The following is a 101,780-nucleotide window of genomic DNA, read 5'->3' on the forward strand; positions in this document are numbered from 1 at the left end:
AGTTTTTATAACTTATTTTATCACGCATTTTATTTGAAAATGAAAGGAGACACTCATAAATAACAATCAGCAGAATTTGTTCTAGATGATTCTTCAAGTTGTGACATGAAAGGTGACTAATCGTGGGTAGGTCTGTTGATTGTTTCATGAGCCGACAAGAGCCTCACAGTCAAGTTGAGACAGGCTCACTCTCAGTTCTCTCTCGCCTGACTGTGTTATATTATTTATTTTAATACCTTCTTTTCTTTTTCTCGCCTGTGATAATTATAGCAATGTCAAAAGAGTGTTGTGTGCTGTCATGCCAAGTATCCGGGGACCTTGTCAAATTACATTGCTTTCCCGAAAATGAGCCCGATGTCTTTAAAACCTGGGTTAGTAACATCAATAAATAAAGTCCTCCAAAACTACCAAGAGTGGCAGGCGGTTTTCTGTTGATGAGAAAATTTTGCCTCTTGCGCTGTTGAAAAACTCGCATAAGGGTTACCAACTCTTGCAGATTTTTTTTGCGTTGCCTTCAAGACGAACCTTATATAGGCTTCTTGAAGGATTCAATTTCCGAACAGGAATAAATGCAAACATAACAGCGTTTTAAAAAAATGCTGTTGGCTCTTGGCCTACTCATGACAGAATATGTAGCAAAGTGTTTGACTAGGTTTCGCTGTCACCATATCTATCTTTTGGTGCGGAAAATGAAGGGCTCCAAGGGCTTGTCGATTTTGTAATTGAGAAAAAAGACAGGTTTGTTTTTTTTTAATATTTAGTATTGCAAACAAATTATTTAGTTCCATTTGTAATGTCATAATTTTGAGAATACAACATTTTTTTTTATTTCAGATTTGCGGACCATGCACTGGTTTTTATAAGAGGGATTACGGGCCCTTGGAGCCAACCTATTGCTTACTATTTCTGTGAAGGGACAATTCCTGCCATTCGGTTAGTTAAAATTAGACTTCCATTTAGGAAAAAGGCAAAGTCACAAAATTCAATTTTATTTAAAGCAATTAAAAAGTATTACGAAATGGAAAAAAATATTTATGAAGAAAAAAACATATCAAAATTTAAAATAATGGTCAAGACATATGTGATAAACAATTTATAAATGAAATATATTTGCAATGTTATTATTAGAACACACATAACAATATGTATGATATGTGTGTGCCCTACTTTAAGATTTAAATAAAAAAAAATTAAAAAAATGTATTCGGGAAGTGTACGCCGCTGTTTCAGACACTGGTCAATATGTGACCAAGGTGCAACAAATGTTGTAGCACTTAAATATTTAAGAGAATAAACATGAAGAATGTTTTTGAGAAATGGGAAAGATTATTGGGATTGTTTTAGACTCAAAACTACTTTTTGAATCGCATATCAATAAAATTACCTCCAAAGCATTGAGCATGTTAGGTTTCATAATTCGAATGAGTAAACACTTTGATAATCCAAAGGCCCTTATTTCATTATATTATACATTTGTCAGAAGCCATTTGGAATACGCCTCTCAGATATGGAATCCCCAGTATGCCATATATATAAGTAGAATAGAAAATATTCAAAACAAATTTATAAAGTACCTTAAATACAAAACCGGTATTTCTTATGTATCTACTCTCACTGCCTCCACCTTCCATGGAATCATTTCTCTACAATACCGCAGAGTGTGTGCGGACCAACTACTGCTTTACAAAATTGTGACAGGAATGGTTGACTGTACAGAGCTGCTTGGTTTAATAACAATACATGTGCCAGCCAGGATTTGTAGACGGTACCACCTGTTTCATGTACCAACAAGTAAGACATCGTATGTTAAAAATGCTTTTTTTCGTAGAACTTTTTCAATGTACAATACAAAATTTAAAAATATAGATTATACAAACATCACTCTGTCAGATTTAAAATTTAAACTAAAAATGTGTTATGTAACTTAGTAGACATTATAATAATAAATATGTACATCTCCCCCCCCCCCCTCCTTATCCTCTCTTCAAGAATTTTTGTCCTTATCCCGCCCAATTTACAGTAACTTAATGTTCTTAAAATTAATATTTTAAAAATCTTTGATTATTGAGTACTTGAAAATAACATTTTTATATGTATAAATTGTTTGTATTTATTTGATATGTAATATATATATTCTTTACTAACTTTGTATACTATGTGGAAATCTGTTATTGGTTCTGAGTTTATACACTGTATCTGTTTGTTTACTAAAAATATGTATGTAGAACTGTTGATTTCCCTAATAAAATAAAAATATTATGGTAATAATTACTTTTAATATATTATTAAGATGAGTTCATAGGAATTTCCGCTTTCACCACAAAAATTTTGGGCCACCCTGAAAATGGATAATAGGGTATTATCACTTTTTTTTTTTTATTTTGGAAAAAAATAAAGAAAAAAATTACGATGGTGACTGTACAATTTTTTTTGTTTTTATGTCGAAACATTAATTTTTTAAAGCGATTTAAAAACGTGTATTTTGAATCGGCGCCAAAACGACCACTTGGATGGCGAATCGGCGTGTGACGTCACGCGTTACGATTCCAACTGACAGTTCAAATGAGTCCATACAAATTTATATAGCCGGCGTGTTGTTTATGTTGTGATCGATTGTTTTACACTTTTTTAACTAGTTAACGCGCGTAAAATGTCTTTAGTTATAAGATATAAGTACTGTTTAGTTCCGATGTGCAAAAACACTACGGTGAAGACGCCAAATAAAGCTTTTTTGGCCTTTCCCAATAATGAAAAAATGCGGAAAAAATGGTTAAACATTATGAAGAGAGATGTTAAAAAAAACAGACCAATATCATCCAACAGTCGTCTTTATTGTTGCGAAGATCATTTTGACGTGAGTACATACATGTGTTCTAACTTACAAACCCCTAAAATGTATTTTTATTAAGAATGTTTGTCTGTCTATTTATGTGTTTTGATCCTGACAGTTTGTTTGCAAACACTTAAAAGTTTCCCTTCAATGCAAATAAATCATTTACATTTTTTTACTCGAGTTATAGCTTAATTTTACTTTGTTATTTAGTTACTAAATTTATAATTATATTACAGCTTGAAGAAGATGCTATAAATTTTATGAGAGTTAAATTGATGGGCGGTACCTTTGTACTGAAGAAAAATATAATACCTCATAAATTTAATTGCCAAAAGAAAAGAATTTCCACTCCGAGGCAAACAGGATTGATACGGCAGCGTCAGGAAATTATTGCAAGTGCCATCAAAGAATTTACAGAGACTGAGCTAGAACCACAACCCTCAACTTCAGCAGAGGAGCAAGTTTCTGGGGAATTCAGTAGCGTCGCTACTCAAATTTCTCCAGTCAGAAGAATATTGGATAAAGCTGTCCAAGTATATATCAGGTGTCCGATTCGAAGTAAGGGAACTTCAAAAGTTTCGTCACAAAGCAATGCTGCTTGCTCACCAGTGAAATTACATAGTGCAAAGTTAACTGCGGGTTCCCAAGCTATTCATTCTCCCGTACCAATGAATCTCGATTCGTCAGAATCAGATTCTGATTATATCTATCCTCAAGAGAACGTTTTCCCGGATTCACCATTTAAAGATGGTGCTAGGAATCATTTCAATATGGCCATACAAAAGACCACTATTATGTCCCTTGAGATTAGTCCGAGACTATGCTTAGGTATCCCAAAAAAAATGTTTCATATTATTTCCCTACTAACAACTAACATACCCACCTCACATTAAAAAAAAATTAGACTAGATGATTCTTTTTCTATCCTTGCGTTACAATTTGGTGTGTCTATATCATCAGTGAGCAGAATATTTGTAAAAACTGCGCTACTTATTGATAAGTTTTTGAAGACCTTAATAATTTGGCCATCCTCTGAAAAAATAAGGCGGCACTTGCCTATTAGTTTTAGATCTAGGTATTCCAAAGTATGTTCGATAATTGACTGCTTCGAAATACAAATAAAGAAACCGAACAATCCAGTACACCAATCCTTATCCTGGTCGGAGTACAAGAGTTGCAATACTTTGAAATACCTAGTCTCATGCACTCCAGATGGATTAGTAAATTATATATCCTGCGGATATGGTGGGCGTGCCTCAGACGCTGTCATCATTGAGGATTGCGGTTATCTTGATATTATCAGATGAAATAGCTGGTGGAGAAATAATTTTTGTATGGCTACATAAGCTCTTTAACCTATGTTTAGAGGAGAAATACACTCCCCCTGATTGGAGGAGAGCTGTTGTTATGCCTCTATACAAGGGAAAAGGCTCTAGGGTGGACTGCGGAAACTATAGAGCTATCAGCCTTTTGAGCGCTGTTGGAAAGATTTATGGCAGAATACTGATTGAGAGAGTAAGAAAAGTGACTAAAGATAGAGTTTGGGATATACAAAGTGGATTTATGAGTGGAAGAGGATGCATGGATCAAATATTTGCTCTGCGAAATATGACAGAATGACCCAAACGTGATGGAAATTAGAATACTGTGATAATAAATATGCGAATAGACGATACTATTGAATTTTGTCGATAATAGTAAAAAATAGGCGATAGGTACTGTTGAATTGGATAGCATCGAACTATCGATAGTATCATGCTGCGATAGTATTAATGATTTTAAAGCCTACAATAGCGTCACGATATTTTATATTTCTTTATATTCTCACACCCACTCGAACCACTTAAATCTCAAATTATCGTTTTAAATTTTCAATATTTCAAGCATATCCGAAAAAACCGTCAGCACCATTACCAAAGAAGGCAAAGCTGCTGCTTCCACGTCGCAAAAAGTCAGTACACCGAGAAAAAAACGTGATCAAAAAAAGAAAATTGTATTGGATGATTTTGATTTGTGTGCAGTTAGAAATAAAATACATGAAATGTATACAGTCAGAAAGGAGGTGCCAACTTTGGGTAAGCTTTTAGCTGAACTAAAGAATGATATCAGTTTCCGAGGCGGTCGTACCACATTGTGGAAAATTATCCGTCAAATCGGATTTCGATTTAAAAAATGTGGGTCCAAGACAAAAGTACTCATAGAACGACATGACATTGTAGCTTCTTGATGAAACGTATATTCACGCTTCATATTCAGTAAAAAGATGCTGGCAATCTGAGAATGAAGAAGGTGCCGTGACCAGCGATTCTGCGGGTGCACGATGGATTATAGTTCATGCTGGTGGTGAAATGGGCTTCATACCAAACGCGCTCTTGATATTTAAGTATCAGTCTAAATCAGGTGACTATCATGATGACATGAACAGACCAAATTTTTTGAAATGGCTACAAGATAAACTCATACCAAATTTACCGCCCAATTCTTTGATAGTCATGGATAATGCTCCTTATCACACTGTGAAGTTAAATAAGGCACCAACATTAAGTTCCACCAAAGCAGATATGCAAACCTGGATAATAAATAAGGGATTATCTTATCTGCCTAACACGGTCAAAGCCCAACTTTATGAAATAATAAAAGAACACAAAGAAACTCCAATATATGAAGCTGATCAACTACTTGAAGCTTATGGTCACAAAGTAACTAGATTACCGCCTTATCACTGCGACTTGAACGCAATTGAATTTATGTGGAGTCTTGTGAAAAGGTGAGTAGCGAGCCAAAATGTGGGACAAGACACAAACAATATTGTCAAATTAACTGAAGAAGCTTTCCAATCGGTCACTACAGAAGAGTGGCAAAAACAATGTGAACATGTGCGCCACATAGAAGATAAGCTGTCTGAAAGAGATGGATGAATGGATGCTGAAATAGACAAGTTCATAATAGAATTAAATAATGAATCTGATACAGAATCTGACAGCAGTTCCGAAGACTCAAGTTCGACGGATAGTCTGCTATCCCCTTGGATCATTCGTATTAAAAATAAATAAAGTTATTATAATTTATTTATTTTTATTTATTTATTATTCACAATTTAACAATATTACAGTTACCAGTTATCAAAAAATAATAATAATATAATAAAGGTACTAGGAACGTCAACCCCGTTCGACATTGGCTTTCAGCGCGCTGCTTTGACTGTTGAAGTATGGGTGAACTGGTCAGATGAGTGCTGTGAGTAAGCTCAATATTTTTTAATGATAATAGTTTTTCAGATAATATTTTTTTAATGTGCAAGTAGTGAATCTTAGAAGGTGAATATGGCAACACAGCTCTAAAGTTAGCCAACATAACAACTAGAGGTAAAATAACTGTGAACAGACTGTAGATCTTATTGGTTTATTTATGGATAGAATCCTAGCGGCCATTTTGAGTATGTATTATCTAGTCTCTCATTGGACATTTAATTTTGCACTAAGACAGTTACAGGTCTAGCTCTTGCTATTGGCCACTCACACTGTCAAGAAAAATATTTTATCAATTAAATGCTATAAAAGCGAAAACTTAAACTTTAGAGGCCTTCTTACCTTCGGTTTGTGTTAATAGTTTAATCTCGTCGTATCGCGGACTTATTCCCGCTGAATAGTTTGGATTCCATCATGTTGAAGATGGACAAAATCCTATTCCTCCGAGAATTGCTAAGTGCAGAATTAATTAATTAAATACACTCAGTGAAAATATTATTAAATATTATTTTCTCAAGCAGCAATTCCTTACCTTCGATTCCGTCGCCTAAAGACTGGAATCAGGTAGTTTAATTATCGCTGTCTACTGGCAATAATATTTGTGAATGGGGTAAGTAAATCATTACCTCAACCACTAAACTCGAACGTCTAAATAAGAACCGGAGCGGTAAATTAATTGTATGGATAATTGGCGACGCGCAATCGTGCAAATAAATCCTTCAAAAAGTTACGAGTGGAAGAGCCAGTGCCCGGCCGTCTCCCAGACCTTGAAGACTACATAATCGACCTGGAGCCCTACCCCAGTTCTGGCCAGGAAACTGCAGTCAGCCGTGAGTCCTTTTTGTCTTCCAAATAATTTCTTATCTGGGCAATATGATTTGATAGTTTAGGTTAGCTTTGGCAATTATTTAGCTCGCAGGGATTGACCTCCCCGTCATGTATTCGTACACTTTATTATAACAGATGTAATCTTAAGCCTAATTTAGTTGTTTGCCTAAATATACGCGCTCCACCAGAGCTTATCTTAAATTGGATTTTTATTTCTTATTTACCATCTAATTGTTGTACCTCGGGCACGTGAAATCAGACCAGTGGGAAAGAAAGGCGGAATATGATGAAGGGGTCAGAAGCCACGCCCGTAGATATATCCAACGGAGCCTAAAGCCGAGGTCCACCTCTACAAACGGTGTGATCACGGCAGATAACAAGAGGATGAAAGGTGAGTTTCTGGCGCCTCCAAACCAGAACCAACCAGCTAAAGGTAACCCTGACAGAAAATTCATCCACCAGAGAAGGCAACGGGAAACCACTCTGGTCATCTTTTATATGAAAGTAGTAGGTTTTTATTAAAATATTATTTATTATTGTTTTTGTACATTTTCAAGAAACTTTGCCATACAACTCGCAGAACAAAAATAGTCGGCGATGTTCCTATTTGTGTGCCACAAACGACCCGACCTTTTGGTAAATCATAAGTTTCTAGTTCCTGGGCATACGCATGTGGAATGTAATGTAATTCATTCAATAATAGAGAAAAAAAAGATTTTTTTTACTCACTCCTAGGGACTGGTATAATCTTGTTCGCAGCTGCAGCAATAATGGTTTAATTGCTGTAAAGATCACGCAGCATACAGATTTTTATGATTCGTTACAGCTGCGAAAAGTTAACACAGGAGATAAATTCCTTTTTCATGATTTAAAGTGGTTTAAAGTTAACTCTAGAGAGCCAGGTGCTGTATCGTATAAACAATTCTGCATCATGAAGAACCATTTAGAATTTTATCTTACGCTAGGAGAGGAAGATATAATTTACCATTAGAACCCGACAAATTATATTCTGTTCCTTTGCCAATCAGCAAGGAAATAAAGGATCTTGCATTTGATAAATTCTGATTGTCGCAATTTTTATAAAAACTTGCCAGAGACTGGATGCTGCGACTGAATTGATTATTGATTAATGATTAACTGTATTGTTTTAATTTTTAATAATAATAATATACATGTGAATAAACTACGTCTTTATTTTTTAAACCACCTTTGTATTTTAAATAAACATATTCAGTAAGAAAATAAACTTGGTTTTTATTTATCGAGCCCCGCCTTAGTTTTGATTTTGAATAATTATGTTTTGTATGTAAATAAACTCTCTTTATATTTCTTAAACTGTTCCTCTGTTGCAGATTTTTAAATGACTAAACGCATCTCAAATTTTAAAAATAACATCAATAAATTTGTTCTCAACTTTCTTTGTCTAACAGTATGGAAATATAATGATCATAAAATCGGATTGTGGTCCAGTGGCCAGTGTTGTGGGATTACGGATCAAAGGTCTGAGTTTCACACCCGCTCTACCGCAACTTAATTTTTATTTTATAATAGTGAGTTATTTATATCATAAGAATGTAAATGTTTATTTTTCATTAAACAAAATAGTTTCAATTCCACAGGCTACTTGCGAATCATTATTTAAATATACTATTTTTCTGTTTACTTGCACAGAATGCACACTTATTACAGTGGGTTTACTGGTACTGCTGGGCATGAGTCCTTAATAATGTGACAAGAAAAATGTAAATGTTCACTGGGATTCAGTAATGATACATATACTTAAACTTAAGTATATCAGTAAGACAGCAAGGGGCAGAACCCTCGGGAGAAAGTACCAATATTCTTTGAGCCTCCAACATAGTTGAAGGTGAGCTTGAGAAAGAAAAGATACGTAGAAATGTAGAAAAATGAGTGTTTAGTGGAAGTATAACTCCAATTTAAGCAATAGCAAAACTAAAATGTATTTATGAATTTAGGCCTAAGTGATGTTTCGGAAAAAACTTAAAACCCACTTGTTCTCTAAATCATTTGAATAAATCCGTAGTATGTGACAACAAAATAAATTATTTTAATTAAATTACAAATTTAAAAGAATCACTATGTAAAGCGCCCTTGAGGTATTCTGTTACGAAAATGGCGCTGTATAAGTTATCCATAATAATAATAACTTTACTACGTATTTTACTGAATTTTCAAACGTTTTTTTACAATGCTTTTCACTATGTCTACTATCTTTATTATTGTTTCTATATATTGATTATTGTTTTTATATATTTTTTGGACTGGCTTAGAACGGGGTAAATAACCCTAGTTAGATAGTCAAAGCAACTTTGTATAATCTTATGTATATAATATGATTCTTAATCTTAGTGATGGGGGTCGGTACTATGCAACGACTGACGACACTGCGACCTGTGAAGATCTATTTTGACTGTATAATATGATAATAAATAAATAAAAAATAAACTATGGGTACGTTTTCGTGTCACAACTTTCTAAAATATTTTACTCTATAGGGCGCATCCATGTATTAATATGTCAATGCTTGGCGTATAATAATAGAAGATAGCAGTTAAAGAGAACAATATTTTACAATTTTTTTAAGTATTTTGTTTTCATGTTACATTTTTAATAAAACGAGGGTGTAGTAATATAAATAGCCAACAGTTTTTAACAACAATTTTTACACTAGGAAACCTATCCACTTTAGACTTATTTCACACAGTAATACATGGAATATATTCAGCGTGTAAAACGAAGTTCCAGTGTACTTTGACATTGAGTGTTTCAATACAAATTTAAAAATATAAATTATATTCTCATTCAGAACATAACTGTAGTAATGAGCATCATTAAAAATGAAAATAATCTTGGGAAGACATTTGGATACCTGTGAACTTCTTAGAATCTTGAGTTAGGATCAGTTTCCTCCGTGGATGTGAGAAACTAATCCCGATGAAGGATGGCATTAATCTTCGATGATATATTGGTGAGTGTAGACGCCACTGAGGAGTTTTCGGAACTTGTATAATATGCTGAGCAGACCAAAACTGTAAATTAAAAAGTGATAATAAATAACAAAGAAAAAACATTCATCTTTATATTTATTTTACTTTTTTTTAAAATACTAAATTTAAATCTACAAAAAAAGATAAACAATAGACAATTTTATTAAACAGAGTCATTGACACATTTATGATCAAGCGGTTACAAGAGAAGATCCCCAGCAGAATGCTCGTACGAGGTTTTCCTGTAATTTGAATTATTTAATACCAAAAACACATGCGACTTTCGCTAACAGATTTTTCTTTTGTGGCCCAAAGAGCGTTCAATGTCCTCGATGAACATATAAAGTTCTCCAAAACGAAAGCCATTTTCAGGAGAAGTGTACAAGTGTTTATCGCAGGAGGCTAAACTAGCAGCTCACAATGGAGTTCTAGTGCCAACTCTAATGTATGGGAGCGAAGTATGGAATCAGAAAAATGATGATGAAAGTAGGTTGAATGCTGTCGAAATGCGACCCCTCAGGCGAATGTGTGGTAAAACGATGTATGATAGGTGCACAAATGTCGAGATCCGTGAAGTGTGTAAGGCTGCGACATGCATTATCGACAGAATCAAGAAAGGGGTGCTGCGTTGGTTTGGACATGTAGAGCGAATGGACAGCGAAAGAACGGATAAAAGGATCTATGATGCGAATGTTGATGGATGCAGAAAATGAGGAAGACCGAGAAAGACATGGCACGATCAAGTCCATCAAATACTCGAAGATGGACATGTCAAAAGTAGGAATAATCGGCGTGCGTGCATGAGAAGATGTATGAATGTAGAGGAAGAGAGGTCTGTATGCATAGATAGTGATATGGCGTTCTATCCTCTCTACCTACCCTTACGGAGAAACGGCGTGATGGTTTGTTTGTTTGTGTACAAGTTTGGATTTTGTCTAAGGGAAGAGACCATTGCAGGAAACTGCTGCGAGACATTGTGAACGCTTCAATAATATGCATGCTTTCGCTTTCCATTATGCTGTATCCCAACAACACGGGGCTCTTGGCCTCATAGTGTTAGGGACACGATATATATCTTTATATGTCTGTCGGCCTCGTGGTGTAATGGTCACCGCGTTTGCCTACCATGCAAGAGGTCTTGAGTTTGATTCCCGACATGGTTGATATGAAATATTTATTTAAAAGGATGTTTTCACACTAGAATATTTCAACGTCCCTGGGCTGGTACCTGAAGCGGAAGACTGATCATCTTACTTTTATGTAAGATAAATTATCAAGATACGCTGCGATTGGTGTACCGATGCAGTGCCCTATGCATAAATAAAAGAATAACCTGCTCTCAGGGCCGTGGAGAAAGCTTTTGCTCTTATTGAGTATGTACTGATACATTTTAAAAATAGTCTTAATTACAAAACAACGTTGCGCCTGCAATATCCGTTAAGTGGCATTTAAAAAAAATTCAAGAGATAATTTAAAGAATGTACCTTTGAATAATGGATTATTTTTTACATATATTTTTATTAAATAACATAGGGAAAAATACGTAATTTTATTCTGTTGAAACAAAGTTGTGTAATCTGGATGAGAAATCAAAAATACTTTTAAAAAATAAAAATCACTTGACGGATTTTGAGGGGCAGCGACGAAATATAACAGACAAAAAAAACACCACGGCTTTAAAAAAAAATCGAGGACATCAGGAAAAGATCTAGACTATATGTACTGATTTACAAGTTGCTGCATGACTAATTAGTATTGTGATGGCTCAGCACAAGAGTCAAGAATGAGGTCAGAGTGGCTAATTTTCCTGTCAACTCCACCCCACCTAACTCAGCCCTGGGTGCAGCGTTTTCTTTTTTATTTATTTTTTTATTTGATCTTAAAATAGTACAAACATTAAAATATATGAATGCCCTAATATTAACTTAAATCTAATTATCATTAAACTCATTCAATGTCAATATTTCTAAACTATGCACACTAAATTTAGTAGTTGCAAGACGTGCTGGGATATTTATTTATTGTACAGCGCCCTTGAGGTGATTTTCACAAAAATGGCGCTAAATTATTCAAACATATATATACTTGAAACTTACATTCCATCACAACACTAAGGTGGTAATGAAAAAGATTGCAAAAATAAAACATTTTAAATTTTGGGAAAAACTAGAAGATTTGTGGATGTTCTTGCTAAATAACCTTTAATTTCGACAAACTCAAAATATTGTTTATTATTATCGGATTGTAGGCAATCAGCCTTCGAAGGTGCTCATGTATTTATTTAACGAGGGTTCAGAACAGGAGTCCTCCTTAAATAGGGCTCACATGAGGATAGGACCATAGGACCCTGCATCGAACCTATTGTCTTCGAGTGAAAATTAATTTAGTCTCTTTGGAAAAAATAATGATAGAGAGTACTCACTCTGTAAGTTTATGAACGCCTACTGGCGATCTTTTTCGACGATTATGCGCGACGAAAGTGTATGTCATTTTACTGCATACTTCGGTTCTTGTATTTGACGCCTTTGACGGTTGACATAACAAATGTCAGCGTCATTAGCTAAATAGTGGATGACCCCCGGAGATTATGGTCCAAAACGGACCGTTCGATGGAATCATTTAAATCTGAAAACAAAAGCACTTGAAATGCGCTGGATGAAATGAAAGCGAAATAATCCAAAAACGGATATTTTTTTTAAATTTTTACACTGATGGAATGTCGAACTGGTTTTACTTACTTATGATTATGATGGCTTTATTTCTTTATTCTTATTGAGGCCTTCTACCAGAACATGATAATGTGCCAGTTGAAATTGGTTGTGATGACGATGATGAACTTTTATGCATGTTCGTTTAAATTTGAAACTTGATACGGTTTGAAAATATGGAAATTGAAACCGCATGAAACCGACATAATATGTATCGGGTATCGGGCTCGAAGCGCAAACAAAAACCCAAAGAACCTTGCTCTGTGCTTTCACAAATTCCTGCTTTTTGCTTTATGTTTTATAACTTATAACAGTAGAAGAGTATATATCTTTAGTCTGTGAATGTGTGAATATAATAAGCGCCCCCGCCACCCGCCACCAAAGATCGAATTGGACCAGAGTGACCAGGGCACAAATTAGACCAGAGACAACGAGCAGCACCTGTTGCAACCAGTGTTGCAAACTTGCATCAAGCTGTATTCGGTAGAATAAAAAAATCGGTAGGTCCAAGGACTTTTGGTCATACGGTCGGAAAGAGAAGGGGGGGGGGGGGGAATAATAAAAAATTCTACCTTTTTTCATTGCAAAATTTTGCTAAATATGCAAGATTCGATATCCAATGAGACAATATAATTTAATGTATTTTTTCTTCAACTTGATTGTTCTGCCCTGTAATTTACTACTTTAACTGGGCGTCTTGCCTTGTTGCGATGCAAAAATAAATACAAAATTCGATGCTGCCCTTATTATTTTTATCAGTAGAATTTCGATAGATCGATTGATTCCTTCCTAAATCAGTAGATCAACCGAACAATCGACAGTGTTGGCAACGCTGTGCCAGGTCTTGCGAACTTGTTAAAGTTTGTTTCCACACAGGATGTTCCAAAACCGACGTATTCCCTTTGAGGGCTGAATGCCAGTTCATGATTCATATGATGGTCTAGAAAACAAAGTACTCATTACAGAATTTGTGATTTTTCAAGAGAGCAGTTTAAATAAGCTTGACAAATTGCTTTTTAATTTTGTTTTCCTTACTTATTTTGAATATGCAAATACGATTTAGGAATAAGACATGAAAAACGGCATTTCAGTGAGTGAAAATGATAGAAGACATGCTCATTTTAAAGTTTTCTATGCAAAGACGGAGTGGTGTAGCGTTACCTATTGCTACCGTAGAGTTGTTTGTTATGAAATTGAAATTTTGAACAAACAATTGTTTTGATTTTAAAAAGTTAACTTCAATGGATAATCAAATAATTTTTACTATTGAATAGCTCATATTATCCATTATCAAATAATCGACTTTGTAAGACAGGCGCCGTAGCACAGTTGGTTAAACGACCAACTGTGAAATTGGCGACGCGGGTTCGATTCCCGCCAGTTCCAAGAAAAAAATACTAAAAAGACTTTTTCTCAATTGGTCTGAAAATTTTGGTGTCTTGTTCATAACTTCCTTGCGTATCCTTTTTTTCCTACCTGCTAACAAGCCTCTGGAATAGAAGAAAAAAAAAAGCTTAATCGATTCTGCGCATCACTATGTTACCGTTTATGGTTTGTGGTGGCATTACCTTTCATCTGTGGTTTCGATTCCATAGATTTGTAGTGAGTGTGAGCGAACGAGTGTGATAGTGCCGTCATTTGCAGTTTTATTTTATTAAACCGTTTAAACATTGTGAATTCTATTTATTGGAACAATTCGAGTAATTTTTTGAAGTGAGTGATTTTATCAGCATATAATTTGCTATCGAAATAATTTATGTTTTCAGTGTTCTTTATTCGTTTAAATTTGTCCGCCACGGCTTGTTTCCTTTATTAATTTATCATGCCACACCCCACTGCTCTTACGTTATTTAAGTCTTTCTAAGTATTTTTATCACACAGAATGTGGTTGAATGATTCTTTTTTGGAGTTAGCGGTTTGCTTACTTGCAATTTTGTAGTTGGGAAGTAAATATAGAAAATTTATCAACGGTGACAGGGCGGCCGCCATGTACAAATATTTGGTGCATTACATCATTTGACATAAAAAGGATGTACACACTTAACGGCCGTCAGTTGGAAACATGTCACTTTGTATTCATTTTGATGTTATCGGTTATAGTACTTCGCTACGTACGCTTCGAATTATTAAGCAAAGCTTAGTAGTTCTATATTTATCTTAAATTATCGGAATTTTAAAATATTTTTTTGTTATCTTATCAGATAGGCGTTGCTAACTCTGTTCGTGGTTATTATTTTACAGAACTGATTTTATTAACTGTGTATTTTTTTGTATTCGTGTTTTAAACACAATTCATTTTAAACTTTTGCGCAAATCCAAACATTCTAAAATACATATTTTTAGGCTATCGCAAAATATTTCGCTTTCTAAAACCATTTAAAATGTCATAGAAAAAGACGAATGTTTTAATTAAAGTAGGCATATTTCTACTTTTAAAAACTTTGAAAAACACTCAATAAAAAGTAAGTACCCACTTATTGATTGACCTAGTTGCACTTGTGATAAATACAGTCAAACTTGGTTATCACGAGGAAGATGGGACTGCTCATTATTAATTAATAATAATAATAAATTTGGCTGATTTATATCGCGCCATGTTTGTTGAAAATCACCTCAAGGGCGCTTTACAATTGTATACTTAAACTCACATTCTAAGTAAGCCAAAGTGACATTTTATATTTATTAATTTAAAATTAAGGGTATGATAAACTAAAGAAGTGAGGTTTTAGTTGGGATCTGAACTGACTGGGACTTTCGGTGATTCGTAAGTTTGAAGGCAATTGGTTCCAGGCAGAGTGGCCGGCAACGGCGAAAGCACGATCTCCGAATCTAGTGTTAGGGCAGCGCCAGATTTCGGCAAGTTTACCTCTGCCTGAATCAAATGCTGACCTAAGAGTAGATTTTCTTCGACATGTATTTTCCCTAATACAGAGGTCCGATAGGTATCTTGGAGCCATTTGAATACTGTCCAGCAAAGCTTGTATTTTATTCTCTCTTCATAGGAGATAACCATAAACTAAGATGTCAACTAATGTTTACTCAATATGTCTCTTTTTTGGGTGATACCGTGTGTGTTGGATTTGTTCCAAATGTTGGTACATCTGAGATCTCGCTATTTCCGTCAGCGCTATAACCAAGTTGGACTGTTTATAATATTTAATTATTAAAAAATCTTTTTGACTTATTTTCAATTTTTTGATTTACATTTTTTTACATACCAGCTGAACCCGGCCACGCTTCGCTGAGGCTTTGTCTGATATTAATTATTAGAGGAGTAAATAAAAATAGTCTACCAAACTAAACATTTACCGAGAAAACACATTGCTTAATTTAATATCTTTATTTGCGTTGCTGTGACTATGCTGTAGAATATAAAGAGAGAAAATTGTAACTTTGGCTAAAATTGATAAAATGGCAGCACTGTGTAGAAGTGTCATTCAGCAGTACTTGTCAACTATGACAAATTATGAGTCAATTTAAAACGCATAGAATGTTCCGTTTCTGTTGGAACTTTTGAATTAAAAGAAACTCTATTCTGCTAAAATGCAATGAAATGTGGCCACAAACATACGGAACCTAAATTTATATGTATATATATACACTGGATGTTCATTAAACCCTGTCACATCCGAAACCTCGATGATCAGTATGAGCAAGAAGACATATTGGCACATTAAAATAAATTTTTAGAACGAATAAAGTTTCAAAAAATAAAAAAACAAATGGTTGCTAAGTTCTGCAGGAGAGAAACGAGGAGGGGGGAGTCTGACACACCGTTAACCGCGCGGCCGCGCCCCCCTCGCTTCTCCCCTGCAGAAGTTACCAACCATTTATTCTTTTTAATATTTTGTTTTTACAAATTTTCTTCGTTCTAAATATTTTTTTTAATATGTCTTGTTGCCCATACTGATCATCGTGGTTTCGGGTGTGACAGGGTTTCAAGAACACCCTGTATAGATATAACTATATTTATTAAATTTTAAAAAATCCCACATAGGCATTAGCCTGTAATGTTGCGATTTACAACATTGGCTATTTTAGATACAAGACAATTTTTTAAAATTATAATAAAACGTTTGGCTTCTCTGCACTTGTCAAATTAGTAACGACATAATCAGGAGAGAGGTCACTGTAAATCAACCTCCATTATGTTATGCATTTGTGGTGTATACACATAGACATACACACCCGGACACACACACGCACCCGAGGTCAAGCCCTCCTATTCACAGCGGTAGCAGATGTGTTCACCAATACATGCACAATTCCTTTTAACACCACTACAATCATTTCATTCCTCTATTTTACAAATCAAAACTGATTAATAAACAAATAGTTTTTTTTAAGTGTATTTGTTATATTAGTTTTCATTACTCATTAGTAAATAAACTAATATCTGGTTTGTTATTATACTCTATATCAGGGGTTAGTCAGTGAGAGCCACATTATGGGATTTCACATACATCCACATAGAGCCACACCGTAATCACATTCTCACGCAGTATAAAATACACAAATTTGAATTTATTTATATATCCTTCACAAATTGCTGTATGAATTATAAAAATGAGAATTAAAACACAAAATATTATAATGATAATTAAACAACTTTGTTTTTAACAATGTTTTGAGTATGTCCAAATGCTTGCAGACTGGCTGGATTTTCCCCCTAGGGAGTTGTTCATATTTAAATTGTATATATTTACTGTGAGAAAAATTGCATATATTTATTTAACCCTCCCTCCCCGGTGATGTGTAGCTAGTACACATTGCGTCTAATAACTATAATATCTTTATAAATATTGGGTTTAGATCTTCAGTATTCCTCCATTACACATTTACGTATCAACTGAAATAATTTGTTATTAAATAATATGTACTTATTAGGCACAAAAAAAGCATTTTATCGGAAATCGGGGATAAATTACAAATATCATCAAAAGTATACTCTCAGTCAGTCACGTAGTCCAGTACTATATAGCTACTCGGTAGCTCTCGGGAAGTTGGCGCGGGTGCACGTTTCGCCCGAATTGTTAGCGATACCCAATGGTTTTTTCATGTTTTCAGCAGTTAGATTTGAAATATTATCATCTTTGCATTAAATTATGGTTAATCAAAGCCATTCCCTATAAATATTTCATTTTTCCATTTTTAAATCTCTTATTTTATTAATGTGTAGTGACTACACAGCACCGTAATTCGAGGGTGTTTTTAGGACAGTAAGGGAAAGGTTAAATAAGTTTAATAGATATAAATATTTTTTTTTTAAATGTTGCTACACTTTGACCTTTAATTTAAATAAGATAATTGAATTCCTTTTTTACTATCTATTAAGAACACTGGCCATTTTATGCTTTGGAATGCTCATACACTTAGAGTATACATAACTAGTGGCATATATAGCAGGGGCGAACTGTGTATAGAAGCGATTATGCGCAGCTTACCATTATATTTGACTAACCATAATAATGTTTTATTGTAACTTTATTTACAGAAAACAAATAAATAATTAACATTTATTTTAAATCATTTCCACCGTTTGTATTTTTATCCTAATATAAATATAAATTTTAATAAAGCGCGCTCAGCGCCTGCAGTGAGCCAAAAAACTAGCCGATTATTCCAGCTTATTTTTTCATACAAATTAGTATACTATATTTTGAATGTATTAACCTCAGTGCGGGTTTTTTCTCCTAGATTAAACTTGCATATTACACAAATTATTTGAAGATTCTTGATTTGGAAAACAGTATTTCAAACATTGTTTCTTAAGGACTATTTTTCTTTGAGATGGTACTTTTGACATAAGACCATAATTACTTTCATGCGTCATACTGCAGGACATATAGCGCTCCACGCTGCTGTTTTTAGCACTATTAATTACTAGAACAATGCGGCCAGTTAACATTTCAATTGAATACCTAATATCGACTGAATTCATAGTGGTATTTTTCAATGAAGTATATATTAAAGTAATGGATAATATATCTATATAATATAATATATCACGAAGTTACATCGTTTGAGTTGATTTCATGGATAAGAGTTGTTGTATCTCACACAGAACCACAGAAAAATATCAATTTATAGTATATATTACTTACATTATATTATGTACCTTCTATGTAGGTACAAATATATGATATTTTTTTATAGCTTACCTGTAAATAAAATCACCATTCGCCACTGATATATAGAGGGTGATCACTTTATTGTACTCTGATAATTTTTTACGTTTTAATGGTTTATTGCAGCGATTCCTAAAAGGTGTTCCGCAGAACCCCGGGGTGCAGTGGAAGGGTCACAAGTTTTCTGAGAGTTGGGGCTTATAATCGTAGTAAACAGGCTATCGACGCCGCAACAGTTCAGAATCCCTTTTAAGAAATATTTCCTTTTAAACCATGCTGTGTGTTTGAATTTGAATGCCTAGCAATAGTGATCAGTAATTTGATACAGTATTGGTAATACAATCCCCTTTCTATATCTCATTTCAGGTTGCACCGAGGGATACCGGTGCTGAGTAGGTTGCATTACGCAGGTTTAGTCAGCGTGCAATTACTGTAGCTTCGTCATGGAGCAAATCCCACCACCCAAGGAGGTGAAGATCCTGGAGACGGCTGAGGACATCCAAGAGAGACGTGAACAGGTATGGCCATATGGACCCACGCCCCCTTGGAAAAAATCATGTTATATTTCAAATAAATGAAACAGAAAAATATAATAGGGAAATATCACATACTACGATTACCGATAAAAATATATTAAATGGATTTAGAATAATTAATTGTATTTTCAAAATCAATATGGATATTGTAGAGAATTGTTTTCATATATAAATGTAAAAAAGAAATTCAATAAAAATATGTTGGTAGAAAAACGCGACGTGTTGGCCTTGGTTGTTGTGATGTCAAGATTCATGAAATTGTTCTACACACATTTCAATGGCAGGAACAAATAAACATGATCGTGACGTATTAGGGGCGTGGCCAATGGAATGACCATTTTTGCAGAAACTTAAAATTACAAATTTAAAAGTATTTTTTGTGCTACTAATAATTAGCAAAAAAAAAACATTTTTAGTGGACAGTATTTTATAGACTTTTATTACTTTAAAAATGTAAAAAAAACGTGATATTTCCCCATTGTAATTTTTTTAGTTGCGGGTAACAGAATACCACCGTACTTCAAATATTAAACAATAGAATATATAAAAATAATTATTTCTACAATTTAAAAAAAAAAATTGCCACCTACTATTTTTATTATGATGCGACAAAATTAGATTGTGTAAATACTGATTACTGGTATCGCGACACTCTGGGGTGTCGCGATACACTGACTAAGGGGGTTGCGGGCACAAGCGAGGCAAAAGTAAAATATAAGGGATGCAAAACTGGCAGAAGTGGTCCAGCTATTCTTTTTACTCGTAAGGGGGGTCGCATATTCAAGGTGGTACCATGTATTTATGTATAAATAAATAAAATAAAAATTAGTAAGCAGCCAAACCAATTTTGAAATATCTGCCCCTCTACAATATCAATGTGAATGTATAAATGTATATAATGATATTTTTATTTTTTGAATTTTTAAAATATAAATAATGTATAATATAGAGAGTACATTAATATATGTCGAGTGTTTTAAACTGTAGATAAACATCTCGGCATCTAAGCTTGCCTACGCTCTTAATGTAATTTATTAGTTAATGTGTAAGCCGCAAGCAAGATTAAGTGGCGAGACATTTAGTACTGTTTTGAAATTATGTAGTTTTCTCTCTGTGTATTATGTTTTCCATGCGTATTCTCACATGTAAAAAAAGGACATTGTACACAAAAGTACTAGTATTCTCGGTGATGACACATTACCCCAGTGATGACACATTATTATTTAAGGTTTATTTTATATGTAATGCAAAATGAATAAATATATAAGAATAAACCAAAATATAAAATGCACGTACTGTGTCATCTGGTAATTACTACAACTATAGTCCTTAAAAAGTTACATGATTAGAATGACAGTTGTCAGAAAAAGTGACAACATAACTTTGTAGTAACGTCAAAGGAGTTATTTATATTGACACACAAAATCATTTGTATCTGGCGTGTTAATTTATTTTTTAATACAATGCTTGAAACATAAATCAACATAACTAACTAACTAACTAACCATCACGCCATTTCCCCAGAGGGGTAGGCAGAGAGGATAGAACGCCACACCACTCTGTCCTGGCACACTTCCTTTGCTTCCTTCACATTCATACATCTTCTCATGCACGCACGTCGATTATTCCGACTTTTCACATGACCACTTTCAAGAATTTGTTGTACTTGATCATGCCATGTCTTTCTCGGCCTTCCTCGACTTCTACAACCAGACACATTCGCATCATAAATCTTTTTAGCCGTTCTTTCATCATTCATTCGCTCCACATGACCGAACCATCGCAAAAGACCTTTCTTAATTTTGTCGATAATGCTTAACTCAGCCTTGCATTCTGCTCTAATTTCGACATTAGGGCACCTATCATACATTGTTTTTCCGCACAAACGACTGAATGCTGTTGAAATGCGATCCCTCAGGCGAATGTGCGGAAAAAAAAACAATGTAAATCAACATTAATATATAAAATCAGCTTTAAATCTAAAAGAAAACTAAAATAACCCTAGTTATTAACGACGTTCTTACAAGATTGCATCATTTTGCAAAAACGTTAGAGATGGGACAAATTGATCAATGTAAATTGATCGAATAAAAAATAATTCATTTGATGTTGTTCATGAAAAAAGTATAAATGTCTAATTTTTTGGTAAATAATTGTGTTAAACACTATATAATAGGCTTGTTTTTGCGTTTTTTATATTAATTTTCGGAAACAGAGTTTCATGATTGCATGAAATAACTGATAAAATCGATTTGATCAGCGATCAGTAATTTCCCATCACTGATGAAATTAGTTTGACAGCTGTCATTCTAATCAAGCTATATTTTAAGGTATATAGGTAACTTTTAAAAATTTTATTTAATAATTTTATTGTACATTTTTACAGTTTTCATAATTTCAATTGATATATTTTAACTAAAACTAAAATCCCACCAAGCCACTTTCTGTAGCTTGTCGGTGGAGATTATATTTATACTAACTTATATAAATTTATCTACATTTAAAAACAATGAATAACAGATATAAATTAACAGCCGGAAAGATTAGAATATACATGCATATACAAATAATATTATATATATATTTTTTTAAATACAAGAAAATATATGAAAAATTAAAATGTTTACACATAAGCTACTATTCACATATAAACTTTTGATCGAGTAGCCACTCTCTTATTTTGCTGTTGTTACATTGTGAGTTAAATTTAAGTTCTTTCTGCAATAAATAAAAAATGCTCGGTACTAAATATTTGAGAGTTCTATAACCATACTTATTACATACTTTTGGTACTACCAAATCATCATTACATGTGAAGCGTGTATTATGGTTATGTTTGAGTGGAAATTTGAATGTTGAACTTCAAAATCAGCACGTTTGAGTTACCCACTAAAACACATATTTGTATCTTTCTCCATGAATGCTACAAATAGGCGAATCGTGATTCATAAAACTCATATTATAATGGTTTGAATGCTCGTCTATTTGTAGCATTCTTGGAGCAGGATAAGAAAATGTATTTTTAGTGAATAACTCACAAATGCTGATTTTAAAGTTATCTATAGTCCTTAAAATATAGCATAACAGCTGTCAAACTAATGTCACTAGAGGTGGGAAATTATTGATCACCGATCATGTATCGATCAAATCGATTTTATCAGTTTTTTCATGCAAACATGAGACTCTGTTTCCGAAAATTGATATAAAAACACAAAAACAAGCCCATCATAGTGTGTTTAAGACAATTATTTACTAAAAACTAAGACATTAAATACTTTTTTTCATGAATAACAACAAATGAGTTATTTTTTAATCAATTGATTTACGTTGATCAATTTGTCTCATCTCTAACATTTTTGCAAAATTATGTAACCTTGTAAGAACGTCGTTAATAATAAAGTTTATTTTAGTTTTCTTTTAGTTTTAAAGCTGATTTTCTATATTAATGTTGATTTATGTTTCAAGCATTGTATTAAAAAAATTAATTAACATGCCAGATACGAATGATTTTTTGTGTGTCAATATAAATCACTCCTTAGACATCACTACAAAGTTATGTCCTCACCTTTGCTGACAACTGTCATTCTAATCAAGCTATATTTTAAGGACTATAGTTGTAGTAATTAACCCACATACATATGCATATATAAAACACACACTCACACATGCAATGATAACATTATTGATTTAAAAATTCTGGTCTTATCTTATTATTTAAGTGATTTTTGTGCATAAGATTATCTGATTAACTAACCATCTACTTCAAAATATCTTGAATTTAAACACTTTGATAAATCTACCAGTTAATAACTTTTAATTTTATTTACAAAGTTCATTATCACCTAAGGTATGAGCAGCTGTAATATAATTATTACCTACATGTTTGTAGCATAGTTGTTTGACCCTTTTAATCCCAGCCCATTCCCCACGTATAATGGAATTTTAAGAACAAAAACTGAGGTTAATAAGCTATGAAACAAAACTATTATTTTAATATTTCACTCTAGGTGTTGGCTCGTTATGACGACTTCAAGCTGGAGGCCCGCGCCAAGAGGGAGAGGCTGGAAGACTCTCGCCGCTTCCAGTACTTCAAGAGAGACGCCGATGAGCTGGAGTCCTGGGTGCACGAGAAGCTGCAGGCCGCTTCCGACGAGAGCTACAAGGATCCCACCAACCTGCAGGTGACTATCTCAATCTGTATTCGAGAGACTCGCCAGTTGGTCCTGAGCAGGAGCGTGCGGTACCTACTAAGCCAGAGGTCGCAAATTGAGGCTCTTGAAATACATAAATAAATCGTACAAAGAATATCTGGCTGTTCTAAATAGCGCAGTTTTTGTCAAAAACATTAAAAAATCATTTCAAGAACACTTTACAATTCTAAACTTAAACTAATGTAACTAAGCTAGCACTACGTATTAAACTTTATGATTTTAAAATTGAGGGTGTAATTTCAACTGAGATCTGAACTGACTGGAACTTTCGATAATTCGTAAGTGTGAAGGCAATTCGTTCCAGGTAGAGGGGCCGGCTACGGCAAAAGCATGATCTCCGTGCTTGGGCAGCGCCGGAATTTGATAAGTTTCCCTCTGCCTGATTCAAATGCTGACCTAAGAGTAAATTTTCTTTGATGTGTATTTTCCCTGATACAGTGGTCCAATAGATATCTTGGAGCCATGTTCATGTTTCCAACAATGTGCAAATTGTGATATTTTTTTAATATTTAAATTTTTTTGTCTTTTTTTACCAGTATACATAAGAGGTAAAACAGAGTCTTAAAAAAATAAAGGATAATTACATAGCAATGAAATACATATTAATAGTAAAAATAGTAAACAAAAAATCCCACAAAGGCAAATGAATTTTTGCTCCTTATTTTAAAAGTAATTAAAAAGGGAAATTAAAATATTAAAAGAAACATAAAAAAAATATTCCTTATTATTAGGGCAACAAAATACATCGTAGAAAAAAGAGCTCATATCTTAAGTTTGAATCCAGGATAGTGCGTGTTTTTTAAAAGAAGGAAAATTTTGAAAGCCATGTATTAAGCTCCAAGCCTCATTTCATGAAATAATTGCATTATTTTATTTAACAAAAAAATCTAAACTTATAACGAGGAAATTCAGTGGGCTTTTTATAAAAAAAAATTTTTTTTAATTTAAAAAAAGAATTATTTGTCAATTTCAAAAAATCATTCTTATGTGAAATTACTCTGCCCGTGATATCACAAGTTCTTGTCAGTGAGTTTTGCTTCTATTAGTGAGTTGGCTTCCCGAAAACTGTTAGTCTGTCACAACACTATCATTGGTTGATTGGGAATAACTTGTGGCGTAGTTTATTTTTATTAAAATCTGTTTTGTTAATTTTTTTAATACATTTTTGAGAAACTTCGCCATACAATTAAATGTTCTTATTTTTACCGCTTGAAAGAGAACATTTTTTAATTTATTTGTTTCAGTTTTATTTTCAATATATTTGTTTAATTTATTTCATTGTTTAAATATCTACTTCATCAGAAACAGTTGAAATATCTCCGTTTGACTGTTCAATTCTTTCCAGGCTAAGATCCAGAAGCACCAGGCCTTCGAGGCTGAAGTGGCTGCCCACAGTAATGCCATCGTAGTTCTGGACAACACCGGTATGGAGATGATCAACCAGAGCCACTTCGCATCTGATGTCATCCGCAAGCGTCTTGGTATGTATTCATTAATTACATTTATACACTCTCTTCGCTATCCATTTAGCACTTCATCTATGTAAACGAATTATAAGTGACTGAAATAATATTATGCCAATCTAAATCTAAATAACTTATTGAAAAAAAATATTTGTGGAAAACTTAAATGTATGTGTGATTTTGTCGTCTTATGGAATTAAATAATAAGCAAATTCTCAAAATTATTTTTAATTTTGGCACATTTCTTTTTGATACCTAATTTTAAATAAAAATAGTCATCTTTAAAAATTAATTTTATCACTATAGTCCTTTAAATGTAACATGATTAGAATGACAATTGTCAGAAAAAGTGACGACATAACTTTGTAGTAACGTCAAAGGAGTTATTTATATTGACACACAAAATCATTTGTATCTGGCGTGTTAATTTATTTTTTTAATACAATGCTTGAAACATAAATCAACATTAATATATAAAATCAGCTTTAAAACTAAAAGAAAACTAAAATAAACTTGATTATTAACGACGTTCTTACAAGGTTACATCATTTTGCAAAAACGTTAGAGATGGGACAAATTGATCGAATAAAAAAATAATTCATTCGATGTTGTTCATGAAAAAGTATAAATGTCTAATTTTTTGGTGAATAATTGTGTTAAACACACTATAATAGGCTTGTTTTTGCGTTTTTTATATCAATTTTCGGAAACAGAGTTTCATGATTGCATGAAATAACTGATAAAATCGATTTGATCAGTGATCAGCAATTTCCCATCACTAATGAAATTAGTTTGACGGCTGTCATTCTAATCAAGCTATATTTTAAGGACTATAGGTTAAAAATATTATTTTTGATAGTTGAAATGTTTATTGTTGTCCGGCTTACAAAACCTCATTAGAAATATTATCTTCTAAATTAATTCATAGACCAATCAGAACTAAATTGATTTATAATGCTTTAAGAAGGTTTATTGATATGCTCCACCCCAGACTTATGTCAAAGTGGATGAGAAAAAGTTTTTGTAGAAAATTTTGTTTATATTTGAAGCACTAACTTTGTGGTTATTCATTATAGTAAAATAAATAAAACAAAGTTGTTTTATTTATTTTATTATGATGATTTTCATTTAGAACATTATTGGGCCTTAAAAATTGGGTCAATTCAACCTAAAAACACATAATTAGGTTGAATTGACCAAACCGTATTAGTTTTATTTCCATTTTTGAAGCAGTTTTATACACCATTCGACATTTAATCATCAGTGTGGCCATTATATGAAGCAAAGTGTCGTCGCATTAAAAAAATAAAAATCTTCAAATTAATCACCCTCTAGGGTAGAGAAGATTTAGAATACCCCCCACTGGTAGAACATTTGTCCGACCCCTATCCATTTGGACACACTCAAAACATTGTTAATTCTAACACAGCTTGGTAAATAGCATCCATTGACACTAACGCCTTGTGTGTTAGATTGCGCTGCAAAATGCTATTAGTTTTGATAAAACAGCACTGAATAGCATTTTGCAGTGGTCTGCGGCCTGTTGTCACTAAACTACTGCAGGTTTCAACTTGTCACTCTAATTGCACATAGCCATATTTGGCTTCATAATGTATACACATCAGCTCGACTGGGCAACTCGAAGCAGGCCAGGAGTAGAACAAATTAATCAACCCTCGTATTTCATTCACGAATTATAAAAACATGTTTTTTGCTTTTCAATATGTGCAGAGGAACTCCACCGCCTCTGGGAGCTGCTGCTGTCCAAGCTGGCGGAGAAGGGCATGAAGCTGCAGCAGGCGCTCGTTTTGGTGCAGTTCCTGCGACACTGTGACGAGGTCATGTTCTGGATCCACGACAAGGTAAGCAAACTCCCATTTGGATGCGTTCCACGCAACACTGTGTACGAAAAGTGTACCAAATGAAAACTAATGGCGGAAAGGACATTACTCAATTTGGCATATCCAGAAAGTATGTTTTCTCTGTATTTTTTCCCTCACAGCGCTGCATTCGCAGTATGCGTGGTACTTACCCTGACCTATTGCGAAAAAGTTATCGTCATTATAAGTTAGCTGACTGTTGTGTACGCTTTGTGGTGCTTGCTTGAGATGCCGAATAAAATTGAGAATCCCGCAGGTATGTAGATAAAATGTTTAGCTGGATTGAAGTTGAACTTTGGGTTCTCTAATTTCATCAAATGTGCTCTCAGTTGCGTGTTCTGGCCAAATGTAAAAATATTCACAAAGTTCACATACTCAATACCCATGCAGCATTTTTTACATTTCAATAAGGTCGTCACTTACGCTTCTTTATTCTCTTACGTATCTAATGATGTTTGTTCCTCTCCAGGAGATGTTTGTGAGCGTGGAGGAGTTCGGGCAGGACCTCGAGCATGTGGAGGTGTTGCAGCGCAAGTTCGACGAGTTCACCAAGGACATGGCCGCTCAGGAGTACCGCGTCACCGAAGTCAACGAACTCGCCGAGCGTCTCGTGCTGGAGGGTCATCCCGAGAGGGAGACCATCGTGAAGAAGAAAGATGTGAGTATCCGCCCTTTATTTTATAGCCTGCCTCTTCGTTTACAACCAAAAAAAATTATTTAAGCTGCTCGCTTATAAGTAATATAGTAAAAATAATAATATTTCTAAAGATATATTCACACAATTCAAAGTCAGATAATTGTATCAGGATCTGAACGAGGCGTGGCAGCGTCTCCGACAGCTGGCCCTCATGCGCCAGGAGCGGCTTTTCGGGGCGCAGGAGATCCAGCGCTTCAACCGGGACGCCGATGAGACCGTCGCCTGGATCTCGGAGAAGGACGTCGTACTGAGCTCCGACGACTACGGCCGCGACCTTGCCAGCGTACAAACACTTCAGGTAAACTCAACAGTTAAATTATTACAACACTAAAAATTCAACATTTAAGTTTATTGCCATTGGCCGGTTTATGTGACCACTTAACACACTGCGTAACATTCACCACTCTGCCTATGTTTTTTTTTTAAAGTTGAAAATTATCAAACAAATGTATGGGAGCAAAGTATAGAATTGGAAAAATAATTATGAAAATAGGTTAAATGCTATAGAAATGCAATCCCTCGGGCGAATAAAATTGTGTGGTAAAATGATGTATGATAGGTGCACAAATGTTGAGATCCATGAACTGTGTAAGGCTGAGACATGCATTATGCATTATCGACAGTATCAAGAAAGGGGTGCTGCGTTGGTTTGGACATGTAGAGCGAATGGACAGCCAAAGAACGGCTAAAAGGATCTACCATGCAAATGTTGATGGATGCAGAAAACGAGGAAGACCGAGAAAGACATGTTGCAATCAAGTCCATCAAATACTTGAAGATGGACATCTGAAGAGTAGGAATAATCGGCGTGCGTGCATGAGAAGATGTATGAATGTAAAGGAAGCGAGGCCTGTATGCAAAGACAGAGTGATATGGCATTCTATCCTCTCTGCCTACCCCTACGGAGAAACGGCGTGATGGTTTGTTGTCGTTGGTTTAAAATAAAAAATAAAACAAAATTAACTGCCATTGAGAGATAGAATAGAAAATTTCTAAAACGTCTATTGTTGTGTTTGTCAATATGTAAATAATAATGGTTGCCATAAAATGTTTGTAGCATGATACCTGTTTTTTATTTATTAACAAAACAATAAATGCATATTTTTTTTAATTATTCCTCTTTTATAGTTTTCACTTTGTTCCTTACAGTAATGCAAATTACCACCCATGATATGTACTAAAATCGTACAATTTGTTCAATTAATACAATATTTAATAATATATTTGATTATTTCCTGTCACAGCGCAAGCACGAGGGTGTAGAGCGTGACCTAGCTGCGCTCGAAGATCGCGTGGGAACGCTGGGCGTGGAAGCCGCCCGATTGTGTACGCTACATGCCGCGCACGCTACGCACACGGACGCCAAGCGCAAAGAGATCCAGGCCGCTTGGGAGCGTCTCATCTCCAAAGCCAAGGTACATATCGTGATTTGAACTAGGTTTGATCGAGGTTGGTTTGTAGTATAGATGAGGAAAATTGTATTGTGACACTTCCGCTGCAGACGGTTTTTTATGGGGACACAATATCTCCGCCGTCATTTCCTAAATCAGAAATTTGATTTTGATTTGATTAACCGCAAACAAGTTAATATACACTGAACCAGGGGCGAATCGTCCATAAAATTGATTATGCGCAGCTTACCATTATGTTTTATAATAGTTTTAATTAATTTATATTGTAAACCAACGTCATCGTTTATATCTTCCTCAAAAAATAAATATAAACATCTAAAATAAAATAAATACAAACATAAAAAGGCCCTTAAAATCTGAAAATAATATATATCGTGAATGGAAATCAAGTGCAAGCAGTAACGTCACAAAAAGATCTCGGAGTTGTGATTACTTGTGATCTTAAATGGGAATCACATATCATCGAAATTTTTAAATGCACCAATTCCCTCTTATACTTGATAAGGAAAACATTCACTCACATCACCCAAGATTTGTTCCTCAAAATTCATAAAACATATGTTCGTCCACTCCTGGAGTATGCCTACCAAAACTGGAGTCCCTATTTAAAAAAAGACAGAGTTGTCGGAGAAAGTCCAGAGAAGAGCAACTAAAATGGTAGTTTCTCTAAGAAATAAATTATATGAGGACCGCTTAAGGGAGCTCGGGCTGAGTTCACTGGAAGAGCGGAGGCAGCATAGTGACTTGATTGAAACGTTCAAAATCTTAACTGAGCAATATAATGTACCCAAGCTGAAATCAAAGTTCACTATGAATGAAAACTGCCATCTCAGAGGTCATTCATTGCAACTAAACACTGCCTCCTTCTCATCCAACCTCGGGAAGAACTTCCTGACAAACCGAGTCGTGGAGAAATGGAATGGCCTTCCCGAGAAAGTGATCGGTGCTAGTTCAGTGAATGTTAACTAGATGCACACAGCAATGTATAATGTTTAATAACCATGTACACCACAATACACGCTAGTATATCCGCTTAATAGCTGCTAGTGTATTATTAATAATAATAAAATGCCCGTTCCCAGTGGGGGAAAGAATCTGGCCAGTTACTGCAGCTTATTTTTTCATACAAAATGTATACTGTACTTTAACATTTCAAATCCCAATGAACTGAGAATTAATGGACTTCTTCTGTAATAAATATTTGTTCGTGCTTACTACTCAGACTTGACGGCCTCCATGGTGTAGTGGTTAAGACACTTATCTCACACACGGAAGGTTCCGGGTTCGATTCCCGGCAAGATTGCAAAAAAATAAATGTGATTTTTCTCAAGCCTCGGTGTTCTGTGTTCACCACTGTAATTGGACCTCCTGGCCCGTTGTCGTGCACAAAAAAATAAATATATATTCTGCTATATCATTCCTCTCATCATTGCGAATGTTTGTTTCACTCAGGAACGCCGCGAGAAGTTGGACTCGTCATACTCCCTCCACCGCTTCCTCGCCGACTTCCGCGACCTCATGTCCTGGATGGCTGACATGCGTGCCATCATCAGCGCCGACGAGCTGGCCAAGGACGTAGCCGGGGCGGAAGCCCTGCTGGAGAGACATCAGGAACACAAGGTACGGGAGAATTAGCTATTGTTGCGTACGCATAAAAAATAGATTTCCTGTGTCCGGACAAATGACAAATTTGGATGTCAATTTTATTTTATTAACACAAACAGTAAATCTGCCTTTTACAAACATTTATAATACTAACATATTTGGCTTAATATATATATATATTTTTTTTAAAAGCATAAATTACCTTATACCCAAGATTTATAAAAAAAAAGTATACAAGAATTATATTTAAAAAATTAACCCAAAAATTATACAGCATATTCAGTAGAAAGTTTAAATAATAAAACATTCTACAGTAATACAACAAGAAAATCATAAGTACTGTTTCACACAGCTAGGCAAAGTGAACAAAAAACTGTATATATATTATGAAATGCATGAATAAATAAATATAATTACCATTCACCATCTTTGAAGAAGTTCAAAAGGTTTGTTCTATAGGAACAATACCCTACACTAAATATATCAGATACGGGGGAATAACTATTGCCGAGTTCATGAAGTCTATTTAATACGGCATTACAAGTATACACTGTCCGTGAATCGTTGCTACAAAACGGTGGCACCTGTCTAGTCATTCTTCCAGGCACCCTGAAGTTGATGAGATATAATAGTTCAGGGCAATCCCATATTGAATTTACAATTTTGAATAAATTTAAAAAGTCTATAATTTTTCTTCTATCGTTAAGTTTTAACAGATTTAATGTTTTAGTAAAAAATCGTAATTTAAAAATTCATGACTGATTCTAAGTTTAAAATTTTAATAAATAAATACGTTGTATGGTTTACTAACCTTGTCTGTTTTTACATTTTGTAAAAAAATTCTCTTATTTCAACACTGAAATTACAATGACAGGAGTAGAGGACTCATGTCCTCGCACGGATGAATTCTTAGTGACGATATTTCAATGTGAACATACATGCACTGAGACTATAAATAACTATTAACTGCGTGATTATTGTCGCAAGACAACTCAATATGACGGATAGAATCCCAATGCTTTTTCGGGTTCCACATGGAACTCTTGTCATGAATGAGTTAAGAAGAAAAACAAATATTTCTTTTTTTTTTAAATAAGTGAATCACCCTAACTGGATTAGAATTAACGTTAAAGCCTTATGGATTTCATATTAAGAATGTCGATACCACCAGACCGAGAAATATCCATCTCCTCGTCCTTCTGTGACCTACAGTAGGTAGGTATACTGATGATGCGGTCATTTTAGACGACTCGACTGGGGCCTTAAAGTAATTGTTGATAGGCTAAATTGGCACTCCGTAAGCATTGGTTCGATAATGGTATGCAGCTGTTCTCATGATGTAATAGCATTAATTAAAAATTATTTATAAATATGTTTAATCAAGAACGCCCTTGTTTGTTTGCAGGGCGAGATCGACGCCCGCGACGACTCTCTGTCCGCGTGCGCGGCGGCCGGGCGCGACCTGCAGACGGGCGGCCACCCGGCCGCGGAGGACATCGGCGAGCGCCTGGCGCAGTTGGGAAACGTGCGCCACGCGCTGTTCGCGCTGTGGATGGACCGCCGCATGCGCTACGAGCAGTGCATGGACCTGCAACTCTTCTACCGGGACACGGAGCAGGCCGACACCTGCATGGCCAAGCAGGAGGTGAGGAGCCAGGCTAGCTACCGTATTCCCTCGTTTATAAGACACTTATTTGTGTCTCTGAATTTGGAGTGCGTCTTATAATCGATGGCGTCTTACAATCACCGTTGTCTAGTAAACTTAAAAGTCGCCTAGTCTTAGTAATTACCGCTGAAATTCACACATCCAAACCCTAAGTACAGATTTATGGTAAAATGACTTTATATCACTATAGTCCTTAAAATATAGCTTGATTAGAATGACAGCTGTCAAACTAATTTCATTAGTGATGGGAAATTACTGATCACTGATCAAATCGATTTTATCAGTTATTTCATGCAATCATGAAACTCTGTTTCCGAAGATTGATATAAAAAACGCAAAAACAAGCCTATTTTAGTGTGTTTAACACAATTATTCACCAAAAAATGAGACATTTATACTTTTTCCATGAACAACATCAAATGAATTATTTTTTTATTCGATCTGTTTACATTGATCAATTTGTCCCATCTCTAACGTTTTTGCAAAATGATGTAACCTTGTAAGAATGTCTTTAATAATTAGGTTTATGTTTGTTTTCTTTCAGTTTAAAAGCTGATTTTATATATTAATGTTGATTTATGTGTCAAGCATTGTATTTAAAAAAATAATTAATACGCCAGATACAAATGATTTTGTGTGTCAATATAAATAACTCCTTTGACATTACTACAAAGTTATGTCGTCACTTTTTCTGACAACTGTCATTCTAATCATGTAACATTTTAAGGACTATAAGATTTATATTTTTAACAATCTCTTGCTTAACTAGGGTGTAATTTTTTTATGCAAGAGATTATGGCGGCCTCCGTGGTGTAGTGGTCAAGACGCTTGACTCACGCACGGAAGGTTCCGGGTTCGATTCCCGGTGAGAACACAAAAATTAAAAGTGTGATTTTTCTCAAGCCTGGGTGCTCTGTGATGTAATTCACCACTGTAATTAGGCCTCCTGGCCTGTTGTGGTGCAAAAAAAAAAAAAAATGTTTATTACTACCACTACCACATTAAAAAAGCGAAGACAAACGTAGGATAGTAAAAAATGATATACAATGGACTTAAATATTACAATGACTTTCCTTACCACTTGAAAAATTACACTGGGGATAATTAACCTTAAAAAGCACATGATAACTTCATTAACCAGACGAGGTATAACGTGACTAGACGTTTTAATATTTCTTATATAGCCTTAACGGTTTTTAAAAAATAATCAATAAATAAAATAAAAATATGAATTTTATATTTGAAGCACTAACTTTGTGGTTATTCATTGTAAAAAAATAAATAAAATAGGAAATAATTCATTAGTTACGTAAACCTTGACGAAGAAGCTTGTTTGCTTTGAAACCAGTTGGTGGGAAAAAATAATAATAAATCAAAATAGTGGTTAAAAACAAAGTTGTTTTATTTATTTTATTAAAATAAATATATTTTAAAACTTTTAATTTGGTAATGTATCCAAAATAAAACAAGTTTATTGGATTGTAATTCTACTTTATTTTTTATAAAATATACAAAGGGTATATTGTGACGCGTATCGTCTTGTTAGGACATTTTCAAACAGAAGAGTTGTTGTATATTTTATAAAAAATAAAGTAGAATTACAATCCAATAAACTTTTTTTATTTTGGATACATTACCAAATTAAATATGGAATTCTACCAATTATCTGCATACACAATAAATATTTTAAAACTGTTTAACTCATGGAGTCACTTTACAGTAAATCTGAACTCCCTTTTGGCTCTTGACTCTTTTTTGGCAAGTCTAACCTGCATTGTACCTAAAAGATTTTTAAAATATAATCACATTAATTTCTTCAACTTTATGTGAGAACGGTTTAAAATATTTTTTTCACACTTTATGTGACAACTTGACAAGTACAAAAGTATATCATTTGATAATTGGGTTCGTTATATGCATATTTTTTCTCAAACTAAAAAAAGGAAAAAAAAGCCTTTATATAACTTTTTCAAGATCAAATATAAATGAATGTCAGTGTCTCATTTTGTACACATCCGTTGTTGTTCTACGATCCCGACGTATTATTTTTATTTTCTGTAGTTTATTTGTACTGTGACAGGCAACGGTGAGCCGTGTGTAATTAATTAATTAAAATAGAACCGTATTTAAATTTGAATAGAAAGTTTTCATCTGTTTAATTTTCGCCAGGCTTTCCTCGCTAACGAAGATCTGGGAGACTCCCTGGACTCTGTGGAGGCTCTGATCAAGAAGCACGAAGATTTCGAGAAGTCTCTGGCTGCCCAAGAAGAGAAGATCAAGGCTTTGGATGAATTTGCCACCAAACTAATCGAGGGGCAGCACTACGCCGCTGACGATGTCGCTCAGAGGAGAGAAATGGTGAGACCGCTTGTATTAAAACCCCTAGTCAAATAACTACCGTTTAAATATTTTTTACCCGCCTACTAACGTGTGTACATTGACAGTTTAACCATGTAAACACAGTGTTTTTTGTCTATGGCTCAAAATAGTTTTATTTATCTTGGACGGTAAATGTATAATATTCTGTTACTGGTTCAAATTAAGGGTGAAAAAACAAAGAATATTAAAAGTTTAGTTACTCATTGAGTTAGAGAGTATAGTATCATCGTTCAGGCAAAAGTCGCTAACCCAAAATACATCATTTTGTGAAATCGCAATTTCAAAGTTTGGAGAACGAGGGAAAATCTGAGTTTGGTGTTTTGAACGTTTTATGTGCACAGCATAATTCATTTGTCTTTATTTTTTAATTAATTCCATTTGTAACATTAAAAAATATCTGGATAATGTTTAATGAGGCAATGTGGCTAAAATTTGGTTAAGTGACTTGATTGATTATAATCTGGACAATGCAAACTATAAGAGTTAGTGAAAGGAAGGAAATATTGGAAATAATCATAATTTTTTGGTTAAAAATGACTTTTTATTTAAAGATAAATTTTTCAACATGTTTTAATATACAATGATATATATAGTAAAAAACTAAGTTTAACTAAGTTACCTTAGTGACTTGCCTGAACGGTGACTATATGGAAAGTATACTGAGTAAAATAATAAATATATCCACAAAAAATATACTGCTTGTAATATACGGTTTACTTATGTTCAACTTTACCTGTCATAATAATTAAATGTGTTCTATAAAATTGGAAGCAGGCTCACTAGAACGGGCATCTTTTCATGCCAATATGAGAGCCTGCTACAACTTCAAAATATTGCAACAAAAAATCAACCTTGCCTCTGACGAATGTATTTGTTCCCAGTTATTGGAGCGCAGGTCTGCGTTGCTAGAAAGGTCTTCCGAGAGACGCGCCCTGTTGGATGACGCCTACAAACTACAGCAGTTTGAGAGAGATTGCGACGAAACTAAAGGTAAAATTATTAATAAATATGATTAATATTAATGTTTATTTAATTTGTTGGTAATTAAAGTATTTATATATTTCAACGGACAATTGGGTCCGACACATACTTGCGCGTATGGAAGTGAAAAATGGAACTGTCAGGAAAGAATGAATGCAGAGTGAATGCGGTTGAGTTGTGATCGGCAACCTCCGTGGTGTTGTGGTCTTCAAATGTGTGGGAAATCCACGAATGGCGTGGTTACGAATGTTGAAAACGGACAAAATTGCAATGGATGACGAAAGAATGGCAATATTAAAATGTGGATGACAGGATAGGTTGCGTTCCATCCTTTGCCTGACCCTACGGAAAATGTTGCGATGTTAGTATGTAGTAGTGTTGACGGAAAATTTTGTAAGAATATAAAAGCTTAGGCATTCACAAAGCTTAGGTTATCTGTGCAACGTTTATCTCACAACTAATCAACAGGTGGAAGTATTGAAGCCCTGAAAATCGTCAGTATACTGTTATATGTAGTAAATGATCAAATTTGAGAAAACAAGTTAAAGATGCAGTTTCATGTCATTTTTCCAGCTTTATCAACTGATGAAATCCTTTAAATTCTCCGAGGTTTAGTTTCAAACTTAGCATGTATAAAAACCTCACAAAAAATCAGGTTGTGGTCCTATGGCTAGTGTTGCGGACTCACGGATCAGAAGTCCGAAGTCCAAGATTCGAACCCCACTCTACCCCAACTTGATTCCCTTTTTCTAATAGTGAGTTATTTTCAACTCTTTGAAAATGGCCCCAAAATCTAAATTTTTGGGCAAATCATAAGAATGAAAATATTTCCTTTAAAAGAAAACTAAAAGTTTTTTTTTTTTTTTATGTTTTCTAGTGAAAACCATTAATTGCATTTACCAGTTTTTTTTTTTTTATCTCATCCATTGAAGCTATTTAAAGGAACTAGATAAGATGGTTTCATGAGTATGTATCATGCCCAAAATATGTTGAAAAGACTTGTGTCGAAAATGTTTAAAAAGATTTTTCTCAGTATAGTCAATAATGACCATACTGACTAAGACATTAGAGGGTTTTATCAGTATACTGACAAAATATTATACTATGCCAATAGCTTCATTATTTGAATTTTAAAATATGTTTTTGAAATTCTTCCTAGGGTGGGTCAACGAAAAGCTGAAGTTCGCCACCGACGACTCTTATCTGGACCCGACTAACCTGAACGGGAAGGTGCAGAAACACCAGAACTTTGAGCAGGAACTTCAGACCAACAAGAGTCGCGTGGATGAGATCATCAGCACTGGCCAGGACCTCATCACCCAGAAGCACTATGCCACCAGTGAGTATCTTTCACGCCAATTTGCCATCGAGAAATTCTCACTTTCTATTCATCCAATATTAAAGCTATTTTATTTTATAAAAAATGGAAAACAATTATGGCCTCCAATTCGAATTAAGCCAAGATTCCATAGAATGACAGAGAAACGAGCGCAACTTAAAATATTTGGCGAAATATTTTATGGCTGTTTGTTTATGGCTGTCAAAGCTTGCTAAGCTTGTTATTTTCCAAAAACACCGAATTTCGCGTTATTTTCCAAAAACACAAACTTTTGCGTTATTTTCCAAAAACACAAAATTTCGCATTATTCGCATAAAAATGACAAATTTTGCTTTATTTTTCGTTTTATCGCAACAGCGAAATTTTCCAGTCTTTTTATATTGACACACGAAAAATCATTAGTATCTTGCATGTTAATTTATTTTTTGATACTATTAACATAATTATATAAAATCAGCTTTAAAACTAAAATAAACCTAATTTTTAACAACGTTCTTACAAGGTTACATCATTTTGCAAAAATGTTAGAGATGGGACAAATTGGTCAATGTAAATCGATCGAATAAAAAAATAATTCGTTTGATATTGTTCATGAAAAAAGTACAAAATGTCTTATTTTTTGGTGAATAATTGCCTTAAACACACTATAATAGGCTTGTTTTTGCATTTTTATACCAATTTTCGGAAACGGAGTTTCATGTTTTCATGAAAAAACTGATAAAAATCGATTTGATCGGTACATGGTTTGTGATCAATACTTTCCCATCACTAGTCACATTAGTTTGACAGCTGTTATTTTCATCAAGTTATATTTTAAGGACTTAGTCTCTATCGTTATGCCCACTTGTTTGTCAGAGAAATTTGCAATTTTAAAGACAGTTTGCGTGTTTCTGCTTTACGAACATTTATTGCCGCCATTTTTGTGTTTTGTAGTTGTAATTTTAGAGACATTTTATTGTGTTTTACGAACATTCATGAAAATGTTTAAGACTATTGTAATCATAAAATACTCCTTGACAGGTCAAGTTGGATCCCGCTCCTCGGAGATTGTGGGGCTGTGGGAGTCGCTGGTGGGGGCCACGGACAAGAAGGGCACCAAGCTGCAGGAGGCCTCGCAGCAGCAACAGTTCAACCGCACCGTAGAGGACGTAGAGCTCTGGCTGTCGGAGATCGAGGGTCAGCTCATGAGCGAGGACTACGGAAAGGTATAACCATTTTAGTTTTACTTTCTGTCCCATCAAGAATCCGGTTGCGGTCAAACCCCGCTCTGCTACAGTTTGATTCCCACATTCAAGCACAGTTATTTCTGACCAAAAAAGATCATAAAAGTTTAAAAGTATTTTCTGGCCATGCCTAAGTAGGTGTAATAATTCGATTCATAAAGATTTCAGCTCATTAATTTTTTAAAAATCGACAGTTAGAAGAATTGAAGAAATATGTTCAAACATAGGCAAAATGGTGAATGTTACACAGTGTGTAAAGTGGTCACTTAAACCAGCTAATGAATATTTTTTCATATTACCTTCTTTGTAATTTTACTATCTATACTTTGTTTTTCTGGATGGTTATTCTATTGCATCACATATTATTATAATTTAATTAATTTTACCATGATTTTTTTATTGTTAATTATTATGGCTTAACACGGGCACAGCCTAAAAAGCCTCAAAAAGTCCATGAATATGTAAAAAAGTGTAATTTTGAATAAATAAATAAATGGCAGGTCGTAAGCGCCCTGTAAATCCCTAGAATTTCATATTTCCTTCTTTAAAATATTCTCCATTTCTGTTGATAAATAAATAAATATGTAAATTATGAATTAGTTAGCAAAATAGTATTAGCCAAGTAAATGTTTTTTTATATTTTTTTTATTCAATAACATTTATAATCCAAAGTTAACATCTAGATCGCGCAAACTAATATTAAATAAAAGTTTATCAGCGCGTTTCTAATACAAATGCAAAAAACAGAAAATTATGCTTGAATAAATTTTAAACCTTTTTTTAAAGCTAATCAAATAAAGATTGTTGAACAGAAAGAAATATACAATTTCCTCCTTTTTTTGTAAAATGTTTACTCTCCCCTTTAAAAATTACTTGCATTTATAAAATATGTAATAAATATAAATGTATTGCAAAGGCAAAAAACCAGTTGAATTTTGTAATTTTTTTGATTTAGTAACTGATGAAGAATATTTTTCCAGGATTTAACTAGCGTACAGAATCTTCAGAAGAAGCATGCTCTGCTGGAAGCCGACGTGGGATCCCATCAGGAGAGGATTGAAGGAATCCAGGTTGCTGCTCAGCAGTTCTCGGAAGGAGGACATTTCGATGCTGACACAATCGAGAGCAAAAGGGTAACTTCATCCGATATTCTGATAATTTTTTTAAAACTAAAGTTATGAACTTGGGATGTTTATTGTTGCGCAACAATTTAAAAATATCATAATGCAAATATCGAAATGGGTGTTTTTGTTGCCATCTTTTGAAGGTTAAAAAAATAAAAAAAACCATTCTCCGAAAAACTGCAATTTGGCCTTATGGCCCCAATTGCAGCCTTCTCCTCAATTGTTGTGTTCAATTGATGTTTTTAATTTTTGTGTGGCTATAAAAATCCTTAAATATCAATCATAATTGCGTTGTTTCGTTGCCAGGATGCCCTTGTACGTCGCTACTCTGCGCTGGAGAAGCCCATGTCGGTGCGCAAACAGCGTCTGCTGGACTCCCTGCAGGCGCAGCAGCTGTTCCGGGATCTGGAGGATGAGGCAGCCTGGATAAGGGAGAAGGAGCCAGTGGCCGCTTCCACCAACAGAGGTACACTTACTTATCATTCCGACTATGTGAATATTTTTTGTGTTTTTTTAAAAACTTTTTAAATTTAAGTTTTATCAACTGTGATATTATTTGCTTTTACAAACTCTACTGCTTTGCTCGGCCATATTGGCCATATCAACCAGCATTGCCTGACAATAGGGGTGTCGATGGTTGGGATAAGCTGACAAAATCTTAATAATTATATAAACATTTACTTATTTTCTACCAGGCCGTGACCTCATCGGGGTGCAGAACTTGATGAAGAAACATCAGGCCGTGCTGTCGGAGATCAACAATCACGAGTCCCGTGTGGTGGCCGTATGCGGCTCCGGGAAGAGCATGCGAGACGCGGGGCACTTTGCTTCCGAGGAGATCGCTCGCCGCGTCCAGGCCCTGTCCGACCAGTGGACACAGCTTAAAGACAAGGCCATGCAGGTGCGGAAAATCACATATTAAATCTGTTGAAAGATGGCTGAATATCGACTGTCTTCAGGTCAAAGGCTTCAAACCACAATTATGGAAAAAGCTGTTACACTATTTTTAATGTGTTTTAACACAAATGGATAAGGTCTTATGCACATTCTGGCAAAAGAATTTAAGTCAATAGTCTTTTGGAGTTAAAAAAAGTGGGCCATACTCAAAATATTTAACTAAATATGTCGCTTTTTTTTCAATTGAATTATGCCCACGTAGAGTATAATGCGCATATGCAAGTTCTTTTTTTTATTGTAATTCAATAAAAAATTTTAGTCAACGCTTTGTGAAGTCAATTTTATTTATTTTAAATAAAACATGGCCTATTTCATAAAATTTAAAGATTGTCGATGGTACCGTGTTGCCGTATATACCATTTTACGTTTTAATCAAACTATTTTTTGAATTTTTCGTTTGTATGGTATATGTTCTTCTATGTGGGCACAATTCAATTATTCAAATAAACTTTTTCACCAATTCTTGTGCCAATTCTCATTTTATTGACAATTGCTTATTTTAAACTTGGTACAAATAATTTTTCGCTTCTCACTGTTTGTGTGTTATGCAGGTAAAACAATGTGTTTTTTTGTTCATAGCGCAAGCAAGACTTGGAAGATTCCCTTCAGGTTCATCAGTACTTCGCTGACGCTAATGAGGCTGAATCCTGGATGAGAGAGAAGGAACCCATCGTTGGAAATCAGGTACACCCACACTCGCTCGCTTACAATATAATATTTTTTTTAGTGTTTGAAAACATAATTTGGAGAAATTGCAATTTTAAGTTTGGAGACCAAGAAAAAATCAGATTTTTATGTTTTGAAGGTTTTATTTGATGATATTAGTTTCTACAAATTTAGAATTTAAGTATCATTCGTCTTTTATTATTTTTTTAATTATCATAAAATATTACATACACAAAATTATAATTTATGCAAAGTTGCTTTGACTATCTAACTAGGGTTATTTACTCCGTTCTAAAACGGTCAAAATAATATATAAAAACAGTAATCAATATATAGAAACAATTATAAAGAGAGTGGACAAAGTGAAAAAAAAAGTAAAAAATGGAGTTAAAACATTGTTAAAGATGTAGTAAAAACATAGTAAAAATGTAGTAAAAACATAGTAAAAAATGAAGCAAAAACATAGTTAAAACGTAGTAAAAACAAAGTATTAAATATAGGGAAAACATAGTAAAAAATGTAGTGAAAAAATAATAAAAAAACATTTAAAAAATATATATATTAAGCATAATTTTTTTTTTAAAACACAGTAAAATGCGAAGTAAAAACAGAATACAGTAAGAAACATATTAAGTCATAGTAAAAAAACATTTCTATAATAGATTACAATGAACTTCCACTAAGAAAGAATCTTCACTAACAAACTTGAATGTTTTAAATAAGTTTTATTCTAGTTAAATACATTTTAAACTTGGATTTAATATTACTTATCTCCAAAATAATCAAACCAGCCAGAGGCCAGCTGTCTGAACTAAAGATAAAATTAGTATATACTGTAATGTGTACACTCTTTAATTTATCATTTATGTTTTTTATGCAGGATTATGGAAAGGACGAGGATTCCTCCGAAGCTCTGCTGAAGAAACACGAGGCTCTGATGTCCGATCTCGAGGCCTTCGGGAATACCATCCAATCTCTGAAGGACCAGGCTCAAAGTTGCAGAGTAAGTTTACATACGTCGCTCCCGGGTCCTGTACGCTGTGTCAAGCATATCCAATTACAGTGTAAATTCAATTTATTCATTGTTTTTGTATTTTATCTGCGTAGCAACAAGAGACACCGGTGGTTGATGTTACCGGCAAGGAGTGCGTGGTGGCGCTTTATGACTACATCGAGAAGTCTCCTCGTGAGGTCTCCATGAAGAAGGGAGACGTTTTGACCCTTCTCAACTCTAACAATAAGGTAGGATCTTTTTTTTACTGTAATATTTACCTAAATTCATTTGTTCCGTATCCAAACTTTCTGCATGTGAACTAATGTCTTCCGCCCAATACTCTTTCAACAATCCAGGAAAAAAAATTATTTCCATTCCTGGCAAGGTTGACATTTGTTTTTATTAAATATGGTTTTTAATAATGTTTTGAGCATGTCCAAACGTTTGTAGACAGGCTGGATTTCCTCCCCGGGGAGTTATTTAGATTGAAATCTAAACCATTAAAGAATTTATTGTTTTAAGTTCAGTGTCTTTTTTTTTATTTGTTAAAAGACTGTTAAACGAAGCCAAAATTTTTTTATATTTTTTTTTTACTTATCGTATTATCTATGATTTTTTAAAGTTTTGTATTTCTGAAATAACTCCGCGTGTGACGTCAGAGGTTGTTCTGTTAGTTCTTCCCATTGGTTTGTTGACGGTAAGCCAACCGGATATCCTTCCCAACTTTCGCATCATTGGTTGGTTCACATGAACCAGTGACGTCAATCAAAGAAGTGCGTTTTTATTAAAATATTTTTTATTCTTTTTTTCTTACATTTTCAAGAAATTTTGCAGTACAATTTAATGCTCTAATTTTTACCACGCGCAAGAAAACATTTTTTAATCCAATTTTCCGTAAGACTGAAGTTCCTCATTCATTGCTCTTGAAACGTATGACTGATCACCTCACTTTCAAATCCACAGCTTTAACATAAAGTTATTTGAATTTGTTGCAACAGAGAGGGAAAACATTTTTGAGAAGGAAGTATGAAAGTCTAGGCATTTACAGGGCTTATGACCTGTCATTGGCTGGTTTAAGTGGTCACTTTACTCACATTAGTAACATTCACCATTCTGCCTATGTTCGAACATTCAGATTTCCTCAACTCTTCCATCTGTTGACTTTTGTGAAGTAAAAGAGCTAGCGGCCTCCGTGGTGTAGTGGTCAAGACGCTTGACTCACACACGAAAGGTTCCGGGTTCGATTCCCGGTGAGAACACAAATATTAAAATGTGATTTTTCTCAAGCCTGGGTGTTTTGTGATGTAATTCACCACTGTAATTGGGCCTTCTGGCCTGTTGTGGTGCAACAATAAATAAATAAATATGGAAAAAAAAAACCTTTATCATGTGGGTGAGATTCATCCGGTTGAACCAGTTCATCTAATAGGCAACGCCTGAAAACAATTTTCCAATTTTCATACTTCTTCTTTTACCGGTTAGTTAATTCAACAATATATATATTAAAGTCACAAGCTGGGGTGCTATTCTGAACCGCTCTCGCGGCACAAGAAAACAGGTTTTCTCATGTATTTTGTATGTAAAGACATGAGATAATACGGCCGCGAGAGCGTTTGGAATAACACCCCTGGGCGATGTCCCGGGCAGAGATCTGCAATGAATAGAGCCTCGGCGGTCACACGCGCTGGCGGTGCAGGAAACTTGCGTCCCTTGGAGGACGGTGGATGTCCTAGATGTGGAGGGACCTTCGCGGCTGGAAGGCGGCCTCCGATGACCCTCGTCGAGCGGTCGAATTTCACGAGGTTTATGCGTTTGACACCACTCACTTCGACTCGCGACTGATGACTGACAACCTTCTCCGACTGCCGCTGCATCGTCTCCGCGACCGATGGTACGATCGCGTAGACCCGACTGTCTTCTTTCTAAGGACCGGGGTGGTTTTATAACGCCTAAGTAAGGATCTCTCTCCTCCCTCTCATTTATCACTTTTTTTTTTTTTTTTTAAAGGAATAACCTGCTAAGCCTTTATGTAGAAGCTTATCAGCAGGCGGGATAGATAGATAAATCTTTCTTGGATAATTTTCGTGCAACTGGCGGGAATCGAACCCGTGACACCAGTTTTACAGTTGGCTGTCTTACCAACGCCACGGTGCCTGTTTTCTTTAATTTTTTTTTTCATTCTGTAATTCGCTGTTTTTTTTCTTCTTTAATTTGCTGTTTTTTTTCAACACTAACTTATAAATACTTTCGTAACATTAAAAGTTAAAATTATAAGGTACTACATATTATTTCTAATAAAACTGAATTAAAATATACTTAGACTATTATGTATGCATTATAAAATACATTTAAAACTTATTAATAAATTGGAAATGATCGCCTCCAGTGTAGTGGTTGGCGCGTTCGCCTACCACACTTGAGTTCCTAGGTTCGATTCCTGGCAAGGTAGATGCCAAATATTGATTTTTAATGAGATTGTACGCTGCTATGTTTTATAGTTCCTGGACCTGAAGCGTAAAACTGCTCATCTTGCCTTGATACGTACTATAAATAATCGCAGGTACGTTGCGATTGGAGCACTGATGCAGTGCTTTATGTACCTCGGACGCGGATAAGAAAATGATGGCCTAGAGGTTTATTAGAGTTTATGAATATATGTCAATAGTTTGAATAATCGCGCGCCTGCATAAGAAGATGTATAAATTTTGAAGAAGCGAGGTTTGTATGTATGAATTAGTTTTGGGTTTTTTAATTTTTTTAAAAAGCATTATGTTTTCCCCAGCGGAAAACATGGGTCGATATTTATTATTAACTAGCAGATCCGTCAGACGTTGTCCTGCCCAAACGTTGCGCGTTGGCTTGCCTGCTATTAGCTTGGAAAGAGATTTTTAATTGATGAGTAGGTACCTAGGCACTTGTTTGTGATTAAATTCCAAAACTAAAAATTGACAGTAAATACTGGATTTAAGTAGGTACTTGTTTATGGTTGAATTCCAAAACTTAAAATAAATATTTTTTCAAATATCGCATTCTTTCTGCAAACGTCAAACTCCGGTCGTCTCACCAACAAGGGGGTGTACTTATCTAGGAATACGATTTTTAAAAATGTATTGAATTTAATATTATTTTAGTGTTACCAAAAATCCAGTAAAATAAATAAATGGGTAGAAATTTTAACAAATTTGAAGAAAGAATCTGATTGAGATCCACAAAAAACAAATGCTGTTTGTAAACATTGAAACACAAACTTTTTATGCACAAAAAACAACATCTTTCCATTTTTTTTGTAAATGCATTCTCCTCAAATGCAACCCTGGTAGATCTACGAATAACATATTTATGCTCCTTACTTCTCTTTTACATATAAGATTGAAGATTTCAATATCTACGAACACGCACAGCCCAGAGATCTATATTTCTCTGAAAACCGCACGTAAATCGGTTAAGCCGGAGGAGTTCGGTGACATCACACGTACAGAGGAATTTTATATATAAAGATATTATTTATTATATTTTCAAAAGAAAGGGTTTTGGAATCCAGGTAATTCGCCCCTCGATCATTCGAATGTATTGAATCCTAATTTACTTTAACAATAGGCGAAATATTATTGTACTTAGTAACGGCTCAGGTAAATATGTTCTAATGGATTTATTTTTAACGGCGGTAATTAAAATGGGGTTCTTTTCCAAATTGGCTCACGCTGAACCAAAAGGTTATTACTATCAAAGTGCATTATTGTTTGAGAAATCCTATTATAACACAGGAAGTGTTGGAAAGTTATATTAATTCGTATTAAAGTATTTGAAAATATCGCCGCGTTTTATCCCATTGCAAACGAGGGTTGACTTTATAATGAATAATGAAAATACCTGTTTATTTTATGGGGAAAAAAGGTGCATGAATATTTTAGATGTATGGCTATTATGTGTAGCTCGTATCAACGTCAGGAGCTTGCATAGCGCCGACCCCCACCTCTAAGAATAAGAACGTCACTACATTGCAAAATATTTCGCGTTATAACGAATCCGCACTCGCCGGGGTCGCGTTCAACGGGGGGGGTTACCTGTGTTATATAGGGCAGAAAACTACACAGAATCTTGCAAATAATAACTGGGCAGAAATTACATAAAATCTTCAAAATAATATTGTATTAGGCTAAAAATTACACGGATTTTTTTAAATATATCGGACAGAAAACAGCACAGAATCTCACAAATAATATTATATCGGTAAAAAAATTTCGAATGATAATGTATGGAGGTTTTTGGCATTAAAACACCACGCTTGCCAGACGTGTTGGTGAGTTTAGATTCAGCCGCCCTTAACATAGGGAGCAGACGCTGTTTGTAGCCGCCCAATCTGGGTCAGACGCTACTGATAATAAAGTGGAGATCATGGGCAAACAAAAGAAGTGTTGGAAAGCCACAGAAAAGATGGATCGACGACATTGCCTCTATTGCCGGTAAAACGTGGATGATGAAAGCGGATGATAGGAAGGAATGGAGACGTTTGGAAGAGGCCGCCATCCAGCAGTGGAGAGAACAAGGCTGACGAAGAAGAAGAATGTATGGCCCTTTTCACACATGCCACGCCAATCCACCCGGCGCGGTAATTTTACCGGGTTCACCCTACAAAAGCTGACACGTTGTGTGTGCGTTTGTATGATGAACGCGGTAAAATTATCGCGCCGGGTGGATTGGCGTGGCATGTGTGAGAAGGGCCTATCGAGCCTAAAATTGCACAGCATCTTTCGAATATATATCGGCACAGAATCTCGCAAATAAAAAATCGAACATAAAAATTCGCAGAACTTTAGCGTATTGGTCTTTCTTTTTATTTTAATATTGGATAGTAAAAAAACTGTTTTTGCTTTGTGTTTTTTTTTTCAGTTAACTCGTTTACTGTGTATAATTTACGAATGTTGTCAACATTTTATGTAAAAGATACCGGTGATTATAATCTAGACCCCGAGATAGCAGTTAAAACGGACGGTTGCGCGTTGTACCTATTTGTATTAACACCTAAGTTAAAGACCTTAAAGAGTCATTCAATGAGAAAAAATAAACAAGTTTGAAAATATTTCGCACGTGATTAGGAACGGAAGTATCAGTGGGTAGTAGGTATATTATACGCACTCGTATGTAGAAGGAGTGATCGAATGGGCTGTGGGCTCCTTGCCATATTTATTTGGCTTTCGTGCTTATATTCATTTCGCACTATTCATTCATTAAGTGTTTAGGTAGGCGCGTAATTAAGAATAGTCCAGAAACCGCATACGCGCATCAAACAGAAGGCGACTAAACTACTCTTAAAGGAGTAGTTTTACGTTTTGACCCATTAGTTTCTTTGTAGACGTCGCTCAGTACGCAACTCCGGATTTGAATTCAACTATGCCGTGTTGTGTAGTTTTAAAGTGCAGAAATACTGCTGGGATCATAATGAAACAGGATGGGATCACATTTTATGTGTAAGTAGCAAATGCACGTGTAAGTAGCAAATACATTACTTAATAATAGAATCATTTTTCCATTTGTCAGATTTTCGAAAAAAACAAAATGGACATTTTGTTGGTGTTGCCTAGGGCAGTCAATTTTTTTCCGCTACTTTTCTCATCATGTATTATTTAACATGACATAAAAATATCTGCTATGTTTAAAATAAAATTCATTAATTAAATTACCCTTTATTTATCTACTCTGTTGTGTCTATCATTTTTCCGCGTGTACAATCAAATTCTAGAAAACTTCTTAAAAAACGTATAATTTTCTTACATTTGCGTTATTATTATATTTTTTTGCGATCTGACAACATTACGCGGCATGCGCGCGGCAAAAGTGGGCGAACTGGGGGTTTTTTTGGACACAGTCAGATGCATTCAAATATGATTCTACGCTCCTTCTGGAGTATTTTTAATTCTATGTTTTAGGTAATTAGTTACTATTAGACCGTTTGTTTTTTAAAAATAGAAACATAATGCAAAATGGTGTTGTACTTTTCCATAAACAATACGGACTTGATGACTTCACGAGTATACATCCGATAAAATAGTCATAACTCAAAAAATCTCGTGTTAAGTATACTGAATAAATTAAAAGCTAAAAAATGGACAATTTACCCTCTCGATGGCTGTATGTCACTAAACAGTTATTTGAACGCCGCCGTTCTGTGTCATCTTCTTTATGGCAACGAGGAAATAATATTTCCATATCACATACTACGAATACCGATGAAAATATTATATGAAGTGGATTTAGAAAAAAAATTTGTACTTTCAAAATCAATATGAATATTGTGGAGAAATTTTTCCATACAAAACTTTAAAAAATAAGTTATAAAAAAATATGCACCTAGAAAAACGCGACATGTTTGGCTCAATAATCATTGTGACGTCAAGATTCTTGACGATGTTCTATAAAAATTTAAACGTTTACAAAGTTCAAAATTAACATGAATCGTCAATCGTCAATGCAAGGACCGTTTTCGCGGTAATTCAAAATTATAAATTTAAGAATATTTTTTATGCTACTAATCATCATTCCCTTTCCGCACCTAATGATGCATAGGACACTGCATTGGCACACCGATCGCAGCGTATCTTGATCGTTTTCGTCACATGAAGGTAAGAGTGAAAATACCCCTTTAAACAAATATTTCATATCAACCATGTCGGGAATCGAACCTGAGGCCTCTTGCATGGTAGGCTAATGTCCTGACCATTACACAACGAGGCCGACTGCTACTTATAAGTAGTAAACATATATTTTTTTTACTCTACAGTATTTTATTGCCCCTTATTACTTTAATTTTTTTTTTTAAATCGTGCTATTTTCCTATTGAGGTTTTCTTTTTAAAATGTTATAGCATTTTTTAAAGACAAATATAAATATATATGACATACCGGCATTGCTTTAAAGGTGAAAAAAAAACAAAAAAAACTCCATTAAAAACTGAAAAACTCAGGACATTATTTTAAGACAACGTGACAAGTTTTTGGCTCCTGGAAATTCTGCTTTTTTGAGGTATGACTGTTTTATCGGTGCGATATTATTATTGATTTATTTCGCATTTCGAACGCGTTTATGCTCACGCAAAACGCACTAAAGCGTACGTATAATATATCAAAAAGACAGTTTAACAAAAAATAAATCTTTTTGAAAAATATAATATTTACGAAAGTTTAAATATTGAGTTTCTCGGACGCGTTGTCCTAAAGGATAGTTGAAATACTGGGTTTCTCGGACGCGTTGTCCCAAAGGATAGTTGAAATACTGGGTTTCTCGGACGCGTTGTCCCAAAGGATAGTTGAAATACTGGGTTTCTCGGACGCGTTGTCCCAAAGGATAGTTGAAATACTGGGTTTCTCGGACGCGTTGTCCCAAAGGATAGTTGAAATACTGGGTTTCTCGGACGCGTTGTGCCAAAGGATAGTTGAAATACTGGGTTTCTCGGACGCGTTGTCCCAAAGGATAGTTGAAATACTGGGTTTCTTGGACGCGTTGTCCTAAAGGATAGTTTAAATACTGGGTTTCTCAGACGCGTTGTCTCAAAGGATAGTTTAAATACTGGGTTTCTCGGACGCGTTGTCCCAAAGCATAGTTTAAATACTGGGTTTCTCGCACGCGTTGTCCCAAAAGATAGTTTAAATACTAGGTTTCTCGTGCGCGTTATCCCAAAGGACAGTTTAAATACTGGGTTTATCGCACGCGTTGTCTTATAGAATAGTTGTATGTGGATAGCGCACTAAATCTTGAAAAATACCTGTCACTATTCCCAGGATGCCGCCCAGGGCTGGTATTCCAAACGCTCTCGCGGCCGTAGAAAAACCATTTATCTCGCGTATTTACGTACAAAATACACGAGATATAGTGTTTTCTACGGCCGCGAGATCAGTTAGGAATACCGCCGCAGATATTTATTCGATAGGCTTAAACACTTTCGTTACTTTTGAGTACTCGGACTTAATCGATACATTATATTCGTTACTTTATATTGGTTAATATATAGGTAATTAAATGGGCAATTATCATGGATTTTTTATTATCTTATAAATTAATCTAAAAAATCACAAGCCGATCGGTACTATTCTTATTAAAATCTGTTAAGAAATAAGGGAGATATATAGGATTCAATTATAGTAATTTGAATGGTGCCAAAAACAAACAATTCGTGACGTCACTAAGTTTGACGTCATCGAATGCCGAGATAGTTTTTTCGTAAAAATTTATGATTCGAGTAGAGTAAGTTGAATGGGGTGACTTCGATCAGTTTCGAACTTTAAACGTGTGAGCGAGAAAATAATAAAAACTTAGTGATCAAAGTCAACTGTTCGGAGCGGGGTCGCTTTGATACATCATGATTTTATGCGTTTGTTTTGAACATTTTATTTTTTACTTTATTTAGATAAAAAAAATATAAGTATACAACATTACTATTAGATACAATTTTTTTATAAATTTAATACATATATTTACATTAACGTTTCGCTTTACGCAAAAAAAAACAATTCTTGTGTATAAAATGAGGAGTGACGTCTTACAATAATTTGTTTATTTTATTTTTAATCAGTAAATATTTTTTGTATAACATATAAATTATAAAAAAACGGTGTTTTCAGTCAGTGCTACACAAAAAATAATTATCAATATAACTTTTCACTTCTTTCTGAATTATACTATCCATTCTCCAATAATAATATCGTGTAATTAATAAGCGTTTAAGTCGAATCTCATGAAATAATTAAGTAAATAAAAATAATATACTTTAATTCCACATAAAACAAAAATTATTTTTCTAATTTAAATATAAACTTTCGAATTTTAATATAAACTCAAAAATAACAATTAAAATATAAATCAAGTTTAAAATTGAAAAATATTATGACGATTAAAAAAAATGTATTAATGAAAAATTTCGAATAATTGATAAAGATAAAATAATATACCCTGCTTTCTGATTGAATATAATTATCAGTTAATAAATCTATTATTGTGTATAAGAATTTGTTTATTGGCTGACATTATTATCGAAACAGAATGAGAGGTTGTTGTGTTTTTTTTATTTGATGAAAACTTATCTTTCACAGCTTTTAAAAACATTTATTTTACTGAATAACTTAAAATCCATTACTTTATTCCAGGAAAGCAATTATTGTATCTGTTAATTTGTTTCTTACAAAGACGTGAAACATACTTGGGAAATTAATATTGGTCATATTCAACAGTGTTCGACAAAATTTCACAAGAAGTGCAATTGAAGTGTATGAGGTTTTTTACAAGCATTTCGTAACAATTATCTGATTTACTAGATAAATCACTTCACCATTATCGTTCGAGGACGAAGCTTCACATTTATTTTCTCACCTTTAAAAGAAAATCTTTTAGACTCGCTCATTTGAGTCATTATATTTTTTATTTATATTCTGAAATCACGTATGTTAAAGGGAAATCCCCAGTCCCAACATTTTACTATCGCTTGGTAAATAAAATTTTCCTTCTGTTCTGGAAAACTGGCTTAAATGCTTTTAAGGATGTTTAACTTTATATTATTCATTGTATAGTGTTTCAAATAATATTTTGTAATGGTTGGAAGCAGCCCGAATTTTCATAACAGCTTTTCCTAGTATTTTAACAAAATATTTTTTTGTAGGCCCTGTCTCAAAACTTTTATTAATAAGTTCGAATCATGTCACTCGCAATAAAAGATGTATATAAAATGATAAATTTCAGCTCATTTTAGAAAACTTCTTATTATACGTTAAAAAAAATTGAAATATGAAAAAATCATAATAATGGACACTCAGTGATATAAATACCAGTGATGTCAAGACAATGCAAATTACACGAAATTACTTTTATCAGTAAATAAAAAGTAAATCACCATATTAAAAAAATAGCTAGACGATTCCATTTCAAACTTCTTGAAATCTTACTTGAAATAAAGTTATATAACAATTGCATTTAGAGCGTATTCCGTATTACCATTAAAAAAACAGTTAAAATTTACCGAAATTTATTAATGATCAGAAGTTATAGAGCTAAATATAAACAATATATCCACTGATCAAAGTCGCCATACGGTTTAAATGTCGCCCCATTTTACGGTCGCCATTTATTTCAAGGTTGGCTACAGAAGGGGAAAAAATCATAGAGAGCAATACGCGTCGTTTCAATTTCTATTCGGATTACCAACATTTAAAACAAATGCACGATTCGTGGCGTACTGTTGGGTGGGTTTGGATTATCGAATTTAGTACCAACCGAATAAAATAGCTTTTCTGAGATGTTGAAAATAGTAAACGAAAGTTATGAATGAAATTATTGATTATTAGAGCTTTTATAAACACTAAAAGAGTCTTTGGGAAATCCTTTATATGTACAATATGTTAAATCCGATATTCCTCCCGGGTGATAATACCCTATTGTGTCAATTTATCAATTAAAAACTGTAAAGAAACATTAATTTAATATAACTGTGTTTGTACCAGTTTAAGAATGTACAAATAAAAATTACGATAATTTACACAAAGGCAATTTAAATATAAAATAAAAACCCTAAACCGTGGACACCGGCTTGATAATAAAGGGAAAAAATAAGTTTTTTTCTATCGATTTAATAAATTTTGTCTGCACACTGTCTACTTATTTTTTAAAAATTTGCTTGGGTTTTATTTTTATTCAAAATATTTTTTTAAATGTCACGTTTTTGTAACGAGTTTTGTTTTTAATAAATAGGTTAGCTTAGATAAAATTTAAAGATTTAAGACCCATTCTAGTACTCTCGGGCAACAATTTTTAAAACGGATAATTTATAAGAGTAGTAATTATTCTGAACTGAATTCAGCAACACCGCATTTGGGGAATAGCGAGTACCGAATGAAGAAGTTTACTGTTTTTTATTTTATTATTTGTTAATTAACTAAGCCAAAAAAATATTTCTTAAAATTTTAGTGTACTTATCGTATTATTAGCGCTATGTTTTTTTTTAAGACTTATGTTTCTGAAATTACTCCGCGTGTGACGTAACAAGTTCTCTTCCGCTTCTTCTCGGCCAATTTTGCCGATTGGTCCGTTGGCGGTAAGTAAACCTGAAATCTTCCACAACTATTTTATCATTGGTTGATTCGTATGAACCAGTGACGTCGTTCAAAGTAGTTCGTTTTATTAAAATATTTTAAATAATTTTTTTCGTGCATTTTCAACGAACTTTGCTGTATAATTTATTGCTCTAATTTGTACCGCGAGTAAGAAAACATTTTTTGTGTCCAATTTCCCGTAGGCCTGAAGTTCCTCATTCCGAACAGAGTAATAACGAATTCTTCAGTTGAACCCACAATTCGAGTAGTACCTGTATCTCGTTATTCTTAAAAAAGTAACGAATAAAACTCATTTTTTTAAACATCTCTAATTTCTATGTGAAATGAGCATCTTTCTATTAATGATGTGAATAATTTTAATATTTATATAATCGAAATTTAAGCATTCGAGACACACAAATAATCGAATTCAAACACCGAATTAATCGTTTTTTTTACCGTGAAATGTCGGAAAACGGCAAAAAAAATGCTGACATTTATTTGAAGCATTGGGGGGCGGGGGGAATATATACATGTGTTGTACAAAGTTGTGAATGTTTACCCACATCTTAACTAGCTCAAGTTAGTCCCTTTATATTATAAATATGAACCCATAGCAACAATTAATTTAACATTACATACTTGAATTTTATTGAACACGAACGATATTTTACCCTTCCGAAAAACCATTTAAATGAGTTTCCATTGCTTTCGAAATGTCATGTCAGACTTAACTCATCAAATGCATTTCCCAAAAAGCGCCTTCGAATCATTCTATATCGAAATATTAACTTAGTCCGAGTAAACTTCTCGTATTAATCTCTCGAGAAACCATTCCGAATGAATTCTCTCGAAATGTCAAGTCCGAATTCATATCTCGATGGTCTCGAAATCCATTCCGAATAAAATCTCTCGAAATGTCAAGTCCGAATTCATATCTCGATCGTTTCGGAATCCATATTTCGATTGTCTCGAAAAGTCAAGTCAAAATTGTCTCGGAAAACCATTTCGAATGAATTCACTCGAGATATCTCGATTATTTTTTGTCAAGTCCGAGGGAACTCGATTAATTGTAAGCATTTCGAAATGTTTCGATCTTTTTAATAATATAATATTTCGATTAGTTTAATTAGATTATTCCCACCATTAATTATATATTTAGTATTTAGTCTGGTTAGTGGTTAGTAATTTGGGGAAGTCCATCGCCTCGCACTCGCGCGTTGACGAAGTGTTTCGCATTTATTACTTTTTCTGTATTGTTTTGCAGAAAAACTCGTCGCAGATATGATAGCCAGCAGATAGATTCTACAATATTTGAAATAGCGTTAGTTTAAAAACGATTATTGTATGAATAATTACGCGTTATGTTTTATGACATCAAAATTTGATAACGCAAATGTCCAAATCCGTCAAAAGTTTGACTCAAATTAGGAAGACGTAAAATTCATCATATTCCATTCAAATAAACCTTAGCGGGCTTCTTTGAACAATAAATAAATGACAACTTTATGTGACTTTCTCTCGGCTCGGTCATCACGTGAATCGCGAGGATTTTTGGCTAGAAGTTTAGCAGCAAGGAACGCACCGAAGCCACCGAAACTGACCCCGGACTCCGTACATTTCCTTACTACTTCGTGCGTAGAGGGACATTGTGTAATCGGCCGTCGGCGGCTATCGTACTGTTGGACAGCTAACTAATTAGGCCGTACTTGTGTTGTGTAATGGATAAATTAAATTTTCAATACGTACTTTTTAATTCATATTAATATTACTATTTACTTTAAAGGGTAGCTACCCCAGAGTGTCGCGCAAATAAAAGTGACGTGTTTTTAAAAAATATTTTTTTAATTCGAGGTGACGGTTTTTTTTTTAACCATACACTTTCATTCATTATATTTTTTTTCTACTTCTTCTTTGTTAAATGACTTTTTCGCTTCCCTACCGAGGTGTTCTAGCCAGTGTCAAGTTTTATTGTATATTTTTTCGTTTATTTATATATTTACACATGTGTTAGTGATGTACAAGTTAGCGTGTTAGTATTTTATATTTATTACGCGAAATATAACATATTTACAACTTAATTAATATAATATATTATACCTAGATCGAATTAAATTTGTATTCGTTTTTCGGCGTCAGTTGCGACGTTTAAAAATCCTGAATTTTCACATTATTTTTATTGGACGTTTTTCGATTTACGTTTCACGAAAAATTACGTACAGTCCATTCAAATCTTCGTGAGTGACCGAACGTTTTCAAATAAAATATTCTAATGTGCCAACTAACAAAAATAAATTTATTGAATAAATGTATATTGCCTTGTGATCTCTACCCTCAGACTGAGGAAGTTCAGTACTTTCGGAAATTGGGTATAAAAAATGTTTTCTTACGTGCGGTAAAAATTAGAGCATTCAATTGTACTGCGAAGTTTCTTGAAAATGTATGAAGAAAAAAAAATCACTTTGAACGACGTCACTAGTTCTTCCGAATCAACCAATGGTAAACTGTGGTGATATATTTCTGGTTTATGGGAAGTTAATTTACCAATCAGTAGAACTAAACAGAGTTATTTCAAAATTACATACAAAAAAATCTTAGCGCTGATAATACGATGCATAAACTCTTTTTTTGCTTAGTTTGATAGTCTATTAACAAGTTAATAAATATATTTTTTTAAAACATTGAACTTCCGCATTATACAAGGTGTTCATTAAACCCTGTCACATCCGAAACCACGATGATGAGTATGAGTAAGAAGACATTGGCACATTAAAATATTTTTTTAGAAAGAATAAAATTTATAACAAAAAATATCAAAAAAAGCAAATGGTCGCTTACTTCTGCAGGGGATAAACTAGGAGGGGGGAGTCTGATACGCCGACAACCGCGCGGCCGCGCTTCTCTCCTGCAGAAGTAAGCAACCATTTTTTGTTTTTAAATATTTAAAAAATATATATTCTTTGCTCTAAATATTTTATTAAATATGCTAATATGTCTTCTTGCCCACACTGAACATCGTGGTTTCGGATGTGACAGGGTTTAAAGAACACCCTGTATAAACAAAAAATATCCGTTTGACCTCGGACATTCATTTAAACATCGAATTTCAGAGTAATTGTTAATATGCTTTTGTTTCAGTCAACATCAATTTGTTTAAATCAGAGTATGTAGTTATTTTATCCAACAATCACAACAAGTACTTATTTTATCAATAATATTGATAATCACTTGTAGAATACCAATGTATTGTATTTTTTTTTGTGGTTTTTTATTATTATTGTATTTAATCTTTTGTTTATTGTGACATGGCAGTTTCTTCTGACCAACCAAAATGACAATCGCTTTTTAAAAAAATATTCACCATCAACAATAATAAGTATCAAAAATTTTAAGGCCCAAGGCACAAACTAGGGGCCGCAGATGCTAGGTATTTTATGTACTTTCACGGTCCCACATCCCGCCTTATATTAAAAAAAAAAAAACTATTACAATTCAACAATATTTTGAGCTTTGTCCAAATTTTTGTACACAAGGACTGGATTCAACTCCCTGGGAGCTGTCAATATTAACATATTACAACAGATATGAATAACATTTTAGAGAAGGTAAAATAGAAGTTTAGGCATCTACTGGGCTTATGACTAATCCAGGCAATAACAGGACCATGCCTAGACTTCTATATTACTTTCTCTAAAATGTTATTCATCTCTGTTGTAATACGTTAATTACAATTCAAACCGACACGCGTCCAGCTCAAATTATTTCTCCAAACTGATGAACAAATTAATATATTGTTAGAATTATTTCGGCGCGCTGCCGCCGACCGTCTACCAAAACTACAATACGGACTTTTATGGAGACAGGCAACTAGCATTTTGAAATGTTCCCAGAACTTTATTTAATTATTTTGAAGTGTTTTTAATAAAATGTCTGTAACAGGCGCACAAAAGTTGTAAGTTCCTGCGTTTATTTCTCTCAGGATTTAAAAAATCCATATTTAAGATTTCAATCACTGTATAGCTTGGATATTATTATCTGTATTGACAGTACAATCATCGGTAATATTGTTTCTGTTGTAATGACACAAAGTGAATGTAATACTTACAATTAAAAAAATAAATAAATTTGTTCTTAATTGCTTATTTAAACTTTTAAAACTTCAATGATCGCGATTAATTAGTGCCAGACGTTATCCGGAGATGCAAAAATCCAGAAGGTTGGATTAACCATTAAATTAAGGTAATGTTTTGAAAGAAAATGCAAAATGAGCAAGTCCAGGATTAAAAACAATATATATTTGTTAATAATAGACTATAAAACCAAACCAAATTTATTTTATTTTTTTTATATATATCAGCGCAATAATTTTTTTAATTTTTGTATTTCTGAATTTTTGCCGCATGTGACGTCAGAGGTTCTCTTCCGTTTATACTCTGTCAGTTCTGCCAATTGGGCCATTTACGGTCAGTAAATCGGATATCTTTCACAGCCCTCTTATCATCGGTTGATTCGTATGAACTAGTGACGTCGTTCAAAGTAGTTGGTTTTTATTATTTTTTTCATACATTTTCTAAAAACATTGTCGTACAATTGAATACTCTAATTTTTACCGCGCGCAAGAAAACATTTTTGTATCAAATTTCCCGTAGGGCTTAAGTTCTTCATTTACTCTAAGGTCACTTATTGCCTTTGAAATAATACAGCGAATTGGAATCACATTAAAAATTTACTTTCTCTTTTTAAAAGGTTTTCAGAGTGGTGAGTTGGCGCGTTATAGTTTTTTTTTATTTCCTTATAACTATCCGGATATTTCTCAATCTGAATGTCGAGAATTCGGATAAACGGAGTTCTACTGTATTATTTATTTAATTGCCAGCCGGTTTCGGAAATCTTCAGACATTTTCATTCAAGGCAACCTATCCACCTATATTAAACTGAACTGTATGGAACGTATCCCCCGTGTATTATTTAGAATTCATAGTAAATGTTGGATTAACCGTAAATATGTATTATCACATTTCAGTCAAACTTAATGGTAATGTGTGTGTACAGATTAATGTTACCACCATGTAAATCTGTAAGTTAAACAAGTCACCATGATTATATCACTGTGGGCATTGAATGTTCTGTTTCATTGCTTGCTTAAAGTGTTAAAGACAAATAAAAAGACCCAACTCGTAAACGGCAATGGCCCCCTCATCCTTCGGTATAGTTCGCAGTATTCCATGAGACTCGGTTTCGATGTGAAAACCAACTGTGTGCTGAGCTGGTTACCACTCTCCGACTACGAGGAAGAAATTCTTCATCATGTGAGTTATTAAATAACATGTTGCGATGGTCAAATGTCAAGCATACGAGGTGTGTTTAGAAAATAATGGGAATTTTTCAATTTCGCAGGTTTGGAGAGTCCGTTTGTCCATTTTTATGTTGGTAAACATGCCCCTAAAGTATGCTAAAATTTTCAGCTGTGTTAATTGTTTAGTTTGTCATTTACATTTGTGTAAAATTTCCCGCAAATTAAAAAAAAAAAAATAGTTTTTTGACACCAGTTGACTCTAGCTTCATTCTGTTCTTCGGTCAACAGATGCGGCATCAAATGGAGAACTCATTTTTTTAGACACAATTTTTCATGCGAAATATTCCGAATTAAGGTCCTTGAAATCCCCAATGATGCCTCAATCTCGCAATATGACACATCTTCCTTGATGACCTTGCGCATAGCGTCGACATTCTCCTGGGTGACTGCCGTCTTTGGTGCACCTGTCCTTGGATCGTCGCTGAGACTCAGCCGTCCAGGTTTGAACTCGCCATACCAATGGCAAATTGTCGATTGATGTGGTGCTTCATTGCCGGAAACAGAAACCAACTCGGCGAGGCATTCTTGTTGAGATAATTGTCTTCAAAAGTTGTAAAAAAATATTGTGGATGAATTTTCTCAGTTTAATTCCATTGTTAAAATAACTTTTGAACTTTGACAATTCGCTGTAGCTACAACACTATACTTATTGCACCGAAACTTTGGATTTAGATTAACTAAAGATGAAGGTTTAGTTTTTATAGTGACATTTGATTCGCGGCGCCCTCTATGTATCTACACCAGAATGTATTTCCCACTCATTGAAGTGCTATTATTATTATGCATATTTGTATGTAAATTATTACCATTTCATACATAATACATTTGGGTTATTAGTTATTAAATATTCAAAAATCGTTATTAGTAATGAGTGCCAATATTATTTTTCACTGCTGTTTTATTTGTATAATAACTTTGTGTAATTTTGTTCACAGGACTGGTGGAAGGTGGAGGTCAACGATCGTCAGGGCTTTGTTCCCGCTGCCTATGTAAAGAAGATCGACGCCGGGCTTACAGCATCGCAGCAGAATCTTGCCGACAGCAATTCCATCGCTGCAAGGCAAAGTCAAGTGAGTGTTTTGTTCAGATTTTAACAAATCCCATGTATCGGTCGATTAGTCGCTTTCTGAAATAAATAAATACAATTATCTGGCACCTAAACTTTATAATGGATTATGAATGAAGACATTGGTAAGTAAAATAAAAAAAAATCGCTTTTAAATACTTTAACTAAAACTAAGAAGCAAACTTAGAAATCTCCATCATAAACGGAAAATTAGTTATTGATGCCAAAATAAACTATACATAAAAATCTACCTACCTAAATAATAGCGCAATATAAAACCGTCTCTAAATCTTGCAAAAGCAGATTTCAATTATACTACTTGACACCGCAAACTTAGCATTCTCATTTGAGTTTTTTTTTTTTTTTTTATAAAGGAGTTGCTTTATTATTTACCTTGCTTATAATATACAAGGTTTATATTTCAAAAGTGGATTTTTCTGCAATTAAATTTCTTTAAATTGATCTAAACTGTTGGGATCAGGAGGGATATACTAATGTGGGCCAATCAGGAACTTCTCAGCATTTGCTTATGTGGAGAGGAAACCACTCAAAACTCTTCAGGAGAAGCCGGCCTGTTGGCAGTAGTCAACAGGCCTTCCGTTCCACTAGAGGAGTGTTCGGCATTTTCTTCCCTACTTTGGTTTATTTTACCAATAGCCTGCACTATATTGATCATGTATAATACTACCTCTCGTGTGAGTTCTTTATTACCTATCACCGATGGGATGTCGCATAGATCTTCACCCAAGCTTCTGCATCGCGCCTCCAGCTGTTGTCTTTGAAAGCTGAAAAGGGGGCAATGCATCAACAGGTGAGGGACATCTTGAGGAGTTTCATCGTCGCATGGGCAGCTGTCGATTTCGGAGAGCTTGAAGCGATGCAGGTAGCTCATAAACCCACCGTGACCCGTAAGCATCTGGGTGAGCTCGTAGCCAGCATTTTGCATTCTCCTGAAATCATAGGCATGGAAAATGGTAGGGAAAAACATTTTAGTTATACTTCCGGTAGGTTCACTTAAATAACGATCGTTCCAGACTCGAAGGGTTCTGCTTCTTATTTTCCTTTTGGCAAAACTGAGCGGGAAATCGGCAAAATCGGGGGCTGTCTTCTTGAGTGTAGCTTCCCGAGCCTTTTCGTCAGCCTTTTCGTTGCCAAGGATTCCGCAGTGTCCCCGTATCCAGCCAATGTACACGTCCTGGTGTCTGCATCGAAGCTTCTGGATATCTGTTCTAATGTCCATTACAATAGGGTTGACCGAATTTCGGTCAGTTATTGCATGGACGCCAGATTTGCAATCTGTCAGGATCGTTATTTTCTTCCATCTGTTTGGTGGTTTCTTCAAAACATAGACCAGGGCTTCTCTGATCGCAAAGAGTTCCGCCTGAAACACGGAGCAGAAATCGCCGAGTTTCAACTTTCTCGACGGCAGCTCTCTGACGCCATCGTAAGGTACAAACGCTGCACCCACTTTGCCGTCTAAGAGACTGCCATCTGTGTAGATCCTCAACTCTTCCTGCGCCGTCCCAGGCAGAACCTGATCATCATAGCCGTGATCTATCGGATAGCACTCCGCCGGATGAGGAAGTGAGAAATAGTCTCCCACTCCCTGGTAAAATCTGTCCTGTGGCAAGTCTTGCAAAGTGAGGCTCTTCTTCACCTCATATGCTTCTGCAAGCTCCCTGATTCTCAAATCGAGTGGCATGAATCCACTTAAAACCTGTCTCATTTGAGTTAGTGAAGCATAATTATAAATCTCACAATTCTTTTTTCCAAGTTTTTTGCAAATATCTCAGTATCAATGGAAATTTCTAAGCTTGCTTCTAATACCACCATATACAAATAAATTGCCATAGGGACTAGAAAGGAAGCTGAGGAATATGTCTCATACTGGCTACCGGAATCTTATATAACGTCAAAAATGACTATATTCATTTAAAAAATTACTACTTGAGGTACTTGGAAGGTGACATTTAGTTTAAAGTTCTTCTTTTTCCTCGGATATTTCTTTCTTAGCCTATGTAAATGTTTAATATTAATTTTTATTATGATTTGTTTTTTTTAAATTTCTTTGTATTATATACTTAACTTGCTATCTTATTTCAGTTTTATGTACATATTATTACTTGTTACTATATTATTATTATTATTGGTGGCCTCCGTGGTATAGTGGTCTAGACGCTTGACTCACGCACGGAGAACACAAAAAATTTATGTGATTTTTCTCAAGCTTGGGTGTTCTGAGCTGTAATTGGGTCTCCTGGCCTGTTGTGGTGCAAAAAAAATAAAATTGTAAACAAGTTATTACATCATTACAATGGAATTCCATCAAGAATTGTCAATAAATAATTTTAATTTTAAAAAAAAAAGTATTTGTATACGTAAACATATAATATTACACGCATTGGAAGTCTTAAATGTAAGGCTGAGATAATCACTATTGACAAGATCAAAGAAGAAGTTCCGCTTTGGTTTGGACATGTAGAAAAAATGGACAGCAAAAGAATGGCTAAAAAGATTTATAGTGCGAATGGTGATGGATGCAGAAATCGAGGAAGACCAAGAAAACATGCCGTGACCAAATCCAACAAATACTCGAAGATGGGCTTTTCAAGTCTGAACCAACCTCTCTGCCTACCCCTACGGTGAAACGGCGTGACGGTTTGTTTAATAAAAATTGTTTGTATTTTTTAGTCATTGGATTCTTGAAATAAATAAATAAAATGAACAATGTCTTGAGTATGTCCAAATGTTTGCAAACAGGCTGGAATTTGGATCTAGATAACTCACTAGGGAAGAGATCCAGGCTGTCTGCAAACATTTGGACATACCCAAAATATTATTGAATTAACTAACTGGTAAAAGAAGAAGTATAAAAATTGGAAAATTGTTTTCAGGCGTTGCCTAGTAGGTGGATTGGTTAAGCCGAACGAATCTCACCCGCATGATAAAGGTTTCAGCTCTTTTACTTCACAAAAGTCAATAGATGGAAGGGTTGAGGAAATGTGGATTTTTAAATATAGGCAGAATGATGAATGTTACCTGATGGTATTGGTTTCTTAGAGTGAATGGAACGTCAAATAGACGGTATCTTGCAATAAGCAATTTAGCGCCAAACTACCGTTTTGTGTAAATCGCATATGAAGTTGAAATTTGTTTATTAAATCAGATTATTGATATAATTTTTCTTTTTCCGATATACACACGTTTTGCCTTTATTTCAAAAACTTAAACTGTTTATTACAGTCTAAATTTGTTGCAACAGAGAGGGAAAATATTTTTGAGAAGGCGAGAGAAATTGTTTCAGCCGGATGAATCTCACCCACATGATAAAGGTTTCAGCTCTTTTACTTCACAAAAGTCAACTGGTGGAAGAGTTGATGAAATGTGGACAGAATGGTGAAAGTTACACAGTGTGTAAAGTGGCCACTTAAAACAGCCAATGACAGGTCATAAGCCCTGTAAATGCCTAGACTTCCATATTTCCTTCTGATAAATGTTTTCCCTCTCAGTTGCAACAAATTGAAATAAAATGAACATTATAAAAGGTTCTTTGGGCAGTTTTTCTATTTTTTTTATTTTTCTATGTATGTGGTCACTGCCAGGGAGACCGATGTCATCAGTTACGGTGTGCGGCATATGGCCAGCAAGCAGTTACAAAGACAATACGTGCTTTTCTCATATCACGTTCTGGCTTCCCTTTATCAACCGAAAATAACAAATGTAACTTCCCTCAGATCAACGGGCAGTATGACAACCTCCTCAGCCTGGCCAAGGAGAGGCAGAACAAGTTGAGTGAGACGGTGAAGGCTTACGTCCTCGTCAGGGAGGCATCCGAACTCGCCACTTGGATCAAGGATAAGGTAACCTAATATAACTCCATCATTTCACATTGAGCATTTAGTTTTTATTTATTTATCATTTTACAAACATATTACGTAAAAAAAAAATATTTTCTTCAGCAGTAACTTATGCGCGCGAAGCACTAGGTTATTCATTGTAATAAAATAAATAAAACAACTTTGTTTTAACCTCTTATTTTTTGTTTTCTTCGAACGGTTTCAAAGCTATACGAGCTTCTTTATCAAGGTATGCTTAACTAATGAGTTCTTTCCTATTTTATCTAGAAAATTAAAAAAGTGTTTCATAATTTAAAAAAATAATACTAAATAACCAAATAAACAAAAAATAAATTAAAAACAAAGTTGTTTTTATTTATTTTATTATATTACGTAATCTTGGAGTTTTCCCAGTCCGAGTAATGTAACATATGATATAATTTCTTCTTTTTTTTTCAAATACTCAATAAATATCGCATTTCAAAAGAGAGATGGCAAAAAGGAAACTATTTTCTAAACTCTACGGGTCAAGCCAATAATTCCTTCCGTCACATAGCTTTAAGCATAAAAAGATCACGTGAACCCCATATATTTTAATATGGCCACTCTAGAGTGATCATATATCCTTTTGTCATGTAAGAACATCAAATTTTAGCATGTCAAAATGTCTGTTTTAGAAAAGTGATAGATATGTCCTTTTGCCATCAGCCTACCGATTGTTTACATTGAAGTAGTTAATTTTCTGTCAGAAATATTCGCATATTCCCTGTGTAGTGTATTTTCATTTCTTTATTTATTCTACAGAAGTTAAGTTTTATTTTTAAAGGTGAAAATGTCGTCTTACTAAACATGATAAATAGATTGTAAATATTCAGTTTCTCACTTGATTTGTATTCAGTTTATTAAATAAAACTATTAACTAAATAGCAAATTCTCATAATTTACCTTGTGGTGTAATGGTGGGGGTTTCGATTAAAATTTCCAGTGGAATCGCAACAAATTACTGAATATTACTCTCTTTCAGCCAGGGCGTTCTTTCGTATTTTTTTTTATTCTGAAAAGACAAGAGATGTTTAAATCTAAATAATTTCCAGGAAAACCACGCTCAAGTACAAGATGTGGGTGAGGATCTGGAGCAAGTGGAGGTGATGCAAAAGAAGTTCGACGACTTCCAAGCCGACCTGAAGGCCAACGAGGTCCGCCTCGCCGAGATGAACGAGATCGCTGTCCAACTCATGACCATCGGACAGACCGAAGCTGCTCTGAAAATTCAGACTCAAATTCAAGTAACATTTTAGTATTCATATAAGTGCAACACCTATTCTCCCCTGTGGATTCTCTATCTCTGGTTTCATGCCAATATGTGAAGTTTCTAAACCTTTGGATCATCAGCTAAAGAATGAATTTCAGTGCAAAGGCATATTATATTAATCTCATAGTAATAACGCCCATACAGAAGTTAGCTATAGTTTACAGTAATACAATGGGCCTTAGGTACTCCGATCGAGAATCGCAAGCGTAATGATGAAACCATCTGTTACACGTTCTATGCAATAGAGCGAAATGGCATTTCTATAGCTGTAGCCTGTTATTTCTCTGAAATAAACTTTTGTATGTTGAAAATATCAACTTTTCACGAAAGCTGATTAAACATATGTAAATGTCTTATTCTTATAGCTTCATAGAAAATTGTAGGATCCCATTTGGAAAAGTTATATCTATAATAAACAGTTCATGTCAACATTAGATAGTTAACATAGCTGTCATGAATGTAACAAAAAAAATCTCAATTTTTTTTCTTTCTTCTTTTAAAAAGAAATATTAGCATTCTTGTAATTTACCCAAATATTTCAAGTTGGGGTAGAGTGGGGTTCGAACTACGGACCTCTGATTCATGAGTCCGCAACACTAACCACGGGACCAAAACCCGAATGAATTTAATGATTTCAATCTTTTTTTTATAGCTCTCCATTGTTTGACACTTTTTTCTCATAGGATCTACTCTATTGACACATATTATAACATTTTTTTTTTAATGTTTCATTTCCGATTGGACTGTAGTTGGTGGTTTGAAGTAAATCTTATTTGACAAACATACTGGGACACTTTTATTTGTGATAGCCACACAATAATGACAACTGAAATGGCTCAAAATTAGACAGCGGAGAGACTATCACTCCCTCTCACTTCTGTTCAATTTACTTCATAGTCCTAACGCTCCTATATACCTGTGTGAAAAATTTCAACGCTTATCAGTTCATGGTTTACCTCTTCGTTCTCATTCTCAAGGCACTCTCTTAATACCCATACACAATTCCTCTTTCTTCTCTAACTCATATAGTGTCCATGCGGCTCGACTGTGGAATCATCTCCCATCCACCATCAAAGATGTTACTACATTATCTCTGTTTAAATCACGTCTGAAGAAACATCTCCTTTCTCTTCCTTAATCTCTCCTCCTTTCCTTTTTCCTCTTTCCTCTTTTTTCCTTTTTCTCATTGAGTAATAGTTTCGATTTAAGGTAATTTATAAACAAATACGTTTATTTCTATTTTTATATATCTTTAAATTTTTAATCTTTTTTTTCTATTGAATATGTTCTGTAACTTAAATTATAAAAATAAAACTTTTATTTTATTGGTTGGTTGGAAGAAATTGCCATTTGGCAATAAGCCCGCCAATGTACAAATAACATTATGTACAAAAAGTTAAATAAATAAATAAATAATGTCTCCCGTCTTTTCACTACCGACCTCTTTTGGACTGGTGGCTTTACCTGTTTAGTTCTAGCCGGCATAACCGCGAACCAATTGAGAACAGAAGTAACAATGTTTGTGTTTCCAGGAGCTGAACTCCAAGTGGTCGTCGCTGCAGCAGCTAACGGCAGAGCGCGCGGCGCAGTTGGGCTCGGCGCACGAAGTGCAGCGCTTCCACCGCGACGTGGACGAGACCAAGGACTGGATCCAAGAGAAGGACGAGGCGCTCAACAACGAGGACCTCGGGCGCGACCTGCGCAGCGTGCAGGCGCTGCAGCGCAAGCACGAGGGGCTGGAGCGGGACCTGGCCGCCCTGGGTGATAAGGTCATTAGTCCGACATCTCCAACAATAATATAGTTTGACATGATGGGAATAGTTTGTAGGAACGGCAGCTTATTTTTATTTTTGACATTTAAAATTTGAATTCGTACAATTATAATTTGTAACCCAAACATGGTAAACGTCAAAAAACATAGCTACCCTGGAAGCAAGAAATCTGCTGCTGGTTGCAATCATGAACCCCCATGGTTGCGCTCGACAAAAACACTAATTTATTGGCTACTGGAAATATGTGGTCACGAAAGTTTACAAATTATTATTTTTTTGGCTTCTTCGGCTTTGTGTGTCTAGAAAAAAATTGCATCGCTTTTATTTGGTGTGTACAGATTCGCCAGCTGGACGACACCGCCACGCGTCTCATGTCGTCACACCCCGACACAGCGGAGCAGACGTACGCCAAGAAGTGCGAGATCAACGACGAGTGGACGCAGCTCACCGCCAAGGCCAACTCCCGCAAGGAGAAGCTGCTCGACAGCTACGATCTGCAGAGGTAAATTTCACCTCACACTATCACATCTACAATATCAGTAACTAGAAACATTGATCAGTATTCTTAGTTAATTTATACAAATACCTAACATACATGAAGAATATTGAATCAGTTCAACATCGGTTCATCTTTCTCAAATTACGGACCAGAGGTCCGAGGTTCGAACCCCACTCTACCCCAACTTGATTTCCATTTTCTAATAATAAGTTATTTACAACTTAATAAAAATGACCACTAATGTTGAAATATTTGGGTAAAATATGATAACACTAATATTTCATATAAAAAAAAACTTATAGCGTACTGACATGCTTACAGAAAAATCTTAGATTCCACAATTTTTGGCCGTTTGCGCTTACAATTTGTGCAATGCAGGATTTCAGTACTTTTCCATTAATAAGCATGCCAATATGTGTATTTTGAGCCCTGTTTGAATTCAATAATTGAAAAATTGCTGTTTTTGATCTGCCCAACTACGGACTATAAAAGCAGTAGCACCCTTAGGTACCATAAGTGATTAACTGTTAAAAGACTGTGCGAAAAAAATTCCCTCTGCAAACAGTGCTGTAACGTCGTATTACATTAAGTATAAGACAAGATTATTTGAAATACAGGTATTTAAAATCAAAAATTGTACAAATTTATCAAAAATATTTTTTTTCATTCTTATGATTTTCCCAAGTATTTCAATTCTATGGGAATTGAGTTGGTATAGTGGGGTTCAAACCCTGGACCTTGGATCCGTAAGTATGTGACACTCGCCACGGGACCGCAACCCGTAAAATACTGCTTAATATTTAGGCCTGTTATAGCAAAATACCACTTCATTATTTAAGAAAATGAGACAAATATATAAAGTCTTGTATTATTTATACTCATGTGACATCATAGCCCACACAAAGGTTAGCAGATTTTAGTTTTTTTACAAATTTACAGTTCTCACCGTTACTCTTGCCCTACTTTTCCGATTCTTTATATTATATTGATTGTCGATTGATTTGGTGTTTATTTTGTAGAACTCCATATTTAAACTTATAATATTAGAAATCAAACACTGATTTGAGTCTACTGAACACTTTATTTTATTTTTACAAATATAAAAAACAAAAATTTTGTGACAATTGTTTCGCCTTGCTAGGGCATTTTCAAATGAGTGTGAAGATTAGATGGATTGAATATCCTTATATAGTTTCCCAGTGAGGGAACATTATTCTGGATAAAAAAGGAATGCAAACAATGTAAAAGTATAAATAAATATAATTCAAGGTACTTAAGTAGAAAATAAAAATAATCTTATGAACTATAGCATATACATTAATCATAATTGAGGGAAAAACCCATAGTTAAGGGCAAGGCTGAATGTTTAATAGGTTATGGGGAATTTAGGTATTTATATTTGAATTTCGGAAAAAATATAACAAAGTAAGTATTTGTTGACATACATGTATGTATTTCGTTTGAAAATGCCCTACGCAACTCGAAACAATTGTCACGAAATTTTTGTTTTTATATTTTTCTAATTTGTAAAAATAAAATAAAGTGTTCAGTAGACTCAAATCAGTGTTGGATGTCTAATATTATAAGCTTTATATTATACTCAATATGTAATAAATCCACATTGAAGTATAACGTCATTATACACTCGCACCGTGTAATCTCACTTGAGGCTTCAGAAATTTAATGCTTATACAAATGGTCCATCCTTTCCACAGGTTCTTGTCCGACTACCGTGACCTGATGGCCTGGATCAACTCCATGAAGGGGCTCGTCAGCTCCGAGGAGTTGGCCAATGATGTCACAGGAGCCGAAGCTTTGCTCGAAAGACACCAGGTAAAATAAATTCGCATGAAATACTCGAGTTTAATCAAATTTACTTTACTTGATTTTTTAGCTCTATAGCTTATTACACTATCAGCTATAAAGCTGATGCGTGTGCATCTAATGTACTGTTTTTTAATGGAAAATATAAATAGAAAACATTATAAATGTAATTCTGTACTCAATATTATAGAAATCAAAAATATCTTATATCTTAATATTATTTAGATCATGATTAAGTGATTTTAGATAAATTTCTTTTTAGATATAATATATCTCTTTGATGGGCGGACATAACAGTAAAACTGCATTTTTGTTCATTTAAATGTTCCTTGTGTATGCTTGCATCAATGGTATTAACAGTACACTTATACAACTACTCAAAAAATAAATAAATAATTTTGTGCCTATTAAACTTAGGCTTTAATAAAGTAAGTATGCGCATTTGTGTCATATTTTCAGTGGCACAAATAGTACAATAGTCATTTCTGTCCCATCCCTAATGGTTCAAGTATCTGGAATATTTCTGTTATTTGTACAAATTACTTGAATGTAGTTACACTGATGAAATGATCTAAATGATAAATAATAACCCATTTTAAAATACTCGTAAAAAGAATTCTGTAGCTAAATAATTGGGGTTTTAATAATGTTTTTTTGCTCTCTTGAAAAGTTACATTTTTATGTCCGTCATCAAAGATCTCATACTTGAGATGGTCGGGTGGAGAAAAAATATTAAAGATTCATTTGAAAATGGAAGTCTGGGTATTTCCCAGATCATAAACCTCATGGTAAATTGGGTTGCGGATCTTCGATAATCTCGCAGCCTCACGGATCACGGTTTCAAGGTTTGATTTCCGTTTTATTTGATTTCCATCTTCTGCCGTGGTTGTTAACTGTTTAAAAATGCAAAAGAACTCGGCGACCCTTGTGGTGTGGTGTTATGGTAGAAGGTGGCCTGTTTGAGGTTCCGGGCTCAATCCCCGGTGAGATCTCGATGAATAATCTTAAGACTGGATGTTTTTATGCTGTAACCTTTTTAGGATTTCATCTAGAGTCCAACATCTAAATAGAGACAAAGTAAACATTGGGGCATGTGGAAATTAAGACATTTACAACGCTTATGACTCATATATTATTAATTGTTTCGACATTTACTTTGTGGAATAACATTCAGTTTATATTTACACCTGATGATGGGTAATTCTGAATACCCGAAACTTGTGTTCTTATAAATATTGAACTCGTGTGTGACATAAAAGCACTTTTATCAGTCTCTTTAATTTTTTTTCAAACCCATACTCTTCTTTAGAAACTCCATATTGCCTCTTTAAAAAATTTTGCTCTGTCGAGGATGTAAAATTATAAACATTGTTACTAACTTGATGTATATCGATTTGTTAGTTTAAAATACATTGTCAATTAAGCTAATCTCTTTGTTATTGGAATAAAGGGACATGTATTTAAATAAAATGTATTTACAAATGGTGACAGTGTACGTGTGTTGTGTATAGGGCCAACGGCTGGAACTAGACGCGAGGTACGGCGTAATGCCACAGGTCAGAGGAGTGTGCCGCTGTTGTCTCTTGTCCTTGTCGCTAATATTACATAACTCGTGTGTGTGCGTGTGTCTGTATACGTGTATGTGTCTGTGTCCGTATTATGCCTACCGCAAAGTGGCCAACTAAAATGATGCGCTTCAGTTCGCCAAAGAACCAAATGCGTCCTCTTGCTTCTGAAGCTCGTCAAATTATAATGCATGCTTTTCTTAGCTATCATAGTATGTTTACCGAGGGCCAGTTGCACCACTAAAGGTTTAACAATTTTTGCGTTTTTTTTAAAAAGGGTTCAGTTTTTAAATCAGTTAGTTCATCTTCCTTTTTTTCATTCGACCCATTTTGACAATGTTTTTTTATTCAAGGTTACTATTTTACTAAACCTTTTTATTCGAGGTTACTATTTTACCAAACCTTTATATTCAAGTTTACTATTTTACTAAACCTTTTTAATCAAGGTTACTATTTTACTAAACCTTTTTAATCAAGGTTACTATTTTACCAAGCCTTTTATTCAAGGATACTATTTTTCCAAGCCATTTATATTAAGGTTATTGTTTTACTAGTATTAATAGTGAAATTGAACTAGAACCCCGGACAGGTGTTTTCTGCTCGACGGCTACTCTCTAGTAAAAAAAACCAAATAAGAAAATCGAGCGGAGGTTAATCTGTCTCCTAGTCTATTGTTTAGCGTGTTTGCCTACCGAGGTCGATGAAAAAATATATTCCTGCGTACTTTTTCATTACAATATTACATAGTCTCTGGACTGGCGCCCGAAGCGAGTATCAATGTAGCAGTGCCCTTCGCATCTTTAGATTTTGGAAAAGGAATTATTATTTTATTGTGCTAAGAATTACATTGGGACAACCCAAATTAGCTGCCATACATGATGAGATCGCGGGTTCGATTCTTGACAAAGTCCACAAAAAATGTATATTTTAAAAGTTGTTTCATGCTCCCCTCAACATACGGGTACGAGTGATCAGCTCCATTTTGCGGACCGATGCAGTGCCCTATACACCATTGGGCGATGATGAACCTGCAATATTTTAGCTGGAAAATATTTAGTATTGAATGTAGACTATATTTGCATTGTAATTACTAACTGTTGTGACGTTTAACGTACATAAAATGACATGTAAAATTGGCAAATAAACGCTTATTCTTCTGCATGACTAAGGTACTGGTTACTGAGCTGTCGTCTGCTTATTTATTCTCTTTTTTATTAGCTAATTGAATGCTGGCATTACAAAAAAATATATATTAAATTCAAAAATTAAAAATTCTTTAGTTAACTAATACTTTAAAAAAAATAATCACAAAAATACTTTTTCATAATTCAAATGACAAAAACAAGCACATAATTATTTCTGCGCATTCTTAAAATTAAATAAAAGTTTATGTGCATATGTTTTCTACTATGTAGTTTCAATCTACCCATGTGTATACGCCCTTGTAAGACTTTTAATTTTGTCTACATTTTTGCCCATATTTACTTATGATAATCTGTGTTCACGTACTACATAATAAAAATAAGAGATAATTCATAGTGAGCTTTACTTATTTTTCTTAAATAAAAATATATTTTAATGCTTTACTATATTCCTCAGTATACCTAGTTTGCCTATTTTGCGCCCTTAAATGCCAAAAATCGTTATTTTTGTAAAAAACAATTAGAAAAACACAATTGAATACTTATACAAAAATACCCTCCTTACACTTTCAATTTCACGTCCTTTATTTTCACAGCCATTCAGATGCACAATGAGTTTGTCTGGAGTTTGCCATGTGTCATTCATACTCTTTTCTGACTTTTCGGATTGCATTACAGCGTCCATCATCAGGGTTGAAGCTTATTTTCTGACTATGTAACAAGAGCGAACAATATGTATTTTTAAATACAGTAAAACTCCAATTATCCGGATCAATGAGTGCCAGATTTTATTGCTTTTGAAATAATACAGCAAATTGCAGTCACATAAAAAACTTACTTAAACATGTCCAGCAAAGTTAATTGCACATTCAAATTAAAATCTCCTCCTTTATTTTTTATTTCTCGATGATCTGGATATTTGGCAATCCGGACGACCGGAGTTCGGATAAACAAATTTCTACGTCCGATCGTTACTGTATTATTTATATTTCTCATTGTATTATGTTATTTTACAATGACAGGAGCACCGTACTGAGATCGACGCTCGTGCCGGGACGTTCCAAGCCTTTGAACTGTTTGGACAGCAGTTACTTCAGTCCGGCCACTACGCCAGCCCCGATATACAGGAGAAGATCAACGGTGTCACGGACGCCAGGAAAGATCTAGAAAGGTGAGATAAACAAATCACAGTATTATTCCCTCTCTAAACAAAAATATTTTAGACCAGTTCAGTAGTATTATACTCATATACACGGGTCCCAGGCTCAACTGAACGACTGTTGTCATACGAAAATATATTAAAAAATATTGACAAAAATTTTAAAAGGATGGGTCTGTCTTGTATAAGTAAAAATTTATAGATAAAAAATTTAAATATTTAAGTCATAGCTCTCATCACACTCTTGAGAAACCTTTAGATTTGAGTAAATTGTGATAGTAAAAAAATCTAATTTTATTTTTATTACATTGTTTAACTTTTAACAACAATACAGGCAAAAAACTATCAATTTTTGGAGAGAAAAAAAAATACGTAAATGCTAATTTAATTCTAAAAACGTCCAGTTAAGTACAAATTATTGTATAAAACATTGAAAAAGTACTTTTATCTGTCTTTCATACATTGTAAAAAATATGATTCCAAACGTGGCCCTATGTAGTGTTCGGAACATCGCTTTGGTACGATGGTCGGTGCATTGAGTCACCTCCGTCGCTCTGGAGACGAAAATAGCATTTGTATTTGCCTCCAGACACTATTTCTCTAGAATGAATTGCAGTGTCTATAAATGGATAAAATATTTTTTCCCCAGTGCTTGGGTGGGGCGGCGCGTTCGGCTGGACCAGAACTTGGAGCTCCAGCTGTTCTACCGCGACTGCGAGCAAGCGGAGAACTGGATGGGTGCCCGCGAGGCCTTCCTGTCGGCAGCTGACGAGGTGGACTCCAAGGGAGACAATGTGGAGGCCCTCATCAAGAAACACGAGGACTTCGACAAGGCAATCAACGCCCACGTAAGAAAGATACCATATTAATCAATCTCAGGTCATTTCTACGGCATTTTATTTATTTTATCATAATAAATGTTGCCTATGCAGGAGGAGAAGATAGCGTCTCTTCAAACCCTGGCTGATCAACTGATGGCCTCCAATCACTACGCTGCCAAGCCCATCGACGACAAGAGGAAGCAGGTGCTGGACAGGTGGCGACACCTCAAGGACGCCCTTATTGAGAAACGTTCCAGGTAACTTCACATCTACAATTCCTTGTTAAGTTGGGGTCCACAAAACAGTTTTCTTGATATATGTTTAAGCAGACAGATAACATTTTTTGAAAAGCAAATATGGGCAGGGTTTGTCATTTGATTCTTGTGGCCACTTTATACGCTGCTTAACATTACCAGTCTGCCTATGTTTGAACATCCATATTGCTTTAATTCTTCCATCTGTTCATTTGTGTGTGAAGTGAAGAACTGAAACCTTCATTTGCGTGGTCAAGATTCATCTTGTGAATAACATTTTTTTATAAATAATCTTCAACCACATTAAATGAATTTTCAAAAGTTTTAAACAAAAAATCGGGGGGAATATTTGTAAAATATAATATGTGGAAGAAAATTGTACTTGAACGTTTCGGTGTAAAAAGCGGAAAAATGTAAAATTGAGGAACGTTTAAATGAGGTTTTACCGTATAAATATTCAATTGAAGATAACTCTGTAGTAAGGGTCCAACTACAGCTGAGAATATCAGTATTTATCTCGACTTTGAACACTAATATATGCTTTATGCTTAGATTGGGAGACGAGCAAACCCTACAGCAATTCTCCCGGGATGCCGACGAGATGGAAAACTGGATCGCAGAGAAGTTGCAGCTCGCCACCGAGGAGAGCTACAAGGTACAGTAGGAATTATTGTCATCCATCAATTACCGTGTAAAATATGGTTTATGCAAGTTTTTATACTTATTGAAGGTTGAATACGTGATACAAGTCAAATCTCCTATAAATAATTCACTATGAACAATGGGACCGCAGAGGTTGGCAGAGCACAGGAGACAGGCAAGAAGTAAAAGACCTTCTTCATCGTATTAGATGTATCTTCTACAGTCACATCACCATTCCCTTTCCGCCCCTAATGGTGCATAGGGCACTGCATTGTACACCAATCGCAGCGTACCTTGATCATTTTTGTTACATGAAGGTAAGATGATCAGTCTTACGCTTCCGGTACCAGTCCAGGGACTATGAAATATTCTGGTGTGAAAACACCCATTTTTTAAATAAATATTTTACATCAACCATGTCGGGAATCGAACCCGAGACCTCTCACATGGTAGACAAACACGCTGACCATTACACTGCGAGGCCGATTACTTTCATTATTTGTGAATACTTAAACAATCATTTTCAAATTTGCATTTTTATTATCCAACAGTATTATTTTTTATAAAAATTATTGTTCCCTCTTCATAAATAATTTTATATAGTATAATATTTTTCTAAAAACTGTTAAAATTTTAAATGTAAAGATACTATAGAAAGTTTGTGTTGATTTTGATAAGTTCATCTTGTAATGGTTGCCGTGCTTATTATGAAATGATTTTCAATGTAAAATATTTAATGTATCAGGCCTCGATAATGGGACAGCAATGTTTGTTATTGAAATTTCATTAGATTAAATTTATTTTTAAGTGACTTTACGCAAACTAAATACATAGTCAAAAACAAACCATCGCATTGTTTCCCATAGGGGTAGGCAGAGAGGATTGAATACCATATCTTTCTCACGCACACTCGCCGATTATTATTAAAATTAAATTAATTTATTAAAATTACTTTTTGATCATTTAAAGTAATAAAAATGACTTACTGCAAATTCTTTGGAATATCTTTGTATATTGTTGTTTGTATTTCAGGATCCTGCCAACATCCAGTCCAAGCACCAGAAGCACCAAGCCTTCGAGGCCGAATTGGCGGCCAATGCGGACCGCATCCAGTCAGTTCTGGCTATGGGAGGAAACCTCATCGACAAGAACCAGTGCAGTGGCTCCGAGGATGCTGTGCAGGTACTTTCTATATTCATCAATCTTGAATACAGTGAAACAGTGGGCAGGATGGCAGTGAATTATTTTTTTTCATAAATTACCTTTTACTTAAAACGTTGTGGTGTGATGTTTGCACCGTTTTTGCATATCATTTTCATAAATGATAAATCTAATTATAAAGTGAAAAAAACAAAAATGGCGGCAATAAATGCCCATAAAACATAATAAAGTGTGAGTTGTTTTCTAGGTTTTGTCTATTGATTCAACTTACCAACAAGTCGGCATAATGATAGAGACTAATTTCAGACTCTCGAGTTGTCTGTTTTCAGTGCAGATTGCAAATATTTCTCACGTTAATTGCGGGGGGAAAAATACAAAATTTAATGAGACTTTAATAATTATACGTAAATTGCGGGGACATAATTTCGAGGTTTTACTGTTCCCACATTTCTCTAATAATAACTCTGTACTTCAAAGAAAGCTCGCAGACATTAAAAAATAAATAAATTAACGTGTTTTTTTTTTTTTAAAGGCCCGGCTTGCCTCCATAGCCGACCAGTGGGAGTACCTGACCCAGAAGACAACGGAGAAGTCCCTGAAGCTCAAGGAGGCCAACAAGCAGAGGACATACATCGCGGCAGTCAAGGATCTGGATTTCTGGCTTGGAGAGGTAACCTTTTCACCTATTTACTATTATTCTATTACTATTATTCTTATTATTATTATTAAGGCATGTTGGGATATTTATTGTACTTGAGATGATTTTTACAAAAATTATGCAAAATAAATTATTCCAAATAATAGAGAAATTGTGACGTAAGACATTTGTATTCTTAAAATTTATAGGTGGAGAGTCTCCTGACATCCGAGGACTCTGGTAAAGATCTGGCATCTGTCCAGAACCTGATGAAGAAACACCAATTGGTGGAGGCCGACATTCAGGCTCACGAGGATAGAATCAAGGGTAAATATACCTATGTTGCTTCATTCACAATAACCTTAAAATCACAATTTGCATCTGAACGGCTTGAAAGTCTTTTACTTCGGTGGCACTACGGCCCTTATCGAGCCTTGCCCTCCTTTAACGCCCTTAACCCCGCCTGTCGTCAGCCACCGTTTCCCAATTTGTAACTTGTAGAAGCTGTGTTGCATCTTTCTTTACATTATCCTCCCACCTCAACCTGGGTCTTCTAATCCTTCTACTCCCTGGATGTACTACAGTCATGATTTTCTTTACCTACACATTTAGCATTCTTTGTAAATGTCCGGCCCATCTCAACAGGAGCAGTCTTCTATGTGTTGAGATATTAGGGACTTCATAAATTCTGTGCAATTAATAATTTCATCTTATGACTACACTACTATTCTCCATCTTTCACGGGACCACAAATTCGGCGAAGAACTCTACTTTCAAATATATCCGGTGCTTCAGCGGATTTAGCAATCCGTATGCTAATACAGTCCTAATAATGGTCATGTGCAGGATAATTTTTTTCTTCTTGTGGACGCTACGGTACTTGAGCACTGGCAGCAAGGAGAAATATGTTTTGTGGCCTTTCAATATTCGTTTCATTATTTCCTCATTACATTCTGGGAGAAGAGAGCACCGTACGTAAACTGGTCGACTGCTTCGTAGAGTAGTTAACTGCCTCTTGCTTTGTTGGACGGGATTCATGTAAATCTAAGAAACCTAATCACACGCTAATTTATTTTTAGATATGAACGAGCAGGCCGAGTCCCTGATTGAGAGCGGACAGTTCGACAGCGCCACTCGCCACGGCATCCAGGAGCGCCAAGCCGGCATCAACGAGCGCTGCGAGCGTGTCCGCAATCTCGCTGCTCACCGTCGCGCACGACTCAATGATGCTAACACGCTGCACCAGTTCTTCAGGGACATCGCTGACGAAGAGAGCTGGATCAAGTAAAAACATACATATATATATATTTATTAACTTAACACTTATGTTTTCAATTTACAGCGGAACCTCTTTTTACAGCTTGAAAATGATAAGGTACAAAAATTAAATTTTGATCTTTAATTTAACAAATTACTAGGTGCCTTCTTTTGGAATTCCCCACATCGCTATTTTACTTACTGGGCTCAAGGGAAGGGTGGTAGTGAATAACTTCTTAGGAATTTTGAAAGTATTTTGTTGTCATGTTATATTTTTTATTAAAATTGAGGTACAACGAACAGCAAACAATTTCTTTTTCAATATATTTCAACAGAGATGAAGATAATTTTAAAAAGGGAAAATGGAAATCTTGGCATATATTTTTTAAATCCCGAAAACATTGTTCTTTTAGTATACATTTTTTTTACATGGTACTGGGAACATATCCACTTAAAAAGAGATTCTGGTGTATTCATGAACATAAAACTTAAGTTTTATTTCAATATATTCAAGGGTTGCAAAATTAAGATATACGCAAGCATCTAGCCCAGTTTCTCTGTATTATGTGAAAAAGACAAAGTCATTGTTTTTAGCAAGTTGAAGGGAGAGAAGATATAAGAAAAATATGTTAGTCATTAGGTGTAATCAAGGACTTCGCAACTGGTGGCTGTAATTTGAGATAGGTGTTTGTCGCGGAATCTTAATGTTTGTTCTTTTATATGTTGATGTGCCATGTATTTTTTAATGGTGTTTTGGTTCTGTTTAGTACAAATGATAGTATGTATGTTGTTAAACTGTTATGCATATATTTGTCCCAACTCAACACAGGACTTCAATTCCATTGAGTTGGGATTTGTGTCTCAGTAAATGTTACATAAATATATTGTGAATAAAATAAATACATAAATGACTAAAATTTATTAATAAAACACTTCAAAACAATCTTAAGTGGTTCATAAAAATATGTTAATTTATAAAAACAGGGAGGTTCAAGATTATAAAAAATAGATACAAATAATTTTGCAACAGCCGTTATAGATGTATCTAAAGCATCTCTGTTTAAATTGTGTCTTAAGAAACATTTCTTATTTCTTCCAACAATTCTCACCTTTTATTTTATCTTATTAAGACTGGTATCACATCATTTATTTATGTGCGCAAATTTGTAAGTTCATCTATTTTATTTTGTTTATTTATGTACTTAAAAAATAACGCAATGAAATTTCCATTTGGCAATTAGCCCGCCAATGTATGAATAAAATGTACAAAGTGTTATATAAATAATTCAAATTAAATGTGTTATTTGTTCTCCAGGGAGAAGAAGTTGCTGGTAGGATCCGACGACTACGGGCGCGACCTCACCGGTGTACAGAACCTGAAGAAGAAACACAAAAGGTTGGAGACTGAACTGGCCTCACACGAACCCGCCATTCAGGCTGTTCAGGTAACCGATCGTAAACAAACTACTGTTCATAATTACCAACTAAACTGAACCGACAAATCTTCAAATCCTGTATTCAAATTTTTTTAAATCGTTGATATAACTGATTTTTTAAATACTCGTTTATCAAAAAAATTAAGTTCACGCTGGCTGAATCATACTGGGCAGTACATTGATATAAAAAATCCCTAAAAAAATGCAGAGCCCAGCATTAGCAGAACTCTACAAAACTTTTTAAATCATTTTATTAATATGAAACTGTTATTGTAGCTATTTAAAAAATATATGTACAAAGTCCTCCTCAAAAATAAAAGGTGCTAAGCTGATTTTCACATGGTTTACCACCATGTTTACCATGGGTTTTTATACCTTGGTTTTCTAATGAGAAAAGTCAGGCTAGATTAATATGTTAAATTTAATCACTTTTAAATAATACTGTTTACCTATAATTTTTAGTGTTCCTTACATTGCGGTAAACCGTAAATTGATTGTATGTCTGCAGGAGGCCGGAGAGAAGCTGATGGACGTGTCCAACCTCGGTGTGCCGGAGATAGAGCAGCGCCTCAAGGCCCTCAACCAGGCCTGGGCGGAGCTCAAGGGGCTCGCGCACACGCGCGGAAACAAGCTGGACCAGAGCAACACTTATCAGCAGTTCCTGGCCAAGGTGGAGGAGGAGGAGGCCTGGATCAGGTACTGCCACTCCCCCCGCATTCTGATGATGTGATGCCCTATACGTTTATTTGCCCCACATTTGTAGCCCGATTCTTCAAAGACCCACCTACGCTTACTCTGTTACATCCAATAGCTTAGCTTGGGCAGCATAACCCTTTAAATGCCAATCTATTTTATATGGAATTTGTGAAAAATCCTAAGAATGAGGGTCATTGCGTAGATATGTTGTGACAGGTCCCCGTAAATTAGTTCTCATCCTCCAAGCTCAGGTTTCTAAAGAGCCTGGCTACCGAGTCTAGGGCGAGTGTTCTCATATTGCTAAATCTCCCCCTTCAAGCCCAGATTCTTAAAGTACAAACAAACCATCACGCCGTTTCCCCGTAGGGGTAGGCAGAGAGGATAGAACGCCACATCACTATATCTAGGGATACAGACCTCGCTTCCTCTACATTCATACATCTTCGATTATTCCTACTTTTGACATGTCCATCTTCAAGTATTTTAAGGACTTGATCGTGCCATGTCTTTCTCGGTCTTCCTCGTTTTCTGCATCCATCTACATTCCCATTGTAGATCCTTTGAGCCGTTCTTTCGCTGTCCATTCGCTCTACATGTCCAAACCAGGGCAGCACCCCTTTCTTGATTCTGTCGATAATGCATGTCTCAGCCTTACACACTTCACGGATTTCGACATTTGTGCACCTATCATACATTCTTAAAGTATTGGACTATAAAAGGGGTGAGTGCTCTAACGTCCTCAGGTTTAACCCGTGGTTCCCCGAGGATGTGTATAGGTGTTTCATCATCTGCACTGCAGAACCTACGATTCATTCTAGCGCGGTGTTTATTCAATCTCCAGTGCCGTGTAAGGGCTCTAGTGATAACCCTCATCAGGTTGAAAGCGAGCCTTTGCGAGTACCCTTTAGTAGTTCCTTCGTGTGTTGTCTTTCATACGAATGATAGTGATTGATCATATTTTCTAGTGAGAAACAGCAGCTGTTATCAGTGGAGGATTACGGAGATACCATGGCCGCTGTCCAGGGTCTGCTGAAGAAGCACGACGCATTCGAGACGGAGTTGGCTGCGCACCGCGACCGCTGCTCCGAGATCTGCAGCACCGGTTCCAATCTGGTCTCCCAAGGAAACCATCACGCCGACAGCATCCAGCATCGCTGCCAGCAACTGCAGGTTAATTTTTAACTAAAAACTATTTTGTTTTTCTAGTAAATTACAATCAAATACTAATATAGTTTTTTGACAAAATTAATTGAATTGTTGGCATATTTACGTTCATAGATGTCAAATAAAAATTAAAGCAGTCACCTCAAAACGAAATTATTAATATAAAATAAATAAATACTATTTTGTATAAAATTATTTTCTATTTTCTATTTCTATTATTTTGTTTAAAAAACAGCCTTTAAGCGTTCATTAGTAAAAATAAAAAACAAAAAATATTAGAAACTTAATGATAAATACTTCTAAGCATTGTGATTCGACTGACCTGAAAAAATGATTTAAATTTATTTCAACAGAGAGGGAAAAAGTTTTCGAGAAGGGAATATGGAAGTCTAGGCATTTACAGGGCTTATGACCTGTCATTGGCTGGTTTAAGTGGCCACTTTACACACTGTGTAACATTCACCATTCTGCCCATGTTTGAACATCCACATTTCCTCAACTCTTCCATCTGTTGACTTTTGTGAAGTGAAAGAGCTGAAACCTTTATCACGTGGGTGAGATTCATCCGGCTGAACCAAATCACCTACTAGGCAACGCCTGGAAACAATTTTCCAATTTTTATACTTCTTCTTTTACCAGGTAGTAATTCAACAATGTTTGATTATGTCCAAATGCTTGCAGACTGGCTGGATTTCCTCCCTAGGGAGTTGTTCATATTTAGTTGTTCATATTTAAACTTTTTCCCTCTCTGTTGAAATAAATCTAAATGTGAACAACTCCCTAGGGAGGAAATCCAGCCAGTCTGCAAGCATTTGGTTTAAATATTAAATATGGTTTAAATATGAACAACTAAATATGAACAACTCCCTAGGGAGGAAATCCAGCCAGTCTGCAAGCATTTGGACATAATCAAACATTGTTGAAAAAATGATGCTTACATAGCTGGCATCGATTACAGTGATTTAGCTATGTAACAATTACATAGAAAAATCACTGTAATCAATGCATATAAAATTGTAAACGATGCTTGTAATTATTTGTTACACAGTAAAATGACTATAATCGACGCAACTTTTTGTTACACAGCTAAATCACTGTAATCAATACCAGCATGGGGTACCCCAGTAAGAATAAATACCTATCGAGTTTTATATATTTATTACAATATTTTGAGTTTGTCCAAATGTTTGTAGACAAAATACTGTATTTTACTGATTTTACCGGAGTCATTAAGATTGGAAGAAATATGGATGTTCAAATAGAGACAAAATGGTAAATGTTACACAGTGTGTAAAGTGGCCACATAAACCAGCCAATTTCAAGTCATAAGCCCTGTAAATGCCTAGACTTCCATATTCCATTCTCTAAGATGTTCTCCATGCCTGTTATAATTTATTCATATGTATTTATATTTAAATGTACACAGGGCAAGCTTGAGCAGCTGTCAGGACTGGGCGCCGCTCGCAAAGCCGCGCTGGTGGACAACTCCGCCTACCTACAGTTCATGTGGAAGGCCGACGTGGTCGAGTCTTGGATCGCCGATAAGGAGACCCACGTGCGCAGCGAGGAGTTCGGCCGGGACCTGTCCACCGTGCAGACGCTGCTCACCAAGCAAGACACCTTCGATGCGGGTAGGCAACTCCGTATTTGGGTGCGATTGAAATAAAATAACGACCCCGAGACAATCGAGGATAGTTCTAAAAAAAATCATAATTGACCTATCAGGGAATGCTTTAAAATTTTCCATTTTAAAAAGTCTACTATTAAGAACAATTTATTTCCTCTATGTAGGATTGGCTGCTTTCGAGCACGAGGGTATCCAGAACATCACGGCCTTGAAGGACCAACTGGTGGCCGCTAACCATGACCAAACTCCGGCCATCAAAAAACGCCACCAGGATGTTATCACCAGGTTACTATTTATTATTGTATAACTATAACGAATACAATGGGATCTCTTTCACAAACTTTTATATTCAACCAGTATAGTGGAATATTGTAGCAGTCAAACCAGCTTTATTTATTTAATAAACTCTTACAATATACAGCTAAAAGTACATAAAGCATTATAGAAAATAACATCAAATAATAATATTACACTAAACTTGTAACTCATTCTACAAAAAAAAGGAAATAAAGTGGAGATGAATAGAGAAACACATTAAAAAGGGGAGAATTGAGGGGATGGCCATTCAATGGATTGGATAGCTAATTTGATTGCAGCAGGAGTGGTGTGGAGTAAGTCCAACAGCTCGGCATAATTATTAGCTGCTCTGTGGATGCTCACTGGGGGAGGGGAGAATGGTGGGTGAAGTTTGTCCTATTGTACTCGCACTGGAACATGTGTTGGAGTCTTTAAGATAATAATATGAGCCCATTGCAGGTTAAGTGATGAGAACTACTATTTTTACCCCTCATAGGACAGCGGCAAATATTTATACCACTTTTTAAAAGGTCGTTTTCTTTGTCAATAATATTCATCTAAAATTAACTTTATGTATGTGTCTCAACACTTATGTAAACGGTGACATTTTCATTTGAATTGAAACTTGTTGCGTTCGTTACAACAAAAACAAATAAAAGCGGCGTGCATTTTTGATACTGGCAATTTGCGCATACGACTTTGCAATGTTTGAACTGTTCAAGCATGTCAAGTGGCAAATATGCATCCGGCTTTTATTTGTTTTCTTCACAACTACATAGGTACAAACCATTCATTTTGAATGAATATTAACAAACCAAAGTACTTTTAAATTCTTGACTTTAAGATCAGAACAGAAAGTGTATTCACTGTGTAGGTGGCAGAAGCTGTTGGGCGACTCGGACGAGCGCAAGAAGCGCCTGCTGCAGCTACAGGAGCAGTTCCGGCAGATCGAGGACCTCTACTTGACCTTCGCCAAGAAGGCATCCGCCTTCAACTCCTGGTTCGAGAATGCCGAGGAGGACCTCACCGACCCGGTCCGCTGTAACTCCATCGAGGAGATTCGCGCGCTGCGAGAAGCCCATGCCCAGTTCCAGGTAGATTATTTCTATATTCTTCTATATTCTATATTCTATTTCACTCTATTATAAACTTTTTAGTCTTGAAATCTCATATTGTCGTTTTTTTTTTATTGAATATCTTTCACCGTACAAAGTAGCATCTATCTTCATCTTCATCCTTTGAACTAAGAAATTACTGGCAGAAAAGAGGTAAAACCTCTGAGTAATAATGCGCCAATCACGCATTATTACTCTGAGGGTAAAACACATTTTTCAAAGAAAATGCATATTCCTTGGAATACAGCAAAGGTCGGTTAGTGGTCAGTAGTACAGTAGTTCGAATAAAACACTATATTATATACCTTACAAAAAAAATATTGGGCTTTAAAAAACTTCTCCCAAGTTTCAAACAAAATTACTGATTTATGAAGTTTTTATTATCTCCTGTAAAGGTATTATTTAGTGACGTACGTTTTATTCAAATTAAGGTGACAATATTGTCTTATTTTCTTACTCAGATAACATGATACAGTCAACAGGTACAGTCTATCTTGAAGAATTCCTGGGTCGGGGTGTGAATCCAGTCCAAAATAGTCATTTTCAAGTCAAATCGTCAAAAAAGTAATAAAATATATTAATAAGCCAGCACGTTAGACACACAATCAAAATTCCACGAGATAAATTGTCATTTGTCACCCGACCCGGGAATTATGCCTCTTTTTATTGGCATTGTCCAATGTCTTAGCCAGTAATAAATAAAAACAAAAGAAATATTGTTTTATATTATAATTTGTAGCTACCTTTAAGCTAAAAAATCTTCACAAATATTTTTTACGAAGTGAGGATGCTATCCAAAATGTTTTTCTATAAATGTATTTTAGACATTAAGCGATGCAAACCATTATATGGCCGAATTTCTCTACACATTTTGAAATACACTTACATTATTTTGCCAATTTTTGAAATAGGTGCACAGTTTTCTTAGAATAACCCGAATGACTGTTACGGCAAAGCTCCGTGACATCATAAGTTAAAATGAATGGATTAAAAAATATATGTTTACTGTGTTAATGGATCGGCATTAGTTAGTTAATTTTAATTATCGTGTAACGTTGCAGGCTTCTCTGTCGTCCGCCCAAGCAGACTTCGAGGCTCTGGCCGCCCTGGACCAGAAGATCAAGTCCTTCAACGTGGGCCCTAACCCCTACACTTGGTTCACTATGGAGGCACTCGAGGACACCTGGAGGAACCTCAAGAAGATAATTGGTAATTATCATTACAATTATTATTAATTATTTATTATTATATTATACACTTATACAAAGTTGATACATTTGACAAAGTTGCGAAAGACATCGAAGATAAATCAAGGTAGTAGACATAGTTAAAATATAGTGAAAAACGTAGAATAGTACATAGTATAAAAATGTAGTAAAAGACAAAAAACACATTTAAAAACCCAGTAAAATATGTAGTAAAAATAAAATACATAGTAAGAAAAATAGTAAAAAACAAAGTAGAAAGAAATATAAATGAATAGCGCAAAATATATTTTTAAAAAACATAGTAAAATTTGCAGTAAAAAGAAAAAACATAGTAAAAACAGAGTAAAAAGTAATGAGGATCTCCAAAAATTCAATCAGTCAAAAAAGTACAAATACATCATTACAATTCAAATAAGAACATGTGTTAACCATCAACCCGAGGGGTTTCCAGGACTCTCTGCGATTAATTTCACCGAGGAAAGTCAATAACTTCTTTAGCTTGTGGCTAATTATCCGAATGATTCCCCGATCCACCGCCTTCACTTATTATTTACCCAAATATTTCAATCTAAGACCATCTGCCAAGCTCAATACCACGTACTATGGACATTCCGTATTTTTGTGCACAGGGGAACGAGACGTAGAACTGACAAAGGAAGCACACCGCCAAGAAGAGAACGACAAACTTCGCAAGGAGTTTGCTAAACACGCCAACACCTTCCACCTCTGGCTCACCGAAACCCGGTTAGTGATACTTATGGTTTACTATTGGCCATCAGACCTCTTCATCTTTCACAAAATGTTAAAATTGGTTCAATAATGGCCATATTACACAAATAAGAAAACCGAACCACAAATTGTTTAGAAATCTGAGCTAATGAGAAATCTCGTTGCTAATTTTGCAAATTTTTATTTCATGTATTGTGCAGTTCATTTCTGTGTTTTAAATTAGTCTATGGACATACGCAATAAATATGAGTTAAGCGCGAAATACTGGGCGTAGACATGTGCAGTTTCTGAATTGTTAAGTTTATTATTGATTTTGAAAATGTGTGTACGAGGGTTATTTGATATGCTTCTCCCCTGACCTATTTCGAAGTGGATGAGAAAAAGTTTTTGTACCTAATTTTTCATCGCAGTCCCCCTGGACTTGTATGCTTTTCTTCCAGCGATGCTCCCAACATTTTCATAGCTTCCTGGTAAAACATTATTGTCCGACCCCTGCCAACCACTCATCTGCACGGTACACAACCTCATTGTCGTCCAAAAATGTATTTCCATGCAAATGTTGCTTGAGTTTTGGGAATAGCCAGTTACTGGCTACTGTAGTCACTGGGGGGGCTAGGTCAGGAAAATATAGGGGGTGTTACACCAATTTAAATCCAGCTACGTGAATAGCAGCCATTGACTCGTAACTCCTTGTGTGCTGGGTCATTGTCCTAATGAAACAACCCTTCCCAGTGCAGTGGGTCAGCGGCCAGGCATATTAGGCTACATAATGCATACACATCAGCCCGATAGGTCAACTCGAAGCAGGTCAGGGACAGAACATCTCAATTGACTATTGTTAAGATTTCGGTCATTTGAAAAAGTGTCATGCCATCATTTGTATGTGCGAGCAGAGGGATTAAAATTAGGACCTGTTTGATCATCGTCATACGAGGTTTGCGATAATATGTCAAAGTAAAAATCTGATGTAATAATATACAGCAAAACAATGATTGCATATTAGTATTAAAATAAATTTTAACATTTTGCGAATAAATCTTAATATATTTAAATAAATTTTTGGATGCAGGTATCGTATTCTAGGATGGGACGGGTGAATGAATTTTCATTATATAAGAGTGTTGCTCGAAACTGATTGGCCTTCGTACTTGCTTTACCTATAAAATGAAATATATACATGCTAAATCGGTGGTCGTCAGGTGGCAGAAGAGACCGTCTGTATTTTTTTCAAAAGTTTTAATCAATATTTTAGTAATATACATAAATAAAATAATAATAATAAGAACAGCATCATTTAGAATGGTAATTTACTATTGAAAAGCAACACAAACATGTTTTTAGTTCGTGGATTAAAGTCTTGAAATTGTGTCATATTTCAGCTCTACTGAACATTTTTGAAAATTACAGGGTCCCTCTGCCATCTGACTACCGAAATGTTTCACGTTTTAATTGATTTATTAATCTGCATGACATTGGAAGCTTTATCTCTATTTATTTATATTCTTTAATAAAACTAGACTTTTTCTAATATTTGAATACATTCTGCTTTTTAGCTCTAAGGGTCGGTTTTATAAACATTTGATCAAATTTACAGAAGTGCTACAATCCGTTAACCGTTCGTAATGACGGTTGTGTGTTGTATAAGCCAATTATGTATACAGACGGTCTCTGGTAAGCATTTTGAGCAAATGTCAAATTCTAGCAGCAATTTCTATGTTTTTTTTATGATTGTTTATGATATAAGACTATCGAAATTCTAATTTCATAGGTCTCAGCGTTAGTATGTGGCGTCTTTAATTTTTTTTAAAAACATTTTTTGCACTATATTATTAAATATTGTGCTCCAAATAAATCCCATTAAAATATTTTTTAATGTTTTATGAATAGGTTCTGTTAAAATGTTGAATAATGTCAATAATACTATTTCAACGTGAAAAACATTTTCTTAATCATGTTTTACTAATGTTTGCAAAAATCCATCACATTAAGATTTGATAAAATATAAATAAATGTCAAAAGAATGAAAACATAAGATCAAATAAATTAAATTAAATTGTAAAAAATATAGGTATCCCGTGGATTTAAATCCATTAATTCCAATATAATATATATTATGTAGTATGAAAATATGTAAGATTGCTGGTAAGTCAAAGACGTTAGGTATATTTGTTTTGTTGTTTGCATATGTAACACTTCTGTTATAAAAATATAATATATCAGCTAGTACATTTACCAAATATTAGTTTAAACGCTTACTTATGGATGTTTATTTAACTGACCCTCGATTAATTTTAATTGCGTTTTCTTTCAATTAAAATCATTAAAACCAAAAAAAGGAAAATTAAGCAATTTTTTTTTTCAAGTTTTTTGTTTTAATATTTTTTTTAGTGTGATATTTTTTACCAACGAAGCTTTGTGATTTGTGATGCTTGTGTTTTCTCGATATAGTAAAAAGTTCATATATCCTGATAATTATATTATTAAATACATCAATTTTTCCCCTTCATAATCTAAGAAAAAGTACATCTAAAATATATATTATTTTTTTTACCCTATAATTGTGTAACAATTTTAAAAGAGTAAAAACTATGAATGATGAATTAAAGCAAAGATCATTTCAAATCATTAATAACAGGTATATCCTGAATAAAAGGTCAGTTTGTATTTTTTCCCATCACAGCGCTGCGATAACAGTTTCGCGCCTGCGTGGTACTTATCCTGACCTATTAGGAAAGTGTTATTAGGCCCCCACAAAAAGGGTCTAAATCGCAGGCGTTGTGTTAATATCTAGGTTACTCTCGAGACAGTATAGTGTAGAGTATAATGGTGCGGTTGTACAGGACCTCCATGATGGAGGGGAGCGGGTCCCTGGAGCAGCAGCTGGAGGCGCTGCGGCGCGCGGCGGGCGAGGTGCGCGCGCGGCGCGGGGACCTGCGGCGCCTGGAGGAGCTGGGCGCGGCGCTCGAGGGCCACCTCATCCTGGACAACCGCTACACGGAGCACAGCACCGTGGGGCTGGCTCAGCAGTGGGACCAGCTGGACCAGCTCGGCATGCGCATGCAGCACAACCTCGAGCAGCAGATACAGGCGCGCAACCAGAGCGGTGAGTCATAACATGCCATCTTAACATCACTTTACAGACATTTTAATTGTTGGTTTTTCTTTCCTTTACAATAAAATACAAAATAAAACATGCTCACACATTTATTGTCCCTGGGATAATTTACCTCATAGTAGCTAGAAAGAGCGCACAGGTACTAATATTCAATGTGCATCCTCCATTAGGTGTGAGCGAGGATGCCCTGAAGGAGTTCTCCATGATGTTCAAGCACTTCGACAAGGACAAGTCTGGGCGCCTCAACCACCAAGAGTTCAAGTCCTGCCTCCGCGCCCTCGGCTACGACCTGCCGATGGTTGAGGAGGGCCAGCCTGACCCGGAATTTGACGCTATTCTCGGTAATTACCAACACTTATTATTTTTGTCATACTAACAGAAAGGGAAAACATTTTTGAGAAGGTAATATGGAAGTCTAGGCACTTATAAGGCTTACTGGCCGATTTAAATGGCCACTTTACACACTATGTGACATTCACCACACTAGCTATGTTTAAACATTCACATTCTCTTAACCCTTCCGTCTGTTGACTTCTGTAAAGTAAAAGAGCTGAAACATTTATTATTGATGTGGGTGAGATTCTTCTTCTTCGTGCTTTCTATAGATCCTATGGATCTGTTTGGCCGCTGTTTTCTCTCGGGACGCCAACTGCCAGCTATCGCGTCACCTCTTCGGGGGTCTGCCTGGGAGTTTTCTTCCTTCGGGGTTCCCTTGAAGTGCGATACGTGGAAGTCTGTCCTCGCCATTCTGTTGACATGTTCATTCCAGTACTGCCTTCGTTGTCTTCGCCATCTTACAATATCTTCCGTACAGCATGTGCTCCGAATATCAGTGGTTTTCCCTCTCCATCGCAATAAACTTCAATCGTAATAACTCCCTTTGGAGTGAAATACAGCCTTGTCTAGGAACATTTGAATAAACCTAAAATATTGTAGACCATTTAACACGTGTCTTTCACTTAAGAAATGACGACAATATCCATCAGTCCAAAAGACACTGGTATTAAAAAAAACAGCTATAGCCTACACGAAACAAAGTAATTGGATGTTAGAAAAAGATATTGTGTTCCTTTAAAAAGCAGTTGGCAACAAAAGTGTCCCAATATGTTAGTCAAATAAGATTTATTTCAAACCATTAACTACAGTCCAATTGGAAGTGAAATATGAAAAAAAAAATAATAAGAAAGTTATGATGAGTGGATCCTATTGGAAAAAAGCATATGTGAATGTGTTAAATGAAAATAATTTAAAATATCAGGCTTGTATACAAAATTGGCTAAAATTTCATAGCAAAATTCTTTGCTGTTAATGCAATTTCTCCACTCAAACAAATGAAGTTAATTCACTTCCATGTATACATAATAAGTGCAACGCATTGTAATGGAATTTGTCTCTCGCGGCAGACGTTGTGGACCCCAACAGAGATGGGCAGGTGTCCCTACAGGAGTACATGGCCTTCATGATCTCCAAGGAGACGGAGAATGTCCAGTCTTCCGAGGAGATAGAGAACGCCTTCAAAGCCATCACCGCAGCAGACCGCCCCTACGTCACCAAAGAGGAATTATATGCCGTAAGTCTGCACTTAAATTATATTGTCAAGTTTCCATTAGAAACGACCTCATCGTATTTGTACGACCCAGAAACACAATTTTAACATTGTGCAACCAAAAATTGTGAATATATTTTTGCTATCAAATCAATTTTTTATTAAAAAAAAAAAATGCATTGTTACAATTTACCCAATGAATGAGAATCGAGTTAGGGTAGAGTGGGTTTCGAACCTCTGACCTCTGATCCACGATTCAGTGACACCACGGGACCATTCAACGGGACATTTCAATTACTTTTCTTCACTTTACCCCTTTCCATATAATATGGAATGGTGCTATTGGGCACACAATGATGGCTGGTATTGGTACTCAAACTGCAGCTTGATTATTTGTTACATTCATGTATTGAGGAAGTTCAGTGGTACGGAAAATTGTACAGTAAAGTTTCTTGAAAATGCATTAAAAAAAAAACAAACTACTTTGAATGACATCACTTCTTCCAAATCAACCAATGATGTGTTGTTATGGATTTTTGGTATACGGGAGAAAGCCAATTCACCAATCACCAGAACTCACCGAAGAGAATTTGTGATGTCACACGCGGAGTAATTACTAAACGTTAAAAAATCATAGTGCTGATAATTGAATTAAAAAATTTTTCGGCTTAGTTTGATAATCAACAAACAATAACAAATTATTTATTTATTTTTAAATCACTGAAATTCCTAATTTCGATGAAAACATTGTTTGGATTATAATACACCTTTTGATCAATTTTGTAATAATTTTGAGAATTGAACCCGGAACATTCCCGGGCTGGTATTCCAAACACATTGTAGCGCGCTAAAATGCGTGTTTAGTACGTAAAAATGTGCTATACCGTGCTATAATTGCGTTCGGAATACCAGCCCTGAGATAGTCGATCATTACACAAATATAAAAATTACAGCACAAACAACAAAAAGGTGTTTGGTATCTGATGATGATAATAAATTGTAACATTTATTGTGGGAAATACAGATTTCTATATTTAAATTTTACTTTAAAAAAAAGTTTTAAAATTCTTTTCTTTTTCGATTAATTCATTGATCAATGTAGTATTAGTCATAGTTTTCCAATAAGTAAAAAAAAAAAAATTAAAACATTTACATAATATTTCATACAAATGTTCGCAATATTTTCAGAACCTCACAAAAGACATGGCGGACTACTGCGTCGTCCGGATGAAGTCATACGTGGAACCCAAGACGGAGCGACCCATTGCGGGGGCCCTCGACTATATCGAGTTCACACGAACACTCTTCCAGAATTAATCTGCCTCCCACACAATCACTTCACACAACAACAAACTAGCGTACTTTTACCATCAAAAAAACAAACAGCTTTTGCCAATAATTCCTATATAGGGTATAATAGAACAATCTTATCTGTATGTACAGTTGAGGAGGGCTCCACCGTTGATTGCTCCAATTTCCATAAACTTAAACAAAATGTACTCGTAACCAGTGTATTGAATAAGAAAGATTACATTTTAAGAAAGTCATGTCCATGCTTCTAATTAAACAGAATCTTAAAATGGCATTGTTAGTTCCATTTTTATTCATTCAAGACATAAGTTTGTCAATGTTTTTCTCAAGTCTTTGAAATATGTTTCGACGCGTCTTGTTGCCAATACAGTTTGAAGTGATTTATTAGACTTATAATTAGTAAGTTTTAAATAATTCACAGATAACATTAGCGAGATGGCTCCACTAAGCTTATTTTACGAGGCTTTTCTGCAAAACCCTTTTCCCATTTGGCTGCTACGTCGGTGTATCTGTCTGTGTGTCGAGTAACATATATTATATTATCGAGTATTGCAAGCGTATGCCAACACTATTTATTTACTAATTTACAATAAATATTTATTTTAATGAATGAATGTTATATTCAGATAAATATCTTTTAGTTGTTGATTGCGCATTATTATAATAACAAGTTTTCCATTATTATAGTATGTCTGATGATTTTACACATAATGCAAATTGAGTGATCTATTTCCAATATCTGCCATCACCACCAACAGGAAATAAACTCCCTTAACCTTTGTGTGAGTCTACATAAAATACAAGACTCTAAATTATTAAACAGTGTACTTTTGCTTAATGTAACACGACGTTACAGCACCGTTTCCAGTGGGATTTTCTAGCACACCGTTTAAGGAGTTAATGGTTTTTATGCTTTAAAATTTAAACTGTATAAACTCTTAAATAATTTGTTCCGAAAATACAAACTCTTATATATAAATCGTCACATACAGAGATGGTGGATATTAAAAATAGAAGACTCAAAATTTGTATGATTTTCTCGCATTTATTTCACTATCGGATGTACACTCGCCATGAAGTTTCAACACTCGGGCACCATATAATATTCCACGAGGCATACATTTTTATTATATTGCAATATATCTCTGTTCAATGTATTGGAATCGCCTTAATTCTAAACTGTAATTTAGAAATGTAAGTAAATTTTTAATTTTTGGTACTCGCATTTTTAATTAGACCTAAGTTCACACGCAAAAGAATTTTATCCTTAAAGATTTTATAAATTGTTCAATTCTCAATTATACTATTTACCTTTGTTTTATTTCGCCCGTTGCGTCGGATGGAAATGAGTGTGTTGGCAGTTTCAAAACGACTTCGCACTCACTCACTCACTATTGAAATGCCGGTAGATTCATTTTCATGAAAACGCAACTGTATATCATCTATAAAAATATATTATATGGCTTAATATTTTGTGTATCATTCAAAAGCTTTATATTTGTCTTTGAAAAAATATATATTTAGATTCAATACCTGTTTTTTACTTACCTAACCTTATTCTTTACCACAAGTATTTTTCTAACCGCACCAGACAGTTTTACTTGGGGAATGTGCTGACTTCCAATTGAATTCAATAAATGTAGGTTTTAGTTGCGCAAATCCACTTTCATGGTAAAATATTGTATCGCTTGTATAAAATAACACGTAAAGCATGCAGAATTACGTTTATGCGTATACAGAATTTTAAATTAATGTTTTCATACTGACTTTGAAACAAAATAAAACCTCGATATAAATGTAAGCATCATCATCATCGTTCCCCCTATTTGCACCCAGTGGTGCATAGGGAACCGAATTTGTATATTAAATGCGGCGTATCTCGATCATCTGTTGCATGAAGGTAAGGTGATCAGTCTTACGCTTCGGGTGTCAGTCTGAGAACAATGAAATATTGCAGTGAAGAATTACTATTAAAATAAATATTTTGCATCCATCCTGTCAGGAGTCAAACCTAGGACCTCGAGCACGGTAGGCGAACACGCGGACTTATCCCCACTCGATTTCCTTTTTCAGGATTTTTACCGGAGAGTAGCAATCAAGTAGAAAATACCCGCCCTGGGTTCTGGTTCTATTTCACACTCAGAACTGTATTCTTTCTCCGACCAGACACGTGTAAACAATACATATACAATTATTTTGATAGATTTAAATATTTCAACAAATTCACTTTGTAAATCATGAAGCATCGAATTGATTTAACTTTAATTGGCGTTAATAATCTGTTGATTGTTCTTAGAAAATTGTACTGTAGATAAAAAAAATAAAAAAATCATTTGATGGTATGAAGTGCTGTTAAAATGTCAATATGATCGGTTAGAATCTGCAAAGGTTTTAATGCAACTTCTTACTTGACAAAAATGATCACAGAATTAAAGAAAAAAAAATTTAAACATTGTGTAATTTCACTTAAACTTAACTTAAATATTAATTAGGTGAGAATCGTAGACAACACAACATCTACAAACTCCTCGAGAGGGGGCTGAAGTAGACCGGCGTGAGAGGCCACCTTCTGGTAGAGAAAACTCAAGACACAATCCTTTATTCCACTGATGCGACAAGCGACAAGAAAGGAACTGGCTGCTAGTAGTGGCTGGACTTTACTCTTGTTTACCAGAATTGCCACCCTAAAAAAATAAATACTTGTTGCATGAGGCATTGGCAATTTTAAAAAATTGAATCGGAATAAAGAAAGAAAGAAAGATAGATATGGATCAGCATCTGAGTGGTTAGATTTTAAATTGGTAATTTCAGCGAAATCTGAATCTTGCAATTTAAATCATTTTGTGGGGTCATCAAACCCACTATTTTCTTTGATTTACGCATATATGAGGGTAAGCTTGTAAATAAATTTTACTAGTTGTACTTGTTCGCAGAACTGACAAAAAATCTTCGCAATCTGCAGGGATTTTTGTCAAACGACTAGTTATGATTATTTGTTTCTGATTTTGTCTTTTACTTTTTTTTGTAATTTTCACTCAAAAAACTTAACACACACATCATAGCCATCAGATATTACATCAAGTTTCTAAACGTAAACATAGTTTTTCATGCGGCCAAAGGTTTCGGTTAAAAACCAGAAAACTATTTGCGGTCTGCATATTTTTCAAACGAACAAACCATCCACAACCATAGTAAATCGTAATCAGTTAGAGCGGGTCTTTTTAAAAATCTAATTACATACTCGGATTAAATTAATTTCAAATGTTGCTAAGGCTCATAGCATCTCATATTCAGAAATACTTTTAAAGATTTAATCATCCTATATGTCCGGCGATTATAGATAGTTCAATAAGTACCTATTCCTAAGGGCAGCATGCTGTAGGTAAAGCAACTTAAGTACGGCAACACAGAGAGGGTGGATAGTCGGGGGGTGCAGCCCTACAGAGCTCACACACACTTCCAGTAGTTGTTCCAACATGTCTAGGGAACTGTATAGAGGAAGCCGGAATCCTAAATAAAACAAAATGGGTCCTAAACTCAATGTTAAAAAGTAATTGATTCTTAAGTAGTTAATACTTAAAATTTTTTAGATAAGTATTGGATTTAATCGACGTGTCCTACGTAATTATTGTAACAATTGATGCGTTTGAAATGTGGAGTTGGTGTTGTATGTATGTTGAGAATTCAATTCTTAAAGAGCTTAATATTATATCTGAGAGACAATCTACGGTATGCAGTCAGCGGGTTTTGAGTTTCTTTAGTCATACTGCCAGATGAGAGCCATGTAACCAAGAAAAAAACATTATAACGGGAAATGTTCCAGGCAAAAGAAGCAGAGGAAGATCACCTGCTCGTTGGTGTGACTAAGTTAGGGAGAGACCTTTACTCGGTAGAGAAGATTTAAAATGTTTTGTGCTGATTGTAACCGTAGGAGCAATATTTTACAGGAGGATATTTCTTCTTTTCAATTATCAAGGTTATGTTTCAAATATTTATTTTATTGATATCAATAAAAGAAATAGTCAAAACAGAGTTTTATTCTCTAAGTGTATTCCTTCTTAATTTAGAGGAAGAAGTGTTCTCCTGTAAAATATTATTTTTGTCAGTTACGATGTTTTGGCGTGATCGCTTGATATGATATTTATCTACAAACATAAAGACATATATATAAAACAAATCATCAAATCAAATATAGGTACAATTCCTCGCGTAAAAATCGCAAAAGCCCTTTAGCTTTATTGCATAGAACAAAAGCGTTTAGTTTAACAACAAACGTGTGATGGACGGTTTCAGTTTGTGCTTGCAATTCTCAACTGGAGTACATACGGCCCGTCGAATTGCTGTAAACTGTAGTTAACTTCGTGGTTGATAATCATAGAATGGAATGGTCCGTATAGGCGACTCTATTAGCCAGTGGCGTATTATTACTAATTACAATTGAGATAAAAGGTTTTTTTTTTTAAATATGATGAAAAAACTTTATAAGTTCTCTCCTCTGAAGTATGTAATAGAATGCACTTTATGCGGGGCACGTTGTTATTACTGAAAAGCTGGTAGTCACAGTTAAAGTACTCCCCTTCACACTCTGAAAATCATTTAAAAGAGCAAGGGTCTTTCTATTGTTTTCCTATAGTTCAGTATTTTCTTTATTTAAATGGTTTTCAGATCTGTCGTGATATATGGCAGCCCCAACGTGATGGCTAAAACGCTGGCCGTAGCCAGCACAAACGGAGTTTTCCAGATTCAATTCCTGGTGAGATCACAAAATTTAATGTGATTTTTCTGAAGCATGTAAGGTGTGATTGTAACTAATCCATTGTAGTGGTGCAACAAAATGTCAACACATCATTTTAGTACAAAATAATGATGACTTTGTTATATTCAAATATATATAATATATCACTGATGAGTAGATATCTTACTACGTTTCTACATTGAAAATGTTTTAATTACCCATAGTTTTGAATACACGGAACTCCGAGTTAATGACGGACTCCACTTGAAAGTTTTGCCCGGCTTCCTCTAGGAGGGCCCTGATTTGTGAGGTGGTCACCATCTGCCCTGTGAACACAACCTTGGAGGCCAACTGGATACAGGACAGTAGTCGCAGAAACAGTTGGTTGGTAATGTGCGTTCGCACCACACACCAACTCTTGGAGAATCCTACAAAACAATACTACTCTGGGGAGAACGTACTGGGAACATTGTAGTTGATCCACATCTTCCAGAAAAAGGAGTACCGATAAAGTACCGGAATTCATAAACGCACAGAAGTAAATTTTTTTAGGAAATTTAACTATGATTTTGCATCATTGAAAATGAACATCACATGAATGATGTATTTTTTTGCACATAAACCACAGTTTTCATTGTCATTCTCCTTTCCGTACCTATTGGTGCATAGGACACTGCATTGGTACACCAATTGCAGCGCATTTTGATCATTTATTAGTTATTAGAAATATGTGCCAGTCCATGGTTAATGAAATGTTTTGACTTTGTCCAAAGGCTTGCAGACTGGCTGGATTTCCTCCCTAGGGAGTTAATCATATTTCAATTTATTGCAACAGAGAGGGAAAACATTTTTGGGAAGGGAATATGGAAGTCTAGGCATTTACAGGGCTTATGCCCTGTCACTGGCTGGTTGAAGTGGCCACTTTACACACTGTAACCTTCACCATTCTGCTTATGTTTGAACATCCACATTTCCTGAACTCTTTCATTTGTTGACTTTTGTGAAGTAATGAATGAATCTCACCCACATAATAAAAGGTTTCAGCTCTTTTACTTCACAAAAGTCAAACTCTTTTACTTCACAAAAGTCAAACTCTTTTACTTCACAAAAGTCAAACTCTTTTACTTCACAAAAGTCAACAGATGGAAGAGTTGAGGAAATGTGGATGTTCAAACATAGGCAGAATGGTGAGTGTCACAGAGTGTGTCAAGTGGCCACTTCAACGTGTTTAACAGACGGAATTTAATGAACGGCTGTTCTGCCGCTCTGTTCGTGCTGATTTAACTGTTTGGCGGCGACATGAATAAATTGAATTTAATTAGTAATTAAGTTGGATTAAACAACTCTACATCGAAACCAAAAAGAATTTTCTGGAAAATCGAGTTGTGGATCATTGGAATAGTCCTTCCGGAAAGATGATTGCTTGCTGCAAGTTCAATCAATGAGTTCAAAATCCAGTTTATTCGATGATACTAAACAATAAAACAGACCACACACACATATAAAGAGGAAATAAAGGACAGCAATTATTATGGATACAATAAACTATTACATTTAATGAATTTGTTGTTTGCTATTCACTCCCATGGCAAAATATTATTTTGTTTAAATAAAAAAACTATGTACCCACAAGTTTACAGCCGAGACTTACTCTATAAAATAAAAATGTAGTACCTATTTGATTACCTTTTTTATTATTCTGTGTTTCAGCCACGCTCTCAAACAATTCGATAATATGATTCGACATAAAAATATCAAATATATCTACGCTGAGAAAGTACACAGGTAAAGGTTGCTCGAAAACTTCACAAGTATGGAATGCTAGCTCCACAGTATTGGTTTGCATAGTCAGGAATGGCGGTGCAAAATCATTTCGTTTTACATTAGGAATTTCCAACAAATGACTTTTTTGCCAGTGTGGTAACAGGGAATGGCAAATCTGGGAGTTCCAAGTGTGTATTTCGTGAGTTATATCCTGGGGATCATCAACTTTCGACATTTTCAATGCAATATACAGTATTTATTGTTTATCTCAAAGAGAAATTATAAAATAGAACATGTAACAAGTTATTTAAAATCAAATGTTACATAAAAACACTCCGAAGCATTTTATTTTATTTGAAAATTCGAATATTATCAAAATTGTTGCCATTTGAAAAAAATTATCATGAAAAAGTAATATAAAATAGAAATAAATTTGATATTGAAAAAAATCATAAAATTCTCCATAAGACCGGGGTTAGTTAATATTCAGAAAAACACTTCATTTTGTGTGAACAAAGAACATTGTTTTTTTTTTTTTAGTAATTTAAAATGACTTATTTAAATTGACTAAAAATAAAAACTCAAATAAAAATGTTGCAGAATTCGTAAATCATTTTTTTATTTTATGCATCACAGAATACCCGATTAGAGTGGTGAATAACAGTAGAGGGGCTATGATCTGCCATTGGTTGGTTTAAGTGGCCACTTTGCACATTGTGTAACATTTACCATTCTGCCTGTATATTTGAACAATAATATTCCTTCAATTCTTCCATCTGTTGATGTTTGTGAAGTGAAACATTTATTGATGCCTGCGAGATTCATCTGATTTAATTATTTCACCTAGACTTATATGTTACATTCTCTAAAATGTTATTTATCTCTGTTGAAATGTTTATATTAACAGCTCCCTATATTTATATGTTTATACATAATTTTACCTAAAGAGACCAATATCTCAACGGAGACTAAGCAAATAACTTTTTGAAGATATTTCAAACAAAATACAGGAGTTATTAGGGAATGTGAAAGTTAAGACATTGATTGGACTCCAGGGCTATTGGACCTGTCATTGGCTGGTTCGAATTATCACTTTACATAATTCCAAGAGATGGAGTGATTTTTATAAAAGTACATAGTTTTAATTTAATTTCCCGCTGGTTTTTGCCCGCTGCGTTAAACTGTTACATTGTGGCAAAGCCAGCGTAAAATGTGTTAAGATTATGTGAACACAAAACGTATTGTAAAAAATAAAATAAACAAATAATAATTATTAAATATTCAATACATTTTTTATTTTACATACACATTTTATTTACAATTACAATGATTTATTTTAGAAGTTTACGTGATATTATATAATTTAAAATTTCTGGTATTACACATTTTTACGATAGATATTTCCAGGCAGACACAGAACTTCTTTGAGAAAGGAATAGTCATTTACAGGGCTTATGACCTGTCGTGGGCTGGTTTAAGTGCTCACTTTACACACTGTATAGTATTTCAAATTACTTATTATTCCATCTGCAAAAGAGCCTTTACTGATGTGGAGAACTACTACTACTACCATCGCAGGGGTAGGCAGAGAGGATGGACTGCCACTGTCTATCCTGACCTACATTCCCAGCTTCTTCCACATTCATACATCTTGTCAAACATGCCCAGACTTGAGATTCTGCCTTATCTGATCATCCGATACATCTGTTTTACCATTCTTTCGTCATACATTTGTCCACATTAGCAAACCATCACAGTGACCCTTTCTTAATGTTGTCAAAAATACCCGTCTCAGATTCATACTCCGTCGGTCTCATCTGATTTTAACATTTGTAACTTTTAATTTCAATAAAGATTTCAAATAGCCAAATTCAGCAAATGACAGGTCATAGGCCCTGTAAACGCACAGACTCCTATCTCACCTTCTTTTGAGCTTCTCCATTTTTTAATGAAATAACTATCAACCTTAACAAACTTCCAAGAATGTAATAATATTCAGATATTAGTTAGATATTAGTATCAGTACTAGTCTTCAAAGATATGTATATACTCAAAATATTAAATGTAAATTTGACTTATTAAACTCATTTATTTACAATTAAAATGATCTAAATTGCCTAGTTTAAAAACATATTTAAATAGAAGCATACATTACATTTTAATATAACCTACATATTATAATTATATTATAAAAAGACATCTTTTGATGATATTATACCATGACGTATAATTAAATAGAGACATTGAAAGCGTAAAGTCTATCCAGGGAGCGGTTTATGTTCCAGGTCGATTTTATCTGGCCGCCATTTTGGTTTGGTTGTCATTATTTGTCAGCTCATTTGGCAGTTGTGGAGTGGAAATTATAAAAAATATACATATTTAAATAATCATTCAATTGAGTAATTTTTTATAAAGATAGAGAGATAAAGCAAAGTCTGGACAATAACGTACCCAACATTTACTAGACAATATTGACGCAGTAAGGCACAGTGTTTGTGAACGTCCGGGAACCTCTCATCGTTGCCGTGCACAAGAATTAGGACATTGGAAAACTATCATGACACGTTGGAAATCTTTTTGTACCTGTATTTGTGGTTCCAACAGGATCGTACCACGTTTCACACACAGCCCATGCAACGATGATTTAGAGAAACTTTTCCCTGCCGAATAATGTCAAATGGTGGTAATATCGGCTGATTTTTTTCTAGAAGGGATCTTAGTAAGAAAATCGAACACCAGCAAAACAACGACAATACTTTTCCAGTGGTACTGAACTTCTTCATCGCCCTTATGGACAGTAGAAGTTGTACACTTTAAGGAAAAAGTAGACCAATCCTCTTTGACCGAAAGTTGTGTTGATTTTTAATTGTTTTTACAATTGCATCAGGGGTGATATTCCAAACGCTCTTGCGCCCGTAGAAAACACTTTTATCACGTGTATTTACATGCAAAATATGCGAAATTCAAGTGTTTTCTGCAGACGCGAGAGCGGTGCAGAATAGCACCCCAGGGTGGATTGTCTAGTAATTCTAGAATTTGCGCTTTGTGTCATGGGAGGTAGAATATAATTTTTAAAAAAAACAGTCTGCAACAAAAGTGTCCCAGTATGTTAGTCAAATAAGATTAACTTCAAACCATCAACTACAAAAAATAAGAAAGTTATGATATGTGTTCATATGAGTGGATTGTATGAGGAAAAAGTGTTCGCGAATTTTAATGATAACATCGACAACCAGTGTCAAAGCTACGGCAGCGAATCACGTAGAAATATGAATTAAACCAATATCGACAGTGGAAATGAAAGTTACCAAGCGACATGTAGCAACTTTACAGAAGAGCCAATTAAAGTTTGTTTTTTTAATATTAATAAAGAATTTGGAGTTCTAAATTTTTATTTAAATTATGCAAGAATCACGCAAAAATAAGTACATATGAGAAGATTTTTCTTGTAAAAAAAAATAAAAATATTATTGGTTATTCTGTAAAGTTGCTACGTATCGCTTAGTAACTTTTTCCTTTCCATTCCTTTCTTACACTAAAGTTTATGTGCGTATCTCCAAATTACCAATTATTGATGGCATTATCATCTTCCTTTTCACACCCAGTGGTGCATAAGGCACTGCACTAGTTAACCAAAAGCAGCCAGTCCAGGAACAATGAAATTTTGAAGTTAAAAAACCTTTAAAACTGTTAGCCCGATTCTCTATGGTAAAATATTAATATTAATGACTCCTAAAAATAAACGATAGGGACACGCCAATTGTGGATAACCATAG

General features: G+C 34.7%; 2 protein-coding genes, 1 long non-coding RNA gene and 1 pseudogene across 6 annotated transcripts; 2 read left to right on the top strand and 2 right to left on the bottom strand.

The window, feature by feature from the left end:
- The first annotated feature begins 4,700 nt into the window (after positions 1–4,700).
- LOC148283006 (uncharacterized) lies at positions 4,701–5,751 on the top strand (annotated as a pseudogene).
- A 3,411-nt stretch (positions 5,752–9,162) lies between these two features.
- Positions 9,163–13,027, bottom strand: LOC148283007 (uncharacterized). The gene is made up of 3 exons (XR_015821953.1): positions 12,656–13,027; positions 12,340–12,542; positions 9,163–9,959 (listed from the first exon to the last, which is right to left on the bottom strand). It is a non-coding gene; the product is annotated as an uncharacterized LOC148283007 (long non-coding RNA).
- A 1,186-nt stretch (positions 13,028–14,213) lies between these two features.
- Positions 14,214–93,035, top strand: alpha-Spec (alpha spectrin). 4 transcript variants are annotated; one of them, XM_088224182.1, is made up of 48 exons: positions 14,214–14,338; positions 19,120–19,271; positions 23,297–23,470; positions 24,846–24,981; positions 26,695–26,825; positions 27,313–27,501; positions 27,650–27,838; positions 28,785–28,955; positions 30,405–30,572; positions 31,963–32,202; positions 34,393–34,581; positions 35,484–35,592; positions 36,743–36,922; positions 37,943–38,127; positions 39,126–39,278; positions 39,576–39,735; positions 39,965–40,170; positions 40,806–40,910; positions 41,773–41,895; positions 42,000–42,134; positions 59,250–59,384; positions 63,115–63,240; positions 64,311–64,502; positions 66,061–66,297; positions 66,639–66,802; positions 68,515–68,632; positions 70,135–70,179; positions 72,353–72,501; positions 73,139–73,337; positions 73,422–73,567; positions 74,117–74,219; positions 75,239–75,388; positions 75,900–76,037; positions 76,214–76,331; positions 77,084–77,288; positions 78,577–78,706; positions 79,206–79,393; positions 80,359–80,563; positions 81,984–82,188; positions 82,349–82,469; positions 83,356–83,575; positions 84,658–84,805; positions 85,434–85,548; positions 86,603–86,626; positions 88,374–88,636; positions 88,819–88,989; positions 90,052–90,218; positions 91,383–93,035. In XM_088224182.1, the coding sequence occupies exons 2-48, from the start codon at positions 19,197–19,199 to the stop codon at positions 91,509–91,511; spliced, it is 7,329 nt and encodes a 2,442-aa protein (XP_088080308.1). In that variant the 5' UTR covers positions 14,214–14,338; positions 19,120–19,196; the 3' UTR covers positions 91,512–93,035. The 4 variants fall into 4 exon arrangements, with proteins under 4 accessions (XP_088080308.1, XP_088080309.1, XP_088080310.1 ...); XM_088224183.1 differs by lacking the exon at positions 86,603–86,626; XM_088224184.1 differs by lacking the exon at positions 70,135–70,179.
- Positions 93,036–93,873: 838 nt separating this feature from the next.
- Positions 93,874–98,305, bottom strand: LOC148283009 (cyclin N-terminal domain-containing protein 1-like). Its single transcript, XM_088224186.1, has 4 exons — positions 97,927–98,305; positions 96,459–96,668; positions 94,862–95,015; positions 93,874–94,189 (listed from the first exon to the last, which is right to left on the bottom strand). Exons 1-4 carry the CDS (start codon positions 98,237–98,239, stop codon positions 93,994–93,996), a joined length of 873 nt encoding a protein of 290 aa, XP_088080312.1. The 5' UTR covers positions 98,240–98,305; the 3' UTR covers positions 93,874–93,993.
- Between the last annotated feature and the right edge of the window lie 3,475 nt (positions 98,306–101,780).

The sequence above is a fragment of the Micrasema longulum genome, unplaced genomic scaffold (genome assembly GCF_059751315.1).
Source record: "Micrasema longulum isolate JH-2025_06_02 unplaced genomic scaffold, ASM5975131v1 h1tg000271l, whole genome shotgun sequence".
In the NCBI taxonomy this organism is placed as follows: Eukaryota; Metazoa; Arthropoda; class Insecta; order Trichoptera; family Brachycentridae; genus Micrasema; species Micrasema longulum.

Coding starts and splice junctions, on each gene's coding strand:
- alpha-Spec (XM_088224182.1), top strand. CDS start 19,197: ATGGAGCAAATCCCACCACCCAAGGAGGTGAAGATCCTGGAGACGGCT. Junction 26,826..27,312: donor TGTTCTGGATCCACGACAAG/GTAAGCAAACTC, acceptor GTTCCTCTCCAG/GAGATGTTTGTGAGCGTGGA. Junction 72,502..73,138: donor GCCAGGAAAGATCTAGAAAG/GTGAGATAAACA, acceptor TTTTTTCCCCAG/TGCTTGGGTGGGGCGGCGCG.
- LOC148283009 (XM_088224186.1), bottom strand. CDS start 98,239: ATGTCGAAAGTTGATGATCCCCAGGATATAACTCACGAAATACACACT. Junction 95,016..96,458: donor CCGTGTATTCAAAACTATGG/GTAATTAAAACA, acceptor TGTTTTATTTAG/GATTCCGGCTTCCTCTATAC. Junction 94,190..94,861: donor CATGCTGCCCTTAGGAATAG/GTACTTATTGAA, acceptor TTATTTTTTTAG/GGTGGCAATTCTGGTAAACA.